Source organism: Anguilla rostrata, chromosome 15 (assembly GCF_018555375.3).
Source record: "Anguilla rostrata isolate EN2019 chromosome 15, ASM1855537v3, whole genome shotgun sequence".
NCBI classification, from domain to species: Eukaryota; Metazoa; Chordata; class Actinopteri; order Anguilliformes; family Anguillidae; genus Anguilla; species Anguilla rostrata.
The window spans coordinates 7,542,124-7,657,123 of NC_057947.1; the positions used below are offsets into that span (position 1 = coordinate 7,542,124).

Below are 115,000 nucleotides of genomic sequence, written 5' to 3' on the forward strand. Positions count from 1 at the left end.
GCACGGCCTTCGCCAGGCTTGTGCCGTGTTCCTCAATCCGGCAGCTGTGGGGGTTCGCCAAACCGGCACGTTGTTACCGCGCTCGAGCCGCAGTGAGAGGACCTCATCTGCCACCTCACCAAAAAACACCATAAGGCACTAAACAAATCCCAGACCAGACAACAAAGAACAGTTTTTCCTCACAAGTTTCTGTCCAGTGATAAATCCATGAAATCCTAAAGTAAAGTAAAAAAAAAAAAAAAAGTATTCTACTACAGAATGTCAGAGGATTCGGCCTCAGGTTATAAACAGTCTAACCGCCCTTCACTTGCCTGTAGAGGCAGCCGTTAATGGTAGCGCCCCAATTCCCTCTGTCGTTTTTCTACATGGGTCTAAGGTCTTTTGTACAGCTGTGATGATCTGAACGTTCTCCAATGAACCGTTTCTCCAGATGTTTCCAGTAAGGTCACATATATGGGTATTAGTAGTCAGAGGCGCCGAATTTGGCCACGCACTCTTCGGGAGTGCAACTGTAATCCCTGAGCGTCTGTAATTCCATCTTCCAGACATACGGTCGGTGACATTGCTAAAAACCCTCCTCGAATATGCCCCAGCGTATTCGCCGGGCTCTGTGAGGCAGACACGCATAACTCTACCTGCTAATGTATCTCAGAGCTCTTACTCAGAGTTCCCCCCCCCCCCCCCACAGAGCGCAGCTCTCCGCCTTGCGCCTGGGCCACAGGCTCCTCAGCGCAGCGTGGCTTTCGGCAGCTGCATCGGCAGCTTCGGGGAGGATAACTCAGCCGCGAAGACCCGGAATGTTCTCCCCAGCGCTCCGCTCCGCTCACGCTCAGCGGCAGTCTGCACGTTTCTCCAGCTCTCATTAAACCACAGGAGAGTTTTCTTTTTTTTTGTTTTTTTTTTTTGGAATTTCTAGTGTAAAAAAAAAAGTCATTGTTCTAGAACTCCGCTGCTTTTAATTAGCAGTACTGACTGTGACATCACCATTTAGAATGTTCAGTTAAGAACATTCTAATCGCATGTTTGTGATCTCACACCTGAAAGGGTTAAAGCCTAGTACCAGAAACCAGGTCAGAGAATCCCACTCAGAAAATGATTCATTCATTGGACGGCCGGTGTCACGGACCAACATCGGCGGAAGTGGGTGCCAGATGCCACAGACCCAGATTTTTTCGAGAGGGCTCTCTGTCGGTAGATGCTATTAGTCACTAACTCCCTCTCCTGCTTTACTCTCGCTGAGCTAAACGGTCCCACGGTGGACGTAGAGCGAGCGCGCCGATGTAAGGGAGATATTGGGGGACGCGCCGTGCCGTGCGCGCTTGTAATCGCAGGCAACGAAGCAACTTACGGCGCACACGCGCTCCCCGCTGGCTCTAGCGCAGGGGCCGCTTCCACGTGTGACGCACCGCTCGGCCTCCAGCCCGGCCGGGAGAACTCGTTCCGCCGCCGCGCGCTAATAAAACAGGGCGAACGGCCCCGCGGAGAGAAGCCTGCTCATCAATGAGCTCATTCTCCCCCTCTGTTCCGTTTCCACCCCCCCCCCGCTCCCACATCCCCACCACCGCCCCCCCAGCAAATGAGGAACAGCACCCCGGTCCACATCAGAGAGAGAGAGAGAGGGCCGTGGAGACCGAAGCGCTCGGTACATTTACACAGCGCGGTTTCACATCGAGCTACGATGCCGAGGACGGGCCATTAATAACGCGGGCGCGTCGCGAGAGCCTTCCTCGTCTTCGTCTTCGTCTTCGTCTCGTCCCGGACGGCCGTTCCCGGGGAGGCTCACAAAGCTCCCGAACTCATAAAGACGCACAACGCAGCGACAGGACGGGGGCCGCGTCGCCGCGCAACCGCCAACTCCCCCGATCGAGAGAAAAAGACGCTTTCCGTTCCGTGAGAACGGGCCGTTATAAACCTTCAGAAAAATAAATAAATAAGAACGACTCTGGATGGTTTGGATTAAGTAAACTAATCCAAAATGGGAATTTGTAAGCTCAGCACGGACAATGATTCCATTATTTCGCCTTTTTCCCCCTGGGGAGTGAAATTAGGGAGCCGCGCTATATAATTTTAATGCTTTCCACGGCTGAGGCCGAGGCCCGAACAATGGCTTTTTTTCATTCGCCGTTCGGAGCGGCGCGCGCGGGGGGGGGGGGGGGCTTCGGGAAAGCACCGCCCCTCCTCGCCGCTCGGGCTCGTCGTCACAGTAACAGGACCGTAATCGCAGTCCTGAGACCGCAGCAGTTGGAGACGACGCGTGTCGTTTCACTCCCGTCTCCGCTATTGCCTCGCTTGTACCCTCGCCCTCGGGTACTTGGCACGCGTCCCTGGCGCTTCACTTGTCACCTATTTAATACGGTCTGCTTCGCGATTCATCGGCTGGAACCGCGTCGCTCGCACTAGCACGTCGGAGGGTAAAAGAAAAAAAACACACAGACGATGGAGGGCTGAAATTACAGGCTGACACAACTCAGCCTAACGCCTTAAACTTGCCTCTCCGCCTCCTTTTGTCGCGACGCCGAGGACGGCGACGCCCCCTCGCCTCCCGGCCCGCGCTGGCTCCGCCTCGCCACCGCGCTCGGAAAGCATTAGCGCGGCAGCCCTCGCCGGAGCGTGACGGCGTCCGTGCCTCGCCCCCCCCCCCCCCCCCCCTCCAGACGCATGCTGAACGCAGCGTGAGCCGCCCCCCCTCCACTCCACCGCGCGGTCCGGCCAGGCCGTTCAGGAGCGAAGTTCAACCCCCGAGGTCTCCACCCCTCCGCAGTGCGTCAGTCGCCCCTCTGGCTCTGTACCATGAACGCGCGCGCCACAGGGCGTGCAAACGACCTTGCGTTCAGACCGCCCGACTGCACGCCCTACTGCACGCTACTGCGTGCTAAGGCACAGACTGTGGGAGACGCAGGGTTCCAGGACATGCAACCTGGATTTTAGGAAGGAGGGTTTGGCCATTTCTCAGTGTCTTGGTACTGTGCTAAACTTGACCTCTGCGCACCCCTAAACAAGACAAAACACCAACAGCAATGGAATTCAATCCAACCTCTGTGTGGTTCATCTTTAACTCTGAGCACCAAATGTAAGCAAGCGTTACCTTTAGGGTCTGTTATAGTATATTTACAGAGTAAGTAAGCATCCCCTTGTGAATTGCATGAAATACGCTCACAGTACATTCACTTTGTGAAGGTAAAAGAGGAAGCACAAGAGGAAAAAAAAAGCACTGATGTGGTTAACATAAATACCCCCTCATTTTCATGGCGCTCCGTGTGCAGTGCATCATGGTCCAAAGCGTGAAGCTTTTTACTTCACATATCAGTGAACACAGCAGGAATACACCGGGACCGAAGCAAATAGGACATTAAATATTGAAGGGCGCTCTCACACTCTATCCCATGTGACATTGTGGTTGACTCTGAGTCACTGCCACCCCCCCAACCCCGCCCCCCTTATGTTGATGGGCATTAGAAGCTCCACCTCTGACAGACCACCCCAGTCAGGGATAAGGATGCCTTTCTTATTATTATTACAGCACAGAAAAAGAGCAAGCTAAGCTTTTCATTGCAATAACATTAGTATCTCCAATTCCATTTAGCCTTCATATCGAAGCAGCTTTGTACTCAACGTTATTACCCCTAAGACTTCCTGTTCCCACCAGTAATACAGGCTGCCATCAGAGGAGACTGCCTTGAGCCCTGTACTCTAAGAAGCCTCTTAGCTTCCCCCTCTTCATACTGAATCCCTCTTTCTCTCCCACTCTCTCGTTCTCTTTTTCTCTCTCCCTCCCTTTCTCTCTCTCTCTCTTTCTCTCTGTCTCACTCCCTCCCTCCCTATCTCTCTACCTCATCATCCCTCCATCTCTCTCTGTCTCTATCTCTCTGTCACTCTCTCTCTCCCTCGCCGTCCCTCCCTTGCTCCCTCTCTCTCCCTCCCTTCCTTCCTTTCCCCCCCTCTCTCTCTCTCTCTCTCTAAGGGGAGAGGTGTGTCCCCAGATCTTGCCACCCCAGTGACCTCAGTCCTGAGTCACCATTTTGGCCAGCGCAGATCAGCCAGCAGTAGCCCTTCCCCCCGGAGGAATACTTACCAACAGCGAGTAAGAGCTGCTCAGACCGGAGCCTGTAATCTTTACACACTCAGCAGCGCTGTGCTTGACTTACGAGCCTGGGCCCTTATACCCCCCCCCCCCCACTCAAGAGTCATCTCCCCCCGGTCCTCACACTAATGGTATGAGTGGCTAATTGGACTTTTAGAAGGGGCAACGGCACGCTTGACCCCGGTGTAATGAGTTTACTCCTGACTCTGCGCCGCCTTGTCATTATAACACGAGGCCTCTCATTGGCTCCATCTGCTCAAACGGAGGAGCTGCGTCGAAGATCAATAGCTATTGGCGTACGACCATATGATCTTTATAAGGTCAAAAAACAATGGAAGCGCTGGGAAAACCCTGCATGTTTGTCCACCGTTAACTGGGAATGAAAAGACTCAGAAAACTGGTATTATTCACCAATCACAAATCTCGGTCACATCATTCTTTGTTCGATTGGCAGAAGCACATCTTAAACCTTGCTCACTGAAGAAATTCAGGTTTACTTCCTTCATGAAGAGCACAACATCTGGGCACTAAACCTATAACCTTGTGGTTACAAGCCCGGTCCTTTAATCTTTATGACTCATTTTGGGGACCCTATAGACCCTTCATTTATTTATTTTCAAGTGCATTCTAGTCCAGGTCTGTGGTGCATTAAGCTCTGAAATCTGTTTAATTCTAATGCCAACAATTGGAACACACATTATCGAGACTTTAGCCATGCTCCTTGTCTTCTTTTGAAGCCTGTATTGCTATAATCTTCACTACGCATGAACATCATGAAGGCTTGCCACAGAGAGTTCCCTACAACCTGCAAGGCCCTTGTGGATTATGCCAATTTGAGTTTATACGGGGGACATGGAATCATTCATGGAGAGGCTAAAGCAGGAAGTCTCAGCAGATTTACACTTCCTGTGTTTTATAAACACAGTTCAAAGTTCAAAGAGCTGAGCTCGCACAGCCACCTTGGACAAATTTTGGTAACGCAGCAGTACAAATCACACAGCTGCCCTCCCTGTATCTGCTTCACTGAGAAATAATTGAGGCTTGTCTTTAATAATTAAGGTGAGCGGCGTCAAACAATTACAATGCTGATTAATCGCTGACAATATTAAGAATGAACTGGTGATCATGTTTTAAACCCAGATTTAAATGAGTCCAAATTAAACTGTTGAAACACGAATCCTCAGAGAAATGCACGCACAGTAAGAAACCTGCCCTGGTTCCATAAAACATCCACAGCACTCAAACTATAAGGAGAAGCACGCCAGGCGTGAATCATGAGGTCACAGCTAGACGCACCCTTTGAAAACACTCAAAAATACAATGAAGAGATTAGCCTCGTTTCCAGCTCCTGCACATTACTAGCCAGTGCCAGTCAGCTGTGACCTGCTTTTTGAGTGGTGGCCACACTCGTATAAACTCTTTGAGTTACACGCCTTCCTTACTCCAATAAATGTTTGCAGCAAATCAGAGGCTGCTCTCCCTTTGTGTTTTTGTTATCGGATAGCCTTTTTTTAGCACCTAGATATTTCCCTTCTTGTCAGCCACCCATCACTTAAAAATTCAGCCACATCTGCTGCACTGTTTTGACTGAGAGTAAAGCAAAGAGACTGAGTTTCCTCTCGCCCCACAACCACAGCAATAAGCCTTTATGAAGTCATCGTGCGTGCGTTATAAACGTACACATTCGGCTATAAAATGCGCAAAAAATTTCAATCACGACATTATAAAAATAAAAACGGATTTCCAGGGGACGAGCAGTAATGCTGAATACACGTATGTCCTGCGGGAGCAGTTTTATCAATTTCTCTAAAAGCCTTCTTTGTAGTAATGGATGAGCTAGCTCAGCTAATAAGATCCAACTCCATTACCCTCCCAGCCTAACTACCCCCTTCCACAAAAGTGGCATATGGTTAGACTTTAAGGAGTTCCAGACTGCTGCTTTTTAAGAGAGAGGGACTTCCCCGTTCCCCCACTCCTCTGTGTCAGATCATGACTCAATAATCCCCACAAATCTTCCCTCACTCTCTCCCCAGTTACCTCGGTGCTTTCTGCTGTCCAATTAGCCATCTGCCAGGCCCGTGGTGCGGCGCAGACTGAGCACGCTCCCACCGGGGGGGTGGGGGGGAGTGGCGTCGGCAGTGCCATTGTTCCGGGGGTGACAGTGGGGAATCGGGTCCTATTGTTCTCTCCCTGCAGCCCCCCCTCCCACCCCCTTCCCAAACCCCCACCCCCCTTTTCCCGGTTTCAAGCAGCAGGGCCACGGTTCGCGGAGCAGCCGTCGCGGTACCAGGAGGGGGCGGGGCTTCGCACTCCCAGCGTGGGCCCAAAGCCAAGGCCCGTCTCGCTGGAGCCTGCCTCGCGGCCCTGCTGGAGAGGAACGCGCTCGATCTGCGGCGTTCTCCATCCGCGGCGTCTCCCGGGCGACCGCGCCGATTTCGGAACGGCGTCCGCGCTCCCTCGCCCGCGTACCGCGCCGCCGATGTGTCCGGGAGACGCCGTTTCACCCTGCACCACTTTGCCGAAAAACCCAGCGACGCAAAGGGAGCTAGCGAGATTAGCCACCCCGAGGAGCCCACAGACAAAACAACAGACTAAAGTAAATGAGACAGAGGGAATCCCCATAAAGGGAGCACTTAGGGACTGCTTCTCCCTGGACTGGTGTGCACGTAGGCACGCAGGACTCTCACTCTCCCCTGCTCACACCGCAGAGTCACACACATCACACAGACACCGTCACTGAGACAGAAAGCCTCCAAGTAACCACATGTGCAGCAACATCTGTCACACCCTGGTGTCCATATTAAGTCATCTACCTTCAACTAGTCTTGTTTTCATTTTTTTTTTTTAAGTACCAGGATTTAGAATGATGTAACCTGGGCAACTTGGGCTTGCTTTAAATGACTAATAAGATAAATAAAACGTAGAGTGAACACACATGTGCGGGTACCGGAGAAATGGCGTCCTCTCTTATCACAAGCAGCACTGGGGTCTGAAAGTTGAGGTCACCACACAGACCGGCTCCTCAGGGGCACGAGAACCGAACCAGCTGAACCAACACACTGAGGAGCCCTCACAACGGGTCACTGAATCCACAGCCACGGCTGGCACCGGGGGGTCCTGCGTCTCAATTATGAACCAACCCCGCACCGAAGAGACGCACCCCATCGAAAACATCACAGAACCCCGACGCCCACTCTCGCGCTCCGCCCTCAGCGCGAGGTCGACTTTGTGATGATGCAGGGAAAAACCGCCTTCGGCCAAAAGTCTAATCACGTAATGAATTCATTAGGTTAATGAGCTCCTTGTAAACACTTTGCCAAGAGACCCAGTCGGCTTCCGCCGCCGGGTTGCCAGATTTCACTGGGCCGCGCATCACTCAGCGGGAAAAGCCTCCCGAAGACAGCGGGGGGCTGAGGCAACCCAGATATCGATCCGGGACGCCGGCCGCTGCCAATCTCCCCGCAGTTATTACCCGGGCCGAGGACGCAAAGACTTAGCGCGCCGCTAAGGCTAAAAAACAAAAACAAAAAACAGCAGTAGCGGTAGCGGTAGGCCCATCTGCACGGCCTGCGATGGCCGCCGCTCACTCTGGCCAATAGCAGCGCGCCCCGGAGGAAGGGCAAATCCGCCATTCTCAGGGCTGAGCTCTGTATGAATGACAAGCCTGGAGGGGCAGGCCCAAAGGCCGCGTGTACAAGTGTGGCTAAACACTACAATCGGGGGGGAGGGAATTAAAGTTTGTATTGGAGGTTAATCTACCCCCGAGCCCTGAATAGGCAGGCCGGGGGTATCTCTGGCAGCGCCGGGCACACACGAGCACTTTGCCCCGGCTTTCAGCGCGCCGTTATGAATGGACGGCTGCTCGTTCAGCCGTGTGATGTATTTCTTTGTGGGGCAAACAGCCGCTCCCGATTAGCGCCGCGGAAGAAGCGGGGGCCCCGGAGCGGCCCCCGGCCCCGTTTCTCCGGGGTACAGCGCTCGCCAATCTGCATCAGCGCGTCGGGTGGCCGGGAACCACGGGAGACGGCCAGCCCTGCCCCTCCATGGCAAAGCCACACTCCTTGCCATTGGCTTTTTAAGAATGCGGCTTGCCATCTGGTCATTTATGTTCCACCAGAATTGGTTTTTTTTTTTTTTTAAAGCAGCCCAGCTGCACAGACCTTGACTCCAGAGACAATGTTTTCTGATTCTTCTTTCCTATCAACATCCTCTTTCCCTGCATAAATCTGCTCCGAGTCCAACAAATGAGCCCCCTCCCACACCCTCAAATGAGTCGGAATCAGCACAAGGACACCGGTTCCTGTAAAGAACAGACCATTCAAATATGACCTTCCTTATTCAGATCTCACAAACCACTCCTTGCTCTGTAGGAAGCCTATTAATGAAATCAGAAATAGAAAAAATCATATTTCCATCTGAATCAGCGGAAAGCCGCTTCTCACTTTCGTATCTGTGATTCACATCTGTAATGTATATGCATTTTGGATGAAACGCAGGTATTCGGCCACTGAAGTTAACGCCGCATCGGTTAGCGCCGGTTTGCGGCGGCACGCCTGGAGCGTGGGGTGCGAATGGGAAGGGGGGGAGGCAGAGTAATAGGAGCGGGAGGCTTGTGTGGGGGGGGGGGTGAGAGCCATAGCCTGTCCTGAAGCAGCCCTGTGCCATAGTGGGACAAAGCTCCACTGCCCGGGGTAGGCACACTCATCCCAAGCAACGGCGCAGTCACCCGTGGACTGGCCTTCTATTAAATACCCCGCGATGCCCGGCACGCCTCTTTGTTCCGTCTCTTTCACTGGTCATGTGGGGTTCCTGTCTTCCATTTGACTTTTCTCAACAAAATGACAGTGTCCATAAATGCATTGTTATTTTAAATTAGCATTATAAAACTGAAATATACGTGACATGACGTTACAGACAGATGTAACACCCTGATAAGACAGAGCGTAGTGTGGATGCTTAAGATGTCTTGTGCTACAAGCCTCAAACCCAATAAACCATTCACACAACAACCAGTAAAGATGCTAGTAATAACATTGGGCCCGACAACAGCACACAGAGCCATACTACACATTTAAATGACAAGTTCTATATTAAACGGGGTTGAGTAGTATGTGCTAAAACATTGGCCTAGAACAGAATAAAACTTAATTGTCTGGAGAATCTGAAAAGTGGTACTCCATCTTACAGTTTACTGTAGCAAGATACTAATGTGTAGAATTTGCTATTATCACCACATTGTGCCCGAATCTGCTAGTAGACACGGAGTGAATAGAATATGCAACTGTCAAACTGAGGCAGGAGATAGCATGCATTAGTTTATTAGTTTTTTTCAGTTATTGTGTAAATAATGATGCCACTGTGTATTTGTTTTATCTAGTTACACAGAAGAATAAGAAACATCCGTGGTACGAACTCACGGAATATGTATGTTTGGTAATGCCACTGAAAAGGCTGGGTTTTCCAGTTTCTTTATGCTTCTCTATATATCTTTGTCTCCCGAAGGAAGCCTTGAATAACCCGATTTTTAACCTAGCGGGCATGGAAAAGATTCTGACACTGGTGATGTTCAACAATGACACAAACAATGGTTGAGCTCCGCTACCCTACTGCACGGACTAATGCAGGGAGTTCTACATCCTTTGTCGTGCACAATTCCGCACAATGTGTACAATGACTTAAGGCTGCCAAACGGATACAAGTTGTTTCGTGGTTAAACACAGCTTTTGATACCATCCTACCTGTTTTGAAAAACGCGTCCGTGTCTGAATCGTTAGGTCCTTCCTCGGCTGCTTCAGCGGAATTCATATTTTCTCCCAGTTGATTTCAGAGGATATTTTAACGCCAAGTAAATCCAGTCTGTAACAAAATCAGTGCACGATCACCTCCATATTCTTGTGTTCCCCGGTCGCAGCTGTTCGTTTTCCAGTCGTGGGTTTCCGTCCGTGTTATTAGCTGGCTACAAAGAACAGCTCTGCATTTCGGTCTATTGTTTTGTTTCCAGCCTGCCTTCAGCTGCTCCGGCGCCACAAAAGAAATACACACAGTGCATGTGACATAAGGAGGAAGCAACAAGATCCTCCGCAATTAATCTACGTTACAGCAGTTGCACGGTGTCGCTGTGGATGTTTCACATAGCGAGCATAATTTCAGCATCCTTAAAACGAGCCGTGTAAAGCCGAGGCTCCTACATATGGCTGCGTTACAACGGTACCCTCGTATATGTTTGTGATGTCATGAAAATCTGCATAATGAAAGTGAGTGGTCTGGTGCAAGACGCGGGTCTGTGTTTTTTGTCAAAATAAAAACTCCATCTCGAGGAACTGAACCAGTCTTTCCTCAAATAGACCATCATTCATAGTGAAATCCGCCCATCGCGCTGGTAAGCGTGTTTGTATCAACAGGGGTATCTATCCCTAACAATAGCACGGAGTTCTCCACACCCTCTTTCTCCGCGTCTTCTCCGCGTCCCCTCCCTCTCGCTCTCCCTTTATCACTCCTACAAAAATTTTGCGAAGGCTCGAAGCCCATTCACAGTGATGCCGATCAGTTTGAGGTAAATAAATAGGACACCTTTTAACGCCAATGTTGATTCAGGCCATGTTACATTTTAATTGAATTAACTTGAAACTGTCCTGGAATTTGGGCAGAACTGTTCTCTCTTCTTTACGACCCACCCCGTTATCGCTATTCGGTAATGCGCTAGAAGCAGTATAGCTGTTGGGTCCACAACGAATTAGCGCCGACAATTCATAATTCACGTGAGCCTGTCAATCACAGCGACCCAAAAATAGATTATTTATTTATTTATTTAAAGTAGCGTTGTCGTTCCATCCACGATAACATATTTTACGCGTGAGAATGCAGATGTCAGGTCTGGTTGTTGTGTAGACTGCTCATTTTGGATTTTGTTGTTCATTCTCTCTGCTCAAATCAGCAACATATAAGCAGCCGACTCTGAGAATGATGTTTTTTTCACTACAGAATTGTGGAGACCCCTCATTCATTGTGCCATCATTACTTTATTGATTTACGTGTTCCATTCCCGCTATGCTAGGTAATGGCATACATAGGCTTTCCTAGTCTGTTCTATAGTTAAACAGTAAATTTTAATTCAATTGTGAATGAGTGGGATGTCTGTTTGCACAATACACAATAATTTGTTAGCATACTACATATTTCAGCATTAAACATATAATTCTATATTGTTGTTTCATATTTTTGAATTGTTACCGTCCAATCATTCTATCTTCCAGGAAATAATGTTTTTGTTAATTATCACTTGACGCATATTGGCCAAAGATACCAAATAATGTGACTGATCGACCATAATAAGGACATCAAATAAAACAATTATGGACGAGAACAAAATTAGTAAGTTGAAACAGTCAGCAAGAGCAGAAAGTGTGGAACATACGAATCTCTGCTTACTACTTTTATGTAAATATAGACATGCTGCCCTCTAGTGGTGCTTTTTATTTTATTAAACAATGTCTGTCATTGACACAGCCCAGTCAGAAAAGTTGAAGGGTAATGAGGACTGTACTCAGTGTGGTGATTTACTTTCTATTGTCATAACGTAGTGACACTACCGGTCAAGACATAGTGCAGAATTTACATTGTTCCTATGCAGTATTTGGAGTATTTGGAGAAGTAGAAACACGGTTGTTTCAGGACTGACACATTTATAAATTCATACATCTAAACCAATTCTTACACACAGGTTTGTTAGCCCAAAGTAGGTTTAATTATGTTTTTCAAAAATACAATGTTTGTACAAAATAGCTAAATTTTGTCACGTGGTTGTTTAAATAAATTCTTTAACATCAAGAGTATATTAACACAGCCTTTATCTGACTTCCATCATTGTATTGTTATATATTATACAGATTCCAGCATTCCTTATCACTGGCATGGTCTACCGAGCTATAAAAACATGATTCTTTTCCAGGGGAAGGCAAGAATGAAACTATTATAATTGCAACCTGGTCCTCTTCATGGCTAAAATGTTGCTGCCGTAATGTCTTCTATATGTATACAGCAGTGCTTACTTGACGTGAGCACTTACTGGGTGCAAGCACAGATGTATACATAAAATAAAACACAGCCCTACCTCTTACAGAAATATTTATATAGTATATGGGAATAATCAGTAGCAATGTCAATGTTCAGTACAAATGGCAAATGGCACGCACTGAAATAGAAAATTGTATTTTTCATGTTTTGGCAGTTAAACATCTTTTTGTTGAACCATTCTTTACTTTGGATTTAACTGGTCGCCTTGCTCCAAATATGGAAAATCAGCTTCTCCAAGGCCCCAATCAAATGCGACTAAGCCTATAATGCAAGCGTTTGACTGTCCAGCAGAATATTTATAATATGAGATTACGATTGGGGAAATGTCAAATAGATTTTATGGTTCCAATATGGTACTAAACACTTTTTCCTATGTATTATTTGACTCCTTTGATTAGGGCCTTGAAGAAGCTGATTTTTCAGTCTATATTTTTGAGGCCTTCCAATAAATATTTGACTTTTCGAGGTAGAAATAATTGTGTTTCGTGGCTATATAGTGAACTGAATGTGAATAGAACACATTTATATTTTGGTTATAAAATAATGGCCGTGCAGAAGATAGCCACCGAAGTCATGATAAACCCTGCAATCACAAAAGAAAGTCAGACAAGCAAATACTTTCTTTCTCCTTTGGTTGTCGTGTAGCAGACTGTGTTGTCCTCTCCCTCGTGCCCCGGAACGAGAGGGGAAGGGATGTTTTCACGTGGTGCGGAACCTTGTCCGACAGCCAGTGCCAGCGGCGGAGGCCAATCTCTCCCCAGAGGCCCGTGCTGCCCCGTGTCAGCGCGGCCACTCACAGATGGGCCCGCTGTGCTGCCAGGTGCCAGGAAATGGCAGCTCTCTTCCTCGATCTCCACGCGCGCGCGCGCTAAAATACTCACCGTTTACATTGGGCTATTTTTACGCGCGTCCTGAATCCGCAGTCTTTTAATGACGCTTCGCTTTCTCTTTCCGGGATATTTCCCCCCCGAGAATTACGTAGTTTTAAAAGCTTCGTCTGACCACCTCCCATCTTCTTGAGCCACGAGACAGGTTGCAGTGTGAGCGGTATGCCAACTGCACCTCGGTGAGTTCTTAGCCTGTGTCTCTTCAGAAGCTGTGAAGAAGTTGTGTTCTTTTTCATGTGGGTCTGGGTGGAGAGCTAGTGACGGTGCATCAGAAAACGAGCATCTGTTACGGGGGCAGGGGGCACAATGCCACCGGTGAGTCATCACGTAAGACGGTTCATGTTAACTAGGACAGTCAGAATTTTAATGGAATGAAATTGTGGCGCACGACTCAGACTGTATCACTTTAAAAATAGATAGCATTCAATTTCACCATTAAAACATGACATATTTTTTTAAAGTTAAATTGTGCCCTCAGGTGTTAAATGTGCCTTTGGATTGTGTTCAAGAGAACGCCGCCTGTTAAGACTTGTAGGCCTGAATATGGTGTAAATGCCTTCAACTATATAACTATTATAATTATAAAAACAAGATGAAAGATTTTAGTTATTGAATTATTTTTTTTAAATCCTTCAACTCGTAGGTCGGCATTGTTATCACCGTCACAATGCAGTCTGGGTAGTGACGGCAAATGTTTGCAAGGGGTCTCGGTCCATTGCTCTTGTCCATTGAGCAGCATTGGGAGTATCTTCTGTCCAGTCTTTTTGATTTGAACCAGAGTGGGACATGACTCAGGAGGAAAGCACCGAGGACAGCTCTCATCAAATACATCTAAACGATGAAGATCGGAGGAGACAACGGTAGGGCATCAGAGATGGTGTCTGTGCTTTCGACTGCTCGTCTATGCCAACAGAGATAGAAAAGTTGCCTGCTGTAAAGAGCTGCACTTTCTAGCAGCAGCCGTTCAAAGTCACTTGACCATATGGATCGAACTATCGTTTTTGGTGAAACTGAAACGTGCCATCATTCCCATTAATTTAATTGATGTAACGCTATTGATCTATGTTGTATATACGATGTTGATCAATAATAACGTTATGATATGAGCTTAAACTGGTGATAATACCTCCTTTAAATGCATAATCCCTGATAATACGTGCTGATACACTAAGATGTTTATTGAATCCATCCTATTCACAGATATCCCATGTATCACATCACACACAAATTCTGTGGCATTGTATTGATATTTTTCACTATTAATAACCGCAACTGCTGGACAAAACAATTGAGTTAACCTCCAGTGCAGCCATTTTACGTCATTTACCAAAGTGCATTGCACGTCTATCTGTTGTGTGGTTTTGACAACATATATCCATAGTTGAGGGCATTTCCAACATATTAAGCCCAACAAGTCTTAACAGGTGGGGTTCCCTTTAAGATTATCAAATCATTTAAGTACCTGCGTGGGCCACTAGATGGCGCTGTGCAGCTGATGTCCATGTTGTGGCTTCTCAGGACCACCACAGAAAGGCTTGATGTAAGATGGGCTGCGTTTATGGCTTTTTGTCACTCAGGTCTAGTCTGGTGATTGCTTCAACAGAACCGTTTCTGGGAGGGAGGTCTGGAGCAGTCTCCGGGTTTCAGCAGGAAAAAAAATGTCAGAATTGGCACTTCCCAAAAGCAGCTTTAGGCTCATCTAAAGATATAAAAGAGGTCTTGTTTGAGCGTGTCTCCAGCTCTGAAACCCTATACCTGGATGGACAGAACTAGTCTCCAGCTGTTTAGCGTAGCTGTGCTGAAATCCCCACAGGCAGTCAGTCGATGGCTTGTCCAGATTACCTCAGGAGAGGGCTGTGATTTCAGCTGCTGAAGATTCCTGGGCTTGGAACCCGAACAGGAGGCAGTGTAAATTCTGCACTTGCACCTGTGACCCGCTAAAATTAACTATAAAACCGCAGCAGCCATCGTCTGGTGCACCGAGGACATCCTCTGTGAGGGACGTCAGCTGCATAAAATGATTATAACAGGTAAAGCAGGTGTGGGACGGACAGGCAAAAGAAAGCCTTAATCTTACATCTCCATCCTCATTAACCTGTGGTGTTACACTTGTTTAAGAGTTATTGCATTTGCTCAGCAATAACTGAAGATGGCCACTCTTACTGTGATTCTATAGTAGATTTGTGTTTTTACGGAGAATTTGCCCAGTAAAATGTTCTGTGTCAAAGCAACTTAGGATATAAAACATGACTTTACACTGCACATAAAGTGTACTCTGACAGAGTACATTTTATCCTCTTTAAATTAAGATGGAACGTTTTAATGTATGGGCTGTACAACATGCGTCTTGAGCTCAGTTTATTCGTAGTGGCACTCACTGAAATCACCACAACGTCAAATTCCACTGAAGGGTGACAGTGAAGTAAAACTACAGTATCCAGCATCCAACAGCCCTGCAGAGCTGACTATTAATGGAACTTCCTCACTGTTGGTGCCCACTCCAGGGCTGGGACCTCCAACTTAAGCATCATTTGACTGCTTGGATCCTGCAGCCACAACACACAGCTTATCAAGAACAGAACAGTGGTTCTCACTGTCAGCAGAACTGCTGTTGTAAAACCTTCCAGTCATACTAAAACATAAATAAAAATAAAAATTTTCCAACACTACAGATGATGAGAAATTCCCCTTCAGAACCTCCAGCAGTTTCTCTCTGCTTTGTCTGTGATATTCCTGACTATGTCATTTAAAATGATTAAGTTAACATAACAAATGTGTGTGCATTACTTTTACTACATATCCCATCCTCTACCCTGAAGAGATCATATTCTAAGGCAGAGCATGTATATTGGTTCAGCTGTATAATGTCTTCCAGGAAGGTACTGCATATATTAAACAGGAAATACCTTTGCAGAGTTATTTCATCATAATTTATTTAAATGTGAGAAAAGGTGAATGTCTATGCTTTCGATGAGTCTGTGCTTCTCTTTCTGATTATGAGTTCAGTTTACCAGTTAAACAAATTATTATATTCCTAACCTCCACGGTCATTGGAGTTTGTAAACAAATCTGACTTTGTGCCTGTTTTAATGAGTAAAGAAAAAAGGTTAGGGAAGCTATGGTACTGTACGGCACTGTATTTTATGGCATTTGGATCAATGCGCTTGGTTGATTCAGCAAGGAATAATTGTTCGTGGCAAACCTCATGAGGTACGTGATGAGAAACAACTCCAAAAATGCAGTTGGGTAGAATCGGCTAAAAATGCCCTTTCTGAGAACGGCCCACACCGTTCTCATATTTTTCTTAGCAGAATATTGCTGGATTCATTATATTGTCAACACAATTCGCAGCCTGCTTCCACTGCCCCGGCACCACAGCCCGCCATATCTGCTCTCCCCACTGTTTTCTTTTAGCGCGCATTCCCAAATTTGGTGAGAGTGGTGAAGGGGTTTAGCGAGGCACATGTGAGCCCACGTGTCCGCTGTCGAGTCCAGTGGAGAAGCTAACGTCTCCAACCGCCTCAGAAACGCTCAGAAAGCTCTGTGCTTGTTTATGGATAACGGACAAGGAGCAACGCAGGTTAAACGCGCTTTCTCAATGAAACACATCACGCTTTTGGGGCAAGCTAGGCGGGCACTTCAACAGAGATGGTGCAGAATGATAACTGGATAAAAGTGATTCAGAGGAATATGGGATGTATTGAATATGGGTCCTACGAGTTGTTATATTTGATGCTAATCCTTGGCTGCTTCCGTTTCCCATGAGATGTTAGCGAATCGGTTAGCACCATGCATTGACACCGGTAAAGAAAGATGGTAGTGAACCCAGGGGTGAGAGCAACTTTACTGGCGACCAAGATTTGAGTCCACATGTCCAAAGTCCCCGGCCTTTCCAGCAAACCCCCAGGCTGTATTTGTGAACATCCCTCGCATGTTTCCTTATATCTGTTCTGCACTCGCATTACAGGCGTACAGTAAAAGATAATAAACGTGATTTGTGAGAGGTTATCTTCTCTCACTCACACGTTATCTAAAAACATACTGGTATATCAGTCATCCAGAGTACGGTATCACACACATTGGAACTCATCCTGGCTCTTTCCACGTGGACCATGCATTAAGTGTGATAAATGAGAGCATCTGAACATAAATTTAATTGTTTTAAAATTACATCCAGGTTTTCAGAGCTATGGAGCTCTTCCTTTTCTGGAAGTGTTTAAAATGTGTAGTGTTATTTCAGGTCTTAAATGCATTTTTACATTTTACACCTTATTAAACACATAAATGATGAGAGCAAGTCACTTGCATTGTATAGACTAAGTCATAATAAAGAGGACTATACACATACATATCATAAATACTGAAGAACAACTGGATTGTTCCTGCAGGGCAGGCCCCTGGAGACATCCAGTTAACTTCCTTCCATTTGAGAAAGATTTATCACAGCTGGGTTCAAAGTTAATCAAAGGGAGTAAATGCTTCTCAGAAGATTGTGTTGCCATGGTGGTGCAATAAAGCCAATTTACCTGTTCATCCAAAAGCAATATGCTGACCCACTGAAAAGCTGCAGGTTCGCTGCAACTGGGATTGCATTATTTTGAATGACGTGAAGTGTATTTGCATTCAAATACTGAGTTAAATGTGTCATGGTGATGATGGTATGGTGACAACAATAAAAATTAATAAAGAAATAATAATCATAATCACAATAATAGTCAGTGTGGCTTTCTCTTTCTATTTACTACATTTCACTCATCTATTTTTATGAACTTTACTTTTTACAAAACAGTGTTTAAAACAGCTTTACTTTTTTTCCCTGACACTCAGAATACGGATCGGACAGGATGGAGAGAGAGTCATGGACATGAACACACGATCTGAGGTGATTTAGAGCAGGGAGGAAGCAGAGGGAGGTGCATGTCTGGTTGAGGGAGGTGCATGTCTGGCTGAGGGAGGTGCATGTCTGGAGCAGGTCCTTTGGAACTGTGTTTTCACTTCTCCTCCCACTCCCACCTCACCCTTGTGGGGGGATAAATAAGAAAATACAGTATAAGACAGGCCACCTCACCCCAGCAGGAGTACATCCACGGATGGTTTCACACTCTGCTGGTGTTACAAGGTCTCTCATCTTAATTTCAGAAAGGCGTTCTGAATCTGTGGTACAGAAAACCTTATCCACTTAAACGTGTTCTCTTCAGTAAAGCGATATATTCATTTCTTTAAATCCTATTTTTCATTTGTTCCCCAGTTAGGAATGTCTGATCAGAAGTGTTGGCTCACCCTCTCCCTAAATCATCATCATCATCATTATTATTATTATTATTATTATCCTTCTGTCAATACATATGAACAAAAAATCAAGCAAACACATCATGGGAATTTTATACAGTAAAGTGTTCAGTGTTAAATAAACTCTTACAGAGTACATATGGTCCCTATATGTACTCTGTTAGAGTTGAATCAACACTGGACATTTTGCTGAGTATGGAATTCTACATTCAATAAGTACTTCAGTGAGACCAGGGTAATTTTTGGGAACACGATCCTGAGTCATGACCATTTTGATTAAGATAGTCCAGCGATAAAACTAAAGACATCCAGGAAGGGGTAAATTACAGCAGCAGTGATAAGAAAGCAGTGCTGCCCGCACTGGACACCACCCGGGGGGCACCGCCCTCAAAACTACAAATACTGCATGAAGGATAAATCCTCGAGTAAGACCTGCCACCGCCATCGCTTTTAGCCTGTTTATGTCTGTGTATTGGAGAAATCCATATGTTATTTACCTATAAACAACATAAAGCGCATGTGGGTATAAACCTTGTCTGTCTGCTCGCCAACTGTGTGGCCTCAGTTTTTTTTTTTTTTTTCTTCTTTTTTTTGGATGCTTGCCTTCCTCTCCAAAGTTCATTAGTCAAAACTGGAGAATGTGCCACTCTGTTCCAAAGCATTTACTGATCTGGATAAATGTTTCACTTTGAATATGATCTATATTATTGACTTTAGTCAGTCACATCATTATACTTAGTGCATGTACGTATTAATATTGTTCATTTGTCCTTCAGCAGCATCAAAGGCATTAACAGAGATATGATTAAAAACAGTGAATTGCACTCTATTTCACAACGCTGACATAAGTAATTAAGGCAAAAAAGAATAAATAATAAATAACAAAGTAATTAAATGTTTAAAAAAGGCATTCACTGTAATGTGAATTTTCAAATCTATGTTAAAATATTGTCCTGTCAGGTAATTTGTCATAAAATCACTTTATTTAAAAGTGAAATAAAGTAGGGAAGGGATGAGTGGGACAGCTCAGTTCGAAGCTGTCTCCCCTCAGTGCAAAGCGCTCCATGGTTACTGAGGTAACGCATAAAATAGCAGGTTTTATAGAAACTTCGGACGGGCCGCCCTTTAGATTGCACTCCTTGATGACAGCTTTGTCTCGCGCTGCATCTGCGGACTGCGCTGCCGGGAAATGTTTATTTTCCCCGTTTCCTGTGGTGCTTCCTCCAATGGATTCACAGCGGCGAGCAGACTGAAGAACAAGAACGCTTTTCGCCGAGCTTTAAGTATAGCGTTCGCTATTTGTGTGCAGAATTTACTTTTAAATGTGATAATTGATGAGCCAAGTCCTTGTCAGTGACTTATGTAATGAATATTACCAAGTGAATCTTTAAAAAACAATAATAATAAAGAAGGAGGTGCTTTATGAAGTACATCATGACTTAGTATATGGCATTCCTCTGTTGTAATTGTGTATCATATTTCATTACTCATTACTTAATGCAGCAGTCGTACGTGAACTCACGATTCAGTCAATGGGTCAAATGACTCACACAAAAAGATAATTGAGTGAACTATCATTCCTCACTTCTTTAACCACTGAATGAACATCTTAAGTATAATACCTTGCTTGAAGAATCATCCAAAAGGCACCAAAGACTTGGAATTTGAGAGCTCTCAAACCACGTTAAGAACTGTAACACCGGAAGGTACTCGAAGGGTGCTCCCCCACCTCCGGAATCCCCGCACAGGCACTGTTCTGTGGCGCGTCTTCCTTTGGGCAGAAGGGCCTCGTTGATTCTCCGGGGGGCATTCATAAAGAAATACCAACCCAGCACACCAGAGATCAGTCTTAACACACATGGACTTTCAGTCATGGTAAAATTGTCTGGGGTGAACGTAAGGAGGAGACTGGAGGTCACTCAAAAAGGGAATTTGGATATGCTTCATTAAAGCTAAATAATTGAGCGGGGAGGGCAAGAAAACAACATTGAAAAGGAGTTCTGTTCAGGGGAGGATCTGTTTTTAATTCCTCGCCACTGAGAGGTCTTGCTTGGAAGGTATGGACTATCGACAGAAAAACATCAGCACTATTATTACTATCAAACCTTGAAGAAAAACACCCGATCCCTTCTATAAAGATAAGAGGAGATCTTTATAAAGGGATTTCCAGTACAGTGCCTCAAACATCCACAAGAGAGCGCTGAGGCTATTGTGAGTGGAATGCGAGCATCCCCATCCCCCAGTGACGGAGCGCCCGCACCTGGGTGAAATCGTGTCTTCATCCCATTTTTTTGATAACTCGCCTCAAACTGTTGGTTCGCTATTCCTCGCATGTTTTCTACTCAGTTCCTGTGGTGTTTTGTTTTGTGTTTTATGCTTCAACGCGAAAAGGTTTCTTAGTTACTGCCGTGTTACACGTTAATGAATGATAGTGGCGTTTAGTTGGAATGCAAGAAAGACAAATTGCAAGTAGGATAATAAAATGCAAAGATGTGTATATGCCTTAATGTAGCCTACCAGCTGATTATGATCTCGCTTCTTTAAACAGATGTTCCAAACACTTTCCCTGCTGTTCCGCTCGTTTGTTGTTTTGCAACCTAAGTGGAATGTATCTGTTTACTGTCCGCACATCCATTTCGCAGCTGCCTGTGTTTCTATTTTTTTCATAGCGCTTCCGAACCGTTACCGTTGACAAGCCGGGAGCCAACACACGCAATGCGAATTGCGTTGAACGGAGTGACAACTAGGAGAGGCAGGGCAGGTGTTTATACCATTGAGTACCAAACGTAAATCCCACAACCACAAAACGGCCAAACCACATGGAACAAGACTACTAAACACTTCTAATAGGCCTACATCGAAACTGTATACACATTTAGAATATTTTCGCGACGTTCTGAAAATGGAAACGTTAACCTACGCGTTATGACTACGACAGTGTGATGTCTTCAACAAGTAGCCTACAAGTTGTCCTTGTTCAAAAAGTACATTTTTGCAGGTGGTGCGTGTCGCTGATAGTAAAACCACGAGCCTGTCAATCGAGTAATCATGAACAGGCACGAATCTAATCTGGCCATTTTCTCTGCTGATTATAACTTGATGAAGTAGGCTACAAACAGGCACTGTGATTTCAAACACACGCCTATCCATGTTATGGTAGCCTAAACAATGCGTAGGGTATCAGAATACAAAGAGATACAGTGTTTACAGCCTGAGTTTGCTATGCACAATGCTTCAAATGCACTTCTTATCGGGAAGACCTTGTGAAGGACTAGTTCGATCATAACGGAGATGCATTGCATACATCGTCCTGACTGTGCAGGGAAGAGATTATGCTGTCGAAACTGTTTTATTTACATAAAATAAACGTTCCAGAAAGGCAACAGGAAATATTTTAGTGAAGTGTGTGCATGCAATAGTAGGCTATATCATAACAATTACAACATCATCCCAAGGTCAGTTGTAAGCTGTTACAGTGGCAATGTTGAGCGATAAATCAGGTTATGCAGAAATTCGGTTTACTTTCTCAACGCCACGTAGCCTACAGATCAATTAAATGGATCATCATAATATGGAACATAATACGGGATACACTGGTCAAATAAGTAAACTGTCTACATGCACGTAGCCTACGGTTTGCATCCAGTTAATAAGGTAGGCTTGTTCAATTTAAGACCTTCCCCTTTTACTGTCTGTATCGCAAGACCTCTTCGATGGGTCGCTGACATGTGTTGCTAGGATTCACGCCAGCAAGCTTTCAAATTCAACAGGCAGAAAAAAATTGAAAGCATGTCCAAATAAGGTCGACGGTAACACGTCCTACATTTAAGTAACCTGTATTCCTGGAATCGTGTTTCACTTCCCAAACATCCAAGAAACAGCTTCCCGCAGAGTAGCAGAATTTGGATTCCAAACGGAGAACTGAAAAGATTGTTGACGCCACTAGCCTGCTTGATTGGAGCGCTCAGCAACGTGCCGATTAGGTAGGTACACTGAACTTTGAAACGAAGTTATGTGATCTCTTCTTTGTCACCCAAATGTTTACACATATCTGTGGTATTTCTGAATTTTTTAATTGTACAAAGGTTACTGTATTTGCAAATAGTTGTAAAATGTTGCAAAATAGATGTTTGTGTGGGTTTTTGAATGCATAATGGAAAATGAATAGGTGAACTCTAAATCTCGCCTGAGTTTTTCATGGTTTGTTTAAATTCAAGGATTATTTTTCTGCGGTTATCCAGCTGTTACACGTGCCAGCATGTTAGGAAAACTGAGACTGGTAGTTGTGTCTGAAATGTGTGGGAAACAGCGCGGCAAAGTCCAGTTGCCGGCTGATCATTTTCATCATTGTCCATAGATACATGCACCTGGAACTCGCAGGGTTCAAGTCTTACCATATACCCCCAGTTCTATTCGACAAACGTGTGATGAATATTAATGGTCCGACAAAAGTTATACATTCAGTTTCATGATGTTAAAAACTGTTCAATGGTGCGTGGTTATTTATAAGTAGGCAATGCCAGTCATTTAACTTCTGATATGCATGAACTGCGTCTGTATAATTATGATCTTATAGTCTTTTTTTACTACCGTACCATTAGACTACTACTGCTTAATACTAATTTTGTATAATACAAGCTTCATATCATGATTCAGTTTTGTTGAGAGTTGAATAATATATTGCACAGAAAATGAACAGGTTGCCGTCACGCGTAACGTGTTGTAAAACACGGTGCAGGTTCAAACTTATGTCTAGTAATGTACTAGTCATGTATGTGTCTTTACATATTAACCATATGTTTATATATGTTCATAGCTGCTTTTGAAATGATTCAAGCATCAAATTCTTATGGTGGTGCTATAAATTACAATCAGTTGGTCTACACTTTAAATCAGGCTTTCTTTCCAGCTAGTGGACTAATACGTCTCCAAAAGCTGCACACAGACGCAGTCACACAGACTGAGTCAATTCAGGAAATATTCGATTGAAACCATTTGTGACATTTCCCTGGCTGGAATCTTGTGTTCGTTTTTTCCCCTCTTTTTTGTGCGAGGCATTGCTTTGTATACGGTATCGTGTATGTCTGATTCCAAAGCACATCATTGCTATTTTAGTGCTTCGGTACGGTGATCCAGACAGCTCACGCGTTATTTTGGCACGAGGATGTCACCCCTTCTGGCTATCGTAGCATACTGCCCCAGATACGGTATTTCCGTTGTCTGGCCGTGTTACTTTTCCCCAGATAGAGAGTTTAATTTATTTGAGTGATGGATGAATTGAACCTGTAATTAAACAGCGACCTCCCTTGATCCAAGCATAAACAAACGAAACATTGTGCATGTGTGTGAGCCTCCATTAACCGACTGGCATAGGGGTGTGGGGCACTGTGCAAAAAAGTGACATGTTCTTCAAGTGGTCACATTTAAAATTTTAATTAGACTCAACCAAGTTAAATTTCATTAAATCAACCTATCTGTTCTAAATTTGTAATTTTTAGATGTGATCACTTGAAGAAGAATTCTGAAGAATTTTTGAAGTTGATCCAACATTTCACCTTTTTCAGTGCAGGATTGTTTTTAAAAGAGTGACGGTCCATTCCACTGACTAACTATGTACCCAGGAGGGAGAATGTCTTCTGCTAATCCTCGTCTCATTAATTATTTAGTCTACCATTTTTCTTCCTGAAACTTTCAAAAGCCTCACGTGCACCTAAACGAGCGGGGGATAGGAATCAGTCCCGAGGCGGCCGAGCCAAAAGCAATTAAACACAGATGAGCCGCGAGTCTGCGATGCTAACGCAGTAAAAGAATCCCGTTCCTGCAGCTGTACCCTGGCTCACCGCTGCTTTCCTGGCTTTGCTGCTCCCTGAACGTGGCCCTCAACAAACCTCAGCCCCTCCTCAAGGCACACATGAGCTGGGTGGGTTTAACATTCATCAGCAAGTTCAGGAAGGTGTCTCAGATCAGGCATAAACACGCTCTGTTTGGGCCTAATCCTGCTTTTACAGTCTGTACTGCAGGTGTGCATTCTGCACGTTTGACCGAAGGAAATTGTATAAGATGTTACGTAGACGTTTCAGATCTCCAAAACGTATACTCTTCAGCTAAAAACCAGCTGCTTCGGCAGTGTTTAACGTTCAGTGACATCGTATCGTTTCACCCTGGGCTGAAATTTTGTTTAACGTAAACTAATCAAGTGCCAGAAGCAGAGCCCTTATCTTATTCCTGCCAGTATCCTCTGTGGTTCCAGCTCCAGGCTCTGGTCCGCAGCAGCCCTTCTCCCTGTCACGTACCCGTTGTGCCTGACTGGAGCCCTGGTCTGAAGGGTGTCGCTGGGCGGCCTGGGGGGCTGACGGCAAACCAGCTTCTCCTGTGGTGTCTGCTGCACCATAATGCACCGTCATGCCAACTAGGTCCTCCACTCCACCAATCAGGAGAGGTGTTGATGTGTTGTGTGGTACGGCATTCCTAACTGTAGTTTTGTGTTCGGTGTGTCGTAGCGACGCCTGCCAAAAAGCCCGGAGGCAGTGTAGTGCAGTGGTTGACGAGCTTGTATTACAGGGGTGAGGCAATGTTGTTGTTGCCTTGAATAGAGTACTTAGCCCAGTGGCTTCAGTGAAATATTTGGCTGTATAGATGGATTATGTTTCAGAAAAAGAAGACATAAACTGTATGCTGTATGTCCCTATGGATTAGGGTATCTGCTAAGCATGCAAATAACGTAATGCAATTGGCTGATGGCTGATATTGTGCATTTTTATTATTTAAAATACGTTGGAAGCATTTGGTTGAGATTTGGAGATGTGCAACAGTGTCTCTGGTTTTCATTTTGCTCGTCTCCGTGCTGATTGATGCTGATATCGACCTGGAGACGGCAGCCAGGTCTGCAGCAGCTGCGCCGATGTTACTGACGCTAAAGCGATGGTGATGAACTGCTGAGGAGAGCGTGCCATCGCGGAATCAGCCAAGGCTCCGGGTTCTTTCCAGTCCTCTTCTTCTTCCTCGCGTCCGTTCCTCGCTCCTTACCGCAGCTCCATTACGTTACGTTACAGGCATTTAGCAGACGCTTTTGTCCAGAGTGACTTCCACAACTTTTACATCCATTTGTACAGGAGCAATACAGGTCAAGTGCCTTGCTCAATGGTACAACGACAGTGTCTGACCTGGGTATTGAACCTGTGACCTTTCGGTCACGAGGCCAGCTCTTTGCCCGTTGTACTACGCTGCGGCCCTGTGCCGAACTGAGCTCCACCCGACGGAGGACACGGGGAAGCGATCGCACGGATGAGACGCGAGGAGGGAGTAATCGAGGCAGCGGGTATTGGGCAAAAGGAACGTCCTTGCTCAGCATCAGTTTTCAAGCCACGTCGGTTGCAAATGTGGCAGACGTGGAGAGGTGGAGCCACAGGTGGATCATTTATACGTCACACATTTTGAGAAATGACTTCCGCGATGGCTGCACTTGCGTACGCTCTCCTTTGGGAGTGTCTTTGCTCCTCGCTCCTCAGAGGAGCACTTAACCGGATTGGAACGTCCTTAAAGATGGCGGGCCTCGATCGGTTTTTTCAGGTCAGGCGTGGACCAAGGAGAGGGGGACACTTAAAATAAGCGATTGGAATGAACTGTGATTCGTGCAGTTGTACTGACATTCTGTTCTGAACAGCTACTCTCAGGTTGTCTGATCGATTGTCATCTGGCACTCGTCTACTTCTTCTAGTGTTTCTTGCCTAGTGAACCAGCACTTTGTACGTTGGATAAAGGCGCTAAAGCTGAATGTAATGTCACCCGTGGAAGATAGCAGTCAGGAGACAAAAAGTTTGGTAAAGAAACAACATTTTCACATGAGATTCAGAGTGGGGAGGAAAAACACAGACCAAATCTCACCAATAGACGAGGTTTACTTTAAAAAGCCTCCATTGGTAGCATTTATTATACTTCTTGTTTACATCAGAGAGAAGAAGGACGACTTTAATTTAGTCAAATCTTATTTTATTCCACTTTTATACAGTTGCAATACTCAGTTGTATTAGTCAGGGCCCGTCATATGCTGGGGTCTTGTTTCCACTACCAAATGAGTCTGTCAGATAGTGTCTATTCATTGTGTGCAGATAGTGACTGAATGTGAGTTATTTTCTCCGAAAAATATCAGCCAGTTCCTTCAGTGGGTCTTTGTTTTTTTAAGCTGATTGGTTGGAGGTGGTCCAGTGCATTCCATTTAGCTGGCCGAGCATTTGAACCTGTCACTGTAGGTGCTTTTTCGCCACATATTTAAACCCTTAACACCGTGGGCTGAGGTAGTTTATCAGGTCACGGCAGAAGTTTGTGACATTCGTAACGAGATAAGCCAATACTGTGCGTGTGTGTGTGTGTGTGTGTGTGTGTGTGTGTGTCACATCTTAATGGAATGTCTCATAGGTTATTAACCTGTGGCTGGATGGGGCTGTTATCTGACTGTCCAATCGCTGATTTCACACAGGGCATTCCTGATATGGTAGACGACCCCTCGGCCATGTAAAATCTTCACTAAAACAAATGCGACAGATTTACCCGGTGTCAGAGAAACGGCTGATAAATGAAACAAACTCTGCATTCCACAGAATTCCGTCCCTGGGAATTTAAATAAGGACCTGCTGTTGGAAATCCGCCTTTTCTGAACGCTGGGAGAAAGCTGCACCTGTGATATTGTGAACATTCTTTGTGCATTGCCTAATTACTTGCATATGGAAATTGATTAAATGTCTCATCTGCTGTACCAGTATTTTTTCAAAATGTAATTGTGTTCTTTGAAATACAGATTGGAATGTTTTGTCTGAATATGTCTGAATGTGATATTTAAAAGCCTGAACGCTTATGATGTGCCGTGCCCTATTGTTACTGCTTTCTACTGCTCAGCATTCAGTAGCCTTGCATTCTGATGCATTACAGATGAAGCTATTTTGAAGAAGACTATAGCACAGTCCTGCTTCTTCTTTTTCTTCCTCATCCTCATCATCATCATTATCATCATCATTATCATAATATTCCCGGCCTTCATCCTCCTTCTCTTTTTCACCGATAAATTCTACTGATGGATTGTTCATAAACTTTATTTATTCAGGTGCAGTGCGGTGCGCCATTTGTCTAGTCCGTGACGTTGTTTTCGCTTTTTTTGCTGCAAAAGAATCAAATCGTCAGCTGGCTCTGAAGTTGCTCCGACGCGAGGTCATGTTAACCAGTGTTGGGCAAACACGTTTTGGAGCGCTCACTGTGTTCAGCGACGGGAGGACTGGCAGAACACAAGCAGAGCTCTGTTATCTGTGTTCCCAGAATTAAAAATAATAAAAGCCCAGCCTGTCTGTGGACTGTTGATAATGACGGCCTGCTACTCTTCATGTTGTAAATGACAGCAGGATAACCATGTATAATTCCAAAATAGATTAAAAAAGAAAATAGTTTTGAAATAAAGTGTTTTCATGTACATGAGGCCACTCCTGGTTCGTATCGTTGCTGGTGGAAAAATGGCCTTGCTTTTCCTTCTGACCCTGGGGAATAGAGAGAACTAATAGAAACAAATATTTTTAATTTGTCTTTTTATCTTGCATCAGATTAGTTTCTCTCCTAATAGATTCAGCTGTTACACCAATCTAGTGCACAGCAGGGCAAGCTACTCTCCTGTCCCCACTGAAGCAATGAGAAGAGTTGGACATGGTGCCTACTGTACTACACTGTTACTTTCTCACGGCTATGCCCATCCTTCAGGTGTGAGTTTTCAGAAAAATAGTCAAGTAAACTGGGTAAATCTTGATGTTGGCAAAAGAAATCAGGAACAAGGCAAAAGAACAGCAAAAAGCAAACATAAACAAAGAAAATCGAATTGAAAAAAACCGATCAACACCACCTTCATAAGATGTTGATGAAGATCCTGGTTGGATTACGTAGTTGAGTTGGTTGCTCTGAAACATACACTGAAGCTATTCCAAGAGCAAAGCTGGTGTGTAGGTATTCAGTTCAAAAGGTATGTGTTTGGTCATGGTCTCATGAAAAGGTAGACAAGAGTGGCTAAAAAAAGTGCAGTCTCAAGGCAATTTGACCATGGAAGTGAGTGCTGGACCTGATTAGTGAATACAGAGGTCTTGGACATTTTGTATCGGCTAGGAGAAGAATAGCTTCCATATTTGTACTGTATGGTGTCTGTCCACAAATAGCCCAAGGTGGAGAGTGTTTCTTGTGTACTCTTCCTGCCAATGCTTGGTGTTTTTTTTTTTTTGTTTGTTTTTAAGGTATCCATCTTAGTAACGGTAGTCATGTGGGAGACGGGAAGGCTACAGCAAACTTATTAGCCAGTAACGAACTTCGCTCGAATTAATCTTAATGTACTAAACATTTGTTTACATTCCATTCTTTCAATTTGTCTACAGAGTCTGTAAGCTGCTCTTTGATTCTGAACATTAGAGAGCCATATAAATTAAAACCAGCGTTTCTCTTTTAATTTGTACCATGTGTTCCTATTGCACTCGGCATAAAAAAAGTCAGACAAAAACATGGCCTCAGTTCCAACTTTCTGACATGTGATGCTGTCGTTCGACAGACATTATTCCGCTTCTCATGTTTTATGTATAGTTCTTACAGACAAGACAACTTATGTCATATGAGACAGAAAAAGATTTCATACCCTCTGCATCTTGTATACAACATATGAGATGTGAAGGCTCATATGGTTTTCAGCGTGCACAGAAACAAACATACACAAACACTGGAAACCTCTGTTTGTGACTCCTGTTCTGTGAGTGCAGGAGGTAGGCTGACGCTCGGAAGTCCTGTGTGCGTAGAGCTGTTGTTCTTTGCGGACGGGAGCATGCGGGTGTGACATTAGCATGCTGCTCAAGGCTAGCCAGTTGCAGAATGTTTCAGGAGCATCGGGCATTGAGAGTGCTATGGAGAGGAAGGTGTTTTAGCTGCAGCAGGACCTTGGCCAGGGGAATATAGCCACACTGAATCAGAGGCATGATGGGCTTCCGCCCTCCCCTCGTGGAGCTGACAGCATGTTTTGCAGGGGGAGAAGGGCAGTTATGTTGAGCATCCAAGCCCGCTATCAAGCTGTAATAAAGTCAAAACCTGTGGCACAGTGCCAACGTGGTGTACGGAGGACTGACTGATTATGTGTTTGCTTTCGTTTTATTTCAGTGTCTTGCATGCAAAGGTGCCATATGGACTTATTTGACCTTCTAATTACAGTGCCCATGAGCGTCTACTGATGTAAACGAAGAAGTTACACTCGCTGCAGAAGAAACCAAACGAATAGGCTGAAACGGTAGTCCTTACAGAATAAATTAATGAGAGTTACACATTTGTAGCACAGACACGATATTTGCACCTTCCTCACTGCTGTGGGCATTGGCTCTTTTAACACACGTTTGAGAATCAGAAGAAAGTCTGTATTATGAGCGCTAAGAATGTTAAGAGGCTAAGAGGCGAGTACAAACAGGGGAAGACGGGCGTGAAGAGTCCAGCGGATTACGCAGCCAGCAGGGTACCGGGGTACCGCTCCACCGGCCCCTTTCTCTGGGGGTTCCACGCATGACCGAGCTCTGGCGTTCAGACCCTACAGCAGGGGCGTCCAGTCTTATCCCAAAGGGCCGCTATGGGGCGCAGGTTTTTGTTTTAGCCCAGCACTACGACACCTGATTCTACTTATGGTTTGGGCTAGGCCGCTTAGTTCCAGTGATGGCAAATCTTAATGCTACAGCATACAATCACATTCTAGACGATTCTGTGCTTCCCCAACAGTTTAGGGAAGGCCCTTTCCTGTTACAGCGTGACAACGCCCCGGCCACACAGTGAGGTCCATATTGAAGTGATTTTGTTGAGAATGGTGTGGAACAACTTGACTGGCCTGCACAGAGCCCTGACCTCAACCCCATCCAACACCTTTGGGATCAGTTGGAAACCAACTGTGAGCCTGGCTTAATCGCCCAATCAGTGCCTGACCTCACTAATGCTCTTCTGCCTGAATGGAAGCAAATCCCTGCAGAAATGTTCCAACATCTAGTATGAAGCCTCCCCAGAAGAGGATGTTGTTCTAGCAGCAAGGGGTGGACCAACTTCATGTTAATAATGCCCATAATTTCAGATGAGATGTTGGATGTCAGGTGTCCACATACATTTGGCCATGTAGTGTAACTGCAATGCTCAAACGTGAAAAGAAAACAGCCATAATGGAAAGAATCTCTGGTCAGTTAGTTACTGTGTATGCTGATTGAGTAGATTCATTTCAGATCACCTCTGTCTTATATTACAGTGCACACATTGTGAAATCTTTATCATGTTCATGGTAGTATCTTTAGCACACTTTCAGGCTGAACAAATCACCCCCCCCCCCCATCCCCCATCAACAATCTTAGTCACACACCCTAGTCAACAATGTCAATAACAATCATCCCCCCCAGTCAACTATCTCAATCACCCCCCCCCCCCCCCCCCCCCCGCAGTTAGCAACATCAGTTGCAACGCAGTCCAGAGTCTCAATCACACCCTACAACCCACAAACTGAATAAATCTCATGCCAGAACTCACCACCATCAACTCTTCTCAGCAGATGATTGTGCACTGGTGTTTTGGTGGCATTTTCATGGAAAACCAGTTGACCGTTAAATAAGGGAGTCACCCAGAGTAAAAATAAACAAAGATGCAAAATAATTATATGGTGCATTCAAGGCCAGTCTAGACTTGCATTTTTAATACCTACAAACCAGGCCAAGGCACTGTCGCGAGTCCCAACAGAATCAGCTGGAAAACAGAATCCATTATATCGTAATCATTTTAATGATATGAGACTGCACGATATTTTTGTTGTCAGCTTCGGGCATGTCAGCACCGGGGGCCAGGGGTGCTTGGCATGTGCCCGACGACGGGAAAGGTAGCGCCCTGCGTCCGCGTCGAGTCCTGACACGTCTCCGGTTCACGAGTGACTGCATGCCAGGCAGGTTTTCCGTAAATTTACAATACTTTTCCAGCAGGGCACAATCGCGCATGCTCGGTGGAGAAAAGAACCTGCGTGGACTCAAATGGTATGCGGCAATAGCCTTTGTGTTCTGTAAGAAAATGAAATATATTATTGAATAGAATTACTATTTTTTGTGCGCTTACGTTGTTGTGATTTAGAATTTTATGGATTTTCTTTTTATGCCTCTGATTGTTCTTAATCCACAATCATTTTTCTACCAATATGTATTTTTATTTTTACAGTATACTTTGTATACTATAAAGCACTTTGGGCTAAAAGTATTGTATGAAATAATTTGTATTATTTTTATTATTGGTATAGCGTGGCCTGTGACCATAAGCATTATCAGTATACCTTTCTCATTGGAACAGGTTATTGAATAGTTGTATTAGTTTACTTAATTGCTGCAGCCCATGTCCATGGCTAGTCGCGAAGCTCACGGTACATATCGACCATTCAGGGCTCCGCGCGGACATATTTCTTTTCAAGGAGCGCCCATGCACCTAAGGTGAAAAATTCAGGAACACACTAATTCATCCAATATCATTGTGAAACCTAGGTCTTCTGGTCTGAAGTACAGCAACCCTAACATGTACATCATATTATTGTGCCTATTATGGGGTGGAGAAAGTTCACGTACACAATGGAATTCTGTCAACCAGTCATGGTTGGCCTGTCCTGAATAAACTTGTTGAGCACAGACTGTATTGCAGCTGTTTTCTGTGACCATTTTCTCTGTGCTTATTTTAGCATGTATTAGAGCAGATAAAACTCTCAGGAACTCATCAAATATTCATTCAACAGTGGTTTTAAGGCTTCGCACCGCAAGTTTGTTGGCGTGTGGAGACTGATATGGCCACAGCAAAACAATTTTGCATTCAGTTAAACTTCTTGGTTGATTTTTAGGTATGTTCACCAATCTTATGAAACACTATGGAAGATAACTTGGGAGAATTTTCTGAATGCCAGATCATTTTCAGGTGTCGTGTATCTTCTCGGTATTTGTTTTGAAAATGTTACAGTTGTGCTAGAACGTATATAGACGATTATACAGTGCCCTTCACACTTGCACACGAGCATGCACCAGTGTTACACACTTTGGTCAGCTTTACGGCCTGTGTGGAAATTAAATGGCGCAGCACCTCGGGTGTGAAACCGCACCGGTGTGGTTCTTGGTCCGGTACCAGCCCACATCCTGAGGTCCTCTCGGATTTTTAAGAAACAGTTTGAGAAGCAGAAGATGGGGTAATAATCTGCTCAACAACATCACATCATTCTGTCTTTTATCTCTTCTGATTTTTTCCCCCCACTGTTGTAATACTTCACTGTGAAAGTAAGTAAGCCAGATGCAGATTTTTTTTAGCTTTTGTGGAATTGTGTCTGAACAGGACAGTTTCATTGAGCAATAGTGTGTAGAACATTGTGGGGGACACACTATATATTTTTTAGGTTGTTTTTTGTTTGTTTGTTTGTGCTTCCATGAGCATATTCTCTGCTTGGTCATGTGCTGGCTGTTAGTATTCGTTCTGTGAAAGTTGATATTGAAATAAATTATTGAACTAACTTTTCGGCTGTTTCCTTTTATAATATTACGAATGAAAACCCCATTTGGTTGTAATTTTCTTTGTACATTTTAAACATCCAATTTATAACATAGCTCATCTTGTAAAAACATCTTGTAAAAACAAGCCATATTTAGTCTAAGTTAGATAAGAGTTTGCAAGATTGTGTTTGCAAGTAATGTGTAAAAATTTTTTGTCTTTTCAGACAAAGGAGTAGTCATAACTGAACTAGACAGTGATTTTACAAGTCATGTAGTAACAAACATGGCTGAATATAATGAGAAAAATGCACCCACACACTGTATCTCTGTATCTTTTATTTTGGCTACTTCCATAGTATGTCATGCTTAAGCTTCACCTGCAGTATTGGGCCAAAAAAAAAAGAAGCTCTGGCTGGTTTGTAGGGAAATTCAATATTCGTTTATATAGGAAGAATTTTGAATGACATATTTTAGGGAGTGGTATTTCATGTTATTCTTAATTTCTTTGGTAAACTGCTCCAAGCAGTAGGTGTTCTTATTATCATATGATAGTATGATACATTCAACTGTATAAACCTATAAATATCCTTTATCTACAGTAGATCAAGAGAACATGTTGTTCTGACAGACTATAATCAAATGTTGGTTATTTCCTTTCAACAGGGCAATTAGCCAGCAGTAGTTGTGTGTAAGTTTTTGCAGTGAAGGGGTAAAATAATGACAAACTGCCTGTGTGTTTCTCTCCTCTTTGCACAGTGAGACATGGGTGATGTGCAGCTTGTTACCAAGGCCAGCCTGACCCTGTCCCAGGGACCCGTCGCCAGCGACCCCCCCGCTTTCACCCTCCCCCCCCGCAATGTGCGCGTGAGCTCGGGGGGCGTCGCCAGACTGGATGGCAAGGTACGAGCCCCCCCCCCCCATCGTCCGTCACTCAGCAGGCTCCGCCCATCGCTCCGAGGGTGAATGTGCCTTCCTTCCGTGCATTTTTAGCATAAAGGTGCTGTCACTCTCACAGCTGTGCGTGGGTCGGTGGGCGTTAGTCACCTTCCTCTCTGTCCGACAGTTGGTCGAAGCGCCAAGGCCGCTGAACCAGTTAATTGGGTAACTTTTGTGCTGCCCCTTACTGTGGGCGCACTGTACAAGTTAAGTGCTAACCAGAGCACTTGTTTTGTAACTGAAACTTTAAAGTTTGCCCAAGATGGCCGACAGCAACATGTTTCATATTTCAAATTTTATTATTTGGGCCTAATGAGGTCGATAGCCCACAGAATTATTCTGGGTAATATTCACTGAATGTTGTAATTGCCAACATGTTCCGCTTCTCTCCTGACACATAGCAATTATGTGCTTTAAGTCAAACCACATGCCATTTCCAGTATATGAGACTGACCCTCATTCCCCTGCTCTTTCAATTGGACTAGTTCCAAAATGCCAGAACAGTGCCCCAACATGTCTATACACCACTTACTCTGGTATTGCTATGAAGCAGAAGTTTCAGTTTCTAAATTTTCTGAAGTGCAAAATGATTTGAGTTCAAACCAAACCCAACTGCGTTTTTTTTTTTTTTTTCAAAGACGCGTTCCAAGACATCTGCAGCCACGTATAACGGCAAAAATTATTTATGTAGGGTTGTGTCCGTGCGGCGTAAAGACTTCACAGTTGGCCGGTGCTTTTCTGCTCTGAGGGGCCATGGTAATCTGGTTACCCGCGAGCCGGTGAGGCCTCATGCCGCAGCGCGCTACGTAGCGCAGAAGGAAATTGAAATAATAAATGGTGAAGCTAACCTGCTGCGGTTGTCTGGGGCCTGGGGAGCTGCCGGGGGAGAGTGTTTAGAGCGCCGGGGCGGAGGAGAGAACTGGGCTGGCTTTGTCTTCAGACAGACGCCCTGTCAGAAACCCATTCAAGCCTGGCCCCAGACTCTAAACTCCACCGGTCCACAGACATATGCGGCTAGCAGAGTTTAAAAGCCCAGGAAAATAATTTTGGGAGCAGAAAAGAGGGGGTGGGCGGGTTGATAAAGTATGTGTTTCACATGGAAGTCTAAATATGATGGTTGATGAAAGTACTTGAAGGATTGTTGCGGTGCATGGTCTTAGTTGCCTTTATAGTTCTGTGTTGAGCTTTACTGTTGTGGTTATTGAATATGCATGGCACTCCACAATAGGGATCAGATCAACTGTTTGACTACTGAATGTGAGGTTATGACTGAATTAGCATTATGTTTCAGCTTATTGTTTTTAATATATACTGACCGGTCTGAATGAAATAACAGGTACAGCACTGCTGTTAGCGAGGTCAGTTTGTTTAGGGAAGGTCAGATTTTTTCAACCATTTACTCCTGAGAACCATTGGGTTTTTTGAATATCGATTTGTTTGAAATTACTTCCCAAAGAATATACTTTCTTTTTACTTGTGTGGGACCTCACGAGAGGGTGCCAGTTTGCAAAGCGGTCTGTCCGCGTGGTCTCATTGCGCTGTTGTTACTGGGAGTCTGGCTATTGTGCAAACAAACAGAGCCCATTGTGATGTCATCTCGTCCCTCTAGCGAGATGGTGCCATGATGGCTGACTTTACCTGTCTAAAGCAGTGACATCCGTGCTCAAGTCTGAACGTGGACATTTCCTGTGGACGCCTACAGGACCAATGTTAATAGAAAGCTGTGGGTTTCACACACCTTTAATTTCCTGGAATAGGGAGGGATTCTCTTCTAATGATTGGGAATTTGGGATGCTGGATTTATGACCAGACATGGTTTTCCAAATCCTGGAGAACATACTCTAATGTTCTGCACCCTATTGCATTTTTTGGTTTTTGCTAGATGCCAATGTGCTGGATTGTAGACAAAACAGAAATCTAGACTGGAATCTAGACCAGTCCACGTGTGTTAATGGGGTTAGCTATAAGAAAATGGGAGTTTTGCAGTATTCATTTGTTCTGTAATGCTGATGACTGTCGGCTGCGATTAAATAAATATCGTCTTCCATTTTTGATCTGATTACTGGTCCTAGTCGGGGATTATCAATGTAGACAAAGTGAAATCCTGACGTATACGACAAACCGCTGTTTAATACTATTAGACTTCATTGTTTAATGAAAGTAACAAGGAGAACTGGCAGACTGTCTGAAGAAGAACTGATATTAAAGTAAATTAATTCATGAAACTCTTGTTTGAAACTGAGGTGTTTGAGACTCATGGACTATAGGCCTAATATTATTTCTTCCCTTGGCAGATTAACAGTATACATAAATGCGGTGCTATTTATGTTTCGTACCCAGACATCTGTGCCTCCTTACTGACATTCTTGCGCTGTGCGTCGGCCCAACAATAACATCACCGCCAGCGCCGTGTTTTTACTTTCTCCCGCCATCATCGTAACGCGCTCGGGTCTGGAGCTTTACCGTTTGCAGTCGACGTGTAAGCAGCGGGTCGTTCCTCCCGCTGTAGCTCGACCTGAGAGACCTTTTGAGTTTACGCCGCGCCGAATTCAAATCAGAACTGTGCCCAGCAACTGCAGTGGCACTGAGTAACATGGCCAGTTTTTCTTTGCTTGTGTGGCCTACTTGCTGTTTATGGTTATGGTAAAGCGGTCGTGTTGAGCTGTTTGCACCACTCACCGTAAGCTAATTTGCGGCCAAATAGAGAAAAAAAAATCGTAGATGTCCTCACAGTTGCAGCATTACGACCCAGTTTAGCCTACCCCTTTCAGGGCTGTATGGTAATATACAGCCTGGTCCAGCTGAGATATGTGCAGGCAGTGAGATGCACAACCCACTCGTTTTACAGGGCTTGACGTACCTGCTTGCACACCTCGTGACTTTCAGCTTCCACTTGGTTTTTAGTTGGGAGCGAAAATTCAGATGGTCCCGCTTTCGGTTGGGTGATTCCTCGAACTTTTATCCCCGAATTAAGATCCTCAGCTGCCCGGTCGGGATTTAAGGCTGACCGGCTGCAGCAGTAACATTTGGCACGTGTACTTGGACACTTCCGGGTATTTGAAAGAGTGAAGAGTTGGATGAAGGGCTGTTACAGTGTACTGCACTCACTGTACCTCTTATTTTGGTCAGCTGAGGTCATAGTCTTAGCCTCTGCCGCCCTCAATAGGGTTTTAGACATATTTCCATATGTTATACAGCCTGATGTTTCTTTCATGTTAAAATGCGATTGACTGATTCCGCCTCAACCCTGTTTCTTTGGCTGCATGCTCTGTAGGCAGGGGAAAGTGAAGGGCATGTTGTTTTAAATGTTCCTACACAGATTCAGTGATTTCAGCTGGTTGCCATAAAATCGGTCGTCAAAATCAAACCCCTGTTTCGTAAAATGTTTCCAGCCATGTTGCCAGTCATTTTATCATGGTGTCTTTCAACCGGGGATCCGGACCATAGTAGGTTTCAATTTTTGGAAGTGAACCTGTCAGTTCTTGGTGGTTGAGAGATGACAGGGGGGTTTCTTGGTGGTTGAGAGATGACAGGAGGGTCTTTTGGTGGTTGAGAGATGACAGGACGGTTTATTGGTGGTTGAGCAACAACAGGAGGGTCAGAATGTGGTATTTCAAAGGCTTCATTCTCATCATCAGAGGAGGATGCCACATAGTCAGGGTCCTCCTCAACATTATCCTCAGTCTCAGACATATCCTCATCTAAATCACTTTCAACCTCCAAGATCTGTGACAGAATCTCAGTGGCAGAAAGTATACGCCTCTGTCTGGTGGTCATTTTCAAAATCTTTAGTTGAGGCACAAATGCAAAGAGAAATGGTTTAGAGGGCCCTTATTATAAGTTTGCCCCCGTCCCCATGTTGCAAGAATGATCAGAAATCTTGTGGGAACTATGTTTTCTCCTCACACACACACACACACACACGCGCGCATGCTCTCTCTCTCTCTCTCTCTCTCTCACACACACACACACACACACACACAAATTAATGTGAAAGTGTCTTCAGCCAACACAACAAAAACAAGATCAAAATGACCCCAACAACACCGATGCGTACAACACGTGTACAGGACGTTGAAAAAAATTTTTTAAGTTAATTTCATGTTTTCCATGTTTTCCCCATAAAGTTAGGAAAAGTCGTCATGAAATATCTAGCTGAAAAAGAGTATGGTAACCATAATTTTAGAGACGGTAAACATTGAATGGGGTCAAATTGACCCCAAACATAATAGGAGGGTTAAATTTACCTAGTTTAACTATTCAAAAGATCTGAGTTGAACTTACTCAAAAGTCAAGATTCAAGCCAGCCTCAAACAAGTACTGTTCATTTCAATTTATGAATTTGGGAGTCATTACTTAAACTGAGCAAATGGATGATATTTCAGAAAATGAAACTTGACAATTTTAAGCAGTTAAGACAATTTCAATTGTTTGAGTAGTCTGTCATTTAGTGAGGATGGTGGCTAGGATTTACAGTGCAGCTTGCTTCTGACTTTATATTGCAAAAAGAAACTGAAAATAGTCAGGGTGCATTCAGTATCACTGGTGTGACTCTGATCTCTGTCAGCAGCCATTTCCCCTTCCCGACCGTAAGGGACCTTCCTCGGCTGTGTGCTCGCCCTGCACGAGGGGCAACTTCTCTGCGATGGGGGCACGGTCCTGTGAAGGTCTGGAATGCCCAGAGCATTTGGGCGTGAGACGTCACCAACCTCTTCTGGGTTCCGATCCTCAGCCTTTTTTTTTTGTTGTTTTTGCCTTTTTTGGACAAGTTTGAGAACGGAAATCTGACAGAAAACTGACCCGAGAAAGTTGTACGAAAAAATCCGCGTTGAATAATTGTTCGCTGGCCCGGAAAGTGCGCGGGGAGGAGTATGCGGGGATTGTTGTGAGCTCTGCGAAAGGTATGCTGTCGGAGACCTCGCTGTGGGATTATTGGAAGCAGATGTCGAATCGCGCTGCTTCTACGAGGCTTCACGTCTGCAGCGACCCGGACCCCTCTGACCGGCACCGAACAGGCACGCTTTGGTTTCATCCAAGCCTTCGGTTTCTGAATGGGATAAATTATTCAAAATGTCCACGTGTTGTTTTAGGTACCGAGTCGTATCAGAGATCCTATAATGCAGTACCTGCAGCACTGCTGGTGTGGTGTAACAGGAGTAGCAGCCCCTGACACTGCCTATCCAATGGATCCACAGTCCGACACTGGCTATTATTATTGTTACCTTGCAGGTAGCTAATTCCTTCCAGATTTTTAAAAAGTTTCTAAAGTGCAAGTTTTTTTCAGGCAGTGTTCAGTTAGTTGGCTCGTAATGAATGTTGTGCGACACACAGAATCTGTACCCCCCCCCCCAGTGATTTTCTACATCAGTTTCATAGGGAAAACTGTATGGTTGTTGAAATCATACTGAATATGCACATCACATTTTGTTCAAATATGCTTTTCTCTTCCTATTCTGGATGACAAACACCAGCGATTCTTGTGTTCAGCGTTCCCTTGGCAACAAGCAATGATAAGGTGGTTGGGTACATTTATCAGTTCGCAAACATGAAATATAAAGTTGATACAGTGTTATTTGGACAAACGTACATGATAAGGTCATTTTTTTTACATTTTGCTTCATGAAAATGCTACTTTTGGCTCTCATCTCTCATTGTCTGACAATTTTTACAATGAGCTCTGTCTGAAATGCGCCTATAAGAACTGTTAACTCTTAACAAACAGGTTATTCTGAATCAGAAGGGCAGTGCTCTTCTCGCATAATTGATCATGACTGCAATTTTCTGCTTTTGGAGCAGTTTATTATCTGGAATTTGCGGACCAGATGTCCGTACAGTACTGAATACAGAAGTGATTATATGTTGCCATGAGTGGGCCTATAGCTGACACTGGCTATTTGGCGCATGGCTGGCATTGATTCCAGCATTGTAGACCAGCAGTTATGAACAGTGGTTCAGTTCTGATATATTTTATTGCTAAAGGGCTGGTAAATGCGCTTTGAATCTTACTATTTTTCAACAGGTAATTCTCAAAGAATATCTGACAGAGGCTAAGTGTAGGATTAATCTTCCCCATATGCCCTGCAGAAGTTTTTGTTTGCAAAGGCAAAGGCACCAGTCTGCTCAAAGCCCAAGTACATGTTGGGTTCTGTTGAGGAAGGATAATTGCCTCTTTAATATCGGCTCACAAGTGAACGGATTGTCATCAGCTCCGGCTATCTCTTGTACAGAGCTTCCATATTCAGAATGGATCCATTTCAGTTGATGAGCTGTTGAACTGCTGAACATTTTTTTCCCCAGTTTTAGGATTTTTAAAAATATATATAATTCCTGAAACAATCAGTTCTGTCCAGTTACATTCTTTCTGCAAAAACAATCAAAAATAAATAAAATGCTAATTGAGAATGATGTGTAATGTAGGCTTCGGATCCAGCCATACTGTATTCACTAATGGAGAGGCTACAGGAAATGAGCAAGCTGCCCAATGCTTTGAACATCAAAGAGGAATGTTAAAGAGCTGCATCAGTGAAGTCCTTTCAAATGCATACACATATACATATGCATAAGCACAGCATTCAGAATTTCTGAAATGGCTGGTAGGAGTTAATTACCCAATCTAAATATTGTCATTTGGAAAGAGATTGAGACAATTGTCTAATTATGAGCATGTCATTAAAATATCAGCTATATTAAAGCTATATTAAAGAACCTCTGCCTTGCGGCTTATAATGAGGTTAGGGTTAGGGTTAGGCAGTTTTATTTTATTATTATTATTATTAACATATTATGTGGCAGAAATGTCTGAAACCCTCAAAACAATATTGATTACAATAATTATTTTTTACTCCTCAACTATGTGTTAAATGTAACGTTGACCTTCACTGGTTATTACACTTTGAATTGAAAGTCTTTTACATTGTGTTTTTTCTGGATGCTTTGGTGCTATGCTAATGGTGGAGCTATGCTAATGCGATTCCAAAAACAGCAAGGACTTGGTTGGTTAACAAGTCACAGTCCTCAACTACTGTGAGACTTTTTGCATCTGTCATCATGTCATTCCCTGTGTTACAAATCTATTTTTCTCTTCAAGAACCAATCAAAGGCTGTTGTCTGTTTTCTAGTTTTGAAAAAAAATGGCTTTGCATGTAAACAGTGTATGATATCTGCGCTAGGGATTTTGAGGTGAACGTTTTCAGCACCCTGGCAGTTTTGATGTGTGAGAAGGCTGTTTGAAAGCTCCGCGCAAACGTCTGTCAAGCAAAGCCGGGTTCTGAAGGAAGTTTGAGCGCCTGTCGGATTTTAATAAACACTTTCACCCCGATATTGCTTTTTTTGGTCGCTCCTGAGGTGGAGCTCAAACTTTGGTATTGAAATAGTAAGAGGGGAAACAAGACAGCCAGGAATGGTAGCTTGGAAAGAGGTGCTTTAATTCGTGTGTGCATTTATTTTCCGTGCTTTGGAATCCACATTCCATATGGTATCAATCTATTGTCTACAAGCTGTCGAGCTTTATTAATTTGTATATTCAATCTGAAATTCATAGCAGCTGCTACGGTTAACAATTTCCTCTACTTTATTTTCCTCCTAATTCAAACCAAGTGGCGTACGGGAAGGAATTGTACCGTTTTAAGAGTCTGCCTCGGTGTAATGTTTCTACTCGTTTTGGGTTTGCCGCGGTTCTGCTCTGAAAAACAACGTTGCACATGCTTAGGGGGCTTTCGGGAAGGGAGCATTCGCATGACACCGGTGAAAGAGAAGAAAGGAGTGCGGGGGGAAAAGAAGAAAAAGAGATTGCCCATATGGTGTCCTTATTAGCTGTGGCCTCTGCCTGCGGATTTGCGATGCTTCAAAGACTTCACAGAAAACAAGTGTAGCGAGAGGAAGTGATCTAGAACTGAAGTTAACAGGAAAGGGTTGGGCTGTTTTTTGTTTGTTTTGTTTTTTTGTTTTGCTTTTTTCCCAAATGGAGTCTGAACGTGAGCATTACTGCAGAGAAGGAAAGCTTCATTATGGCCTATGAGAGTCCGCTGCTTCAGTGAGCCAATGATGCTGGCCATCGGTCTGCCAAGATAGTCGTTTGGATATTTTTGTCCATGATTGAGAAGACTGAACAACACGCTGACAACACAGTCTGTGTCTCATGCGGTTTTTAAAGATATCTACTTCACTTTGAACCCAGTTGTTTGTTTAATTTCTTTTTTTTTCTCAACATTTATTTCTAATTGTGTCATTGGAATTTAGACTCACTGGTACGCATTATCGGGTATTTCCTCTTGTCTTTGTTCCAAATGAAATGGGAAGTCCCCTTCGAATGAACTGTTCTGCAATTTGTGGGTAATAGGCCTTTTAGTTTCCGTGTTGTGTCCATCTTACTGTATTTTTATCCAGGTACAAGATAAGCACCATCATTTCAATACTAATCAAAACACCTGGCTCAATGTGACAAGGCTGTCTGTGCAATGATATGACTAATTTATTTTTGAGAGACTTACCTGTGCACATCTTTGTGTTTGTGTGTGCACGTGCATATGTGCATGTATATGTGCCTGTGTGTATGTGGATGTTTGTGTGTATGTGTGTATGTCTGTGTGTGTGTATGTCTGTGTGTGTGTGTGTGTGTGTGTGTGTGTGTGTCTAGGTTTATGTGTGTGTGTGTGTGTGTGTGTATGTCTCTGTGTGTGTGTATAACTGGATATTGTGTTTCACTCATTTGTAGTGTGTGGCAGTTGTATTTGTTTGTTTGTATTGTTTGTGTTTATTGTTGTAACAATGTTTATGCTGCTTTCTTGGCCGGGTCACTCTTGAAAAAGAGATTTTAACCTCAATGAGACTTTTACCTGGTTAAATAAAGAATATATATGAGTGTGTGTATATGTGTGTTTATGTCTCTGTGTGTATGTCTCTGTGTGTACAGGTAAGAGGGTACCCTGAGCCCCAGGTGAGCTGGTACCGGAATGGGAAGCTGGTGGTTTGTGGGGACCGCTACTCCATGGAGCAGAGCGCTCGAGGGGCCTTCTGCCTGGTGGTGCGGGGTGTGCAGGAGGAGGACGGAGGCCGCTACACCTGCGAGGCCACCAATGATGCGGGGAGCCGCCAGGTTACCGTGGAGATCACTGTCGAAGGTACCGCCTCCCACATCAGCAACTTTCCAACTCAGTCTTATTGAGAAAACAATCGATATTCTTTAAACAAATGCCCACAGGCAGTTGATTTTACAGAAGCATAGATACACATGCACAGTCTTCACACAATTTACATGAACAATAATCAATAAATAAACCAATCAAAACAAAATAAATCTAATACTAATAATGAAAATGTTAGTATTAACATAGTTAGCATACAGGAGTGAATCATGTATGCTAAATATGGATAAACAGCATGGTTGAGGATGGCATATAGTTAATCTGTAAACTGAGTACAGATATGGTCATGAATTAAAATATCAGAGCACTGAAGCATTTAAATTTCAGGACTTTGTTCCTTTTCCCCGAAGGAAGGAAGCACCTGAAGCTCTAAAAACAGTGGGCGGTTGCAGTCATTTCAATTCCCCTCCTGGACACTCAACATCCAGCTGGCTTCACATCTCTCTATATCCAATTCAGCCCTGGGCTCGACCGGTTGTTGTGCTCTTTAAAAAAAAGTGCACCTTTCTGTTGTTATATTTGTAGGCGTCCTTTTACCGCCAGATATTTACTGGTGCAATTTAGGTTAATAGGTTTGTTCAAGACTGCAGCATTAGTGCCAGATTTGACCCCATAACCTTCTGGTTAGGAGTCACGCTCCCTTGCTCGTGTTCTGTGCTGCCAGCCAACTTGATTAATTTCCATAATTACATCTTCTTTTGATGGAAGATTCTCCAAATCGCTCCCACAAATCCTTTAAATTCCCCGGTAATGATCTAGCTGATGTGTTTAGCAGTGTCGACAGTCTCGCTGTTTAGATGGAAGCCTTGAAGAGTCTCCTCATCCTGAAAAGATAAGATGTATTGGAGGAGACTTTGAACATACCTTGGCCAATGCGCTGTCAATAGTGCCTGACCTAATCTGCTGTTTGTGGTGTCTGCTTTAACATTGCGTAGTCACACATCAAAGAGGGATTGCACGTGCCTGGTACACAGCGAGGCCAGAAGGGCAGTGGGGATGATCTTTGATGTAGTTCACAACTGTATGGATTTACTGGACCAATAAGTGTACTAAGTACTTCAGCCTCGCTGAGAGAGAAACCAAAACACAGATGGAGAATGCTCTGACTGTAGTTTAGGCCCACGCTACACATTCACTTTTTAGTGTTTGTGATGATCTTAAGGTCTGTTTGTTAATACATTTTTTGCTCTGTACCGTTTTATTCATTTCTGTTACGCATTTTACTTTTATAAAAATATACGTATTTTCTGCCACAAATAGGGAGGCCTGGGAAAAAATACGACCTTCCATCATCCATTAGAACATCTGGGTAAGACTGCCTTTCCCCTATTGGCCAATGACTCTAATCTGAATGGCAAGCTTCTGTTAAAGTTGTATCACATCTCTTATGCTTTAATGTTTGAAAGATTCACAAAGGGTGTCATAAACACATAATTTTTTATATGAAATATTGGTCACAGTCTGAGTAGCCGCAGTGTTGTATCACATCTCTTATGCATTGATGTTTGAAAGATTCACAAAGTGTGTCATAAACACACAATTTTAATATGAAATATTGGTCACAGCCACAGTCCGAGCAGCCACGCTCCTCAGCATTTGTTTCTCTTCTGATTCCTGCATATCGATTAAAGCTAATTACGTTTAGTCTTGCGGCAGTTGTCACCTTATCGTGGTTATAAAGTTTATCTCTGGGTTACTCTAGCCCGTGTTTTTCTCCGAGCTGGCCGCGGAAGGGAGCAGGGCTCCTATCTCTGTCCTCAGAGCCACTCTGGAGAATCTTATCATGAGGTCGTCGGTCAGGCTGAATTTGTTTATCCAAGGGATCGTTTCGAGCTTTTATGTTGAACAGACTCGTTCTGTGATCTCGATGTAATTTATGGCCGCTCCTTCCCACAATTCCAGGGGGCGGCTGGGAGTGCCTTCGGTGGAGAACAGGCCCAGTATCTGGGGGGAGAGCCCCCCGAAGTTTGTGACCAAACCCTCACGGCTTTTCCTGAGGCCGGGACAGACCGGCAAATTCTCAGCCAAGATCACAGGGCGCCCACAGCCCCAAGTCTTGTGGCTCAGGGTGAGTCGTCATGGAAACAAGGGAAGCCATTTTGTAATTATTATTTTATGTTCATTTAATTATCAGGTAAGTTAACTGAGAACTTAATTCTCATCTGCGGTAATAACCTGGAGGAATCACAATGGGTAAGGAAGCAAGTAAAGTGCATCAGGACCTCAGTTTAACGCCATATTACAGAACCGCACCTCCTATAGTACAGTGTCCCTTTCACACCACTGAGGCACTGGGTTTTATTTACTCCAGAGAGAAGAGTGCCCCCCAGCAGGCTCAGCAATGCCTCTTCCAACAACAAAACAGTTTTCTCTAGAGGGTTTACTGTCTGTGTACTACCCCTATCTCATACCTGCTTAGCTTCAGCAGACTGAGAAGGGTGCAGGGTGGTATGACTGCTACCTGGGTGCATGGGAGTTTCCTCACTGGAGACAAAGTGAGTGGACCTAGTGCTGGAACAGTGTCCTGCTCACACACCTGTGTGTGTGTGTGTGTGTGTGTGTGTGTGTGTGTGTGTGTGTGTGTGCTGCTTCTTCCAGGGGGAGGCGGAGCTACAGTCCGAGGCTCGCCTCAGCATGTTCGAAAAATCGGCGATTCACTTCCTGGAGATCCGCGACGCTCAAACGGAAGACGCCGGAATGTACACCTGCTCCGTGGTCAACAGCGCCGGAAAGGCCACGGCAACAGCAGAGCTCATCATTCAGGGTATGCATACCAATCCACCAATCACAGATCACATCATTCAGGGTGTGCATACCAATCCACCAATCACAGATCACATCATTCAGGGTATGCATACCAATCCACCAATCACAGATCACATCATTCAGGGTATGCATACCAATCCACCAATCACAGATCATCTCAGTCTCTCACCGTTCTAAACCACAAAGCACTTTCTCCACAAGTACACTGAGATCTCATTAAGGAGATCACATAAATGTTAAACATTAGCTTTAATATGTAATATTACATGCCTCTACTGAGCTCTCAGTGATTGTAAATACATACAAGGTAAAAGTTTCTTAAAAAAAAAAAAAAAATCTATTGGTGGTCACTCTGTTGCTCAGATTATTGCTTTGCCTATTAGTCATTTAATGTTTTCTGTTTCTTTTAGGTTCAGCTTCTGAATCAAGCATGTAAGTAGATCTGCGAATATTTCCCTCTACGGAATTACCGCAGCTATGTTTAAGTAAAACTGATGTCCCATAAATTTGACCGCTTTATCTCAGCGCTTCCTGGCAGTCTCGCGCAGCTGTCGAACATTCTGCCGAGAAAATGTCATCGGTTGTATTTTTTTCTCCCCAGCCAACGCGGCGTAAATCTGCCGGTTGCAGTCGCCCCTCTCCCGGAGACGCGGGAACCTCTTACCGTCGCGAGCGTGAGCAACGGCCTGCTAACTGAGAAGAACCCCGCCGCGACGAGGGCGAGGCCGGACGCCGCGGCCGGGAAGGTGGCCAGTGAGACGGGGGCGCGCGACGCGGAGCCGGCGAGGACATCGGCGGCCGCGACGCCGCCGGCCCCCTCCCCCGCAGCGGAGGAGCACCGGGGGGCCGCGCCCAAACTGCGGGCCACCAGCTCCATCACCCTGCAGGCCCCCAGGGTCCCACCCCCCAGCTGGGCCAGGGGGAGGGGGACTGGGGTGGGGGCCGCGGAGGACACGCCCGCCGACAGGGCCGCCCATACGCCCGTGGCGTCGACCTTGCCCGCCGGGGCGGTCAAGCGGTTCGGGAGAGAGAGCCGGTTAGAGTCGACGGGGTCCGCCCCAAAGTTAGACGTCCAGCCAAAGAGCCGGGATGTTGAGGAGGGGGAAGACATTGTGTTTGAATGCCAAGGTAACTAATACACACTCGTTGATATTTTATGGCTCTAAAAAACTGGCAGATGTGGTATCCTGTTCTTTTCATTATGTGAGGCTACTGACAATAGTAAATGCATTAATACATGGATGCTGGCTGTGTATAAAGAGTCAGGTGAATACGAGTATAAAGGTGAGATTCCCTTTTGAAAAGGGCCAAGTCGTATTCTTTCAACTTCATGAAATGACCCAGGGCAGCTGTACCCAGCCCTTGCCTTATATCCGCTAGCCCATAACTCTGCCCTTTCCCTCACCCCCTCACCGCCCCGCCCTCCCCAGTTTCAGGCTCCCCGGCCCCTACGGTCAGCTGGACTAAAGATGGGCGGAGCCTGAGAGCGGGGGCGGGGCTTCAGATGCAGCAGCGGGGAAACGCCCACCTCCTGTGCCTGGAGAGAGTGCGGAAGGAGCAGGGCGGGGTTTACGGATGCACGGCCGCCAACAGCAGGGGGACGGCGTGCGCCACCTGGTCCCTCAGCGTCAGGAGTGAGTCCAGCAGCCATTTTAAACACCCGAGTGTCTGATCAATACCTGGGTTATTCCATTTATCCAAATGGGGCCAGTCCATGAACAATCTTTCATCTACACTGTGGCCTTCCCTATGGATGCATCACACTTTCACTGTGGTAATGCCTTGGGCATGTTAAGTCTTATCCAGAGAGAGACGATACCTGGTCATCAGTATTGGAACCAGTAATAGTAGTCCTTGTATAAAACTACAAGTTCCATAGTGCATGAGGGAGATTGAAGCTGTAGAGCTTTATGTGACTAATGGGATTGAGATTATTGTTACATGTATGAGCAGAGTGGAATTTGGGGCTTCTTGAAGCTAGATTTCATTTAACAGCAGATACATTTAGTGTTTAGCCATTATCCAGACCTTCATGTTGGCACAAACTGCATCGAATCGTCTGTTTCTTCATCTGACCTCTGTGGTATTTTGCTTGTGGCGTAGGGGTACTGTTCTTTGATGTGAACGAATCTTCTGCAAGAACAGACAGCCATGAAGTTTAGGAGAGCTGATTCATTCATTGTTAATATGACATATTATCACATGTGTAGGTCACTGGGAAGGGTCTAGACATGAAATGTTGAATCCAGTCCAAAGTAATTGCCTTTGAGTTGGAGCAGATAGCTGTATGCAGTATCTCAGCATCTGAACTTCACTAGTTTGGCTTGGGTAGTGTAAAGGCTGCTCAGTTCTGTGATTAATAATAATGACTCATTTTCAGGTCAGTAAGCTACAGGTCAGAGTGTGCTGTCCTGTTGCACCTCAGGATTAATGCGTTTCTTATGGTTCCTGCGATTAAATTCACAATGGCGCTGAACGTTAGCTGAACACATGGGAGAAGTATGCTATTTTCCGAGACTGCTGTGAACCGCGCTGGCTTGCTGTGTGCTTAAGCATGTTGAAGCGATATCGTCATTGGGAAATGCCTTGATATGCTATCATGTTTTAACAACAGCTGTGACAAAGGGAGCTGATTGGTTATTTTATCATTTAAATGTCGTGATTGAAGGGAGCGCTGAATATTTTAGGGGTGCTGAATAAGACTAATGATTTATGTGCATCTCAACGCACCAGTTTGATATCTCATTAATCGCTACTTTCGCTGAAAAACGACAGACTGCTTTCCTATCAAACATGCAATTTAAAAATGATAAATACTAGCGATGAATTCCAGCTATTTTCTTATTGTGTGTTCTGTGGCGTACCGAAGGTTGTGTCGACTCGAGCGTGGCTCATGCATACTGAAATAATGAAGACTGTTCAAGGCCACAATGTGATTCATGCCCACTGCTGCCACCTACTGGTGACAACCATATATGCAGTCATCAATAAATTATGCTGTTATGAGATGCCGTTTTTCCAAGAACATTGACTGTTGTTATTATTACTACATCACACAAGGTTTCAAGGCAACAGGCTAAAAGTACTTTTCTCAAGTGCATATGTATGGACAAAATAGAAGAAAATGCTGGAACGTTTTAACCTTATGCAGAAGTCTTATAAAGAAAGGGCCAGTGTGGATGCACACTGCACACACCTGATTCTACTAATCAAGGTGCTTAGCAACGACTCTAGTAGTTGATTATTAGAAACAGGTGTGTGCACCCACACTGGCCCTTTCTGGATAAGACTGGGTATCCCAGCTCTGAAACATGAAAACCACCTAATTAAGGAAAATTAACAGCTTGTTAAAACTCTGGGATTGCAGTTGAGGTTGAAATTAAAACCAGCGTACACAGGGCTCCCCTAGGACCGAGTTTGAGAACCACTGCCCTAGATCCTTTAGATTCACACGTGACTTTGGGAAATCTCAAATGTAGCCAGTGGCACTTACCTTGTCATTTGTGAAACTTAGAGAAATTAGAATTTCAGTTTCAGTGTTTTTCAGTGTAACATAAGTATTAATTGAGGAATTATAAATACAATATAAAATTTTTATAGGCTACAGTAAGGAGTAAATAAGACAATGCATACATGAGACAAATAACTTATAAGATGTCAAATGAAACAATGATGAAATATATTTCATAGCTGGTAGGGGTAAGTGCATTTTATATTCATAGATGCCCTCCATAATAATGCTGACTTTTGTTGTTGAGTGTGTTTTCAAGGAAATGGATGGAGGACAGAGGAGTTGGAACAAAATTTTGGATGATTTTGAAGGCCAGGCAGCATGCTCTGGTGCCAGGACAGATTTTGGATTTAACCTGAGGCGAAGATGGGAGATAGCAGGCTGCCAGTTAAATGTTTTGGGGGGAACCGCCACAGCGCCACAACAAATGCGGTGATGCTTTCAGATAGCTGGATTTTGTTTGGGATTGTTTATGCCTCTCTATCTGACGATCGGGGCACCTCCATTTTCTCACTGGCGCTATTTATTTCATTTTGTATGGGCACCCCTGCGGCAGAGTGCTGAGTGAATCATCTGTGCGTGCTTGCCAGCTCACTCACAGTCAACTCAAGCCCCCCCCCCTCCCCTCCCCTCCCCCATTGATTAGAATCTCTTACTGTAAGTGCATCTTAGAGATCTCGAAAAAACAGTCTTCCCCCAATTAGAGAGTTTTGCCTAGCAGTCACACTTAAGGATTAAGGATGTGGGTTCAGGCAGTTTTGCAAGACTGATATGGGTTGCTGTGGTGCGAGTTCCAGGAGAGTTAGAGTTGTATGGAATGGTACTGAGGGCAGCAGTGTGGGATAATGTGGTAGAAAAGAAGTCTGGGGTAATGGTGTAGAATAGCGGCATAGTATAAAGGTGTAGTAGAGCAATATGAAATATTGGTGTAGAACAGCAGAGATAATGGAGTGAAGTAGAACAACAGTAGTAGTATAATGGTGTAGTAGCACAGTATTTAATATTGGTGTAGAACAGCAGTGTAGCATAATGGTATAGTAGAGGATTATCAGATATATTGGTGTAAAACAGCCAGGTAGAATAAAGGTGTGTAAGAGCAGTATGAGATAATGGTATAGAAGAGCAGTATGAGTTAATGGTGTAGAACAGCAGTGTGTTCCAGCGTATACTCTGTTTTCAGGGTCTGATAGTGTGTTTGTCATTGCAGGCCCGAAGCAGGAGGGCCAGGCCCCGGTGTTCAGCAGCGTGCTGAAGGACTGCTCAGTGAGCGAAGGCCAGGACTTCATTCTGCAGTGCTCAGTGGAGGCAGAGCCCCTGCCACAGATCGACTGGCTCTTAAATGGTGAGTGATCACATGTCCCTGTGACCTCATATACTCCATTACAGCGCCACTCTCCCTCTGGCTATTATGTACTTTTTAATCTAACCAGCAGATGGCGACAACAATCCTGATTTATGTTTTGCCTCCTTTGCTTTTGTAATTTAAGTCTTGGACTCCCTCAGCTGCACTGCTGTGAGTAAAGTACAAAAGCATGCCATTTTGTGGTACTAATGGAGAAGGAGTTTCAATTAATAGCAGTTTAAAAAAACGTTCTTTGTTTCATTCAGAGCATTACAGTGATCTCTGTTGGTCGAAAGGGTACGGTTTCGGTTTTTTGGCAGCGGCAACGGCTGCCAGAAAAACCAAATTTATTGAGTCGCTTCTGCGGCTTCTTCACCCAGTTGGAGACCCACCAGAGAGCTATCAGTGTACAAGCCTGGCCCAGGAGGAAAGGCTGAATGTCTCTGTAGTAAGTCCACTGAAAACAGTGGATATTTTTACATTATGACTGCTCCTCATCAGTGGGGTCTGTGGGAACCCCCTTTAGGTGCACCCAGGGTACCGGATGGTGTGAAAAAGCGGAGATTTATGAATACTCTGCTGAAACAGTCAAACTGTGAGGCAGCATTTCTTGCATTCTGTGCTGTTTGTTTTTCCAAGTAGCCAGGGTGACTGAAAATGTCAGGGAGGCTAAATTATACAAACTGGTTTGAAGGCAACATTTTTGGCTTAAATAAACTGAAATTTAAATAGTTAACCCAAGAGAGGTTCCTTCCCAAGACTGTTGTTTATATCCTGGGTTTCTAACAGGCGGTCCTTGGGCCCCTGGAGGTCCTTGGTGGTACTGCAGGGAGTCCTATACCAGAATTAATATGCAATGACTCCATGTAGACTTGGGAAAATATTTCAATATATCGTTTATATATAACATTGTTTTACTTATGAATGGGGTCCCCTGGATGTCTTTGAGCCTGGGTGGCGGTCCCTGGATCAGGAAATGTTGAAACCCCCAGGTTTATATGATCTCTTATATCTGTTTAATGGAATAATGAAGTAGGGCCTTGCTAGTTTGTCCGTGGTGGTAGTCTTCTTCCAGTCAGATCCATGCTAGAAAGTTTTAATCTGAGATGCCTGTCATGTTTTCAGCATCCCCTAAGAACACAGGAAACGACCCTTAAAGAGAGCAATATGTGCACATTTTCCTCGGCAAAAAGTTTGCATGTTTCACAATGTTTCTTGTGTACTTGAACAGCTGGGCGAAATTGGGGTTACATAATTACTGTTTATCCTGACGGAGTACGTCTCATCAGGGAGGGTTGAGACCAACCAGGCTGGAGGCTCTGTAAATGCACTGGAATGAACAAAGTAACCATAAAGTGGAAAACCCCTTGCAGAGAAAATAACCGCAAGCCTGATATATTAAGTTGAGTCCACTAAAACCCTCTGTTAACATATTTTGGAAAAGTACCAAGCTAATAACGCAAGAAATGGAATTTGCGCATCGGAGTTTTAAGGATTCATTTCAGTTCGGTTCAAAGTTATTTTCGGTCTCTTCAGTCTGGGCGGTGCGTGGTCTGTTGGCTTTCTTCGCGAGGACAGGGTAGTCGATTCCGGATGATAGCGGAAAGAAACAAAAGGAAGAAGAACGGCCTGGCATCTCCTAGGGAACGCGGCTCAGATTCATGGTCCCTTTGCACGGTCGGAGCGATTAAACAAATATGAGACCCGAAAGCCCATATAAAGGAAAAACATGCATTGCCGTCTCCTGAAACGTTACACCCGGCCAGACTTGGCGAGTGTTTGTACTCTACGAGGAGACATCCGAGCTTCCCGTCAAATCCCTCTGCCTGATTGCGAGAAGGGGGGGGGGGGGGGGGTCTAACGCTGGATAACGCAGCCAGAGCCTTTCTCGGGCCAGGCTGGCAGCGCAGGCGGTTTGAACCTGCTAGCCGGTTCAGTCCGTCTCGCACGTAAACCGCCGTCTGAAAAACGAGGTCTTCCGAAGGGCCTTCGTGCCGCGGTATCAGTCGGCTGCGACCTGTCCCTCGTGACATGTTTTACCGTACAAGGTTTCGTTTTGCCTGAAGCGCTGGTATTTACCCACCGCACCTTCCCGGGGCACCTGGATGAGTCTTCTCTGAGAAAAAAAAAATGCTGCAAGATTTTGTGCAGACCCAGCCCTAATGCTGTGCAGCTTTAAATGCTTAAGCTGTGCTGCTCTCTCCCCTGCTTTAACTTGTACTGAGCTGTTTTAACGCTGTTTATGCTTACACCTGAGGTGGAAAATCCAGGTGAAAATACCTCAGCATTTTGTTCCAGTCACCTGGATTTGCTAATTGGTGCAAATCCACCTCTGGCTTATACATCTCCATAAATGTTTAAAACATCATTCATGCACTCACAGACTGCTTTTTGAAGGTGTTATTCAAGTAATGCTCCTTCTTTCCATGCAGCAGGACACAAACAGTCAATCTTTCATTCACCTGTAAATGTTTCTAAAAGTTTGAGTTTTGTGCAGAGTTTGTGCAGAATTCTGAATACTGTGCTACAGGGACATTGCGATTATGCTTACAAATGATTAGGCAAAATATTCTGCGTGCGTTCACTAGCTGATGCGTCTAATTTGGCTTTTCAGACGATTCATGTATTTCATAGAAGAAACTTGCCTGCATTCACACCTGCAGTAATGTGTGTTACAACACGCTACAGGTGATAAGGGAATCAAGTCGTTTTGTGATGTTTTTTTTAACGGTGCCTTTCCTTATTGTGTGTGTGTGTGTGACATGTCATCCCCTGCTTCAGACAAACCCGTCCCGTACACGCACGCCTCGTTCGAGGGGGGCGTGGCGAAGCTGACGGTTGTGGACGCGCTGCCGGAGGACGACGGCTCGTACACGTGCGTGGCTCAGAACGGCCTCGGCACGGCGGCGTGCACGGCCCGCGTGAGCATTAAAGGTGAGCCGCCGGGACTCACGCCGCGAAAAAACCGAAACGCAAGTCATCTTCACAAGCATTTTCGTCTTTTGTTCAGACTTAAAATCTTATTTCTGTTACTTTTTTGCCAATTAATACAATGAGGTGAGACCGTGTGACTCATTTCAAGATTTGCCAATGGGATAAGACTTGTCGCAATGCAACACTGCCCAATGAATGCTACCGCGTTCTCTGAGAATCGTGCCAGAATGAATTAGATTTACAGTAACTCTAGTAATAGGTGCCAGCATAATGACTGATTTATAGCTTCCTTTAAAACATCCTAATGGCCCTGCCCATGACCCCTGCAGTCATATTGAGGGTGTGCTTGACACAAATAATGTTAAACATGCTTATGTTTTCTTTAAAGACTCAACAGAAACGTCTTTTCTGAGCCGACTTATGACTTCCGTGTGATAAGCGAATACTTACGTTTGCAGTGTTATTTTAAGGCTGAGCAGATGTCTCAGGGTATTATTAAAGGAAACATCCTCTTTTTTTTTTTTTTTTTGGCTGAGGTTTTCGTGGCAGGGGTCATTTTCACTGGGGCAAAATGTGAAATACCATCGTTTTCCCACACCCATGTCCTAACATGGCTTCCACACCAAAAACTGCCTTTAGCATAGCCTCTAACTGTTTTTATTTGTTGTTTTTCAAAAGTTTCTTTGTGCCTGTTTGCCTCGCTATCGCCGTGGTAATTCTTTCCCTGCTGTCTGGTCGCCCATCTTGGTTGAATTTCTATCACGTCACGTTCAGGGTAGGAATTCATGCAGTACTCATGGACCCAGCCCAAGACCCGGCTGTGAAGATACTCCAGCCTTGTGGCTCTGGTAATGTGAGAATGTACTAGGAGACAGTCCTGGTCACCATAGCTAAGTTCATGGAAGCAGATGATTTTTGGGGGTGGAGCTGAGTAGAGCAGAAGATGGAGACGTCCCAGAGGAGAAGCATCTGGGTCCTGCTGTGACTGGATGGGAGGGAACAGTCCTAGAGTCAGTGCTTTATTCCTGTTTTTTTCATTCTCCCCCCCCATTTAGTGTTGCTTACCCTGTCAGCATCTTTAAACACCCTGTTCATTTCTTCAGCTGGATATGTAATTCGCATTTTTTAGAATTTGAGTTGTGAAACTTTCGGACGGGTACGGAGGTTAGGCATGGATTTGAACCCGCAGTCTTCCCATTCCAGGTCCAATCTCTTTGCTTTTTTCTCTCTTTTTTTGGTGTCAGTCTCAGTTCTCTGTTTTCATTCAGAGGTCAGGGGTTACACGAATGGTAGCGATGTGCCATTTTCCTTATCGCACCACTTGACCAATAATAAAGCAGCTTCTTTGGCTGCATTGAGGCTGCCACCACCCTCGTACCACCATGTTCCTGCCCTGTGAGTAGAGCAGGATAAACAGCCTCACTATGTAGAGGTGGAGCGTGGAGTCATAACTTTTATTGGCACGCGCTTTCCCAAGATTATAAATATTTCGACAGAAATTCACAGGTGATAAAATGCATTCTTAGGACTGTTGCTTTGGGGAATCCCTGTGATTATTTATCCATTTTCAGTGGAATCGAGCTTCATTTTTTTGGAATTAGGTTTTACTTCAATGGGAGACTGTTCATCAGTGACATTCGTGACATAACAGGTGGCTAACGAGGCAGAATCTGACAGTTCTCATCAGCTGGACTTTGTAATTAAAGTCAATTTAATGATTTATCCATTTAATCTTAATAATAATTTTGAAACAGGATTTAACATGTTTCCTGAACAAGGGCAATGGCTGTGGTATGCCTAACCTCAGAAGGAAACAAACTGCATAAATATGTTATGGAGAAATCTATCATTTGTAAATGTCACCATAGCTAATATTTCCTTATGACGTAAGGTTATTTTTCCACAGAATCAGCTTGAAAGTGAACTTGTTGAAGAACTGAGGGGGGGGGGGGTGGATGAGGAAAGTATGTATTTATTTAATGGGATGAGCAACGAGCACGCACTGTCAGCGGTGCGTATGGACTGTGTCTCTGCGCGCTGTGCAAGAACCCAGCATGTTTCCACACAGTACTATCATCTGATTAACAGTCTCTTATTAAGATTAGAGGGGAGACACTTCGCTAGAAACGGTTGGCTCAGTGCGGTTGGCTCAGTTGGCTCAGCTCTTAAAATAAACCAGGTTCCGAGTATCGCTCTAAATTTATGAAGATGAGAAAATGGGCAATTTTAGCATTAGCCCGTCGGGTAAGGTGGTCCTTGCGTATCGCTTGATCAGCAGTGCTTGATGCGTAGAAGGGAGTCGGTGTCTATGTAAGATGGCAGATTTCAGTGGGAGACTGATTAACTGCTTAATCCAAAGTGTGGGAGAAAAACAATTTTTACATGAATATTCCTTGAGAACCCGCTCTATGTTTTATTGCACAAATGAGGTTTTTATGAGCTACTTGTACTTGAGCATGTTATGAAAGCAGAAATTTTGGGACTATGCCAGCTACAAACTGTCAATGACATCTCGGTCAGCAAGGGAACTGAAAATCCCGAAACATTCTTAACATTTATCATCATTAATGTAAGTTTTAATTTACGCTCTTGTCTTTTTCGAAGTTTCGCTTGTGGCCATAATTGTAGAGAAATCAGTTGTCAGCGAAGCACATTTTATTGTACTTCATATTGAACATTGAGTATCATGACTTTATTGTTTCCTCAGTGTGCCGCCAATAGCTTTGCCCGAGTGATGCCTGGACATTAAAGGTCCGTTGCTAAACGTGCCGTGGGCGTGGAATTTGGAGTGTTTATCGGAGGGATTAAGGGGCTTTGTCGCAGAAAGGCTCGATTCTTGCCTCGGGCCCGATGTGTAAACTGTTAGAGAGGGCCGTTCGGATCACGGTGGTCCGAGGGTGCGCTAATGCGCCCCTGTTTGAAGGGCCCGGGTGGAAAGACGTCGCAGGAGCCCTGGATCTCCCTGAGGTATGCCGGGTATGTATACAGACGCTCCGCAGTGTTTAGGAAAATGCTATGTCCGGCCCGTTTGGTCCTGTGAGCCGGGTCCTGACGTCTCGAGGGTTGGATTTATGGGCCTTCTGGGCCCGCTACGTGTCACCGAGCACCATACATGGTCATCAGGGGTCTGTGAGAATGGATGTAAGGACAACTCATACTTTTGTTCTTTCTCAGGGTACTATTAACGTGAGCAGAATCTTCATCTGCGCAATCAATCCTTCATAATTGACTCAAATTGCTCAGTCACCAAAAGAACACTTTCATTCAGTTTTTGTTTTTGCCTGATATTGCTCTTCTGACATTAATGGAGGGCAGTTGTCTACCATTAAGATCTTTAAACAGACTTAATGTTTTAGTGTTTTGATCTTAAAATGTGCATATTAGTTTTTAGTCGGTTTTACTAACATGGCCATCTTAAATCCATTACTTTGATTCAACATTCTCGTAGCATGCTGTCTCGTGAAGTTGACCCAGACATCCTCTAAAGTCGAACCAGCTCCTGGCCCTAATCACATTAGCTTTGTGTGTTTGATTCTGGGAACACGCACCCAACCAAAATCCAAGTCCAGTTATTTACAGTGAATTGTACAAATCCACATTGGCTTGAATGTAGATACATTTAATGCAGATACATTGACTTCAGCCGCGAAACCACTACTTGATCTTAATTTCCTTATGCAGTCATTTAAATAAGTACCGTGTAGTTGGTTGTGGAATCAGTGTAAATCATATCCTTAATTCATCATCTCCAGTGACAGATTTTCTTCCTCTTGTTGTTTTAGGTTGCTTTGTCAAGGGTTGTCTTTGCCATGCAGTTTGATATTGATTTCATCATCATATTTTCCATGTCATCATGCAACCTTACTAGTCACATTTAGATTGGAGCTCTTTTTTGTGGTTTGGTCGCAAATTAATCAGCAGAAGCTGGGTGTGATGTCATATAGTGTGGTTACATTCATACCTTCAAAGCACAAACTGAAATAACAAACCTGTATTTTATGAGAGAGTCATCGTTTGAAAATGCTTGTGGCAGATTTACCACTCACCATTCAATGCTTCCAGTAACTGTGGCTCGTAATATACGGTATGTGACAGCGGTACTGTGCGTATTACAATTTGTTGTAGCAGGAGCCATCGTGACAATAATAGTAGTAGTGTTATTGTTTACTGTGTTGGAAGTCTTTCCCTTGAACAAAGGTTTTTGGAACAGCTCCCAGGTGGTACCCTAACTCTACAACTTTCATCCATCAAAAATGACTTTTCCACGGAACCGTATAGCATGGTTTAGTCCTCAGAGAGCCGAGAGCCGATTCCATGGTAGAATCTCCCGCACTTTCCCACGTGATTGTTTCACTGCAAACCACAGCTCCCAGGAGAAATGCTGAGGGCTTTTATATTAAAGGCAATCTGTTGCTTCTTATTTGTCCTCAATGGATTAGGAATCAGTGAAATGCGTTTGTGTTTGTCATCTATTCAGCATTGTGAAAAGGACTGTGTCTGAATATTTTAAGGATAATATATCTTAAATAATATCGTGCCTAGATTTCTTTCTGTTGATTGTCTGCCATATGTCAGTTATAGCCCTTATCAGTATTACTGGTACCACTTGTACATTTGAAGAGGGCATATTTTTAGTGTGCCTTCTTGCGTCTTTCGTAATGTATGGCAAGGATTTCTGTGCCTCTTCTTTACTCCAATGATATTAAAAAGGACCAAGTATGGGCCCCTGAAGCACTTCATTTGAACATTATACATCTAGTTTAAAAAAAAAAAAACTCCCAGCCCAGTGTCTGCTCTGGCATGCATGCATACATACATGAGCTCGCAAAAGAACGTTTGCAGGGCAGTTACAGGGCGGTGAGTCTCCACGTTCTGTGTTTGGTTTCAGAAAAGCAGAGGGCTGAGAGGAGCGAGCCCAACGCAGGCCTCGGGGCGGGGAGCAGGCCCTCGCCCCCGGCGTTTCTCAGGCTCCTGAAGGATTTGAGAGTCATGGACGGGAGCCAAGTCAGCATGACCGTGGAGGTGACCGGTGAGGGCTTCCCCCGTGACCAGTGCGGGTCCCGCCGCAGTTTCACCCGCCATCTGCAAACAAACAGTACATCAGGCTCCGCCTTGTGTTGAGAACATCGTGCTTGTTTTGGTCACTGGCATTTCCTCTGTCAGGCCAAACGCATGATCATTATTTTTGAATGATGTGTCTGGCTTTCGCATTTCCTTTTGACTTATAACCTTTTTTTGGGGGGGAGGTGAGGGGGGGACATCTGCTCCCTTTTGGAGGAATTAGTGATCTGTTGCACAAGTTACAGGACTCAATACTGCTTTGTGACCTCAATGCTGGATTCCAAAGTTTACTTTTCTTTTTACTTATGTTGCTGGAACTTTCTTTTGCATGGATTTAAAGTTGAACATATTATTTGCTGATTATGTAGGTATTGGTGTCCTTCGCATTTAATCTCAAACTGATTGTGTTTTTCAGTATGAATCCCATTATATAAGAGTATTTTAATTATCTGAAAATAAAGGTTAGGTTGTTTAATAAAATACATTTCTGAAGACATTCCCTGGAAAAAATACCCAATATTGTTACTTGATTCCTGTTAAATACTTCAGCATTTGAATAATTCTTTAAATTCGCTTTTTTGTCTTGAAGGCATAGTGTTCCAGTTTTTGTAGTCTAAGACAGACACAGTATCAGAATTATGATTCTGTCTCCTTGTATTAACTATGCATGCTGCACAGTGTTTATCAAACTGCCTTTCTGGAACATTCCTTCAATGGTCTCTTAAGCTCTTTCTTATTTGTTTGCTTTAATCTATTTTTATCCTGCAAGAACTGAGGGAATAGAAAAGAACCACAGTTATTTATAGTTAACATTTACTCCTGAAATTCCATTTAAGTATATCTTTAACTAATTATATGTGTATATATATATATAGTATGTAAAATGTGGTTTCATGTTAATGTCGTTGACATACACTGATGCCCCCATTGTTCCATGTTGTCATCATGTCCCAGGCAATCCCCAGCCAGAGATTGTGTGGTTGCACAATGGCAAAGAAATCCAGGAGTCGGAGGACTTCCATTTTGAGCAGAAGGGGGGCGAGTGCAGCCTGCTCATCCAGGAGGTTTTCCCAGAGGACACTGGGAAGTACACCTGCGAGGTGTGGAATGAAGCTGGGGCGGCTCGCTCCGAGGCTACGCTAACGGTTCAAGGTACCGCATGCCTTAACGCACGCGCACACACGTATGTGTATGCACATATACACACAAGCATGCGCGCAAACACATTTATGCACCTGCATGCATGCATGCACATGGACATACATACCTGCATGTAAGTATACACATGTATACTCTCTCTCTCTCTCTCTCTCACACACCCACACACACGTATATACCTAGATAACATTAATCTGACTCTGATATTCCTGTACTGTAAGTCTGTCACATTGAGGTTTCAGTGTTAAAGATCAGTGATGGAGCCGGGTCCTCCATTTCAGAACCTCAGGAAGGGGTCCAGCCCTGGTTCATCAGCAAGCCCAAGCCTGTGACGGCCAGCCTTGGCCAACCTGTCCTGCTGTCCTGTGCCATCGCGGGGGACCCCTTCCCAGAATTCCTCTGGCTGAAGGGGGGCCAGGCGCTGTCCTCCGGGGAGGACATGGAGATTCTGCAGAAGGAGGACGTGGTCTCCTTGCTCATCCGGAGAGTGAAGGCTCACCACGCGGGAGACTACGAGATCAAACTGAAGTACGACTCTTTATTAGAGAAGGGCTTTCACTTTGCTGGTAAAATCACTCTACCAGACGCCTGTATCCTCAGATTATGTAACTTAGTACTCTTATACAGCACCCCGCATTTCATCTGCAGTGCATCCATGTCTGCTCGACTGTGTGAGAAGGAGGAACGAACGTGCTGTTCTGTTATTCATTCCCATTTTTAATCGCAACAGTCTGTGCGCAGAGTGAGGAAGAGCTCTGTGCGTTCCATGGAAACGCACAGGCTGAACCTCTTAACTGTTAAATCTGAAGCTACGGGAAGACTGTCTGTTGTATTCTCCGCTCTGGAAAGAGGAACACTGGAGATGCTTATTACCATATAAGGCGTGCACATTTAACATTTTAACGTAAACACGAGGAGGTGTGACCTGCGCTGATTGGCCGAAGGCTTTCCAGAAATAGCCCGAAGATGGGGCCCCAGCTTCAGAGGGGTTAAAAGTTTAAGCAATTCCAAAATAAACAACAAAAAAAAAAAAAAAAAACGAGAGAACAAATGAGGTACCCAGAGAGCAGTGTAATGCACTTCATCCCCCTTCCAGGTTCTTTTCTGATCACAGAGCGAGACAGACTTCTCTGCTGAGGGAAACTTATTTTCTTTTCTTTTTTTGACCCCTTTTTCCTTTCATTTTCCTCTGTGACCGTGCTCCGCACCCCCTTCCCACCCCCCCACCCCCCCACCCCCCTCCCCCTTCCTCTCGTTAAAGCCTCTCCTCTCCCCTCCTGCAGGAACACAGTGGGAGACTGCAGCTGTGTGGCCTCTCTGCTGGTCAGCGAGCGGAATCCGCCATCCGGCACAGAGCTTTGCTCCACGTAAGTGCGCCTCTGCGCCCCCCTCCAAACCCCCCCCCCCCCAGCCAAATTCTTCACAAACACGCCCCTCCCTCCTGCAGCTCTGCCCTGTCTCTAAAGCAGCAGGTAATGCCCAGCACGTTGTGCCCACAGAATCTGTTTACACCCCGCGTCAGTGCCATTGTTCAAAGGTAGGGGGGGCTGGAGGCCCACTCCTGGCTCATGCCCTTATAAGGCCACTGAAGTCATCACTGATGCAATAAAGCAATGAATTGTATTCCTCCAATTAACCTATTTTAGGCTGTAGGCTGGGCCTGGCGGGGGCTTTTTAAACCACCCCGTTTTTTCTCTCCCCCCCTCCTCTCCCGCCCTCGGCCGCCGCAGAGAGCCCGGTCAGATTTCGGAGGGAGCGGACGGGACAGCGCGGGACAGAGGAGCGTCCAGCGAGCGGATCAGCAGCAGCAGCAGCAGCAGCTGGAGCAGGAGCAGCAGCAGCTGGAGCAGCGGCGGCGGCGGCAGCAACGCAGAGGAGCCGGCCGGCACCCGCGGGCCGCTGAAGAGGCGGGCGGAGACCCGGGAGCACGGCGAGGACCAGGTGCGGCAGCGGCAGGGCGAGCAGAAGGACTTCCGCAGCCTGCTGGCCCGGAGGGTGGCCACCAAGAGCGTCTCGGAGGAGGACCTGAAGGAGACGGGCGCCGAGCAGATGGACTTCAGGGCCGTCCTGGGGAAGAGGGGGGGGGCGGCGGCGCCCCCACCGCCGACGAAGAGCGCCCGCGAGCCCGCCCGGGCGCCGCCGACCGACTTCAGGGCGGTGCTGGGCAACAAGAAGAAGGCGCCGGCCCCCGAGAACAACGGCGAGGGCCCCGGCCCCAAGACGGTGGCGCCGGTGGGGGAGGAGGAGAACGAGGAAGGACGGAAGAACGAGGTCAACTGCGTGGACGGCGGTGGGATTATCGATAAGAAGAGCAACAACATCGGGAAGGCGCCCGCGTTCGCCCAGAAGCTGAGCGACGAGACGGTGCTGGACGGGGAGCGCCTGCGCCTGCAGTGCCAGGTCACCGGCGACCCGCCGCCCGCCGTCACCTGGACGCTGGACGGGAAAGTCATCAAGCCGTCCAAGTTCATCGTCCTGTCCAACGAAGGTGAGAGCCCGTCTTACTGAGCGACGCACGGCATCTTACGAGCACTGAATTCTCCGAGATTTCACTGTTTGTGTGAAATGAATGGTCACAATAGCAGATTTAACTTAAGGAACCTGGAGTATTTAGTTTTTTGGAGTTTTTATTTTTGGAATTATCAACTGGGCCAGGCAATTTCAGGGAGTGCAAAGCTCCACATTAGTTCCCAGAGAATGTTCTGTGGAGGTTGTGATTGTAGGCAAAGTCTTGCTTCCCTCACCGAGCTTGGACAGTGTTGTCATAATAATAGATTATTTGACATAGGAGAGTCAAGATTATTTTAGCCCTTTTACCTCATGGGCCTGTTGGGGTGTTTGTTTTCATGTAAAAGAAGGGCCGGTGTAGATTTCCTGCCTCTCTTCTATTCTTCCCTAAAATAGAAAGCACAAGAATAGAGCGAGAGAGGGTTCCCCTCGTCTGAATGCCTTCTGGTCCCTGACGGTTTTATACAGACGGCATTAATCCTTTTTCCGTCGTTTCGAGCCGTGTCATTTCACACGCGTGTCGAAATGATGTACGGCGTTCTCGCATCGCATGCGACGATGGCCCGTCTGGCTATGTTTCCCCTTCCCTGCGACGCGGCTCGCCTGTCTCTCCCCGTTTCGGGTGGGCTGCACGTCCGCCCGCCTAAATGTTTCCAGCTCCGGAGCGAAGCCGTCCTCTCGTTTCAGACGTTGCGAAAAGTTTGCTGGATGTCGTTTCGCGCTGGTGTCTCCACAGTTTCAGCTCCTGCTTCTGTGTACGGCCGGTGTGTGCGTGTGTGTGTGTGTTTTGCGGACAGTCCTCCGCGCGGCTGTGACCTTATCCCGCCATCGTGAACCATTCTCAGTTTACACAGTTGTTTCAGATTGTTGTCACTTCATTGTTTTTGTGAAATCTTCAGCGAGTCCTCTGCCATTTTAATTAATCTTAATTAAAGTGTTTAAGCCACTTGGATTGTTTTTTTTTTAAACAATATGACACACTATGCATTATGCATCTTGGAGAGCCTGCTTTAATTAGTCCCTAGGAAGGCAGACACATTAGATTGGTATACCCTGTCATTGTTGGATTTCAGCAGTATCATTGGTGAAATATGGAAAGTGGAAATTGTAGATAATACGTACCCGTCAGCTATAAAAAAGACTTTGACCTTTCAAAGAGTAACAGAAGCAAACTGTGGGGAAAAAAATGCAGCACTTATCAAAACACACTGATGGAACATTGATTCCAGTCAGCACAGTATGAAAATAAAAGTGTTTTCTTTCCTGTGCAAAAAAAAATAAAATAAATAAAAACCGCTGACAGCAGGTAGTTCCATCGGACAGGAGCGTTTGCAGGGTCAGGCCGCGGGTTTGCAAAGGACGGCGGGGCACAGGCTGACACGCTGAAGGATGCGGAGTGCGCGGTTTCTAGGAGACGGAGCAGGTGTCCGTGGAGATAAGGGCTCGTGGGCCGACGTGCTTTGTGGAACTGGGCAGAGAAACGCCAGTGATAGCGGACATTAGGGCTCAAGCCGAGGCCTGCTGTCTTGACATTTTCGTTTCCGTTTTTCTGGGACACCGGTGGCCGCGCTTGTCCTTTCTCCTGCGTAGGGCTTTCATTGCAACGTAATGGCAGCCTCGGGTGCACCTGTGTGTCAGGTGCTCTTGCTTACGCACTACTGTGCAATTCATACGAATGGACGAGGATTGCCCTACTCATGATCGGTGAAACGTGCCATTGAGATCGTTTACACTGTACAGTGTTAATCTTCTGACTTTACTGTGGTTTTGTGTTCAGCAGACAGGTCTGCATTTTGCCATTATGAGACTGTCAGAACAGTCAATGTTATGACCCCAGTGTTGGAGGTCAGCACTGCTTCCTATTCATACGTGTTATTTCACAAATGTAGTCATTCTGGGTAGTTCCTCACAGCTGTTCCAGAAACATCTGTATAATGGAACGGATGCGTTTTTGCACATAGTATTCATACCTCAATCCTGAATACATTAGTCTCTGATTTCCCGTCAAATCGGTAACAGGTTTTTTGAACAGGGATCACGCCAGTGCTTGTTTGCCTGGACCTCCACATCCCTGAGAACAGAGGCGGTTCCCCCAGACCGTGTTTTGTGGTCGTATTTGGACCGTGGGTGTGCAGAAGCTGTCCTGGGACCGTTTCCCCGTCCCTGCCCTGACCGCACACGTTTTTCCCTCACGCAGGAGGCAAGTGCACGCTGACCATCGACAAAGCCCTGCCGGAGGACGAGGGCCTGTACAAGTGCCGGGCAGAGAACGCGGCGGGGGCGGCCGAATGCTCCTGCATGGTCCTGGTGGACGGTGAGTGCTCCCGGCAACATCCTGCTCCGCCCCGCCCCGCACCGCCCCCGCGGGAACTTCCTGTCATTAAAGCGTACGATTAGCAGCTGAGATCCGACTTCAGTTACCCCCCCCCGCACACGTCCCACTCTGGCTCACATGAATTACGACACAAGTGCCCCTAAAAAGTACAAGTTTCAACTGCTGTTTAATACACCAGTTTTATCATTTTTTTTGCTAGAACATCGTGAAATGTAAAGTGTTAATGTTTTATAGAAAAGGTTGCTTTGGTGCATGTTATGCAGCAGTAGGACAGTGGCAATGTACTGCATGCAGAAAGTGTTTGACAAAAGTAGCCAAGTCATTGGACTGTGTGTGTACAAGCAGACGGAGCTTGTTTGGCTGACTCCGATAAAATCTCATAAGCTGGAATGCCCATAATTTGTCCTCTGATTACATTAGCAGCAAAAATGTAAAATAGTAGGAAATCATTTACTGGAAGAGGCAGCTAAACAAGCGTGTCACGTATGTCGCTTATTTCCAGACCCTACGGACGCCAGCTTGACACCGGCCGACAAGAAGACCAAGAAACCCTCGGCCCCTACCACAGAGAGTGAGTTTCCAAAACATGCCGCCTTATTTCCCAAAAAAGGAGTGCTGTGGGAGTTCTGTGTCTTTCCCACTGGCGCTGGCTGCTGGTCCGGAGTCTCTTTATAGCGTGTGAACTCGGGGAGACGCTGCTCGTACCCTGCGCTCGCTCATCAGATCTTGCCAATCTCAGTTTTTGGTATCGGATCACTCGAGAATATTTCGGGGAGTGACTGTGGAAGAGAGACCGGGAGGGAATGTGGAAAACATCTGGGGGGCATTAATCACTTTTAAAGCTGTTAATTGCGTTGAACGCGAGCCGATAAGCTCGGTTCCGCGGCGATTGAAAAAACCTCCTGTTTTAAAAGCCGCTCGCCGCGCGCTTTTTCCGATCTCTCCATCTTTGCGATCGGGGCTATCTCGACAAAATGGAGGAGAGGGTGCGCGGACTCTGCCTTGCTTCTTCCTCTGTGCGGTTTTCGATAAGACTGCGTGGAATTTCGGCCTGGAGAGGAGGAGGAGGCGAGGCGAGCTCCTCGTGGGTGAGCGCACGCGCCTCCCTCTCAGAAGGCCCTCTCCGGTGCGTGCCGGTCTCCCCCCGAAGCCGGTTTTACCGCTCTCCTCCAGTTTGGCAGCTTTCAGGGTCCGTAGGGCAGCCAGGCCACTCTGCGCTCTCGGTTGTTTGACAGATCTGATGTTAATTGAGGGGTGTTTGTCTTTGAGCCTGACACACGGCTGGAGCAGGAGCTTAGAACAAGAGCCCCGGAGAGAGGGAAAGAACGAGGGAGAGAGAGGAGGAGAATGAGTGAGTGAGAGAGAGAGAGAGAGAGAGCCCCTTGCATGGCTGCCCTGCTCGCTCACCTCCTTCTCCCAAACTGCCATGTAAGGCCTGTGTCTCCCGGTTCCTGGCCCCTCGTGCCCAGAACAACACACAAGCCGTTTTCCCCCATATACAGAGGCTCCGCGGAGCTCCTGCCAGATCTGGGATAGAGTCGTCTCTCCCTGAAACGTCCCTGCTGGAACCGGCCCCTTTAAAATCCCACCCAAACGAATGGGAATTCAATAACAGGAGGCCCGTTGTTGACATGAGAAACAGACGGGATTCTTTCTGCCAGTTACTCCTTTCGTTCTTTGCCAAGAGTGGCTTATTCCCCCCAGCAAAACTATTCTTTACCATGACGAAAATGCACACGAACGTTTGGCCTCGGGGTTTAGCTTGAGTTGACGACCACGTTATGGCCCTCGTATCCACAATGGGGTCCCGCAGGACCTCATATAGAGCGCTTCACTGCAAACTGTCAAACTTAAACTGGCAGTGAGTCATTGAGGTCGAAGCGCTAATGGTAAAGGATAACGGTTGTGACGTTATCTTTTGTGGCTTGGCGTGCTCTAAAAACGAGCGTGCTTTTGTCTCATGCTTTTTTGGGGCCTTGCTAAATACTTTTTCACGTTAAGAAGGAACAGATGTCCGCAGAGGAACCTTTGCTGCTCGACAGGGCTCTGAATTCCTTTATCCCTGTTTTATGAAATATTGAAAATGAAAATGTTGGAAGCCCTCTGGTTGAGTTTAGCGCGTCTGGGTCAGGAGAGGCAGCGCACGTGGGCTCGGAGCTGTGCTAGTGTTCAGGGCCGGCGTTTAACTCTTCACCGGCGCGCGGTAGAAACGCGCGTCGCCTGATTGCGTCGGACGGGGTTTTGGCGGTTTGTGAGGCGTCCCCTGTGTGTGTGTGTGTGTGACCGCTGGTGATGCGGTCAGGCCGGGAAGGGGAGTCATGGGAAATGGGCGAAGCCGGAGCTTCCTTTGGCTCTGAGACTGCTGCAGTAGAGCTATAAAAAATAAGCCCGGGTTTCATCCCCTGCTGGAAAACGCTAACCCCCCCCTCATTTATTTTACTAGCGCTTCGGGGGCACTGTCGCGTTCCGGGTCCAGCAAGGCCTGCGACACTCGCTCCCATCTGGACCCAGGCCCTCTGCCAAACTTCCTTTCCCATTTCCACCGTCCCGGCGAAAACGTATGGTAGCCCGAAACCTGCGGGGGGCCACACGGATGACCACAATGGCCCACAATGCATCACCTACAACAGTCTGCTTTTCCTTTGACTTCTATGTCAGCTCTGATTCTGACAGGCCGTTTGGTGAATTAAGCTCCATGGCATCTCGATTTGCATGGTGCACGTTAATGTTAGCCCGCTGTAATCAAAATAGGAGAGCTGCTTTTTAATATGCAATGCTTTTGGCCTGCGAGGGGACTCCAGGTCGCACGTGTGCAAGGCAATGGCTCCAACTTGGTCCAAACGCTGAGGATAGTCATTGGAGGCCTGAGTGTTTTGGTTGCATGCATGTCCATCAGTGTAGTTTACTGCGGCGAAGAGCAGTAGATCGGGATTGGCTGCATGTGGAGAGGCGCATTCACTGTAGAGTCCAGTGTTGTGCTGTTTGCTCTGCACTCAGTGTATTGTCCTAATATGCACACGGGTCATGGTCATGTTTTTAAGCCCCATTAATAGTATCTTTGATTTAAAGAGTTTACTCCTTGGACCCTTCACCTCTGTCACTGTGAACAGATCCTTGGGGCAAGGTATGAAATTAAAAATGACAGGCATATTTACAAAGAAATGAAATTTCTCCCTACTTCTTTCCGAATTTGGAACATCCAGTCATATACAGCCGCGCTCGTGTTGCAGCCAATGAGGTAGGGGTCAGATAAGCGCAGTGTCACCTGCTGCTTCTTTTCACACCTCAGCCACCGTTCAGCCCAGCGCAGACGCGAGTCCGAGCTGACGCTTCGCGCGTGACTTTAGCTGGCAGGCCGGTGGCGCTCAATTGGCTCGGTGGGGAAGGTGATGAGATGCAGTTCAGTCCTCCCTAAACCCTGGAACCCTGGCCAGTGCTGATGGTATTTAGGGCCCCGTCAGGGCCGATGGCCACAGCTTGCTCTGGCATCAGAAGAGCAACATGAGCGCGTGTTTGTGTGCTTATAGGATCCCGTGTGCCCGTCCGATACCGTTAATGGACTAGTGGAAAAATCTGTGCTTTTTTTTGCAGAGCCGTTGTATTCTCACCTAGTAGCTGATTACTGTGTCATGTGCAGAACCTGTCCTTTTGTTTAAATCACTTGGAACAATGGACACTTTATATTTACGTGTTATAAATTTATTAAAATTTTTTGTCAAAGAACAACATGCTGGTTTGTCAAAAATATATTGCCTCTTTCGGTACAGTTTACTGAGGAATTGGCCCAAAGATATGTGACTGTAATGTATAGCATTTCTCTAAAGTGCCTCCTGACAGAGCAGAATAAAGCTTCCAGATAGATGTAGATCTTTGTGCGATGTCGCCATGAGAGTTGTGTCATATTTATGGCTGCAGTGTGACCCCCTGAGCTCGACTCCTGCTCTTCCCCTAAACTACGGCTCCATCTCTCAAGAGCAGGGTCTGCACAACCACAGGCTCTTTGTCAACTGGCACTTTACAAGATTTGTGAACACCCCCCCCCCCCCATAAGAACCCTGTACTCAACATCTGGAGTAAGAAATGCCACTGCGTGTACACTGCTGGTACCTGGGGAGTCTACAGATCCATCACCTTAGTGGAGAGAGTGTCCTTCCTTTTAAGGGTTTGGACTCCCCAGTTCTCTGACACAATGAAACTAAAATGTACTGACACTGCTGACTCCGTGGGCTAACAGGAACACTGTAGTAATGTCTTGACTGTAGTAACAAAATAGACCAATATCCCATTCTCATGCTACACGATGCATGATACGTATCTTTACATCATAGACAAGAACAAGTGTCATGCTGGAATTGCTGAGCCCATTCCAAATAATGGAAGGAAATGCAGTATACTCATGTAATTACCTATACGCAACCTACAGATACCAGTAATCTACCTAAACCACCTGCACATCCAGGCCATGTTTCACAAAGCAGGATTACTGAGTTTGATAACTGCACTGAGTAAAACCCGGAACCCTTCCAAATCTGGAACATGGACTGAAGTAAAAAGAGCTGTTCTGGGTTTTACACAGCACACTTATGCAGCTAACTCCTAATAGTAATAGTAATCCTGCTTCCTGAAATACCCCCCAGAAACACAGTCTTAAGCCCGGTCAATGGTCCTGTAACACAATGTGCTTAGCTGGAGTTTAAACCCCGGGTTTAATCCCCTAGACCATCGAACTGCGTTACTACTGGAACAGCTAATCCTCATTTTGATAGCTGTTCCAGTTGTAATGCTGCTCTGTGGTCTCAGGATTTAGGGGTTTAAACCTGAGATTTGAACTCCAGCTAAGCACAATGCAATTGCCTCACCGCTCCCTCCTAGAAGAGCAATGGTAGCAAGTGGAACATTATTACTGCAGACTTCCTGTAAATGACTGCCTGGTGGCTTCTGTCAGCTGAGAAATGAAGCTTGGCGGCCAAGCAGTGGCACTGTGGCCAGAATGTGTGTTGTTGGGCCTCTAAGGGATGTGCGCTGCTTCCATTTGCTCAGTCATGTTGGTCTGTTGAAGCCGTCTGAACGGGAGTGTTTGTTCTTTTGTTTTTGTTTGTGTTTGTTTTGTCTTGCTTTACGGTTGCACTTCATCCCTTGAACAAGGTTTTGTTTAGGTAGCGTGTCATTTCCTGTACTCCGTCCTACCGCTCTGTGCTGTGGTGTCTAATTCCAGAATTCCACCGGTATGCCGGTTTGAATCCTCCAAAAAGAAAAATCATTATTTAAATAACATTTTTTGGAAAAAAGATCAGAATTGGGACAGCTTTCAATGCTATTTTTAGAGATGGGGGCTTTGAAGGAAGGGCTTTGAAGCAGAAAATGCGGAACGCAAGATGAATGACTGCGAACCAACGGCCGAAGTTTTAATTGCTTTAAACTTTCCTGTCCCCTTTGCGGCCGCGATTCGCCCGGCGCATTAGCCGGTTTTACTGGCACATTGTTTCTTGACAGCGATCAAACATAAAATAAATAGTGCTGAGAGCCATTTCCTGGATACTTTCGGACTATTTTTAGTATTACCAAAAAAGGCAAATTCCAAAGGACATGAGCCTCTGAGCCGGCCTTCCTCCCAGGGACATCCAGAGGAGAATAGCTCCTTCTCCCCCTCCCCCTCCACCCCAATAACCGTTATCAGGAACCTTTATTCCCTCTCCCACGTACTGTCAAAAAAAGTTGCTTCTTGTGGCTGTTGTGAGTTGTCTCTCAGGTTTTCTATATTCAGGCATCTCTTGTTTGTCCCTTTAATTGAGGGTGCCTGTTGCTTGCCTGATCTCTCCTCTGTTAGATTTCTGTTCATGCTTGTGTGTTTGTTCTGTAACTGAAGAACGGGGATAGGCATTTTTGTATCCTAATGAACTGATGTGCAGTATCGGTTTGCTGTTTCTGTCATTGTTTATTATAGTGAGAGATTCAGGGTTGGCCCCTTTTATGGTTTTAAGGTGCTCTCTTCTCATGACATTGAACTTGAAATAACTGGCCCAAATCACAAAAAATAAATCACATAACTGCTGCAGTAATAGTGTTCTTTTATTTTATTTTTTTAATTGTGTACTTCTACAGCCTTAATGTTTTCTTCTCTGAAAAGGTTTTTTTTTATTGTTTCATGTGAGGTATTTGAAGTATTTAGAGCATTTACTTGTGTTTCATTATATTTGTTAGATCAAGTTGCATGTTGGTTAAATGACATTGCCTGTTACATAACCTCACACTCAAGACCAGTGGGCAACTATAGAGTGTTTGAGGTTTGTGGATTATTTTATGCTGTGAATGCAGTTGTACTACACATGCTTTATGGCACTAGAATTATAACTTTGTAGATTTTAAATTGTAGTTTCTGGTTAGTTTATTTTATTGTCCTTTCACCAATGCTGTAACATTTTCTCAATGTTTTGTGGCTGAGTTGGCAGCAGGGCAGTGGATGTACACACAGATTTATTTAATCCATAGCCACTGAATCCACTGTAATGGATCGTTTGTTTTGTGGTTTTCCCTCTAGATGAAGCAAGAATAAAGAAGCCGTCACCAAAGACTGCTCCTAAACAAGGTAGGCACTGTGCTTCTTTTAAGAATCAGCTGAACACTTTGACTGTTCTTTGTTGTTGTTGATTCACCAATATTTCTGTATTTGTATATAAGAAGTGATATGTCTGTACTGCAACAGACGTTTACAACTCAAGAATGAATATTTCATGAAAACAATGAAGATTACAATACCAACTGCGTACTCTGAAGACTAACGGGCCTTCTAAGAACGATTTGTTAATTCGGCTATTTTCCAGCAGCTTTTTGAATTTGTGCGTTGATAGCATGGGTAAGCTTTAAGGCGTTACCCCCCCGGTGGTGTGGAGCTAAATTTGTAAAGCCCTGGGCCTTTTTATGATGCCTCACACTTAGACTGATGGATGCAGGTGGACCAGGGATGATGATGATGATGATGATGATGATGATGATGATAGTAGTAGCAGGGTGTGATATTGTTGGAGAGGTTGATGATCGGTGTCATACCAACCAAAACCAAGGGCTTGGTCATAGGTCATGGGTCATAGGTCATTGAGGGTACAGTCCTGTATGTGACCCCCCTGCTCTGCGATGTTCTCCAGTCGTTCCTCCTCAGATAATCCAGTTTCCTGATGACATGAAGATCCTGGCGGGAGAGAAGGTTGAAATCCTCTGCAAGTTTGGGGGAGCACTGCCCATCACCTGCACCTGGCTGAAGTTCAGGAAACCGGTGAGGTCCATGCGGGCTCCAGCCCTTATTTCATACACCGGTCATATGTATGCGCACAGTAGAGCTAGTCAAGCTCGCTGCCGCTGCAATAATATGAGATCAACATCAGTGTTACCCAGTTTGTGCCAATGTACATTTCTGTTCATAGCTTAAGAACCCTAGCTGTGGGGTCCAACTCTGCCCAACTTCCCACTTCTCCCCAGACATAATGTTCATAGTATTAACTTTCTATGCGGACAGATTCTCCTGCCAGCTGCAGTGAAAGTAATTCAGGTGTGTTCTTTCACAGATCCAGAATGGGCAGAGCAATGTATCCATCGACACCACAGATTCGTCGAGTAGACTGACCATCTCACCGACCACACAGGATGACTGCGGATGCTACACTGTGGAGCTAAATAACAAGTTTGGCACCAGACAGGCTGCCCTCAACCTCACCATTGTAGGTAAGCCATCTTTCCCCAGAACAGAGGAGAGGACAGGGTGCTGGTTTCCTGACCTCAGGTTTCAATGGGACTGTGACCTTTTAACCCTTTTAAGAGTAGGTTGTTCGCAATTTTTTTTTTCTTCAAAATTCTTAGTCAGTGTTTTAGTACTCCATCGCTTTCAGTTAAGAACATTCTAATCACATATTAGAATGATGTGATCTTACACCTTGCATGTACCATCACTTCCTTCAGAGTACCAGTATGCATATTGAGCTAAAGGACATTTAATCTCACTAAACTCCAGTATAAACCTATACTAATTTAAAACATTATGGTAATATACAATATGCATGCAGTGCATGCCACACAGGGGAGTGGGAGTTGGCAAACAAATCTAATGTGATGATCATAACATGTTGTTAGAAATAATGAGCTCTAGAATTATGTGGGCCTTGTTTTCCCCTCTAATTTGCGCGTTAAAATGTATCCACGCTTCCTTGACTTTTATTGCAAAATCATGTCTGGCTCTAAAAAAGGGATTAGAGCCTTGTTAGCCGCTTACCGGTGCTGTAATTCCGCACACTTAAAGGCACTTTAAAGCTCAGCCCATATGAGGCGTTTACGGTTTTGCACCCTCTTTTGATGCAGCTTTTGATTCATTATTTTTTTATTTTTTTCCCCCTGCTGGTTTTTCCAGCGGCCCCGCTGTTGGGGGAAAAAGTGGTACGCTCCGGATCTGGATCCTCGCGCTAGCGGGCCTGACCCCGGGATCTCCGATGGCCTTTTATGGTTCTGTTTGCTCCGCAGCCATCCACTTCGTGTGAGAGGCTCTGCCGTGGCTGTCTGTGTGGAGCGTGTCCAAAACCCGGGCTGCGGGAACAGGCAGGAGGCAGGGGCAGGGGAATTCAGCCGGGCCTTCCTGCGTTTTAATGCTGTTTATGGGCCGCCGCGCGCGAAGCAGCGGAAGTTCAAAGGCGACGGTTGAGGCTGGCAGAACTCCGGACTTGCTCGTTAAAGGGCCCGTTTGCCTGCATGTTCTCCGCTCGTCAGATTAATATACCCAGACTGTGCAGTCGGGAGGAGCAGTGGTCTTGAGTTTTTATAGATTTTTAGCCTGCGCCGGAATCGGTTTTTATCGATGTTCGGCTTGCGCTGGGATCAGATTTTATGAGCTTTTAGTAGCCAGTACTGGGACCGGTGGTTGTTGAGATGGTTTCAATAGTGGGCTTTGTTGCTTTTTGTCCCAAACCAGTGGAAGCAATCTGTAGTTTTCCTTTGTTAGCAGTCTCTTGGGTGTATTTTGCGTTTTTACATAAATAACCCCAATTCCTGTTACTTATTGGAAAAATGCAGTTCAATGCATTTTTTGTGCAAAGCTACGTAGTATTAATCTGCTTTTAAACAGCTCCATATATCATTCAGTCAGTCAAATATGTATTTGGTAGCACAATTTACAATCACATTTGTGCAGCGTGTTATGGAAAATGGATGAGAAGGATCTTTGTGACAAAATATTTAGAATTCGGTGGCGCGCTTTCGTGATTGGTTGAGAGACGTACGATGACCTCAGTGATACTGAGTGAAAAGCTATGTTGCTGTGGAACCATGCATAGACGTGGAAGAGAACATCTGTACCTTTTCGTCTGACACCAGTGTAAATACGTTAAGTGCTGGATTTGCCCCGAAGCCTTTTAGTCTACTTGTACGGCTTTTACGCGTAAACCGAGTGCGTTCTTATTTACTTTCATCAAGGACCACTGCTGTCGTTTATACGTTCTTCTATTGTGCAAAACCACATTTTTGAAAGGTTTGGGTAAAATGTTACTCAAGTGGAACCCATTTTATTTTATTATACGTTCCGAGCTGTACTGGAGATTTGTGGCTTTTCACGTTTATACTGCTGTTTTGAGTTTTATTTAAATCAGATGTATGGACGTGTAAGTCACTCGTTTCACACTCAGGACCTGCAGGGTTTAAATTCAAATATTCAGTTTTAGTGTTCATTCTTTTTTAACCATCAGCTTAGGCCTCACCTGTTCACAGTACGAGTCTGCAATAGTTTAATCGCCTTAGAAGCCATCACCTTTGTGGAATGGGATGAAATGGTAACCATGGTGCCAGCAGTGATTTGGACTGACAGCTTAGGGTCAGTTAGGGTCCTATACCTGAGCTGTCAGCCTTAGCTTCACAAGCTAGGTAAACAATGGTGCATTAATCACACTCCTGTTCATTCACCCCATGCCATCTTACTGTAGAACCAGGTTCATTTCAGCTTGTGCATTTAATGAAATTATACTGCTGTACATGAAACACAACCTTACAGCTGTCTTAAATACATCACTGAAAGACTAAGCACGCTCTGATTAGCTTGAATCTCAGATTTAGCTTTGGCCAGAAATGCTAACATCTTGGTGTTTGCACGTGCCCCCCTTCCCCCCCCTTCCCCAGACAAGCCTGACCCCCCCGCCCGCGTGCCCGCCGCCTCGGACATCCGCCGATCCGCCCTCACGCTGTCCTGGTACGGCCCCACCTACGACGGGGGAAGCGCGGTCAAGTCTTACAACCTGGAGATCTGGAACTCCGTGGACAAGGAGTGGAAGGACCTGATCTCCTGCAACAGCACCTCCTACAATGTGGAGAACCTGCTGCCCGACCGGGACTACAAGTTCCGGGTACGAGCCGTGAACATGTACGGGATCGGCGAGCCCAGCGCGGAGTCTGATCCAGTCCGAGTCGGGCAGGAAGAAGAAAAAGAAGAGGGTGAGCTCCCCCTAGTGGTCACTTTGAATAAATCGTTACTTTCTGTTTTTTAAGAAAAGGGAACTCGAGATACAATAAGGGTGAGCATGATTCTAGGAATGTAAATGATTGAAAAATTATATATTGGTGTGAAAACTATGGACTTGAATGAAAATGTAGACTTAAATGGAAGTATTTAACATTGTGTTTTGAGCACAGATGTTGTAATAGTTTTCCATACAATTGTTTGATCTTTCAGAAGACGAGAAGGAGGAAGCTGAGGCAACTGATGATGGTAGGTGTCTGTTTTAAAACAACCGGCATTAAATATAATTCTTGCACAGGAACTCTTGTTCAAAATAAATAATCCCTTCCCTCATCACAGAGAAAGAACCGGATTACAGAGATGTGGAAATCAAAAAGGAACAAAAAGTCAAGGACCTCTATGATGTGGAGGAAAGGCTGGGGACGTAAGTGGGCCGTTTGGTTTACCTGTACACCCAGTGATACTCAGATTAGACTTGGGTGTTCTTCCAGATTCATCACTGTCCCCTGCTGCGATTGGCCGAATAATGCAGTGCATTTGACTTTGTTTTAGGGGGAAATTCGGACAAGTGTTTAAACTTGTGGAGAAATCGACTAAAAAAGTCTGGGCCGGAAAATTCATCAAAGCCTATTCCGCAAAAGAGAAAGAAAACGTGAGACAAGAAATTAGCATCATGAACCGCCTGCACCATCCCAAGCTTGTCCAGTGCATAGATGCTTTCGAAGGCAAGTCGGACATTGTCATGGTTCTGGAAATGTGAGTATTTTTTGTCTTCCTCCTTTCAATTTCGTATTTGTGCTGTAAATATATAAGACAGTCACATCTCCAAGCTTTCAACACAGTGCCCTCTGTTGATGAGCCAGATTTTATTTTGTTCAGAAATGTTTCCAAGCTGCTCTTGTAACTATAATTTTCAGGATTTCCATATTTTTTTTAAGCAATACACAGTACTTCTGCCAATGCGTTATTGGTTAAATGCAGCATATGTTGAAACCCAATAAAAACATATACATTACCTATACAGTGCAACATGATGAGGAAATGGGGAAATAATTAGGATGAATGGAATGATTGAAAGAAGAATAAAAGTCCTGAAAAAAGGCCATATCTGAACCTGTCCAAACATACTGCTGGCTTGGCTGCAGAAGAAAGCACTGCTGATGTATCCTGAATTGGTTTATTAACATCTCGCAGATGTCTGAGAACTTATTTGAGGTTTTTTTATCATTTGGTTCCCATTTTGTTGCATTATGGGATTGCCTTGCGGATCCAGACGGAATTTTCAGACTAAGAAAAAATAGACACTGGTGGGGGGGTTTGGTGCTGGATGGAAAAAGGCCTTGTGCCAAGAATGTGGAAGAAGCAAACAAATCAAATATAGCAGTTTCCGTTTTCCTTTTATGGTGCGCAATCAGACAGTGGATGGACAAAACTTTTAGCCTCAAAAAAATTTGATTGTTCACCATAAAGGAAAACAAGACCTCCCATTTTGTTTCGGGAACTTTGATGAGAATCAGGATTTTAAGACGTATCCCCTGTGAAAATCAGCATTGCAGTGTATCTGAAAACCTGAACTTTCTGTAACTAATGAAGCATTAGCAAATTTCAGCTAAATCAGGCTCAATTAGTGGTGCATTGCCAAAGGCCATCTCTTCCATACATGTGATGCCTGAATCCTTAAAAAATGGTCATCTGCACCATATCGCTCTGATAAAAAAAGCAGCTTGGTGAATGGGTGTCTGAATTTTAGAGTCCATTCAGTTTGAACCCATCTGTGTAAATGATGAAAACCAAAATGGATTCCCTTCCACTTCAAGCCCAGCTGTTGAAACTACAGTGCTATTTTAGCTGTCTGACTGTTTGCCCAAATTATTGGTTTACAGCCACCTGTGTAATAGGATGTGTTAAGGGACGGTGTAATTTCTACCCTGCAGGATCTCTGGGGGAGAGCTGTTTGAGAGGATCATCGATGAGGACTTTGAGCTCACGGAGCGGGAGGTCATCAAGTACATGCTGCAGATTGTTGATGGGGTGCAGTTCATCCACAAGCAGGGCATCGTCCACTTGGACCTGAAGCCCGAGAACATTATGTGCATCAACAAGACCGGGAGCAAGATCAAACTCATTGACTTTGGCCTTGCACGCCGACTAGGTAACTACTCACAGCAACCCTGGACCTCATGAGCACCTGGCAGGGTCAAAACTGTGGGTCCAAGCTCCAGCTATAAGGGGACGGCCCCAGACGTGTAAGATTTAGCCACCTGGTCTGTCTCAGGATACGGGTTACTATGACTGGTTATCCAGACGAAGACTTGAACAACAGTAAAAGTTACACGAGAGTTCAGTCACTCTCAACCGATGAGGCTAGGTGCCGTATCGCGTCAAATTTGTTTTGCCAAAAATCACTTCTTCTGATTTCTCTTCTTTTATAAAAAAGAAAAAAGTTGACTTGTATTGTTCTGTTACCTGTTTTTTTATTTTATTTTGATTTTTTTTTTTAACAGAAACCTCTGGATCCCTGAAGGTTCTGTTTGGAACGCCAGAGTTTGTGGCCCCAGAAGTAATCAATTACGAAGCAATCAGTTACCCAACAGACATGTGGAGTATAGGAGTCATCTGCTACATTCTGTAAGTGAGGAATGCTTTCTGAAACAGGCCTAGTCCAGCTGAGGGGGGACGGTCTTCAGACAGTCATAAAATGTAGTACCCCCTCCCTCAACACAGTGAAAGCCAGCGTTCACTTCAGCTGTGCGCAGTAATGCAGTGGATGAGCACGTCTGTCGGAGTGAGGAGCGTTGTGCAGTGGGGACAGAGCAAACCGGTGATCCCTTCAAAAAATTCCCCTGCAGTCATCTGCGAGAACGCTGTGCGCTCCAAAATATGCGAGGTGCGGCTTGACACCGTTTGAACTCGGCTGGAAACGGGCGTGCCCGTCCGCGCTTTTGAGTGGATTTTAAATGGTCTGCAGGAGGCGAACTTATAACCTAAATAGTAGCCTGTCGGAGGGGGGGATTATGTTTAGACGAGTAGCCATTACATTCAGTACTGGCTGAGAATGACCCGGGCGAGGCGGGGCTTATTGAGAAGGAGCCAGGCAGGCGTGGCTTAGCAACAAGGGTAACAGATGCGAGTGATTTGTAGAGGTTTGAGGAGGCCTCTTTAGCCTACTGATAGTAGCCGTTTCAGGAATCGTGAATGCTGCTTGTTGGACTTCTGCAGTCTGCAAATGCATGTCAGAACTGGCACGGTGCTGATTCACTTATTCGTTTAGATAAAGCAAAGAGTAATGTATGCAATCACTGAACTTAGCTTGTGATTGGCTGGGCCTCCTCTCACCGCCTTTGCATCACAATAGGCAGTAGCAGGTGAATGGAAGACCCAGGCACTTAGTGGTTAGTTAGCACTTAGTGGTTTGACTATTAGGCTTTGCCGCATCAGACTTTTGAATCATTGGCGTGGCCCTGATCAGACTTTTGAATCATTGGCTGTGGCCCTGATCAGACTTTTGAATCATTGGCCGTGTCCCCGTGTCCCAGGCCATGCTCAGTGACTTGGTTTATTTTCTATGTTCTCGGTAACAGATTGTTTGCGCAGCCGGATGGTCCCCGGCCGCCCCTGCATGACTCTAAATGGCTATAAAAGGGCCTCGAGCCTCAGTTGGGGCCCCAAACCGGGCTGCCGTATCAGCTGGAGCAGAGCGTTGGCTCTGGCTTATCACTCCCGCAGAGCCCGTCACCTCTCTCTCTCTCTCTCTCTCTCCATGTGCGTCTGCAGCATCGCTCACGCTAATTACGCTACATATTGGAGCCATTTAGGGAACGGTCCTCTGTAATTTGTCTCGTATTTCTGAGCGTTATTTTTCCCGGTGACGTACGCTCGATTTGTTCTGTGCTGGAAAAGGGTCGACGGTTTTTTTTTTGTTTTTTTCCCGGACAGGGTCAGCGGGCTTTCTCCGTTCATGGGGGACAACGACAACGAGACGCTGTCCAACGTCACCTCCGCCACCTGGGACTTCGAGGACGAGGCCTTCGACGAGATCTCGGACGAGGCCAAAGACTTCATCAGCAACCTGTTGAAGAAAGACATGAGGTACGACTTACAAGCACCTCATACTCCTCTTTTTAAGAAACTTAATTGTTACATACAGCCAGGGAATCTGGGCCTAAGAGTTGATTTCGAATCGAAGCGAGCAGCGCTTCATCGTTTCGCCGTTTCATATCCAGCGAGGTGCCTGTGTTTCGCGCCGCGGTGCGTGCTGGCGATGCCGGTCCCGGGTTATCCGGTTCGGGTTCCGGCGGTAACGCGAGGGCCCTAACCGCGGAGCACGCGTGACCCGTTCCGTTTCCTCTAAGGTCCCGGCTCACCTGCGCTCAGTGCTTCCAGCACCCCTGGCTGAAACAGGACACAAAGAACATGGAGGCCAAGAAGCTGTCCAAGGAGAGGATGAAGAAATACATCCTGAGGAGGAAGTGGCAGGTAAGGACACCCCCCAACCCCCCACCCCAGGTAAGAGGCACATCCGAACAAAGCAGAAATCCACTTTATCGGTCATGAACATTGGGAACATTAACAACGTATTACACACCCTTCATCAGTACAAGGCAGTTGCTCAGCTAAAAGTTAAGATGACGTTTCCCATGTTGTTTTAAAGGGAAAAACATTGCGGTGATTTCACATTGTGGTGATTTCACATTGCGGTGATTTCACATTGCGGTGATTTCACATTGCGGTGATTTCACATTGTGGTGATTTCACATTGCGGTGATTTCTCCACAGAAAACGGGGAACGCGGTGCGAGCCATCGGCCGGCTGTCCTCCATGGCGATGCTGGCTGGCGTCAGCGCGAAGAAGGGAGGATCTCCGACTGGTAACCCCAGTGAAGGTGCCATAGCAACCGAGTTTTCCCACCTCACAAATGTCCAGAAAGTAATCTATATATAGCCTTATCGATCCAGTGATGGGGCTCAGCCCGGCTGGGGAGGTAGTTTTATTAATATGCTCCCCCTAACAATTCTGGTAGGGGTTGATGGAGGGGACATGAATGTTTGGTCAGTTCATTCGTCATTACACAATGGAGCAAAGGTTTAATGGGATCTTAAATGCCTGTATTATTACTACTATTATAACTAATAATTGGGGGTTTCTCAGGTGGCAAGGCCAGCTAAATCACTAGTGCTGGATGCTGTGCAGAACCTGACCCCCCAGTGTTGACTGTGGCCAGGGGTCCCTTGGGGGCCACACATAATTGGACGTAGAGTTGCTGAGGGAGGGCAGCTTTCAGACAGGGTGTGCAGGTCGTCTCCTTATTGCACATAAATGACTCCTTGGGTTGATGGAGCGTCCGCAGCTGCACAGGGTCGAAAGAGTAAGAAAACTGGGTAAAAAGGAGCAGTAGCTAGCTGCAGCCATTTTGGAGTCTGCTCCTGCATCAAGAGAGAACCCAGAAGTAATCAAACGGGCTGCTGGAAGCAACTGCAAACATTGTGTATTCAGGGGGAACTACAATTAGGGATGAAGAGCTATTGAGTATTTATTTATTTATTTAATACTTAATTCTGATTGGTTGACAGCCATGCATTATATTTGTGTATACGCTTGGTAAGCTGTACTTTGCCTCATTACAGATTTAAATCACAATGCAAAAACTTTCAAATTCCCGAAAGGATATGTTACCATAGCAACAGGTTACAACACTTCATTCACAAAACCAATAGCTAAGGCTAAATATGCAGATAAAAAGCATGTTTATCAAGTGAATATGTTAGACATTACATCTTTCTAAGCAGTGTTGTGGTCAGGGGTGCAGTATTTTATGAAGTTTGGAAATATAGGGTAGTTTTTTGGATAAGAATAAATGACACAGCTGACTGTCCGCTCACGATACCAGTAGATAAATGCATAATTTCAATAGTTTGTGTACTTTGTTGTTCATCATTAAATGTCTTCTCTTTTCTTATGTTTTGATTGCTGATAGGGATAGACATCTCTGTAGAATCTGAACTCTAGTGCCATCTACCGTTACCAGAGGAACTATATTTAGCTAAGTGGTGGATGTGTGTGTAATGGTTTTAGTTTTGTACTTTATTAAAGTATCATTTTATTTTGATTTCTTCCATGCATTTTAGTTGCAGCCATGGTGTAAGAGATATAATGCACTCCATGCCAGTGCATATACAAGAATATATGGCACTTCTGGTGGGTTAGCCACCCTTACCCAGCCATGTGTTCTTGTGTATGATTGCCTCCATGAGGGAAATTTTTCATCCAATTAACCGCGCTACTTTCTGAGTGATACGAAAATCGTTCCTAGTTCAAACGGTCTGTTACCCAGAGCAGTGGTCATTATTCAGAAATATTTGACCGTTGAAGGCCGGAAGTGACCGATGAGAAATGGAACATTCACAAAGCCATGTAATAAACAAATATAATGCATGGCTGTCAACCAATGAGAATTGAGTATTTATCTGAGTCATGGCATAAATATATTTATATCATGGCTTGGATAAATACTACATATATATATATATATATATATATATATATATATTAGTAATTATTATTGTTGTTATCATTATTGTTGTTATTATTATTAATTTTATTATTATTATACAAAAATAACACATTTGTAGGACCGTATTTTTCCTTGTGTGATTTATCCCTATAATCGTCGGCTTGTGCAGATGACTTGAGCAACCAGTTGCTGGAGACCCATGAGGACGAGGACAGGCCCCAGGCGAAGCCTTCATTCAGCAAAGTTATCAAGGATGTGGAGGTGGTGGAGGGCAGCGCCGCCAGATTCGACTGCAAGATCGAGGGTAACGTCAAACGAGGGCTGACCCCCTCGAACCCGCCTCCTGCACAGAGTCAGTCAAACGTTCAGTTTGCTGCAGCCTCGGTCACGACACGGGTGTGGAATCTACTGCAGTTCAGTTCAAGCGTGTTACATAAGCTATGCTCCGATGCGGTTCTCTGTAGATGTAGGTCAGCTGTTGTTAACTCAGATTATGGACGACAGTGTAAGCTGGTTGATCCCTCTCTGTTTCGCCATGCCCACGCCCGCTGTATTTGCTGATTATCTGTTAGTAGAACACTAAAATATTTCCCTTGGGAATAAATAATTGTGTTATGTGCAAATAGACTCATCGTGGGGTTGTTTTGTGTGTGGGGGCATGGGGGTTCCAGGCTACCCCGACCCAGAGGTGGTGTGGTACAAAGACGACCAGCCCATCAAGGAGACGCGGCACTTCCAGATCGACTACGACGAGGACGGCAACTGCTCCCTGGTCATTTCCGAGGTGTCCGGGGACGACGACGCCAAGTACACCTGCAAGGCTCTCAACAGCCTGGGCGAAGCCACCTGCGTGGCTGAACTCATTGTGGAGGTCATGGCGGAGGAAGAGGAGGAGGAGGAGGAGGAGGAAGAGGAGTGAGTGGTACAAGAGGAACAGTCTCCTGTCGAACTTTACTCTTAATAGCTGCTTTTTGTGAGGCACCCACTCTCTATCGGACTGAGCAACGGGGGAACATCGTGCTTGGATCACCACTCGCTACGTTTGGGCACTTTCTTTCTTTCTTAAGTGTAACAACAGAAATCAGATGTTGATATTTATACCTGCGACACCATTGACATTCCAGCCGAGATTTTCTTTTCTTTTCTAGTGATTTTCGAGTGATTCTGAACCGCATGCTGTCGATGAGATCTGTTGAACAAAACAAGCCAAAAAGTCTGCTCACGTGTTTTATTATCAACATTATGATCTTTGATATTACCAGTCCTTTTTTTTTTTTTTTTTTACCTTTTCAATGTGTTATTTTAAAACTATTTGAGCACAGAATCCATATCATATTGTAGTTTGTGCATCAGTTTTGAAATATCCCAGCATGCAGTTTTGTCCACCAGCTCTCGATATACAGGTAGAAACAGATACGATAAAATAACACTATTTTGAGATGTATGCAGACTGTATTTTATTCATTTTTATTTGAAAAGAAAACATCTCTTTGGAAAACTGCAGAATGCAAGTAATGGATACACTACATTAGCAGATATTTTAAAATGTTTCAGAATAAATATTTTCACAAAAGCATGTTGTGAATGGAAAAACTATAAATTTTCAGCATTGGAGAAGTTAGTTACATGAAAATCCACTACAGTCACAAACATTTAGAATATATATGACTTGCTGATCATTTGAACTGAATCGGGATGCGTCTTTAATGCAGAATAGTTGGACAGACTGGTGTGGAGCTGAAATGTTTGACAGGAAAGAAGTTGGTGTAATTCTGACTGAACATGGATCACAGTGAGCTCAGTAATACTGCACAGGGTTTTTATTTCTGTTTTTTTTTTTTCTGTTTCGATCTGCTTAGGCAAACCATCGCCATTTGGTGCAAATGAAAATTCATTTTACATCTTATGGGAGGATTTTCCTAATTATCGCCACAAGTAACATTTGCAACTGTTATGCAATGAAATTCAATGTTTATGTCATTCCTTGAAGTAAATGCACATCATGATTCTGGTGTTTCTTGTAATGTTATGTTGATATTAAACCACAGTCAAGGTTTCAAATGGAAATAAACAAAGAAACACAATTTTGTTGAGCTTGGTATATTTGTAGAGGATTGTGGTACATCTGTACTCTCTGTAAAGAATTGGCCTTAATGATTAGAAGGGATACAGCAAACATTTACTCCACTTTGGTCTGATAAAGTACAAAATCAGGGTGGAATTTTTCGTGACAAAGGGTTTTAAGATGATTTGTACAGGCGTACAATGTCAAGTTGTGTATTATGATAAAAACATGCATTCATGAAATATTTATTGGTTCTAGAATAGAAACTTGTACTAATTGTATTTTTCACCTTTCAGCATTAAACTAAATTTAAACTACATGTTTTACAGCATGCTTCATTATTAGCAGAATGGTAAACTAAACTTTCAGGTTCACTCATCGTGTAATTATTTATTCAAAGTACCTCCAGTGTAATGGCCTATAATTCATAATTAATGTTCACTGGAACTATACCAAACATCTATAGAAAGTATTGTGGATGCCCACAGTTCTGTGCTCCGGTCACTGCTTCAGGTCATTGGAAAATTCAAGTAGTATATCTTGGAGGATGCAGTCTTGTTGGAGTTTGATTCATAAGATTTATTCTATGAACGTTAAAACGGCGGCCTCTTGTGTTAAATATATGTGTTGGGTTATGTGAGAATGACGACAACTTCATTAGTTAATAAATAATTTACCTGGAATCTTCTATGCTGTTTGAAAAACAAAAACTGAAGAAAATTACTGACATTCAGATACCTACGCTATAAAGAACACATGCATTATGTGTGTATAAAGTTTTGTGCTCTAAATTGCTATGCGTCGACCCTTCGACCCTTATAATGCATACGACGGGTGAACAGTCACAACAGTCACGTGCACAGAAATTGATTTTAATGGCCCAAAACTTAGATCGCAATGAAACGGATTCATCAACATGTCTGAGTCAGGCCTGGTCACAGGGTCTCTCCTCCCTAGGCAGTCACATGAGGCAGCAGGCTGCCATTTCCAGGACAGAAATAAAGACCCATTGACCAAGTGAGAAAGTAATGACTACAAAGCTTGGAATTTAACAACAGAAGTAACTTCCGTCATTCCAGCTTTTGAATTCACTTCAGTATTAATTATTTCACATCTATAAAGTGATTTGATGTTCATTTTACGTTATAATTATGGTTGAGTGTAGATCGTCACACAAGGAGGCCGTCCTTGCAATTTTTCCATCTTGTTTTGTAATGCATATTTCATCCACTAGAGGCCAACATATGCTACTACTTTCAATTCCATTGTTCATTCAGTGCATAATACCGCAAGCTTGTACAGAGAGAGAAACTTTACATGGTGTCGCTGATTCGTTTGATGATGATGATTTGTTTATTACTGAAAATAGAAGGAGACCTATTCTGTCTCCTGGCATAATAGGAACCGTTGCTTGGCCTGGGAAGACCGACTCTTGTGGGATTCGTAAACACACTGTGATTGACTCCAGGCACTGGTTGGGTCAGCCCCAGATCACAATGTGCCCTCTGTGCGTCACATTGGTGTCTCTCGCTCTCTCACTCTCTTTCTCTATCTTTCTCTTTCTCTCCCCCCCTCTCTCTCTTTCTCTCTCTCTCTCTCACTTTCTCTCCCTCTCTTTGCTGCAAACACGTGCACTTTAAATTTACGAGCACTGCTTCCTTTGGCCAATTTAGCACAGACTTCAGCCACATCTGTGAGTTGGTATTCCTGTGAGATTACTAACACAGAGATTGCATTGTAATTTTCTGGCATCTGTATGCCATTTCATGATTGGCCTCCAGTTCATTTTGGACACTCAATGAGTTTCTTTAGCCCACTCAATGTGCCGCATGTGTGGGGTGTCTCCCCCTGACAGCAACATAGTCCCCCATTCTACTGACTTGAGAACAGTCAAGTGCCTGTCGATTGTTATGTACTTATCTACTAGGATTCATTTGTTAAAAAGCATATTGTTTTTTGTTTTTTTTCTGGTCAGATTTCAGTTTTTAGTGTTGACCTGACACTTCTTGTTTTTTGTTATTTTCTTTATCTATCCGATGCACCTGTAATCAACATTGCCAAATGCCTGTGTTTTAATTCATAAACTGACGGTACTGAAGTGTAGCATAATTTCATAATTTCAAATGCATTTAGTCTATATTTTTGGTTTTGACATAAGATAATGCACGTTCTGATCGCACATTTATTAGACGCAATGTGACCTCACAGACATTGCCATTGGCCATTTGGCTGCAGGACATGAATTGGCCTTGCATTGTTTGATAGAGTGATGAGGTAAGCGCGGACCGTCTCTCTGGGTGGAACTCCAGACCATGCGCCCCATTATTTTCGTGCCACACCTGAGCCCCTCTTTCTGCAGTTCCAGAACCGTGACACACTCTCCCTGCGTGTCCCAGCCAGCTGAGCCCAGGCCCCATCAGACAATATTAGCACAAATCTGTCATTTGTTAATTCTGTCTCCTGGCCCGCATGTCACTGTGTCTGTGTTCCTCTGCAGCTCCCAACCCCCACCCCCCCCTCACGACTGACTTACTCATCTACAGAAACCTGGGAGGGGGGGACATCTAAACAGTCACATTTGATATGGGCACTATGGTGCATTTCTTTATCAACACATCATTGCTAATAATGAGCTTTGAACTCTTTGTGTCATTGGGTCAAGATCAGTAGCACCAGAGACAGAGATCTGTGTATGTCTGAGAAGAATGATGACGAGCATGCCAAAACAAATCAATACAGCGACAGCTAGACCTGACAAATACACAGAATTATAATGCTAAGGTTATGAAGGCACAGTGTCTCGTGTGGAAGGCCTGATTTATTACTGGTTGTGTGACTGTGTATATTGTTCATAAAATTATTGGATTGTTTTCTCAGCTGGAATTGCAGTCTTACTACATATTATTGTGCTAAAAATGTCTGCAGTCATTTGAGAATTTTATGCTATCTGTTCCAGATGAAAGTATGGTTGGCAGAAATGTGATTTTTACACAGTTGAAATGGCTCTACCTTGCTTTCTTATATAAAGCTTGTTGTCAAGGAAATGACACATTACAGATTAATATTTCGTAAGGTCTGCGGCAGATAGCTTTGTTTATAATGTGAAAATGCATGAGCTCAGCCTTGATGTGTGTGTGTGAGTGTGTGTGCATGTGCGAGTGCGAGTGTGTGTGTGTGTGCGTGTGCATGTGTGTGTGTGTGTGTGTGTGTGTGGATTGGTGGGCGGGTGGGTGGGTGGGTGCATGTGTATTCAGCCGTCATACAGTGCAGATGACGCCCAGTTGAATTGCACAGAATTCCCTCAAGTAACCACACATCTGTGGAGCCTCAGGGCTGAACTCTTCCCATTGACGTCATACATTTATAAGTTTGGGTGGATTCTACTGTCCTGAAAAATCCACAAGAAATGTACTTGTATCTCCAAGGTGTTTAACAAACAAAATTACGTTCAGTTACCATCATTTCAATTACAGTCCTTCAGTTGGCTAAGACTGTAAGGATTAGAGAATATTTCAGTATCATGATTAAAAAAAAAAAAAAAATTAATAAAAACGTCTAGTGTTTTGATTTAGGCTCTCAAAATCCCCGGGGTCCCTTCATTAGTTTTTTTTTTTCTCAAACCTTTCAGACGTCAGCCAACCAATACACTGCATAGGAGTCTATACTTTATTCTCATTGCATAACTATTCCCTGTTACTGTTAAAACACATTTTTTGTCCCCGTCCTCAAATAAGTGATAATCGTATGTTATGTTTTATTTGTCTCATGCTTGTATCGAAAACAAATATGTTCAGGATCATGTAAATAATGCTAAATTTGTTTTCATATCAGGAACAGTTTTTCACGGGACCACTTTTTTCCCCTATATATACACATAGGCTAAACGACACCCTGAATCGTCTGCCAAGTTTGTGCGATCAAAATAATGTAGAACGTATGTTTACAAAAGTATATATTTATTTCTGGTACTTACAAGCTAATTTGCTGATAGTATACCCCGCACCATTGTGGTAAACCAGTAAAAATAAAAAAATAAAAAAATTCCATGTAGCAGAATTCCGTCTGCTCCGAGAGACAGAATACAACTGCAACTACCAGCATGCAACAAGACAAAGCATCACCTCCCCTCTCCTTCACGACGCCTTTGGCACGCCCTAGTGGGAGGCCAGTCTGAAAGGGCTCATTGTGTTGAATGTGAATGTAGAGTAAGCTGTATGGTGTGTGGATGCTGTGTACTGTATCGCTTGTCAGTACTGGAAGGATTAACCAGCTACACAGAGGACCGCTAAGCTTGAATCATGCACACCATCACCATTACGACAAACTGGGAGTGGTGCAGAAATTGTGCAAGATACGGATAGGAACACGTTTTATTTTGCTTCAACGCCTTGCTTGATTATTTCTTCACTGGAAATGAATGAAGATGGTCAGACTATTCAGAATTGTTTTTCTTGAATTAGATTGTTTTTAATACGTCTCGTTTTGCTGTCTTCGCCACGTTTGTTTTGCTGGAAGTGGGCTGGACTGGGACAAAACTGGAGAGTTCGCTAGAGGCATTCTGCCCAGGATTGATTTTTGTCTCGCTTTGATTTTTTTTTTAAGTCGAAGAGTAAGGCTGGAAATCTGCCATTCATACAGACTAGCTACAATATGGGGAACGCAGGCAGTATGGATTCTCAGCAGACTGATTTTAGGGCTCACAACCTGCCCCTGAAATTACCGATGCCCGACCCAGGTGAATTGGAAGAAAGATTTGCCATCGTTTTGGTAGGTTTGTCAGGTCATTTCTAACGTTACTATTCTTTGTTTTCCTCACGTGACTTTACTAGACCTGTAGCTATATTTTTTCTCTCTCGCCCACTAGATGGTTAGCTGCCGCTAGGTTTAATGTACAATGTCTATTGTGCGTGTGGTTGATTGGGTAGCTATGGAATCTCGTTTGCAAAAATGACTGAAAACATCGTTTGTTAGTGGGTCTGGTTATTTGTTTTTCACGCTCGCTTGCGGTGTTTAGCTATTGAGGCATAGAACGAATGCCAACGTTTTCCAGCTAACGATGCTAAGCAAGCTGTTTGCCACTTTGTTTTATTTTCAATTACGAGATTATTAGCCAATTTATCAATCAAGATGTTTAAAAAGAAAAAAAAAAAACAACGTACTAGTTAGATAGCACAGTCCACTTCGATATCTACCTAATAATTGTCTTCTGGTTAATGCATCCCAGAATCTTTCCTCAGTGTCGGGGTCTGTCTGCCTGCATGGACAACCACATGGACTAAAGCTTATTTGCAGTTTTAAAAGCTTAGCTTCGCTGTCGTAGCTAACGAGCTGTATTTCTGATTTGGAACAGTAAATGTGTTTTCTGTTACCTTGGGTGGGTTGCAAATAAATTGCCTTAGGTGATGTTGTACATAGCTGTTAAAATAGATTATATCGTGAAACAAAACTGAAATACAAAGAGGTAGCACCAACGTTATTAGCATTTTCCTTTAACCATTTGTTCAGGCCTAGCTTGCTACGAAGTGTGGCTGTTTGTGACAAAAGATCCCTGGCGAACCGTGGAACAGCGAGAGCAAGCATAAAAGAAATGCAGGGAAAATAGTGAAAATTAAATGTAAAGGAGAAACACATTATTGTGCTTGGATTATGTGAAAGTACAGTCATTTTAAGCGTGGCTTAAACTTGGCTCCCTAGCAGTATGGCTTAAATATAACTATAAAAGCTATTTATAAATTTATTTGGAAAACTTTTTAATGACACAAAGCAAAAAGACAAACCCTTTGAAATGTTGATACGGTTCCAGCGGCTCTTCGGTATTTGACAAAGTGGGGCTCTAATAAATCGGTTTATCAAATGAATTGTCTGTTTTTACTATGTCCAAATGGAAATAAATAAAATTACAAGAGCGTATAGAACAAACAAACAAAAACTCTTGGCTGTATTTTATTTTTTGTTATTGTAAGCGGCTTTGCACAAATAGTAATTAAAATAGCAACTGTGAAGCTTATTGTATAAAAGACTCTTAACTAGCTACAGAGAAACCTCCCTCTGTGAATTCCCTCTTCTGTGGGGTAAATAAGGGGGGAGTTGTTCATTATTGGCCCAGTGTCTGTGCATGTTTACATTCCGCGTATTGCACATAGCCCTGCGACCACCTGTGTTTACCCAAAGAAGCATCTGCACATTTGTCGTTAATTCTGTCCAATTTGAAGTCGCTCCGCGGTGGCATTTGACAGTGATTCATGTAACTTTGGTATCTGCGGCTACATTTAAACTCTTTTGACGGAAATATATATATTTTTTGCATTCAGTGCACATGTGTGGTTGCATATTTTGAAATTTAACCCTTGGAAGTAGCGTCTTTAGTTTTAAACGAGACCTGGGGAAATAAATTGGAATACCGTGTATCATCACTGTCATGTGTTCCCCGTGAATATAAAACGGGGACTTGGTCAAATTTAGCAAAATATAAAATTGGGCAGTGGGATGGGGCACCGCTATATCATGTGGCTGCTTCGTCCTGTACAGACGAACAGACGACGTGGACCCACGTGGATGGGAAAGCAGGGGAGGCCCAGTTTTATGAGGTCATGCAAATGTGGGTCAGACGTTGGTAGAGGCACCTAACGCACCATTGACTGCAGGCTACTCCTCCGCGGTTGAATCAAGGCTGTGTTAATTAACACTAAAATCAACACGAGGGAATACTGTGTGATCTCCATGAATGCATGTGAAATAGATTGAATTATTGAGGGGTATACAATCATCAAGATATAGGCTATTTGCACACACACACACACACACACACACACACACACAACATATATATATATATATATATATATATATATATATATATATATAAAGCTTTTTCCTTCATTAAAATTAAGTGTCTGCTGACTGCCAGTAGGGCTTTCCCAGACCTCTTAGTGAAGAATTTGCAGGTTTGCAGAAATTTTTAATACATCACAGTGGTTCGTAGGGGCTGCATGCCAGTGGCCCTCTACCACAGGGAACAAGTATTCAGCGAATGATGTCATTAACCATCCAGGTTCTGGAACTTTCCATTTTATCTTGTCTGCTTTTTGAGCCATTGGCTTCTTGTCTGCTGTGGACTGTATGTTGCCTAAACATGGCATACAGTGAATGTGGGCAGGCTGATATGAACTGGCTGCGATATACTGCAGGAACGGTGGTCCCCGTTAAATCGATTTTGTTTGGTGTGTTGCTATGTTGTGTTGAGGAGGACTTTCCAAATGCGTTCTTTTCACTGTGTTTTATACGTTTTTCCCAGAGGAGAAATGTCAAACTTTGGTCCTGCAGGGCCACACCCCATCAGCTCACTAAAATAGCATCAGCCCTCGGAGCTAGGAGTAGTGGTTAAGGGAGTCGGGCTATTCAAGACTGTGATTAGCTGAATCATCTTGTGCTTTCAGGCTTTTGCTGGACAGGCATTCTGCAGAAAGGGTCCAGTCCATGCTGTGTGAGACTCCGCTGGTGTTCACTGACGTGGAGACCGTGCGTTAGAAACTGCTGAGTGGTGGCACATGACTCAAGAGATGGCACGTGTGGAAACTCTAAGCCTCAGGCAGAAGGATGTCTTCACTCTTGGCAGACTGTACTCCCTGCCACATTAGGAGCGTTTACTGTATTAATTGCAGCACTTAGTGTTATTAAGGACTCTTAAAGGGCCGGCGCGGGTCCGTGCTGCCTGGTGACGGCTTCTCCGTTAAACGCCTCTGTGACTCTGCGCTGGGGAGTAGTATCATGTGACCTGACCTATTGCTCTACCGTCAGGGGGGCATTTTCCACTGTCGTTTAGGGCAACAGATATATTGAGCGTATAGGCTACGGTGGATTTGGTTTACCATGATGCCGCGGTGTGTGAGTTTCACGCCAGTACCTGAGGGCTTTCATTTTTTGCACCGCACTTCAGTTTAAAAAGGGGAGGGGTCGAGCCACAGCTCAAAATCATCTACTGAGTGTCTGACTTCGTCTGTAGAGCACTGATCTGGGTTCATTTGTGTTTCGAATGCTGAGGAACTACAGCCCAGTCAAAGGAAAGAAGAAAGCCCACATATTACATAAATAAATCACTGCCCTGTATCAGTAGAGGATAGGCTGTAACTGAAGAACTCCCAAGTGCTGAAGGCCACAGTGCATCCTTTGACTACTGACTCGGTGGATTTCCTTTAAAGTGGAGGGAGCAGGGATACAGCTATACACTTAATTTATATTATTTAAAGATGATTTATTTTGTAAGGGGTTGTGCTGTTGTGGGCTTGGAATGGGCCCACCGTAGTCTGTAGCTTTTAATTTTTTTCCTAGAGTCGTGAACCACTTAATTTCCACTCTTTCCAGATCTGGGTATGGTGCATCTTGTGGAAAGCATCCTGAAAACTGGAGCTCAGGTTCTGTGGATAGTCTCATATTTTTGTCATGGGTAGAGGAGAAAGGACTGTGTTCTTCCACAGAAAGTCAAAACCCTGTGTAGTGCTAAGGTTACTTTATAAAAGAAAGTGCTGGACATGCACAGAGAAGGTTTTGCATCTCTTTCCCCTCATGACTAAATATGAAGCACCAGCCTTGTGGTGATACTTTACTCTCATCAGAGACCTCTGTAGTGACAACAGATGGCATGCGTGATTACCTCTGACGTCACACTTTACTATTGCAGAGATTTGAAATTGTGTAAGAGTCATTGCAGTGTAGTAAAATATGGCTGGCACCGTACATCAAATTAAACGATCAAACCTTTTTATTGTGCGGAGTAGATTGCAGATGCATTTTCACTGAACGTTTGAAAACATTTACGCTGTAACGTCTGCTTTTTTTTTGTAACATCTGGGTTTTTTAAATCCCTCTGCTCCCTCTGAAATGTCAGGTCTGTTTTCATTGGCAAGCTTCGGCATTCTGTAACTCTCTGCGCGAAAGCAAGGGCTAACAGTTAGCCTGCTGGATGCCTCCTGCCATCACCTTCATTTGGTTGCGGTATTAAGATTATTTAGCCCGAGCGTTTTGGGCCTGTACGCTAGTCCGGCAGAAGGAGGTAGCCTAGACCCTGTGGCTCTCCAGTGACCGGGGTCTGGGACCCCTGCTTCGGCCATTTTGATTTATTTCATTGGATTGCCTTGACCCCATTTTCAGCGTTCTGTCAGCAGCACACAACATGTAGCCTCCTTGGGAGTACTTAAAGTGGAGAACTCATGGGACACGTGAAATCTGAAAGAGGAACCTCTGATAAGCATTAAAAGGTCTTAGAAGCCATTGCACTATTCATTTGGATTTCTGCAATAAAGTTACAACAGCTTATGATGTATCAGCATATGTGTAAGCCTACTACAAATTGTCCTGCATTTATAACATTTAAACCATAAAAAGTTGCATGAAAAGTAAGGAAAAATCAATGTCATACAGCCTCAAGTGTGCTCTGACTGAGCATCGATTCTTTATTTCCCCAAGCTTCACATTTACACTATTGGATTAAATAAACACCAGTTATATTGAGCCTACAATCAAGAACATCTTTGTCACTTCCCCACAAAGGTAGTTGTCCCTATTGCCTGAAATCTGTTAGAAATCGTTAAGGTGGTTGCAGTTCATGACTTTTACCTCCCGGTGACCAGAGAAAAAAGTATTGGAGAGAACAGCAAGCTAATCAATCGAAGCCTGTTGGTGTTGTCTGAGCTGCAATACACAACTGAAAGCTTTGTCCATGTGCTGCAGTGGTCTGGAATATGTAGATTATTCCAAGAAAGAAACTAAACCCTGTGATTTCTTTGCTTTTCCCGATGTGTCCCTGATCACCCCAGATTAATTGAAGGTATTTCCTAATTATTTATTTGCTGTGCGTATACATATGCCTGAGAAGGAGTTTTCCCACTTGTGGGCTAATTAGCTTCTTCTGTAACAGTCCTGGGGGGCTGCAGTGTCTGTTGGATTTTCTGGCTTCCTTCCAATCAGGAGCCAATTGAGGCCTTGGAAACAAAGCGTGTGGACTCTATAGCCAATCAATGACTTTGTGATTTGAGTTTGAGAGCCCTGTACTACAGTATGAGTGTGAGGTACGCGGGTTCCCGTGAATGTTAGCGTGCCCTTGGCAAGTCTGATTGCTTTCCACTGTTTTAGTGCTGCACATGTGCTTTTGACATCAAGTGGGATATCAGAGGCTGTGCTGAATTAAGAAAATAAAAAATTAGTGACTCTGTGTCTGGAAATGTCATGCTTTGTTGCAGAAAGGGCTGAATCTGTGATCGTAAAGCTGTCCTTAGCTATATATATATATATATATATATAGGCTATATATATATACACATTGCACTACCTAGGCTATGTTAAACCACATCTCAAACTGAAAAAGCAGTTAATGTTTTCAGACTCTGAGAAGAGGAGAGAAAGCTTGCGACCTTGACGATGGTAATGGAATGCAGGCTAATATCTTTTGTTTATTCTAATGTTGAGGCCATGGATTCTGAAGCAAACATAGCTCAATAGAATTTTCTTTTACCTACAGGTGCTGCAGTCTTTTGAGTTTGTCAGTCTGATTCGCTGTCTTGGTTTAGTTTTTCGTCTAACCTGTTCTTTTTTCATACTTCGTTTAAATGTCACATGTCAACTGGCTATTCTATAAAAAAAATAAAGATTAACAACAAGTGCATTATAATAATTTTATGGAGTATCAAACAAATGCTATCCTTCACATCACTACAGTGATAGGCTATATTTTTTCATGTTTCCTGAGTAAAACCCCATCATGGGTTTTTCTGTTGACAGTGCACTGGTTTGAACTGCAAGCTCAGGCTTCATTTGAGGATTTGCTTAGTCGGTTGCCAGAAGCAGAAGCACAAACCAGGCATTTGCTATCTTCTGACCAGCAGCATATTTGCTCAGAACTTGGCTTAGAATGTGTCACCAGCTTCATTCTGAATCATTGACAGTTAGCGTATCCATCGATGGAGGATTAAACACTCCAGAGGATTAAACAAACAGTTTGTTCCTTACACTTTGGAGTTGTCGTCCGAAGGCTTTTTCCATTAAGGACACGGATACGTGTAGGAATCTTAATGTAAAACCTGAGAGGGGGGGGGGGGGCGAAAAGTAAGCTTGTGTTTGCATTTAATAGCCCCTTTCAGACAGGAGCGTGTCTATAAGCGCTGGCGTGGTTGCCATAGTGCCCGAGGCTCGACTGTTGGCTACCGGGCAAAGAATGAAATAGATGTCAGTTTGGGTGAAAGGAATAGGCGTAGCCTGGAGTGCTGTTGCCAGCTGCGTTGCCAATGGAATGTTGGAATGTTAGCCGTGTCTTCGTTTAGTATTGGGGTAACTTCAAAAAAAAAACGTTTTTTACCTTGTCTTCACGTAGGAAACAAAAACAACAACCATCTCACTTGTGTACTGTTGGGGTTGCTTTGCCAGAAGACTCGGCTGCGGTGTGTTTATGCAGCATAGCCGGTGTGTTACTTGTTCTAATGATTTAACTTTTTTCTCTCCCGTAGTTACTGTTGATACTAGGAAATATTTGAGCCGCTTAAAATACACAAACATGTTAAAATTTTATTGAGTATTGACTCTCAGTTTGATCGTGTCGTAAAAAAATGGCATGAAACACACTGACGTCAAAAAGGATCTTATCCATTGTTTGATCTTTATATTAACTCAGGCAGTTTTTTTTTCTCTGAAAGAGAGCACGTTGAACATGTTGGCTGGAATCTAAAATACACTGGGTTCTTTGTTGCCTGTGTTTCAGGTTCACAAAAAGCACGTTAATAAAAAGCGGTAGTGGTTCTTGGCGATGGAGAACCCGCTCAACATGATCAGAGGGCATTCAAATCGGAGTGTGACCACACTGCCCACGTACGTTCTTTAACGCCCGTTTGGCACTGTAAACGGTTATTTCTGTCTGTTTGGCATTTGTGTCAGTTGTCAACCATTGGAAAATACTCCTCAGTCTATGGTCTACAGTGTGAGTCACATCATGTGACCTGGAATGTGGCTTTTTCCAGTGGAAGATGACCCCCCCCCCCTCCCTATGAACGCGTACATTCTCTATTACCATACTGAGCGCGGGTTTCTAAAGGAAACATTCTGCATCGGCCATCTTTAACACTGTTTCCCGCTTTTCGTTAAGGCCACGCAAACCTACTAGCAGAGGACCAAAAGGCAATTAGGCCTATTGGGGCCTGAACGCCATATGGAAACTGGAGGCTTATCTGCTGTTGTAGTTGGAGTTCTCTGTTGTCTGCCCAGATTATACCTAAGCTGCTTTGTTTAAAGGCTGCTAAAGAACCGTGATTTTTCTTTCTTATATACCCCTCTGATTCTAGGCCCTTTTTTATACAGGCACCAGTAGTCCCTGTCCTACATCCTACCATCACTGGCACATCTGTCAGTTGGATTCCCTTAAAGGTTTTTGGTTGGGTTTAATTACATTTGTCGTAATTCAATTAACTCATCTTTTTCTGCGGAAATTGTAGGCTTAATAGCTTTATTACAAAGTTGTGTGTTTCAGCTGAAAATAGTAAAATTAACTAATGGGCCATTTGTAGTCCTTTGAGTAAGGAACATCTAGGCCATGTAGGCTATAGGAATATCTAGCTCTGCATTTTAGCCTTGAATGCTGAATAGCTGTACATATCCTACAAACAATTGCTATTGTATGCTTACAGTGGTAGAACATTCTGGAGTATCAGCATAATTGGATTACTTTGACCAGTTGAATGGTCTAACGTTACACACTGAAGAAACATCAGTGACAGCAGTTTGACTTCAGTGTTTCAGTAATAGAATACCGAAGTCTCCAGTCTGATGTTTTTGGCGTAAGGAGATGGCTTGAACCTTATTATTAGGGGAAAAGAAAAAAACTTTTCCGTTGTGGTAACATTTTCAGCACAGTCTGTTTTTTTTGAAAGATTAATTATGAATGGTCAGAGCTATAACTGTCTGGCTGCGCACAGTGGGAAAGAGACCCCTGGTATGCTGAGAGAAACACGTTTATCAGGTACTGAATAAGTCATACCTTTCAGTGCTTTTGTTCGCTGTTTTGAATTAGCTGCTACTGCAAGATTTTTTTTTCTTTTATAAATTGCATTTTCTCTGGTGTTCCCAGTAGTCCCTGTGGTTCTCAATGTATTAAAAATGAAGATTGTGTGTGCATGTGTGTGTGTGTGTGTGGTGGGGGAGGGGGGGGGGGCGGAAGCAGGTCACATAGTGCTATGTGCTGAGTTGAGTAATTCTGCTCTAAATCTAGACCTCTTTAGAGTTGAGTAATCTTCGGTAAATGGATTTCTGTTGGGTTAGCTTTGTTTTGAGTATTTGATAACGTTGTTCGTGAAACGGTATCTGCGGAATTCTTACACGTACGTGGGCGTTTCCGGACGATAACCCTCTCCGCTGGTCTCACGCTTGAAGTAGACTAACTGCGCGGGTTTACCGCGCAGTTCAGATTTCAGCGTTCCCAGATGCGCTGCGTCGGCTCGGGCATCCTGGAAAAGTTATCCGACTGAGTTTGGGAGACGGTCGCCTGGCGCGCTGTGCCGGGAAGGTCCTCACGGACCCGAATGGCTGTTGGGAATGACTCCCTTTTTCCCAGATTTGCAGCTTGGCAAGCCTCGCGCGCTTCCTTTGTGCGGCTCACGGGCGATGGGGTCTTGCTCATTTTAGCAGCAGTGGGACGGGATGCAGTTGGCCGTGGGCTGGGCCCGACTGGCCGGGGTTCCTGGGCCAGCGGCCAGGCCGTATGGAGCGAGCGGTGTCTCGGGAGCAGTTCAGCGGGCCCTGAGCCATCGATGACGTTCGCTGCTGTCCAGATTTGTAGAGCTCTTCCTGCGCCCCCTTGCACGTTAGCCTCAGAGCTGTCTCAGGCTGTCTCAACTCTGCACCAACCCGGCCGAGTTTATCTGTTTAGTTTTTACTTATCTGCAGCGGCTCTGAGATGAGGTATGTTCGATCAGTTGTCCCTTACACAATGTTCCGCTGTTGCCATTGTTTTCTGTCCCGAGCAGATAAAGGATCAGTCATCAGGTTTTAGCGCGCGGCGGAGCAGGGCGGCCTTGGAGCACGGCGCGTTCCGGCGCTCGGTTTTCTCCTAGCCTAGCGTTAGCCCCGCTCGGTGCCGCTGAAATTCACGCGCGCTCGCGCCGGAGAGAGAGAGACGGGAATGGAGAGCGCAGGCCCCCCCCCCCCCCCCAAGCATTCTGAGCATTTCCATTGTCGACTGTTTCAATATAATCGGAACAATGGCTATTCTCCGGGGAGGGAGTGCATCGACGCCGGCTCGGCGCAGTGCAGGCAGCCGGGGGAACAGAGCCCGGCTTATTCTGCGACAGACGGAGACTGGCACCGAACCCGAAGCCACAGGCCTCCGCCGCCCGTTCCAGAGGCCCGGGCCTGACGCGTGGAGCCCTCCGCATGCCGCGGTGAAGGCCGCCTTGTTTCTGGCGTTTGATTGAAGGGCGACCGGCAGCGTTGTGTCGAAGCCCCGGGACGCTGCCTTGCTAATTAGCCAAACCAGCGAAAAGCAAACTGTAAGCGAAGGGGGAAAAGGGCCAGGCTGAGTGTTTGGCAGCGATATCTAAAGCAACTAAATATTGCTTTAGTCGTTGCGGGCGTAGCGTAGCTCGAGGAGGGAGTGGATGCTAATGCTGTGGCTTCAAATGAAAGCTTTCACCGGCACCAACCTTTCGTTGCCCTTGTCGTACACGCTGGGGAAAAAAAACGTTGAGCTGAGAGTTTCCTCACTGGGCCTCTTGAACGCGAGGCTTCGTCTTCCTTATCGAGGCAGCTTCTCCCGGAAGACCCCGCTTGTGGCGGCCATGTGTGTGAGGCGCAGTACTTTTTGGAAGCCGTCACCGGGGGGAACGTGTGGACCCCCCTCGTTCTGCTGGCCCTGTGTCAGCGCACCATGTGGGATCCAGCCTCTTGGCGGTGGCTGAGAGGAGCAGTGTTGAAACCGTTGGGCCCTTTAAAGTGGTACTGTCATGCCATATCCCATTTGGGCACGCGCTTTTTTCAGACGATTCTGGCATCTGATATTCCTCGATTTTCACGCAATTTGCGAAGCCTTCCGCTCAAGTGTCTGTTTGACGTGAAGTGGGATCGTTAAGAACCTGCATGTCAGAGGTACTTTGGGTTGACGAGTCACTGAAGGGGCATTACTTCACCTCCCAGGGGAAAGCATAACGTCAACACTCCTAAAATTGAAGTTTCTTCATTTGCGCTGCGTTTTTATGCGCCAGAAATGCCCGTGTATGTGTTTGGCTTAATTTGTGCTGTTCTAATTTGTTGTATCCCCCCAGCTCTACCAAAGAGAATCTCAGCTTGTTGTCTGACGAGTGACAACTACTACACCCACCAATTAGTCAACATTTTAACACCCATTTCCCACTGGCTTTGAAATTCATTAGGATTTTGCCGTAAAAAAAGTTTGTATTGAGCCTATTGAAAAGAGAGGAAGGAAGGAAGGAAGTCTCACACATAATTTAACCTTACAAACCTGATTTGTAAGCACCTGGCACATTGAAGAGAGCAGTAAGTTTTTTTTGTCAGTTAGTATAGGTAATTGAAATTATACTTTCATTAATGAATGTAGGCTCACTGCTTATTATTTACCATAAGAATACATTCAACCAGACGTTAATTTGAAACGACTAGTAAAGAGCGATAAAGCCAGATATTGTCAGAGTATTATTTTCTTCCAGTTTCAGTACAACAGAAACAAAAGGAAATGAGCTTGAAACACCCAACCAAGGAACCACCTCTAAAATTAAACAAGAACAACCCTTCTTCTCTAAGGCTCCGAAACCAAACTGAAAACGTTTTCCTCGGGCCATCATAAATACCTTAGCCAGCAGGGTTAGCGGATGCCTGGCCTGAATCGGTGATGCCGAGTTAAGGTGTGGAGGGGGGGGGTCAGGCTCATTTATCACAAGAATAAGGCTTAACTAAAAGCTGACACAGTTAATTATTAATTAAAGTAACCTCATTTTGTTGACAGTAGTCCAAAACGATATTATTATGAAAAGGTTCATGATTTTAGCCTCTTTTTAACGAGACCAAACGTGAATATGTTGAGAGGCAGTTCACCTCAGGTAGAGAATACCTCTACAAAAAAATACAAAATGTACTCCTGCTTTCATCAACAGAGGTGATGTTTGTAGGCAGTAATGATTAAGTCCAGCCAAGTAGTGCAGTCTCCACCTTCGGGCAAAATATTAATCCAGTGCGAAAAGGTCACACTGACCTCCACCTGAAACTAGAGCTGCCAGCAAAAGATGTAGATTCCACACTAGCCAGCCTCAACAGCCATTATCTACGTTATAGACATTAAGACTTTCAGTATCACAGATTAGTATTCAAACGTAAAATCAAAAAGGAAACCCTGATCTTTGTGGTACTGTGTGGCCATGGTGGACTCTGCCACGCCCAGAAATAGCTTTGTATTCCGGTGTCTCTTCAGAGGTGATTAAACTCTCTGGGAGAGGAGACGCCATGACACCTTAGATTTGCATGCGTAGATAAGGGCCTCAGCGTGGCTTTTAATTGCCTAAGGACATTCCCTTTGGAGACTGTGGAGAGGACAGAGAGAGAGAAACCGGCTGCATTCTTACAGTCAGTCAACCGGAGCAGGCAACCCAATGACAAGCCAAATTGCACGGACCACGAACAAGTCCGCCACATAAAATTATATTGTCTCTCTCTCTCTCTCTCTCTCGAAAGCCATAATCTAAAAACTAAATGTCCAACGCTGTGCTAAAAAAAATATTGCCTGGCACTACGTCATAAAGAACCCTTTTAACAAGAAGGGTCCAAAAAGACATTGTGTGCAATATGCTTTACTGGCCGAATCGATAATGTATGGATGCTTTATGTCCTACGTTTTCTGTGCCTGGGCCAAGATGCTGAGCTGTAAGGGCAGCCCTTATTGCACGGGCCCCCGCTGTCCTGTGACTCTTGGCAGGTGGAGGATGACGTGAGGCAGGGCAGTGTCTGTCCGGGCCACCCGGTGCTGAACGCAGTGCGCGTCACAGAATCGGGGGTGTCACGGAGTCTCGCGGTACCGTAGCGTACTGCTGCTGCGTCGTGGTGTGATCCTCAGTGCCGGTCCCATTGTGACAGTCTAGCACCTTATTTAAAGAGCCTGTGATGTAATCACAACTGGCACGGACTGAAAGCGACTCAGCTGATTTCTGCTGAACTGAGCGTTCGGGCTAGTGTTATGCCTGCAGCCAGTTTTTAAATGCATTGACTTTTTAGACAAAGTCTATCCACCCTCCCCAATATAACACCTAGTAATGATGTAGATGCTAAAAGGTAATAGACCTTTATTTATGCTTTCTAATTCAAGGCAATGGTATATCACTAGACTGAAGGTTTGCTGATGGAAATTTGGAAAAATTGATTTGAACTTTTTGCTTCCGTTGGTTTGGCTCCCAAAGCCAATCTGCCCGACATTTCTGTCTTCATATTGATTTCTGGGATGTTCTTAAACGGCCAGGATGAGTGCAGTATTGCGGAGTGCTCTGAAGACAATACTGACTAAAAGGCAGGTGGAGGAATATAAAATTACCCTGAATAATTTCCAAGGAAGAAGAAAGGAGCCCCAGTGTGACTTTTGGTGAATCGGAGAACATTTTGTAGTTCACACGGCGGAGAATTTACCTCTGTTTGATATTGCGCTATCCGATAGCATGTCCTGCACTGTGTGTTAAGCACAAAGAGGGACGCGGTAACATAGAGTTTTCTGTTTGCTTTATTCGTGAGCAGGGAAAGTCCCCGGTTTGTTTATGTGGGTGAGGGCCTCACGTTCCCCGCTTTGCTCTATGGTTCAGCGTGCGGCCTTCCCTTCTCTGTTGCATCTCAGCTTTTTAACGAGCCTCCTCACTTCCAGTATCAGCTGTCCCGCCTCAGAGCCTGCAATGTAGGTTAATTTCACAGCCCCCCCCTCAGTCGTGAAGTGGGCGTTTCTCTCGGTGCAGTGAAAGTAGCCCGTGGCAGTCCGAACCCCCACCCCCCCCGAATCCCCCCCCCCCCTCGTCGGAGCCGCGGGCCGAGACGGTACGCGCGCGCTCTACCCCTAATGCGTTGTGTCACCGCGAGGGAGAGGCAGCGTTGTGTCTGCGGCGCTCCCGGAACGGCGCTGCGTCCGCCCGACTGCACCCGCGCTGAAATATTTAGGCGCGGGTTCCCGCGGGCGGCTTTCTTCCCGGCCTCTAATTGAAGTGCAACCGTGGAAAAAAAAAAAAAAGTCTCCCGGACGTCCGTAAGCTTTTTTTTTTTCGAAGCGGCTCGAGTGAGAAGGCTTTGCCGGGGCCGGCGCTCTCGCCGGTAGCAGCGTCTGCAGAGAAAATGGACGGTCCCGGACGCATTAAAACGTGCTCCCAGGCCTCGCCCCGGCTTTGATAAAAGGCCCTGCCGACGGCTCCTTACCGACGCCGGAAAAATGAGGCAATCTGTCGGGACAGGTCTGCCGGACGGAAGGCTTCACTCCCTCCTCCTCGGCTCGGCACGTCACATGGGGCAACCGCGTCACATGGGGCAACCGCGTCACATGGGGCAACCACGTCACATGGGGCAACCGCGTTGTAATAAAGTTAGCTAAAGGTTTCTAGATATGGAGAGTTGCTTAAAAAAAAGTTTCAAATCCTATTAGCCTGTCAGCCAGTTCAGATATAGGCTAAAAGAGCACCAGATTCAGCTAACGTGCAAGCTTTGGCCTGAGTGCTAACTGTTGCATGAAGCGGAACTCACTACATACTTGTTGTGTGAGTTGTGTAAAAGCGCATTTTTCCAGTATCACAGTTTGAGAGGACGACTGATGGGTTCCAGACAACTTTTCCTTTAGTTTTTTTCATATCTGAGGAAGTTTTTTTCTTTTTTTTGTTTTTCTGTTTTTTGTTTTTGCAGCTGTTCTATAAAAGTGTTGGCAACACGTTCATGTTGAAAATGTAAAAGGTTGTGTGAAAAGATTTTTCTTGTACACAATTATTATTAGGCCTGTTATCATCATCATCATCATCAGACCTAGTTATAGAAGAAAAAACTCCTTAATGTTAGTTTGAAGAGGTTTAGTCAAACACATATTCAGACTTTTCCAGATTTACACTGCTGTGTAAGCGGAAGTTATGCCCATATTCCAAGCAAGTTTTCTGACCGACCTTGTGTTCCTGCTCATCTCACTATTGGGAGTTGCTTCATTGTACGCACTGGAAAATTTACATGTGTTCAAGTAACCAAACCACATGCCCAGGGGTGGATAAGAATACTGCCCCTGGAGTTCCTTTTGTCCTACTGCCCTGGCTCACCAGCACCATGTCCAGCTGCAGCTCGGTTTTCCTGGGAGGCCTCCCATCCAAGTAGCGACCAAGCTGTTGGGTGGATGATGTTCCCCTTTCTGTGCGTTAGCCTGTCCTAGTCACTTCAGCATAACTGGGCTTGAAGCATCGTCATTTGGTTGACATGCCTCTTTGTCATGAATTAACCGTTCGTTGCCAGAATAACGTCTGATCGCCATTGTAGACCACGCTCCACCGGGTAAATATGGAAACGCAAGCTCGTTGACCGAAAGGCCGCTTCTTCCGTTTTCCTGTTTCTGTAGTCCGACGCGTCCAGTTGACGTCGATATTTGTCTCCAAACTTTAAATTAATGGCGACAGACTTCTTTCTTATGTGTTCAGAGAGCGAGAGAGAGTCGCGTAGTGGATTTCACCTGAACTGCAGGCTGCAGAGCGGGACTGCAGAATAAAAGCAGAGCCGCACCCCGCAGCGCATCAGTCATTGGCCCCTCACAAAGAGATGACAGCGCGTTCTGCACATTGTCCGAGATGCTTTGTGGTTCTCGGGCTGGCGGGCAGGTGTCAGGTGTCGGGGCTGGTCAGCGATGCAGCGTCGTCAGGTTAATGGGTCCCGGGCTTTTATGTGAAATCCAGTTCCCTTTTGTCAGAGATGAGCCCCTGGGCTAACAGGGCTGTTAGCGGAGCTGGCAGAGTCCGTGTGGAGGTGGGGATCTTACAGGACTCCGCCCCTGGTTTTTGATAGGATAACTGAAATCCAGCCGGGCGGCGGTGTCCTGAGTCCTCCAGTCTGCTTCTGTGTGGGGTTCATCTGATATCCGCAAACAGCATCAAGTGTCCTTTTTTTTGTAGTGCCGGTTAGGATTTGAGCCTCATACACAGAGATTTATCAAGCTGTCTCAGGGAGGTCATTTGGAATAAAATATGGGTTGTAAACAATCGGCCGTGTGACACGTAAAACACAAAAACTTTCATTACGTTGTCTGGACATTCCTCTGCTCATTACCAGCTACCTAAAATAAAAAAGAGCTGTTTGAGACAAAGAAAAAAAGCCATGTTTCCACATTAACTAACCAGTGGTGGAAGAATAGTGTTCAAGAAAAGCATTGACCCAAATTTGGCCTGTTAGTTACTTCTCATTCATCAAATTGCTGTGGAAAATAGTTATGTACCTGACGAAATTAGTTAGTCATTTATAAACCACTAGCTTCATAAGATAAAAGGCAACAATATAGGCTGGCGTCAATTAGAGTTACGACGAAGAAATCAGTTGTGGGCTCAGGGCTCATAGGCAACATTTTTTCCTTATTTTCAATGTGCATTCTGAGCAAGTTTGGCTATGCTTACTCGTAAGATTTACAGGTGGAATTAACTGGCCGATGACGGCTTAAAGCACTGAGCATTTTACTAGCCTACTTCTTGGCGTAAATCTGTCTGTCAGTTGTCTAGCAAGTGGCCTTCCAGCTAGTGTCTAAAAGAGCTGGGTGACATTACTGTGCGCTGCTCCGACACCACGCCGCTGTTCTACGGTTCTACTTCCCGTCTTTCTCACACTGTCAGAGTGAATATCTGTGGAAACGAACCCGGTGACATTTACCGCATCGTTTCGCCGCGCCGTACCGCATCACGTAGTTAAACGGCGTTGTAGCGGTGGTGATAATCCTGCTTTACCCCGTTTCCCCTGTCATTAAATTCACCTCCGCGGCACCACTGCAGTTGTCACTCTTTGCCTTTCGCTTCCTCGTAAAATTTGGAGCCGAGCCCTCATTGGTCAGGGAGGACGGGGCATCTGCGAGGGGGGGGGGCGGCCCTCCCGCCCACGGCTCTCCGCGGCCAGGAATGCCGGTTTGGAACGCGCGCGCCTCCTCGCCCGTGGGCCTCGGCCGTAACGGCCTGCAGCTGGCCGCGCCGGAGACCCGGGGGGGCGGAGTCGAGCGCCGTTTAGCCGAAAGCGAAAACGGCTTCGTCTGGCGGGGCGGAGAGCCCTGTGGCCCTGGAGTGGGGATGCCGGGGGATCTGGGGACCCCCCCAGCACCCAGCACCCCACCCGCCCCCCCCTCCCCTGCCCGTGGGGCTCCGAGGCGGAGTTGTCTGAGCCCGGGTGCTCTTTACAAGCGTGAAAGGTGCCGCAGGTGGGGCACAGTTTTGGCATGGAGGTGCACGGGTTCCACACTGTCTTCTCTCCTCTGTGTGTGTGTGTGTGTGTGTGTGTACGTGTACGTTTGCTGTTTTTATTTGCACTTTGTGAAGCACTTTGTGGCCCTTGTCCTTGAAAAGTGCAATATAAATAAAGTTTGCTTACTTACTTACTCTCATGGTCAGAATCGCCCTTTCAGTTCAAATCGCTTCAGTTTTATCTAGCCTATACACTGTAAAATGTTGATTAAAAATGTCCAGGTTTTTTTTTTTCCTCCTCAAAACTCTGTCAAAGTCATTTAGACTAACGGCAGTAACTCATCATTTGACGACCATCCCATAAAATACTGACAGGATTTCATAGTTTTCTTTCCCCTTCATGGAATAATTTTTCATTGGCCACATTGCTGCTGATCTTTTCACCGTTGTCTTCCAGGACTTTTATTTTTTTGAATACAGTATATAGTGAAATGCCATTCATGTATAGGTGGTTTACAGGGAGAACAGGGAAGAGACTGTTCCAGACATTACATTACATTACAGCCATTTAGCAGGCGCTCTTATCCAGAGCGACTTACGCAATTCTTACATAGCGTTTACATTGCATTCATTTATACAGCTGGATATAGCCTATACTAAAGCAATGCCGGTTAAGTACCCTGCTGAAGGGTACAACGGCAGTGTCCTACCGGGGAATCGAACCTGTGGCCTTTCGGGTTACAAGACCAGTTCCCTACCCATGCAGGGGGACACAGTGAGGTAGAAGCATCTTTCAGGACAGCTGTACACCACCACTGCGCTGAGCACACTACTGCACACAACAATGGGGAAGTCAGCTGTGCGAACGCCATTGGTCGGTTTTTGTGTGCGGCGAGGATTGTTCCGGCTGCCTTTGAAGTGGCCTGACCTCTGCTCTGTGGCGCACATTCAGTTTCAGTTCGTTTTAATTGGGGTTTTGTCTTCGCTGCAAGGCAGTAAAGTGCAAAGGTCAATCCCAGCTGCCCCATTGAAGTGCTCTCTATTGTTTCATTGTACCGACACTTCTGTACGTGCAGCTGAGGAACATATGGCCGTATGATGTCTGTTTACGTTTCCCAGACCGATAACCATGTGGAACGTGACAGTTCGCTTGACTTATACTTGTATGCTCTTTTATAATTCCACGTTACTGGACGCTGAATACATATTGGGCCTTATTTGTAATTTGTGGAGACAGCCCCGTTGCACAATGCACCTTTGGCTTTGGTTGAACATTAAGGACGACATTAACCTGTCAAAGTGATTATGAGCGCGAAAGCGATGGAGATTGCGGCAGTAAATCTTTTCATATTTAATCATTGGCTAGCGCTGGCCTGTGTGCAATGCCTTATTTCCATTCTGACTACCAGAGCTTTATGGACCGTGTGTCAATGTCGAAAGTTTAGATAAATAAGCCTGCTAGTGCTCAGTCCGCAGGTTTCCTGTAGAGACGGAACCGCCGATGGCACCTTTACAGACCATTATGATTGGACTGTGGAAATTCTAGAATGTTCTTTCCATTTGCCAGACAGCGGAGCGGGTGGAAACGAACCCGTTTGTTTGTGTAAATTTGGAATACGAGCAGGCATTAATAGCAGAAAGGCAAAAAGCTGGGAGTAACAGCTCCTGAATGGTAGTCTCAGGCCTACATTACTGTTTGCAACAAATGTAACAGAACAATTCTCCTGAGCAGCATTAACAGATATTCTACTCCAGTAGCAAGCTGAAGTGTTGCAATAGCAATCGAGGCTATTGTACAGATATGGATGTAATTCTGTCCTCAAGTCACACATTTCAAAAACGCTTGTGCGTTTTTATTTGGTAACATACAATAGGTGGGTTACATTACCTTTGATGTAAGAGTATTCTCAGAATGTACTTAGATCTTTTCATAGATTATTGGTCCAAGTTCGAAATTCATATGTGTTTCAGATTTTTGACCCAGACTTTGGCAAAGACTGTTATTTTTTTAAATCAAGCTCTGAAATAAGATTATTTTGGCAATCTTGCAAGGTGTGTGCTGTTTTGATAATGATGTGCCTAATACTTTTTTTTTTATTTAAATCTTTGTATTTTTTTTTCATTTTGTTTTTGCATTTTATGTTTAGTTTCATCCCTTTTTGCATACTCTTTATTCATAAAGCACTCGTTTGAAAATCACTTGTGTTATCCTCAGTATCTAAGTGAAATGCTATAGCGCAAGACTTGCTGTTGAATAGTTCCTCAGTCTTCTCTGAGGTCTAACCCGACACTGTCCGTTTTGAGCCGTGTATCATTTGGATGACTTCCTGTTTTGCCATTAAAAAGGAGGCACTTTACTATTCCAATGCATTCAGCGGATATTATAGCTCTTAAAGGGTATAAATATGCAGTTTTCTTTCCAGATTCCTCTGTGAAAAGATGAAGACTAAAATCAGCTTTTTGATAATCGGTTACAATTTTCGTTTCACTTTTCCGGGGGCAGTAGTGTTGGAAGTATTTTGACAGAAAGGATCTGTAACGAAAGATTTGTTATTGACATCCATAGTTTCTTATTAGTCTGTCTAATTTGACCAAAGGTCAGGGACACTTGTTATCATGACCATAAGAGAGAAAGATTCATATAATGCAATGTCAGGTCACTAACCAGTTTGAAGCAATTTAACCAGGTTGTATTTGCACTACTGACTTCAAAGTAGGTGGCTTCTTTCAAGAGTCGTTTCCCATCCACATGTCAAGCGCACGAGCACACAGTTGATCGCGAGCAGACGGCTATAGACAAAACCGGCGGGGGGGGGGGGGGGCGGCCTGGATTACGCCGATAATCTCGGGGCAGACGGGGGACACCTGCACCCCTGTCGAAAATTAAAGGATTAGGGAACGCGCTGCACGAACGAGGGGGAGGGCCCAAACGGTCTGCCGGCACGCGCAGGGAACTGTGGGTAATTGAGATCCGTTCGGAGCGGGAGGCGTAATCCTGTTTCGTGTGTTTGCCTCTCCACACCGGTCACCTGCCCGCTTGTGTTGGGTTGTCACTGAGTGCGCGAGGCTGTGAAAGGGATGGCAGTGCATACTAGAGCCCGACCGATATATCAGGCTCTAGTATGGGATGGCAGTACATACTAGAGCCCGACCGATTTATCGGGCTCTAGTATGGGATGGCAGTACATACAGTACCTGGAACACTGACTGTAACAGCCTGTTCTCTCTAGGGCCCGGAGCTTCAGTCTGCAGACCTGACACGTTTCTGGAATTCCTTGTTTTTTAAAGAAGTTTCACTTCAGGTGTGAGTGTGAGTGTGTGTGAGTGAGTGTGTGTGTGTGTGTGTGTGTGTGTGTGTGAGTGTGAGTGTGAGTGAGTGTAGTGAGTGTGTGTGTGTGAGATGTGTGTGTGTGTGTGTGGAGATGTGTGTGTGGGTGTGTGAGTGTGTAGTGTGTGAGTGTGTGAGTGTGTGTGTGGGGTGTGTGGAGGTGTGTGTTGTGTGTGTGAGTGTGTGGTGTGGAGTGTGTGGTGTGGTGAGTGTGTGTGTGAGATGTGTGTGGTGTTGTGTGAGTGTGTGGTGTGTGTGAGAGTGTGTGTGGTGGTGTGTGATGGTGGTGTGAATGTGTGTGGAAGTGTGTGTGTGGTGTGGTGTGTGTGTGGTGAGTGTGTGTGTGAGTGAGAGTGTGAGGCAAGGTCATAACTGCTGTCCCTGGGGTATAGCCCGTTTGGTGATTCAGGGTGACTCTTCATCTCATTGCTCAATCTCTCTCTCTCATTCTCTCCCCCTCTCTTTTGTTTTTACTGCACTGGAGAAAGGCAGACCGTGGCTGCAGCTCAGGAAATGGTGGGGGGATTGGGGGGTGGGGGGGTGGTTGGGGGGGTAATGTGAGAGTTCGGACGGCTCCCGGAGCAGACTGCAGCTCTCTGCAGCCGGCTGAGGCGAGGAGGGCGGCCATTTTCCAGCCCTCCTAACAATGTCCCCGCTGTGCTCTCACCGTGCACTCCACGTCTCTCCGACTCGCGCGTTTCTGAAGGGGCGGGGCGGGGCCCCGGAGCCAGTGGATCTCAGTCAGCGGGCGTGGGGGGGGGGGGGGGGGCCGAGGGCCACATTCTTTCCCCATTATGCTCTCCTCTCTCCGGGGCCCTCTCGGTCAAGGTGCGGAGAGGGGCTCAGGAGGAGGAGCGGGAGCGGCGGACGCGTTTCTGGGGTTTTCGTATCCTGACATCGGATCCGTCGCGACGTTACGCCAACGCAGGAAGCGTCTATTTCTGAAACCGCTGGCTTTCTGAAAAAAAGAGCCCGAAAGCTAAAATTACACTGGCGAAAGGTATGAAAGTGGGTTTTTGCGCTCGGCGGGCTAAGCTAAACACTGACTGGCGTTTTTTTTGTTAACCGCGTTGGAAGCGAACTCCGCCGTCTTCGCTGTTTTATTTGCGTGGCGGACGCGTAATCGGAGGCTCAGCGGGTTTGGATGGAAATCCCGCTGCTGGTCTGACGCCGGGGGCGGGGTCAACCGGCCGGGCTCGGGGGGGAGCCGATCGGCTCCGCGGTCGATGCCGGCGTCTCGCCGCGCTCTCCATCGGTCACGCTGCGGTCCGTCTGCGTGTTTGAGGCGGCGGCGTCCATGGTAACGGAACGCGTCGTAAGCGGGGGGGAGGCTTGTAGCCGTAAATGGGCGCTTCTCGAAAGCCGCCAGGCGTGCCGTAACTGAGTAGTGCAGCGATCGTAAGCCATGTCACACTTCCGTTCTGCTTTCCTCAGGCTTTTCCATCTCAGCCGCTGCTCCACAGCGTTCCCGGTTCCCGCCTAGCTCCATAGTGGTTTGTGTTTGTTTTGTAGGGTAGTCTGTTCTCCCTGTGGGATTCCTCCAGGTGCTCCGGTTTCCTCCCACAGTCACGCAGTAGGCTAATTGGGGACTCTATATTGGCCGTAGGTATGAGTGTGTGAGTGACCGGTGTGTGTGCCCTGCGATAGATTGGCGGCCTGTCCAGGGTGTATTCCCGCCTCTCACCCAGTGCATGCTTTTCACACCTTTAAGGAAAGGCCTCTCTGATCTGGTTAACCACAAAATTTTTTAAGCTAGAGACCTCCTCCTGTCGCCAGGCTAAGTGGAAGATTGCGGCTGGCCGTGCCGGTCTTGAGTGACCCCTTTGCGGCAGGAGGCCCGGCGGCTCCGGTGGCTTCTCTCCTCTCGCGCGGCTGAGTCAATGATGTCACGAGTCTGTGGGCTGTCCTCCGAAGGTCCGCGTGAGTGGCACCGAATGCCGGTCTCCCGCAGAACGAACATTGAAGGGAAGCCGCGTTGTTCTGGCGCCGGATGCGCTGTGCGGGAGAAGCTTGGGCCCTTCAGCACGGAGGTTTTTGGGGGGGGTGTGGGGGTGGAAGGGGGTGGGGGGCAGGGAGGTTCCAGAGGAGTACAGCGTCGTCTCCGACGGTCTTTCGCTGGCTGTAAAATCCAAGCGCGTTTCCACTTGATTTCTCGTCAGGCGTTTAGAGGAACTACCACACGCGGTCGGCTAGGGGGGTCCTTCTGTTACTCTGCTAGCTCGGCGAGTTTTCTTAGCATCCTCTCGACGCCGAATAAATCAGAATAAATAAAAACAATTGTTTTGGTTGCGTAATGGATACAGATTCGGTGGCCTTACTGAATTTCAGTACATTAAAGGACTTCTTGTAGAGTTTGACCAGACTTCTCCTCTCTTCTCCTGTCATCCTACTGTCTTAATCAGCACTTCACATTGTATACTGTGAAACTCTCAAACACGCTACGGTTCAGCTGAGTTTTTGTTAGGGATTAAAGTAGGATACTGGAGTCAGTTTGATGGTGTTTGAGCACTGATACCATTTAATACCTGTTCTAAAGTGGTTGGTGACAACAGGGCTTCAGTGAAAAGACAGCGTTTCATGTTTAATTAGATAAAAGTGCCAGGCTGAGGCTTATAAGACAGCAGCGTGTCTTTGTGTGCTTAACAAACGTTCTCTCCCGGCTTTGCACATCTATTGTTGTTTTTATAATTTAGTATTTGAAACTCATGTTCACTTAAACCTTAAATAATTCATTATTGAATGTATTATTACGTTTGAAGCTATTCTGTCAAACCCATTTCTGGGAATGAGGTCCGTACCCAGAGAGTGTGTTTCCTGGAGAGCAGAGGATTGTGGGGATTTTGTCTCCTTGGCACGGGTCAGAGAAGTGCCAGGGAAAACGGGGTAGCGAGGCGGACACTACGCTCTGCGCTGCCGTTAAACCGCACGCGCTCAGTACGCCGCCGCTAAACCGCACGCGCTCAGTACGCCGCCGCTAAACCGCACGCGCTCAGTACACTCGGACGTGGAAGTCAGGAGCAGGGCGCAGAGAGCCTGTCAGAACTCATTTGGGGAGGACTCAGATTAAAGGTGCTGTAACTGGCATTTGCTTTAATTGGATCTCCACCAGACGTGGAGCCCAAAGGGTGGAGCCCTCTGCCAGCAGAGCTGCTGCGCTCCACTGCAGAGACCTGCGCTGGCCAGCTAGCAGAGACCTGCGCTGGCCAGCTAGCAGAGACCTGCGCTGGCTAGCTAGCAGAGACCTGCGCTGGCTAGCGTACATCTGCTCTGCCAGCGTACCACGCCTCAGCTTTAGTGCTACTCTTTTTTATTAATTTATTTGTTTTATCCCCACTGTACCTGTACGTGCTAGGTATTTACCAGATAAAAATGTAGTAAGAATTGCACATCACTTGGTAATTACCGCAAGTAAAAAAATAAGAAAAACTCAAACTGAAAATACTTCTATTAGCAATCAGTTCAAGTGGCTATCTTGTAGACGTCAAAGATTTAGCTTGGTTTTAGCCTGAGTGCAACTGTGTGCTTCCTAGGAAATTAGACAATACTTTCTTTCTAAATAGAAGCATTTCCAAAAGAAAGTTTTCTCTAAATTCCTAAGAAGTAAATTCCTAAGCGCTGTTGAAATCATTTGTATCTGAATGAGCAACCATGAGATATTCGTTCACGTGTTCAGTAACAGTGAGTGTTCTGTATACTGAGTGGACACGTGAGCATTTAGAAATGGTGATTGCAACCGCACAAACCCTGAACGCGTTGCGCTGTGGAACGAACCTGCGTCTTCATGCGCGGGAGTCCTGGCTCAGGTCCGCTCGGGCTGGGGCTGTCCAGTAAATCTATTTCAGGACGCCGATGCGTGACCTCACTCGTTGGATCACCATAGAACCCCTGCTCTCAGATCGGCGGGCTGGCGGCCGCTCTACCGCCTGGTTTCCTGTCTGGGCCCCAACCACAGAAACTCGCGCAAGGCCGAAGCCGTCATTCGATCCTGAGGTCGTGCCGGGGTTTCATTCACAAAACGTCACCCCCGTGCCACGGCCCCCCTTGTCTGACTAAGCTCGGTAGTGTCCGTGATGAGTCAGAGCTCTTAACTGTAATACACGGTGCTGCTCGCCGGAGTCTGTTTGTTCCCAGGGGAGAGTCCGGAAGGGGATTTCATAAGAATATCATGTGGCCTAGACCTCATGGAGATTAGGCTAAGTGTGGAGGATAAGGGAGGAACGCACCTTCTTTTTTTTTTTTGTTCGAAGATAAAAAGCCCATTCAGAACAGGTTTATAATGAAGGGTTGTTAGCGTTCAGTCTATAGCCCCCTTTTTCAGTGCACAAATAAAACGTGTTTCTCGTCTAGCTTTTCGGTGTGAATTTGACCTTGTAGGTTTATCAGATGCCTACAACCGCAGTATTCAGGCTTCTTTTTGGGCAGCTTGTGTCTGCTGTAGCTGCTTTTGAAACATTATTGGAACAGTATTAGAACATGGAATAATATAAAAGGAATAATAAATTCTCAGTGCGTATTTTCTTTTGTAATTGATCTGCGTGTGCCCATTTCTTTGCAAACAATGACCGAAGATGACGCAAGGCAATAACAATTTGTCCTTACGTAATTTGCAGCGATTTTCTTTTCAGTCGTTTTTGGTCCTTTTTCAATACTGTGCTGGATTAAAGCTGTTACCCCGTGTTTTTATAAACCGATGACTTAATGCGTGACCCGGTGCACTCCGTCCTGGACTCAGACACAGCTCCGCAGCGCGTTCACGCTCCTCTGCGTAGCCACGCTAGCGCGCGCTGAGATTGAGCTCACTGCGACACCCTCGTCTTTTATCGGGCCGTCCTCGCGCTCTTTCGCAGCTTTCGAGATCGAAGAGATAAGATCTCCGATTCGTGAGAGAGCAGATAACTTGTCGCCGTTAAGACCGAGGCCTCTGTCGAATGGGGGATTTTTTGTCTCGTCTGATTTGAGGGGAAGGTTGTAATCTGGGATTAAATACAAGAAATCATACAAATTGCATTTTTTGCTGTCATGAAATCGTGTTTTATTGGGACCTTTCAGAGCTAAACCGCCCTAGCTTAGGCCTTCTTATGTGTGTGTGTGTACGCGGTTAAGTACATGTGTGGAGCAGTTTAGCACTAATTGTTTCAATCTTTTTCTAAAGGCACTGAAGGGTGGAGCGCTTTTAAAATGTTTGGAGCCAAAAACTAGACTAGGCTGTCTTTGGGGGTTTCCACGAGACAGATGTTGTTTTAAAGTTGGGAGGATGGTAAAAAAAACAATACGGAACGAGCTGGAAGGTTCCCTGGTTTCCCTCACAGTTTCGCAAACACGGGGGCGTTTAGCACAACACAACACAACACAACCCAACGCAACGCGCGCTCTTTCTGCCAAGTGCTAATGCGGAATGCAGCCCGCTGTATGCAAACACGGCGTGTGCGGCGCGCCAGGTGGGAAAGCGGGGTTGGTGTGGTGGAGAACAGGGTGTGCGGTGCCTGCTGACTGCCAGACCGTAACGCGGGCGAGACCGCACACGCGCACGCTCTAAGAAGATTTGCTGATTGTTGATGAGCGTTGAGCAAAAACGTGAAGGCAGGAGCCCAATGAAATGTCATACCCAACGAACCCCTTTTTACAGGTTGTATTTAATCATTTGTGCATAATAGGCTAAATGCTGAGGTAACTTTCTGGCCTTATGCAGTGGATCTTGGTCAGGACCTCTTCCCCAGTCTAAAAGATCGAGGTGGCGTTCATGTTAAAGGACGAAAAATACTGAAGTCAGCCATTTTGAATCGGTGTAAGTGTTGTGCCTGTGAGTTTCCTCAGTGTTGTGGAAGAAAGGGGCCAGACTTCTTGAATAGAAGCGGTGCGCTGCGTTGCTCGGAGTAACGAGGTTCCCCTGATTGTACAGCGCTGTTGACGCTCGGCTGTTTGTGTGTACACAATGGAGTCCCCCCGCTCCTCTGCCTGAGGACGCTGGGGGATTGAGTGGTGTTGAGCGCGCACACTCGACGAGGCTCATTGTGAAAGGGTCAGGGCTCGTCTCCCGGAGAAACCGCAACTCCCAGAAGCATCGGCGGCGAGCGCCGATATGGGCCTTCCCGTTTCCCCCGCATCGCCCCGGGCTTCTTATAAGGGCGAATCGCGTCCCTTTGAATCCAGCCCCCGCTCCTGCCTGCCACCACCGTCGTGGCACGTCGCGTCAAATACCTCCATGAAAGATAGCGGGTGATTAGGCTGAGTCTTATACAGTCGAATGTCTGGGTGAAGTTGAAGGTTGAAGGGGTTTTGTGCCTGGTGCTGTGGTGTTTGGAGCGGAGGTCTGATGGATGTCGCCTGCGTGTGGTTGCGTGCGGCGAACACCGGATCGATGACTCCGAAGTTCACGGGCTGTTCCTCCTCTGCTCCTCTTGCAGAACTCCATGAACCTTCCGCCGGACAAAGCCAGGCTGCTCCGCCAGTACGACAACGAGAAGAAGTGGGAGCTGATCTGCGATCAGGTGAGAACGCGCCTCAGTCCTTCAGGGGGGAAGAACAGCCCCGAGCTTACGGCTGCCTGGTAAAGGGGATTTGAGCTCGTGATCGAAGGCCTCGGGCCTTCTGAAGCGAGGCGCTGCCCGCGTACCCTCGCATAATTTAATAACGTGAATATCTGATCCGATGAAATGAAACGTG

The 115,000-nt window shown here is 45.4% G+C and overlaps 3 protein-coding genes across 11 annotated transcripts in view; 2 read left to right on the forward strand and 1 right to left on the reverse strand.

Moving 5' to 3' along the window:
* The window catches only part of LOC135241271 (kalirin-like), an 84,935-nt gene extending 74,388 nt beyond the window's left edge, over positions 1-10,547 (reverse strand). Inside the window, exon 1 of one of the 2 annotated variants that reach the window (XM_064311511.1) lies at positions 9,820-10,547. In XM_064311511.1, the coding sequence (XP_064167581.1) occupies positions 9,820-9,886 (67 nt within the window). In that variant the 5' untranslated portion in view covers positions 9,887-10,547. The remainder of the gene's footprint in view (positions 1-9,819) is intronic. The other variant, XM_064311512.1, reaches the window with a different exon arrangement.
* Positions 10,548-22,043: 11,496 nt separating this feature from the next.
* Positions 22,044-82,816, forward strand: mylka (myosin, light chain kinase a). Of its 5 annotated transcripts, none has more exons than XM_064311815.1 (32): positions 22,044-22,313; positions 33,612-33,755; positions 42,703-42,910; positions 44,195-44,243; positions 44,837-45,002; positions 45,533-45,698; positions 46,111-46,132; positions 46,302-46,828; positions 47,131-47,334; positions 50,419-50,553; positions 53,335-53,487; positions 58,376-58,516; positions 59,503-59,700; positions 59,988-60,234; positions 60,990-61,073; positions 61,437-62,194; positions 64,412-64,528; positions 65,052-65,120; positions 71,088-71,135; positions 71,692-71,819; positions 72,109-72,265; positions 74,696-75,021; positions 75,257-75,281; positions 75,372-75,456; positions 75,585-75,788; positions 76,967-77,184; positions 77,537-77,660; positions 78,969-79,121; positions 79,385-79,508; positions 79,809-79,914; positions 81,713-81,847; positions 82,215-82,816. In XM_064311815.1, exons 2-32 carry the CDS (start codon positions 33,618-33,620, stop codon positions 82,460-82,462), a joined length of 5,463 nt encoding a protein of 1,820 aa, XP_064167885.1. In that variant the 5' UTR covers positions 22,044-22,313; positions 33,612-33,617; the 3' UTR covers positions 82,463-82,816. The 5 variants fall into 5 exon arrangements, with proteins under 5 accessions (XP_064167885.1, XP_064167886.1, XP_064167887.1 ...); XM_064311816.1 differs by having other exon boundaries at positions 74,696-75,007; positions 75,246-75,281; XM_064311817.1 differs by lacking the exons at positions 22,044-22,313; positions 33,612-33,755 and adding an exon at positions 41,392-42,037.
* A 4,951-nt stretch (positions 82,817-87,767) lies between these two features.
* Positions 87,768-115,000, forward strand: part of LOC135240471 (formin-like protein 2) — a 63,668-nt gene continuing 36,435 nt past the window's right edge. For 3 of the 4 annotated variants that reach the window (XM_064309956.1, XM_064309954.1, XM_064309953.1), the window contains exons 1-2: positions 87,768-88,375; positions 114,742-114,825. In XM_064309956.1, coding sequence (XP_064166026.1) covers positions 88,259-88,375; positions 114,742-114,825 — 201 coding nt within the window. In that variant the 5' untranslated portion in view covers positions 87,768-88,258. Of the gene's footprint in view, positions 88,376-97,521; positions 97,544-114,741; positions 114,826-115,000 lie in introns of those variants that run through there. The other variant, XM_064309957.1, reaches the window with a different exon arrangement.

Bases quoted from the DNA above. Each gene is read 5' to 3' on its own strand.
- mylka (XM_064311815.1), top strand. From the start codon at position 33,618: ATGGGTGATGTGCAGCTTGTTACCAAGGCCAGCCTGACCCTGTCCCAG. The intron at 75,789-76,966 runs GTGAGTATTTTT...TCTACCCTGCAG, and splicing joins ATTGTCATGGTTCTGGAAAT to GATCTCTGGGGGAGAGCTGT. The intron at 81,848-82,214 runs GTAACGTCAAAC...TGGGGGTTCCAG, and splicing joins ATTCGACTGCAAGATCGAGG to GCTACCCCGACCCAGAGGTG.